This window comes from Ischnura elegans, chromosome 1 (assembly GCF_921293095.1).
Source record: "Ischnura elegans chromosome 1, ioIscEleg1.1, whole genome shotgun sequence".
Classification (NCBI taxonomy): domain Eukaryota; kingdom Metazoa; phylum Arthropoda; class Insecta; order Odonata; family Coenagrionidae; genus Ischnura; species Ischnura elegans.
In genome coordinates, this window is record NC_060246.1 from 24,421,005 (window position 1) to 24,539,563 (window position 118,559).

Below are 118,559 nucleotides of genomic sequence, written 5' to 3' on the forward strand. Positions count from 1 at the left end.
GTGTGCCCAGGAAACGTGTTTTCGCATCTAAAATAAAGCTATTATTTTTGGTAATTACAACAACACAATGTTATTGATATGTCATGAAATTAACTGATGTAAAATTTCAAGGGCTTAAATAATATTAGCATAATTAAAAACAATATTGCTAGATTTTCGGGCTTAAATAATATTAGCATAATTAAAAAACAATAACGCTACATTTTCTCCGACTTCTGAATAAAACTGCGTTCTGCCGCAGTATTTGAATTCCCCAAGAACGCCTGTGTAGAAACATTTTGTCCAATTTCAATTAAAAACTTCATCTGGAGGATAAATTAGAAGCGTTTCACTTACCGAGGGTCAGGTAATGCATTCATTAGTTTCAATTCAAGTAAGCACGAATCGCAACAGATCAGAAAGTTTCTCTGTAATCATAACAGCACGGTATCTTTGATATGGGTATCAGTAAGCTTTCATCCTTGTTATTCCGTCGTTCAAGGGGATTTTCGCGGATTTTTCATGCATACGTGAATTTATCAAGTGCCTGTGTGTAATCAGATGGTTGCCGAACCCCAGGAAAAAAAGCAATGGAAAAGCAAAAGGGTTGGATAATTTTTTATCAAAAGATTTCGTCGAATCGTGAGATTTGAATTATAAAATCAAGGTGATTAATGAGCCTCTTATAGTTTGATGATAACACGGTCTGAGTAAATATTATCCGATAACACTTGTATTCAGAATTTTTATGCATGACGTTTGCACTTGAACGATAGCCGCGGCGCGACGGAGAACAGGTGACGCACAAATATATGTTGTGAAAGAGTAAATACGAGAGTAGAATGGACGACAATATGGATTGGGTCGTCGCTCACTCTGACCCGAAATCGCAGTTTCATAAAATAATTCGGTAGATGAATGAGAAAGACAAGATATAACGAAAAAAGTCTTCCTGATTCCGCCATTTTCTCGCAACTTAAAAATGAAAGAAATGTTGCCGTCCACTTTTCATGAGTTAGTGACGTCATGAAATTTCTGATTCATTGAATCGTTCAGAGAGACCCAATCTTCGACGGAAAGAATCGCTCATCAGTGTGGTTATGACAACGAAAGAAAGAAATTTTTAACTGAAATCTCTTAAGTTTTCACGTTTTACGAGAAAGTGAAACCTTAGGAGATTTCAGTTAAACATTTCTTTGTTTGGAAGCAATATCAGTAAGGAGTGCAAATTTTCCCTTACGGAATGAAAAAATGACGTGGATTAGGTATATAATAAAGGACTTTTCAACAAAAACTAATAATTATTATGCATCGATTCCTCACATGCATAAAAGAAGAAAAACGCTCATAAATCTGTAAAAAATTGAAATAATATGGAGTAAGGTGGTGGTGTATTCAGCAGTAGTCAATTATACGACCATAAATCGTTCATGTTTTTGCCTCCTTCCTTGGTCATACTTCAGTTCTCGTTTTATTCCCCCTGTAACCGAATTCCAGTCCCATATCACTTTGTGGTTTTACATTTCGGGAAGTTTCCGTAGCTGTTGGTACATCCAATTATCTTTTTCCAAACTATTAACCCATCTCACATGACACAATTCTAGTTCAGTATAGCATCGTCCAGATTAATTCCTACAGAGCCCCAACTTGATCACCCAATTTCGCGAATTTTCAATACTTTCAATACGAACCGAAAAAATAAGACGAAGGTCTTCTCTTCACAAGGCCTCTAGCCTTCTCAGCACAAGGTAGATGACTAAAATGGAAGAGGATTAATAAAATCGTAAACGTAGTGATTTTTTATTTTGCGCACCAAACACTATATTCCTATGCATGTACAGTTAAAGTTCACTTTTCGCTATTTATTTTCTCTGGAATCGAATTCGGTATAGTTGCTGTTCGGACACTTGACTTCCACATCATCCCATTTATCAATTTAAAATTTAATATTTATTCTTATTAATCATACTATTAAGGAGAAGCAACATAACATGGGTACTCTATGCCAGAAGCGTGAGCATTTCTTCCCTTGAGTTCAGCCTTACGCAGCCACTGGTCTGGGGTGATTCTCTCTCCCCCCCCCTCCTTACCGGGGAATTCGAAGATCCTCTCCCGGAAAAGTTTAGGAAATTGCATGCACGGAAATGGATTTTTATGCTATTCTGGATCTTTGAAATTGGATAAAATTAATGAAAAATAGCAACTTCGTCAGAAAAACACAATGAAAAATGAGAATTTAAAAAATGTATTACATTATTATCCATTAGTTAGTGAAATTTTTCCTTGACACTGCGCTGAAATAAAAAAAAAATCTCTAAAATAACCTTTTCGAATAACCCTTTTAACAAGGCATCAGGTTCTCTTTTTTATCTTCTGACACTTTTATTTTATATTATCACCTTACATTGAGTACGCGTGCAGTGTAAAGCAACTAATGAAAACTTAGAATTTTATAATTGCAAAAGAAAACTTTGGTTCATGTAATCCCTTTCTTCATTACACCTTTCCTACATGCTTCACGATTGACGGGAGTGTTGTGGGGCCCCCCTGAGTTCGGGGCCCTCGGCGATTGCCGACTAGCCAACCGGGCAAGACCTACCCCGATGGAAAGTGCAAAACTTGTCCGTCACGGCGCGGTTGATACCCGGGAGAAAGGCAAGGAAGCATGTAACCTTTCATTTCCGTTAAAAAAAATCGCGATTGAGTTGGCCATAACTGTCAATGCTATGTTAAGGATGATGATTAATTAATCTCTTCGTCCACACTTCAAGGGAAAGTTCTCTTCTATGTACTAGCGTGAAAGATATTCAAATCAGAAGAATATTAGTCACCACTTAAACACATTTCAGCGGTATAAAGAGGTTTTTATGAGATGATCATACATGAAAAATAAGTTTAAAATGTAGTCCAGCCATTAGCCGTAAAGTGTGTTTTGCCCTTTCATTTTCCAGTTCACTAAAATTCCTTCTCCTTTCACTAAAATAGATTGTAGGTGCGTGATTTCCTTTCCTCCCGAACCACTGGGTAATTATCATCAATATAGAAAAATTTCCACGCTCTATTGCTTATTCCGCACGCGCATAACTATATCGCCTCTACCCTCATCCCTTTCGCTGGAACTATTAAGCCACATTTTTAGTCATAAATCTCAGATACCTCTTGTCCACTGTCACTCTTTGTTCTTAAAATCTCGTTTTCATTAATGAACTAGCTGACCACCCGGCATTGCTCGGGAAAGACAGTACCAAGAGAAGTGGAAAACTTGAAATTCATGGTCACATAGGAGGATTTTTAGACACGCTGAACATCAAACAATGGAATGAACGATTTACGTACGACGCGCAAGGGATCAGCTTATACTCCGCTCCAAAACATTGATCGCTATATATGTCCAAACGTGTATACACCAAAAACGTAGTGTGAACTATATCCCAGCAAAAAGGTTTTTACCAAGAGGATTAATAGGTAAGTGCAGTATCCTATGAGTTATGTATAATTTTCGAGAAAAGAGGTGTGCCTATCCGTCAGGATGTCCAATCACATAAGTTGCTTGACGTAACGTAACAAATAATAATGAGAAAACAACGCAAAGGACGCATCGGACGCAGCTGAAAGTAGCACTACGGGGTTTGAAATCATTAGATGCACTTATGTACTAATTTTGGTCACAATCCGTGCATTCGTATGGAGACGCATAGCGGACAGACAAACAGACATCCTCTCTTATATATGTATGCAGATAATGTCGTGTTCTCTGATAATTCAACCGGGAACAAGCAATTGAAACGTCCCAGCAGGAGACGTAGTGATGTATAGGGTGAAACTTGAATGTCGAGGAGGGGAAACAAGATAAGAAGAATGTTAGCCAACTGACGCCTTTAAGGGGCTGAAGGGAAACCTCCGCGTCACATAAGGTGAAGGAGTAATAATTGATGAAAACGGATGCATGACATTTAGGGGTAACGCTTGAATCACACGATCAATTTTTCCATCCCTTCCGAGCAATAGCGTCAGCATCAAGGCAACAACGTCAGCTTAGCCCTCCTCCGCCAGGAAAAATCGAAGGGAGGAAGTAGTAATTACACGGCTGAGGATAGGGCACTGCCCTTTGACTCATACATTTCTCTTCCTTGAAGAGCAGCAAGCTCCTAATTGTGATGGGTGTAGGTGCCCTTTAAATATATGACATATCCGTGACGCGCAGATACGGTTCAATATAGGCGGAGACCTTGAATCCCTCCTAGGAGACCACCCTACTAATTTGAATGGTATAATTTTGTTTATCAAGCATATAGGTCTGTTTTTGTAAAATTTAAAAGTTCCTGTCTATTTTATGCAAATAGAGTTGTGCAGTAATGATCATTTTAATGTACAATTTGAATAAAATGACTGACAATGAGTAGTAATGCAGAATGACCTAGCCGTCGACGCACCCTGACGCTTAATTCTAATAGCTTCAGCGATAAGTGGCGGATAAATGACAGTTTCACACGATCATTTTCCGCGATTTTTTATTTGTTAACGGGTGCTGTCCTACTAACACACATTGAGGCGGCTTGCGGGGTTTTACGTAGATTTAGATGACTCCGCAGGGATAGTTATCCCATCCCCTTTTCCATCGCTCTGCACCTCCCTTCTCCCGTGATGGCTTCAGCCAATCAGAACGCACGGCCGCTAAGAGCGATCATAACACTAGGTTAGGCTTTTAATGGAATGCCAGTTGTAAAAACGGAAAGTGAAGAAATGAGCAAAGTGAAATAGGAACGATGAGAATGACCGTGTGATTCAGAAAATGATGGGTCGAGCGAACACTCTTTGGGTTACTGAAAACCTACCGCTGGAGCCAGAGGTGCAGCGAGGGGGGGTTTTGGGGGATAAACCTTCCCTCCCCCCCCCCAGAGCTCAGAGAAATTTTTAAGTTAAATCCATTTTATTTAATTGGATTAACATTACTTATTGAATATTGTAAGGATTAATGAAATATCCCTCAGAAAGCCGGAAAAATCACCATTTTGGACAATTTATCATAAAATTTATCTGGGAAAGGGCCCCCGCACCTCCCGTTTACCCTGGCGAGTATTCCATACCCCTCAGGCCCCCAGTATTTATTGCGTCTTAACCCCCCCCCCCCCCCCCACCTCTCTAGCCTTAATACCTATAGGCATATAGCTACGCCCTTGGCTATCACTCTGAGGGGCGGAAAAAATAATCGTGAGATTCAGGCTTACCGCAGATTTTTTTGTTTAAACCAAGAATGGCTCTCAAAATTGGTTTGCTGAATATCCTGCAGAACTCCACCATCTCACCTACTATGCGTACAACGCTTACGTTTTTCCGATTTCTAGTTTCCGATGAAAAGATATTTCACGAAGTTAACAATAAATTTTGTTCTCATAATAAATTTTGGAATATAACGCATAAAAGTTAAATCAACCATTGGTATTAAATTACAATTCACTTAAAGATTAGCTTCGGTTTTATGCAGGCGCAAACTTTATGATCGCGGGGGAAGTTTCGAAAAATCGTTAGTTTTTCTCTTCAAAATGCCTTCAAAAAACTAATTCGATATTTTATTGCAAAAATACATTGCATATTATAATTACCATTATCTTGATTATTAAGTTGTAATCGAATCGGCTGTAACTTCATTACAGCCCTTCGAACTCGGGTATCTATAATTCTGAAAGAGACAGTGGAAGCTTTGTTGACACTTAAATGCAAAACATTATTGGTTGAAGTCGTTCATGGTTTTGAGTCACCCGAAAATTTAGCGCCAGAAAATTTCCTAAAGGTTACGTGAGCTTGTGTTTAACAGAAAGATATGCGAAACATCCTAGGAAATTTCAACCAGAGAGTTAATAGTGTCAATTCTCTGATTTGGGAAGGAGAAAATAATCAATGTTTATGATAAACAACACGGAGGCGCGTGACCAAGCACGGGCGTTCTAAGAAAAACGTAAAGCTGAAGAAACGCATGATATCCTCAATGTTCGCAGAAGCGGCGTGCGTAATGATGTCTGCCAGAAAGTAGCGGAGGGAATTATCAATTTCGCAGTCCCAGATAGGCAATTAGGGATTCCCAAAATATTTTTCAGCGGGGAAGGGAGAGAGGAGTAATAGTGGGTAGCATGGAGATATGCAACACATTGGCGTAGTCAGAGGGGATCCGGGGGGTCCGGACCCCCACCCCGAAATATAAAACACAATTGATTTCCTTCATAAAAGAAAACAAAATATTGAAAAATCATGAATTTACAAAGTATTGATTTAACAAATGAAGTTTTTCCTATTGTGAAAAGTGTTCAAAGTAGTTTAAAACCCATTACTTAATAAGCCATTTTTCAAATATTTCCCCCCCTGGTTTTGGACCCCCCAAACGAAATTCCTGGCTACGCCACTGATGCAACCCATCATAGATATAGGGAGACATAGGGGTTCAAAAACCCCCGAAATGCAAGAGAGATAGTCTCAAGTGTACCACCCCCAAATAAACTCCCCGAGAAACGTAGTCCCCCTCTTCTTGTGAGTACCCCCTCCCCCGAAATGTTTCCTTGCTACGGCCTTGGTGATGGCTTGATGGTTGAGCTTTCGCTGATGAGTACGAACTACGCTATCAGTATCCGCTAGAAACTACTCCTCCCCATGTCACCAAAACGCAAATTCCCAGGGAAAAAGTGAACGAGAGTAGAAGGGAACTCCATGGAAATATGAACATCCCGTGGCCTTAAAAAAGAGCGGTTGCCAAAGAAAAAGCAGCTTGTTCCAGGGACCACCTGAGAGAATTGGAGTCGCTTCTGTGAAATACATGCTCCAATGAGCGCGTACGTGAAGAACGATTGGAATTTCGTGGGTCATGCGCAGAAGTCTGGTATTTTCGTTTAGATGAGTTAAATTTTTAAGTGGCACTAAACAGGTCTGCAGGTCATATTCCCATTATTTTTCGTAATTTTCGTGATTCGGTGGCCGATACTGATTGGAATTACGCCGTAGTGAAGATAATCATGGATGTTTTGCGATATTCTTCGGATGAACATTAGTGTAAAGAAACTTATGCAATCTTCACATTGAAATGTTCAGGGTAATTATAGTGAACCCATGACAACATTCACTTATTTCTCGAATAAAAACACTCTAGTCCCAGAAAAATTGTGGGATAAAGTTTTCATGTTTGAGATAGATGAAAATTTTGATACAGAACTATCCTGTAAATAATCTTAAAATATCAAAAGAGTGAGTTTTCAGAGAGTGGTACGTCGCAAAAAATAACGTTCCACCCGGAGCCACGCGTTCTGCTCGAGTGTAAAAACTTGAGCCCAAAACATAAACCTCAGCCGTGCCTCTGTAGATAATAATGTAAAAAAATCAGCCGTTTTGACGAAAGAGTTTTCCGATCACAGCCTTTCCCCACGCCGCCGCACAGTGGGCTGAAATCGAAAAAAGCTGGACAAAACCTCAAAATCAATTTTTTTGAGTGCGGAAATTGAAACTTTGCACAGTTGTTATCAATACTTTAGTAAATGTTTTGACGAAAACCGTTTTTCATAGGTAAATTTTTTAAACAAATTACTTGGCCTCAAAGTTGAACAAATTTCGCAAAAAAGCCCTCATTGAATTTTTTTTGGAATTTCAGCATGTTAAAACTAATGCCACACCTTCTGTAGTAATTAAATAGAAATTAAAATTTGCAATGTTATTATGCGGTTTATTGTTGTTAATTCTTGGCAACTTTCACGACTCTGTTGCATTATTTGTGGCCGATACGATACAAAATGGCGGACCCTGTTTTTCGTCGAAATTTTGTGTTCGTGTAGGATTATAAAAAAAGGATCACCGAGTTACCTCGAGATATTTACACCGCTTATACAACAAAACATATAGAGTGTGCTACCAGAAGGACAGCTGCGACCACCTGCGACGCCGAAATTAAGATCGATTTTTCGAACGTGCGGCACAGTTCGGAGCTTGCTGCAGGCCACGGGGATTTCCGTGCTCGACGGACGTTGGAAAGTGAATATTTTAGCAAGTGAATTGGGTATAAGATATAATTTATTTAGTGCCACGTCTATTTTACATTACTTATAGCTTAATTTCTTCGCTGTCATGCGATAATTATCGTTGATACGTTACAAATTGGAGGACTCTGTTTTTCGTGGAAATTTTGTGTTCATGCACGATTATAGGATAACCGAGTTACCTCGAGATATTTACGTTGCATTAAATCAAACGTTTTAGAGTGTTCATCCAAAAAAATCAACTACGACCGTTTGCATCAAGCAAAATAAAACTCGAAGTTTTACGCCGCGCGTAGTCTGCGGCAGCTCCGTTTCGTCCCAGAGTTTTAGTTTAGTTTCGACCCGAAGTAGTTTTGACTCCGATTTCGTTTCGACCCTGACTTAAGCTCCCCGGGTTAAAATCCATTTCGTTTCGTTTCTACATTTCGCTCCCTGGAACGAAACTATTGAAATTTTACTCGTTTTGACTTTCGTTTCGTTTCACTTGCCAACCCTGTTCAAGGAAACACGAGAGTCATTCGCGGAAAAACCGTCGAAATCGTCGGTGGCCCGCCTCCCGCCCTGCAACCGCAGCAGCAGGAGGTATAGGTGCGCGCCATTCGTCCCGAGGGAAGTGTTCTTATCTCGGCGGATACTTAATAATGTGAGATAGCGGTCGATGATGTCCATATAAAAACACATGCAGACGATGCAGAAGACGAAACGGGCACGTATGGATCCGAGTGAGGCTCACGAGTCCAACAAACAGCTGAAACCACGGGCCAACCCGGCAGAGCACTACCCCTGAGCAAACCCCACGACGGAAACGAAGACCACTCGACGAGGACATATACTAAGCCCACATTTACCTTTGTTAAACAAAGTTGGACGCCCGCGAGCATCACGGAGCACGGCTGACGCCAGTGGCAAGCAGCACACACACACAAACACACTCGCTTGAGCACGCGCACCGTCGGGAGAGACGAAAGCCACCATGACGATGTCCACCGAGATGGAAACCGAGATGGTTTCCCCCAAGGAGGTGTCCACGGGAGAGGGCGAGGACGTCACGGCGCCGCCGACGCCCGAGAAGAAGAGCGACGACGCCGACGACGGAATTTCCGCCAAAGGTGAGCGGACGCAAAGTGATGTGTCCGAATGGAATTAAAGCCACCAATAAATGAGAGTCTAATGAAATACGAGGCATTACAAATGATGGATTCAATTTCGGAAATGCATCGCACAAACGAATTAGAGAGGTGAGCTGCGTGTAAGAGTTACGAAGAAATTTCTAAAATCAAGTGTACAATTTCGGTTCACTGAGTTTCCAGCTGAATTCCTAACAATCCTTCTGGTGGTAGAGGTTTTGTTGGCATTCCAAAACAAAATATTTATCCTGCAAATCGCCAATGATCTCGAATATGCAGACTAATTTTACAATCAGGTATACAATTTATCCAGTATACAATTTCGGTTCGCTGCATTTACGCATAAAATCTTAACTATCCTCCCTATATAGAGGTTTTGATGACTTTCCAAAGCAAAATTTTTGCGTTAAGAAGCACCAACAATTTCCCCATAACCTGGCCCCAACAATTTTTTTGAGGGTTGTGGCATCACGTGGACGAGTAGGAAGTTGAGCAGCTCACAGTAATAACTAAACCTTGCCGATCTATCTATCTAACTATCTATCTAAAAAAATATCTAGCCGATCGGGTAGGTTTGGTTGCCAGGGTGTCGTTTACATACCCCGCGGTTGCGGATTCGATTCTCGGTGGTGGTGAAAAATTTTCAGAGGAAGCCTCATCGTTACTTGCTGGTGATGCGTTTGAGAAGGTCAGTTCAAGCATAGCCTGATGAGATATTAAACCGAGTCCTCGCGTAGTCTCCTAAGTACCTTTCTGAAGTAGAGGGCTGACACCTGTAAACACGCTTCTAAATACTCTAAACGCCCCTCTCCAGCAATACGACACACATCCACGCGGCAGCTGAACTCTTCCTAAACGCGAAGATGCAGTTCATATGTCACTGAGTCAGTGCGACACCAGCGGTCATTTACAGATGGTTGTTCAAAACTTTAGAACTCATTTCTCCGAAACTTTAATTTCATGAAGAATTTGGGTATCGTTCACGATGTGCCATGATCGTCAAGTGGCTTTCTGCCCCCTGACAGCTCCCAAAGTTTCCTCCACCTCCCCCTGTCCTGTACCTCCTCCTTGGCTTCCTCGTATCTTCTTTTTATCATCACTTCGTCCGTCCCTTTCAGCCTTCTTCTTCCTCTTCTCTTTCCCCCTTCCACTGTTCCTCCCTCGACTGCTGTATTTAAAATCCCCTTCCCTCTTAAAATATGCCTGATCCAATTCCCCTTTCTCTTTTGTAAAGTTCTCAATTGTGTTCTTTCCTCCCCAACTCTTTCCAGCACCTATTCATTCTTTTCTTTATCCACCCTCTTCACTCTCTCCAGTCTCCACACCCACATTTCATTAGTGTTAATCCATTCCCCATCTTCTCTTGCCAAGGTCAGCGTCTCGTATCCATACAACACAACACTCCACATGTAGCATTTCAGCTGCCTCACCCTCGCCATATTGTCAGTAATGATGTATACAGTCAAAATATTGAGTCAATCGTTTAGAATCACCCTATATGCCATAGAAAATTTTTATTGTCAGGATTATTGAATTTTATTTTGATTATTGTGTATTAATCAATTGGTTTTTGTACCCTATTTTATCATTTGAAGACGAATGACTTTTCAATCTTGAGTTCTTTCTAATAATTTACTGCAACAGATAAAACCTGATCTTTATGATTAGGAAACCGTTTGGAAGCAATCTTATCGGCCCGCCAATCACTTTTATCTGCTCTAGATTTCAGTAAAAATACAGAACGGCCTTTTTTCAAGGCGTTACTGTAAAGGCTAAGCTATGAGTTTGACATTTCGTTACCTAGGAGCTATGCCATTTTACGTATTTTCTAGAATGCATAAAAATCCGAATCTTGATAACACATGGATGTCCATGATGCTTCAATTACAAATGAAAGCATCTTCGTTAGAAATATTATCCGTGAGACATTATTTCGAATAGAACTGAACGAAAATGATCAAAAGAGGAGAGTAAGAGCTACAGATGCACATATTGTGAATTAACATGGGAAATTAAAACTGCAACCAAAAATTTCAACTCCTTTTTTCCTACATTCACAAGTTTTTTTTCCGAAAAAAATACGGTTAAGATCAAGGTAACTGGAAATCGAGACGTCACACTCACACACACAATTGTGACTCGGTAATTATTGAGACCTTAGTAGAGTATTTATAGATTTCTAAGGTGGATGACTACGAGTTTCCCCAGAACTTAAAAAAAACTATTTTTGTGAACACTAAAAATCTGAAGTAGTGCTTAGGAAATCTAGATATCATGTCTCCTGGAAAGTCAACCCAGTTTAGAAGATTTGTTGAATTCTAGTTATACCAAAAATTAATGCTTGATGAATATCAACCCCGATATTTATGATTTCTTGAATGGGAGATATCACCGATATAATCCTAAACTCCTTGTTTCAATTTACTTGTAACGGCTATACGCAAGGTACAGAATAAGCAGGAGTAGGGTTGGGGTTACCTTAATCTCTCAAGCATCACTATCGCATCTGTAAACTTCTGCATCGTATCAAACATGCTCGAAAAAGCTTAAACTTTTTAGAATAACCTAAATTAATTGCTATTGCAGATGAAGATGTTGGTAAAACCATACGGCATTTTTCCCAACTAATTAAATTTCATTTCCGGTAATGTACGTTCTCATTTCATCGTGAAAAGTTTTATTTTAAATACCAAAATTACGCGCTGTTTTGCATCAAATTTTTTATTACTTCCGTTTCCAGTTTATAGAGCTCAAATAGGAGTTCGCTCAAATAGCTCTGACGATATGGCCTCCTGAAGCGGTGGCTTGCTTAGCCGCACAAAATGAATACGCCGGCAGTCTCGAGACTGCTCACTTTCAAACTGGTCTACGCCGACTAGTATATTCCCAGTATATTACCAAATATGTGGCGTTACGTCTTTAAATCTTCGAGATTGTGAACGTAAGCCCCAGACATAGGGAACTCCGATCGTCTTTCACCAGTTGGTTGAGGGAAAGACTCCACAAACAAGAAAATCACCACTCAAGAAACAATTGTCACAAATATTTTCAATCATTATCTATTAGAAGTAGAAATATTCAAAAACAGAATTATTACAGAACACAACGATGATAACTAATGATCTCATAGGAAACATTACCAAAAACTAAGTACAAGCTGTATAATTTTGCAGAAATCACCCATCTCAGCCGAGACATCTATCCACCGCTAGCGCCGGAACGAGAGAGAGGGCTTGCGTGCTCCGAAACGTGTCAGGGTGGAGGGGAGGGAAATTAATCATTATCACTGATACAATTGACAGGGATTAAAAAAACCGTAACAGTAAAATTGCTCGGAAAGACAGTTCAGTCATCATTTTTGGGCCTATTCCGGACTTTAAAGGTCAATAAACCACTGTGCGCCATTGTAGCTATAATAAATCACTAGAATGGAGGTTTGGGCTGACCCGACGAATCGTGAATAGGCTTTCCCATCAAGAGGACCTTCATATCTGGCGCAAATCGATATGAGGCCGTCCCATTCATAATTCTAACCAAAACACCTTGTAACTCTAAGCTATACAATTCACGATCCTGGAAATTCGAGGACTTTAACTGAAAGTTAAAGAAAGAAACTCAGTTAAGTTTCCTGTCCCTTCTACCTTGACTCCTCCTAACTATGTCAGCAAACTCATAATAACACTAATAAGGAATCATATGTTATTGAGAGGGAACAATATGCTTCCGTCGAGTAGCACTGGGAGAAAAAATCTTTTCTCGGAGTAAGAGAATTGCATGGCGAGATTCTTAAATGCCCACGAAATGTGTAAAAGAATAGCTAGATCATCCACTGTTTTACTCATCGGCATTCGCTGATGAATTGTGAAGCTTTGCTTTCATTTGAAGAAATATCTTTGTGATAGTTTGCTTGCTGATGGTAAAGATCGTGTCATTCAATGCTGTGTTGAAGGCCAAACTCAAAAGCATATACTCGTATTTCAAAGCATGAGTAGAATCTTTGGTTAGTCGCGCAAATATCATGGTGAGAGCCTTATCACATATTCAAACTTGTGATAAAATAATGAAACCGCTTTGACAGTTTATTCATGATGAGGAAAAAATACGAGCATTGAAGAGGAGAGACGAGGCCATCGGCATGATCAACTAAATAGAGGATTTGGAGATGAAAAAGATAAGTGGAGAAATATGGAAAAAAGCGAACTGCTCATCAAAAAGTGGAAAAAATATTGGACTGAGGGACGGAAAAGTGAAAGAAAATTATAAAAACGCTTCTGAATGGTACTTCTTTTTTTTTTAACTATTTCATTAAATTAAAGCAATAAAAAAATTCTCAAATCCAATAATTTCTTGCATGACAGAGATTATTGTGTCGATGAATTTAGTAGGGAGTCGTTTTTAGAAAAAACCATTAACTTCTCTTTTAGATTAAAAACAGTAGTGAACAATGATTTGGAACATTTAATTTCAGAATGAAAAATATATTCATATTAACTCTTCAAGCACTTAATAATGTTTTAAGTTAAGTTCGTTTGCTCTATGCCGGCTATTCGATCGTGAGAAGAAAAACCAACATTCCAGCAGTTATCTAGGTCACTAGTGCCGCAAAGATCACAGAAGAGAGAAAATGATAAGAAAGAAATGAAATTCCATTTTTTGTAGGCGAACATCACCAAGTGGTGCTTCCTGTAGGCAGTGTGAAATAGATTGCCTCGTCATGAACATATATCGCTTATTTAAGAAGAATCACCTGAAGTGAAGATTTAACTTCATAGCAGATTGATTGACGGCAAAGGCAATTTCGCGGAAAGCCAATAATTAGAATTCCCGTCCAGCAGATCAGTTATCACGATAGCACGACTGTAATATTCCAGCCGTACCTGGAAGAAGAATATTAGAACGCAGTTTCTCTAAGTGTACAGGGGTTTGAGGAACTCATTAACACCTCCATTACTTGGTGTGCATCGTATTTTATAAAAAGAGATAATTCTAAATCAGAAGAATACACCAAAGGATGAAGTTCGCCATGAATAAATATTTGACTTAGCTGGGATTCGAACCCGGATGTCCCGATACCAGTTTGGTGGTGGCTCGGTGGTGGAACTGGTTAACACGCCTGACCGGCAATCGGGAGATCCGGGTTCGAATCCCGACTAAGTCAAATATTATTTCATGGCGAACTTCATCCTATGGTGTATTTAACTCTGCACCCGTGCGCGTGATTGCGTACAAAGTCACTTGTTCCCAGTGGCGGATACAGAAAAAACTCAAGGGGGTGGCGCAACATATCTTGAGTTGTCTTTACTTTTATCGTAATAAAATGTGATCAAGTCACAGGCAAAGTATATGAAACTTTTATTTAAAGTGATTATAAACATGTAAATGACAATTCCATCTTCTGATATAAAAAAGCTACAATTGTGGTTTTGCAATGTACGGCAATACATGCGGATCCGCAAGGGGGGGGGGCGCACGCCCCCTGCGCCCCCCATCTGTATCCGCCACTGCTTGTTCCTGCAGTGCTTCTAAATCAGAATAAAAAATATGATTGTAAAATAAGATAATTAAAACAAAAAAAGGAAGAAAAATCATCTGTATAAATCAAATAGTGTAACTACCGTTTTTAATATGCTTTTCAAATGCGACGTCATTAATTTTGAATGGAATGAATCTAATGCTTTTTCCCCTTGTCTCCGAAACATCGCTTGATATCCCTCACAATATGGTTTCTCGGCACAATGGTAGGGGTGAATCAAATCCAAACTAATCCCTTTTGTAAAGCGTTCATATTGCCTCGAAAAAATACAGTGGCTTGGAGCATGCATCCCCCACCATAGACCCGAATTAATCATCACCATTGACGAAGACACGTATGCTATTGCTCTCCCGGTGAGACCAGTGACCCCAACCAGCCAGTTTACAATAGCAATAATGTTTTTCGTAATTGTTCGCGTTGTCAGTGTTTAGTGTTAAAAAGAAAACTTAAATCTAATGACTTTGACATATTGCTAGAAATAGAATTAACATAAATTGCAGAAACATTTATAGGTGTCAAATATTAATTTTTATTTATATTTGATGCGTATGTGAGTATTGTCCTTTAAATGTCAATATATTTTTATTTAATATACAAACGGGTATTTTCTCTTTTCAATATTTTTATTTTCAGTTTTTAATCAGAAATTGTATTAAGCAATGGATATTTTTTTCTATTACGGTAACTCCGCTCATGTTTGGGAGAACAGCTAATTTATTCACGGTCTATATACGTGCAATGTTACGAAAAACCCGTCCGAAAATAGATTTTACGGTAAAAATTTTATACATTCCACTGCCCTGGACGTAGTTTCGTGAGTTGGATTACGAAAATGATTATTGTATATGCTCACATGGTGATGAATGTAACAGTTTGTTTTCGTCGCCCTTGGTTACCGATATAAAAATTAAAATATTCCGAAAATCACCGAAAAATACCATTCCTAAAAGATAAACGATTACGCTGGGGGGGGGGCTCTCTATAGCCCCCATTCCATTGATCCGCCACTAATTAATATAAGAGGGCTATAGCCCCCCATCCACCATTGGGTCGAAACACACACTAGATAAAATCGAAATTTTTGATGGTTGCCACATTGCACAAAAGTATTTTGTTATATTTTTGCCGATATATTTACCTACTTTAGCGAATTGAAATAAATTTAGCCCTAAGCTTAGGGCCTATTCCACACGCCCTTGGTATGTTGCAATCCAGTGGTGGATCTGCCACCGGATTGTAATATTACCCGTCACACCATGGGTATCCAATTTTTACTAGATAGAACGATAATTTTGTTCGGACCCCACTACTGCTAGAAGGTTACTCACTGTGACCAAAACATTGACAACCCCACGAGGGTCAATGCTTACTTTTTGGCTAAATTTTTGGTCATATCTCATTAATACATTAAAATAACCTATGGAACCCACAATGTAAACCTTATTTTCTTACTTCAACGGTAGGCTTCGCGAATTTATGAATGAACATCTTTTCAGAGGGAAAAATTATTATGAATCACCACGGTTACGTTCTACAATCAGCTCGGCTGAAAATAAAATTTTACGAGCGTAAACTAGTCATTGACCTGCACTAATACTGGTATTTAATTTTATTGTAGCCACCCGAAGTCTAAAAATTACAATAATAAAGTATTTAGGGGTTAGGTGGAAGAGGGGACTTTTTAGTCTCAACCTCACCCGAATAAAGACATTTTATTATTATTATTATTATTATTTTCAAGGATATCCCCACCAGTAAAGCGGCTGACAGATACAGAGTTTATACATTTATAGAAGTATCGCGAATGATGGAAAATTCAGATGACAATCGCCGGCGAAATATTAATACTTTTGGTAGCACTTTTCACTTAATGTAGTTCATTTTCAGAACAAAACTTAGCCTCCTCAAAATATCAGTCGGAGACTAAGTCCAAAAATTGTCAAACCAAGATGGCGGAACTTTGACCACGCCAAATACTCGGAAACGGCGCCTCCAGATATTTACAACCTCCTTGGTTACCCCTCACTTAGCCCTTCGCCCTATCCTAGATTCGCCACTGCCTTCGCATATGTTTGGGAAGCTCCCTCGGGTGCCGACGAGCGAAACGCAGCCGCGAGGCAAGACGCCATTCGTTCAAATGGGGGAGGTGGCATTATCAAACGGCGCAAGCAAGACAATCTATCATTGTTTGATAGCATCGATATAGAAGCGCAGCGACGAGCGATAATCGCCTTTCATTTCTCCTCCAGATAAAAAAAAGAGTACCGAGAAGATGAAAAAAAATTGTTTACAACGGATGGTCGAAGAAACTTGTAAACATCTGTCGCTCGCAATAGATACCGTTGTATCATTTACATCTCGTTAGTTTTTCTCGCGCAGCTGCCTGAGCTCGGGGCACGTGCAGCTAATGAGATGGGATGCGGAAATAGTTTAGGTTGACTATGCACATTTTCCGCAGGGCCTTGAGGGTTCGGAACTTAGCCGTCCGCTTGAGCTAACGTAAGTGGGGCTAAAGTTGAATGCATTCCATTAAAATTGAATTGAAACACAAGTAAGAGGATGAATCCCTGAATGGGGCATTGTAGGTGGGTGTAGTTCATCTACATGTATATACTTCCCCGAAAGCCGCCTCGATAGGCGTGAGAGGAGTTCGGCTTGTCATGGTCAGCGGAAAGCATCAAGGTGCTCCGGGCATCGAACGACTGGCCCCTCAACTCCATGCTCTGATCACTGAATTTAACACAATGGAACGACGTCACCCAATCTATATACGATGGTAGCCTTATAACCCTTATCTACACGCGTCCGCGAGGATTGCGCCAGTGCACGCTTGCGGCTTTTTTTTGCCGTGCTTTAATATTTTTGGTTTTCCTAAATATACATTAAAATCTTAGGGCATTTTAACGAATATGGATAACTCCTAATAATTAAAATCACTTTAAATATTTCTCTCTCTCATTTATAAAGAAAAATAAAGCATATTAATATGCTAATTTCTTGATAAATACTTTGAATATTTTCCTTAAGGAATTGCAGGCTATAATGTTCTTGGTCGAGGAAAAAGTACAGAAATAGAATGCCAATGTGTGCCACCAGTGATGCATGCGCAGTAAACGCTCTAGTTCGAAATTTCGAAACATGCGGCAAAATCCCCGCTTAGCGTGTAACTAAGGGTTAAATGTCGGGAATGAGGAGAACTATAAGAGGTACAATAACGCAATTTTTTTAACTGTTTTTCAAAGTACTCTCCACGATAGTCAATGCACTTTTGCATTTGATGGAACCAGTCGTTATAACATTTATTCCATTCCGAAGTAGGGGTAGTCAAAATGGCTGTTTTGTAGGCATCAACCGCTTCTTCAGACGTCTGAAAACGCTTTCCTCGTAGCATATTTGTTGAAGTTAATGAATTAATCAATTGCTAATTTAAATTAAAATAAATAAGCAAAAGGGTTGTCAAGGGACTAGAGTTGTTGATTAGTTACAGGATAAGTTCAATCAGTCAAAGAGACAACAACGACTTGTATAATTTGAGATTAATAAGATCATTATTTACATTAATACTGTGTCTAATAGTTATTTATGGAGCAAAAGAAGAATTGATTCCAATAATATGTTTGACTCTGGGGAATGTGAAAGAATCATTGGGGCTAAAGTTCTGGCTGTATGGAGGGTGATCAAGAATTTCGACGCTTTGTTGTTCCAAAAACGACCTTGTGACTCGAGCGGTGTGTGAGTTTGCACTGTCATGATGGAGCGTAATGCATCGATTTGGGTTATCTTTCCGAAGCTCGGCGATCATTTCCGGCAAACAAGTGGTCGTATATCATTGAGCATTCACTGTTCTTTGATTTTCAAGAGCAGTCGTTACTACATGCCCTAATTTGGCTACTACCATTTTCTTGAAAACTCTGGCGAACAACTTTTGTCGGTTTGAACTCACTTTGGAAGACCCATACTGAAGATTGGCGTTTTGATTCTGGCCTGTAGCTATATATCCATGATTCATCACCATTTACAATGTTGTGAACGTGCTTTGATGCTCCTGAGTTGAATCGTTGTAGAGTATTTTGACACCATTTGACTCGAGCTTCTTTCTGTTCTTCTGTGAGGAGGTGCGGTATCCAATGGGAAACCAATTTTTAGCACCTAGCTCATCGTGTAAGATCTTTTGAATTGAGGTCCCTGAGCTGTCCAATGATGCCTGAATCGCCTGTTGTATGTAACATGATGATCCTCCATAATCATGTTACGTACAACATCCACGTTTACTTTATTGACGGCGGTTTTTGGTCGCCCTTCACGCGGTTCGTCACTGAGGCTAATGCGTCCTCGTTGAAACTCTGCATACCAGCGAAAAACGGGTTTCTTTGATGGTGCTTCTTCGTAAAAAACAACGGAAAGTTCAGTAACGCATTCTTGCTGGGTGAGGCTTCGTCGAAATTTATAGAAAATTATGGTGCGGTACTGTTCATAACTTAATTCCATCTCGTATAGCGACTTGTGAACTTGGACACGGCACCGTTTTAAAACTATCATGCAAATCTTAATGAAACTTTGCAAGGCCATTAACCAACTCAAAAAGTTGTTTACAAACACCATTTATAGTTGCTAGGTGATAATGAACGTTCTATTCCCGATACTTAAAAGGCTACCCTCGTAAATGTATATTAACTTTGGAGCATGTCAATCTGTCTGCATTTTGCTCAGTCACACTTTGGGGTCTATCTCAGTCGTACCAATTGATGATGGGATGGAGTTTAGTGCATTCGACACAAAATCTCTGCACTCACACTTTAGACTAGGTCACAGCGCTGTAGCTTGTCACTGCGTAAAGCTGTGGGCAAAAAACGTGAAATTACGGACTAAAAACAGACTGCCCACAAACGGTAGCAAGCCAAAACTAATTCCCGTCTCTCCATTGCAGTGGTTTTTATTTGTAAAACTCTATCGCCCAGCAACAGGTCCAACACTATGACTGGCAACAGCGCCACAACAATAGATTTATGCTTTTCTGTCGGACCTGGAAATATAGTGCTGTTCTACTATGATTTTCTCAGTGTAGCTCTGAAAGATATCTGTTCTCAATTTGTTCCAGCAGTATAAGCATAGAGCGTAGCATTTCGAGTCTCTAGCTTTTAACTGACCGCAGTTATTCCGATCGGTTTTCATTTTGAGTGGTTGTCAACATGATCGGATTTTTTGAAATGATTGAATTTTTTTATTCCGACGACGAGATGAGCCCTCGTAGTGAGCCGAAGGAAAGAAAATTTAAACACATCTGATGACGACCAGGCTGCTTGTGTTGCTTTGTCGGAATTTGTCTTGCCGGACATTTTCATTCTGACGCCAACTCACTACGGGATGCAAATTTTCAAACACAACAAACTCCGATCGCGTTGACAACCACTCGGAATGAACCCGTCGCCGGAATAATTCCTATCGGTCTCCAGGGTCTATCTAACGTAGCTCCTACGAGATAGCGTAGCGGGAATAGGTGGGAGAAAACGGACGGAATTTTCAAGAATGAAGGAGAAATACGTGAGATCAATGCAAACCATAATAATCCCCGAGCCATTAATCGTCCGGAAAATATTTCATCCCCTCCAAGTCTTCGGAAAGGGCGGAATTCCACAGCATCCCCTAAAATTCCAAAAGTACTTTTTTTTAGGTCAAATATGGTCAAATTTTCTCAGCCTCTATGTAATTAATGACCGAAATATTTCCAGAGGTGTGGGTCTATTAATAAAATACTTCATTTTGCCAATATTTCAAACAGGTAACGTTCTTCCTCAGGGCTTTTTAATGCATTGTATTGAAACTGATTGAAGATGACTCGGAAATTCAGCATGAGCATTGTTGCAGAAATAGAAAAAATATGCATATGATAAAGAGCGTAAAAAAACAATTTTGAGCTGTACAAAAATGCACATACCTTATTTAAATTTGGTAGAAATATTTGCTTTTTAGTTGCTATTAGGTACATTGTTACTTTAAATTTTTGATTTTCAAATAATTGAAGCAACATTGTTTTACAATACGGAAAAACACGTCTCCATAGTCACTGACCTTCATACGATTAAAATGGAAAGAGATCTACGATAATTTGAATGCAGATTAACAAACAGATATTTTGAAGGGTATTTGATAAGGATGAAGCTCCGACAACGACAAGATAGAAAAAAAATTTGCTTGCAAAAGCTTGAAGGGCTTGATAATAATTCGCCTCTTTCCGAAGCGCTGTATTTGCCCGCTATCATCAATTTAAGATATTATTTGAATGGAATTCGAAAGGAAATAACATTCTAATTTAAAAAATTCAAACAAAAAATTCATATTAGCAATGGTGGAGCATAATGATGTGGGAAAGAAACTACATGGCTACTAGCTTCGCAACTTAATCGCTTTGTGTTCATTTTTTCCATAAAAATTTTTGCACCAAGGCTAATTGCCGAGACAAAGGAAGAATTCCATAAAATTGTTAACGTTTCCACCAAGAATTCGCCACGTTTGGTTTGAAATTGTTCGGGGAACCGAAGCACAAAAAGCAAGAAGATATTTGCGAGGAAGAAACGACGGTAGCAAATGAGAAGCCATGCCGAGGTCGAGTCATTTTTTCGAACAACATGAATAGTAATTGATAAAAAAAATATCTTCACGGATAGCATTTTACTTCCTTCTTTTTCAGAAATCCTTAATCAAGGCAGCACTTGCGATAACACCATATCTGTCTCACTATCTTTTCCTTGTAGTTATAATCTCTCGTGAAAGATAAATTGGCAATCAGCATTTATGAAACGAATCCCCTCACTATTCATGAGGCATTCAATGATAACCTCGATGCATTAGTTACTCACGGGACTTTGATTAAGTACTGTCGATGATAAGCCAAGGTGATTGTAAGGGTCACTTGAAGGCAATAATGGAACGTTCTACAAAGTTTCATGCAAGTTGAAAACTATTCGAAGTCAGCTGCAGTATATTTTGAAATTTAAAAATAATTAAATGTACTATTATTATTATTGAAGTATTCTGCCGATTAAGGTAGGTTTGTATGGAGTATTTTAGAAGTATTCCGGCAGTATCCCCCCCTCCCTTCATGGAATTCCCTCTTCAATTCACAAGAAAGCCTACTTTCTTTAATTTTCACATTAAAATCGTACTCTTTTCCTTCCTCTCCCTCGTTTACCCAACATTTTTCTCTCTAGCACTGTTTTCAATAACCTCTCCCCGCTCAGTACTCGCTCCATGCATACCTTTGGTCTCCTCCTTATCTCATCTAGAAAGCTGACTCGCCTCACCCACCATGTCCAGCACTTCATATTTCCCCTTCTTCTATGTCCACTTCTAATCTTTTTCATTGCCCTAGCCACACACATTTTGATTTCCTCAAGTCATTTCTCGTCCTCCCTCCCAAGTGTCCATGTTCCCCCACCGTAAAGCAATGCATTCCAGATCAGACTCATCACTAGCCTTTTATTTCAACTCTAAAATAACGATCCTCTCGTAAGTACGTCGTGGCGGAAAATAGGGATATAAAAAAATGTTATTTTTATTGTGATTTAACCATCCATTAACCATTTTACCACCATTTATCCTTATTTTGACTGTATTTTCGAATTCAATCCATGTTTTGCGGCTATAAACGAAGGTTAAAGCGGAAATAAAATGCCTTGTCATGCAAAAAAGGTAGTATTATATCAGGGATATCGAATGTAATGGCTGTGATAAAATTTTCTACGAGAATCAAAAAACAACTTTAACACAGTGGCCTGAAAATGAAAAAGAAACTTACCTTCCTAAGGTTTAATTAATCTAAAAAGTATACTGACACATAAATATTTACATCAGAGATTATAAGAAAAAGATATTTTTTTCTAACATTCATTTCCAGTACAGAGAATAAAATGCGTTGTACAGAATGTCATGTCTTTTAAAGAACGGTGAACTTAGATGAACCATTGTAGGATCGACACGTTATCATTCAACTTTTAACAAAAATATAATTAATGAGAAAGTAATGGAGTTTCATGCAACTAATACTACTTATTTCTTTTAGATGGAACCATTATGAAATATGACAAAATGAAGTTTGAAGACGGGACGGAGAGCCAAAAAAAGGTAATGAATGGTAAATAAGGTAGATGTATATGAATGGAACGAAATAAGTATTCATAAAAACTGAAAGAATAATATCAAAGTTTACCCTTCGAGAAATTGACACAAAAATACAGAATTTGGACGAAAGCGGACTATGCTATTGGATCAATTAAAGAAAAATGTGGGACAAAATTGGAAAAAAAAACAACATAAGTAGGTGTTCTACTTAGTAAAAATGAGTATTCTGCCATTAAAACTAATTAGATATATTTCCCATTAAAACGTCTATAACATTGAAAATATTATAAATAATATTTTGACAACCATGTTTTGGTTGTAAACCAATTAAATTTTCTTTTCGAGTTTCATTCCTTATTATAATGAGACTCCTGGTCGTTTTGGAGCGTCCAAGTTGAAAGCCTGGAATGAATACACAAAGGAAACTAAACCACGACTAAAAATTGCATTGAAATGGAGCATTCTCTTAAAAATTGATACATTGGTGCCACTATTACCACCACAATTGACGAGCTGGTAAACGAGAGGATCAAAATTGATGACTGAGGCGCAGTTTTAGAACGGAGGTAGAGGTCAAGATACAAATGGCATGAATTAGTGAAGGGAATATAGGAAGCTACCCAAGATGATGCTGAGTGTGTAGTTGAATGGAATATAGAGAGCTATAGATGTGAAGTGTAAAATGAGTAGCACTAATTGAACACGACGCAAGGCAAGGTAGTCACACGAAAATCGACGTCGAACACAATATACTAGGCAGAAGTAGTCAATAGCCGGAAAAAATGAAGAATGAATCACTCTGAAGATTATAAACCGTATCACCATGATGACGAGAAAAAAATTAATTACAAAAATATTTTTCTGCTAATTTGAGAATATAATTTGTTTTTGGACCATTCAAATGGTTGCCAGCAGTAGGAGTTAGTCAATTTCTTATCAAAACTTTTTAATTATCTATAGAAAAACGTTGCACCGAAATCACATTCAATATTAAATCCAGAGAAAATTAGTGTGGCCTTAAGATAAAGTACGTAACTTATAATTGAAGTATACTCAAATTTGTGAGGCAGAACTGCAACGAGGGATCTTAAAAATCTTCAGCGGTCAATATACAACGCTAAAATTAAATAAGTTTAGAAGGCTTGAAGTCCCCTCATAATTAAAGCAGCAATAATTTCTCGCACATATAATGCCAATGCTGACTGATTCTATAATTGACTTTCGATTGTATATTTTTGGTAAACAAAGCAATAAGGACGTCATCTATCATAACTCACCAACCAACTGAGCATTACACTGTGAATGAAGCAATGCGAATCACGAGGGTATCCACTTATGTACCAAGAGAGATAAGGTAAAACTTTTGTAGGAAAAATATTACGAAATCCTACCTAGTTTCCAGTAGCGAATTTACTTGAGCTACCAATTTCTATAACGGGAATCAATTGTAAATAATAACTTTAGTCGAAGCATTGTAATATTAGAGAGGAATTAAAATGAGTAATTTAGATTGAAAAGACTAACTGATATGAAAATCAAATAATAAAGAATATGGAAGTGCAGTGACTGCGATGACAACTAATCAAGGAGTGAAGTTGATGAATAAAACAATAAATCAGGAAATATGGGTCTAGACTCGTATAATATAATAATATAGACGGCAATGGGCAGAATGGCGCGGTCGCAGGTGCCAACTGTTTTGCCAGTGGTTCTGTAATTTTGAAAATTTTAGACACTTTTGTCTCTGAAGTTTGGCTCAAAGATGAGAAAAAGAGATCATTTGACCTAAAAGCCCCTAAACTCAAGAAGAGCAATCAACCTCCACCCCCAGAACCTTCCATGAAATCAAAGAGGTAAAGCTCGAGCTTGAATTTTTAAGAACGGTGAGGAATATTTTGTTCCGAATTCTACAACATTCCAGCTAATTTTAAAATGATATAAAAATATACTTCAAGAAAATATGTACCTTTTATTATATACTGATAACTCACTGCCTCCATGAAAAATTGAGATCGGGTTACTCGGGCCATTCTCCTTCATTCCAACACTTTGCCCTATAAATCGTGGAAGTATCACTCCCGTCAAGTGACGGCTGCCATCGTAAATGTGTGTTAAACCAAACGCTTAATCTTATGATTGACTAATATCGCAAATTTTTTGCCACAAATATTAGAAAAATTTCCCCATGAAAAAAAATGAAAATGTTTGTCTCTGTCAACAACTGATAATTAATATTTTATCTTACAGCCCACTAAATACCCAAGATCAGTCTTTTTCATCGTCAGCAACGAATTCTGCGAACGATTCACTTTCTATGGGATCCGAAGTAAGTATTACTCAAAAAATCCACCTAAAGATAATCGCTTGCTACTCAAAACAAGTGAAAGTATGCCGTTCAATTATTAGCCTTCATTGTTGAAACATATCAGTAAAATAATGAAACCTTCACATCAATACCTAAGAAATCTGTATAGTGATCCTCAACTATCTCTCTTTAAATTCAAAATAGACTGAAAATGTTTGTTTTGTTCTTGCTATCTTCCTGAAATATTTTAATGATCACATCACTTTAAGTACAACTTGTTTGGATTAAACAAGAGAACTTGCTGAACGATGTCTGTATTTCGCGGATTTGTCCGGGAAAACACGACTCCAAATAAATTGAAATAAATATTATTAAGAGTTGTCACACTTTTTTCTTTGGAAATTTGATTAATTTTGGTTCATTTATGAAACTACTTACTAAATAATTTTATTTTATAATTGGATAAATTGAGACTTATGTCGCTATTGCGAGACATAAATTTATACAAACTTGCAAACTGATGGAATTGGACATCTAGACACAGAGCAATTATATTTTGACCTGAATATTAGTGCTTCAGGCAATGGTTGATTTTTTGTGTAATGGGATAGCGAGCACTATTGATGACAATGAATACGGTTGCCCAAATGCCACTCGCCAATATTCTGTCGGTCGCCTTTGCGCATGGAAAGAGCAGTCGTAAATCCTAGTCTCAGAATGCGTCATCCAGCGCAGCTGGCGAGGCTCTCCTGATCCCAGAACTGTATTGGACGAGGAGAAAAATTTTCCCACACTGCGAGTAAAACACTCCCGCGTTGCTCTTTAAGCGATTCAAATAACCTCATCAGTCCCTGAATTTGATGGATGCGTCGTATATGAGCGAAGGTTTTCTTGGGTAGAGAAATAGTTGGTTTCCTATGGAGCTCAAATGTCGAAGCCAAGAGTGAGGTCGCACAACTTTACAGAAACTTATTCTTGCTTAGACCTTTGATTAGTTCACCATATCTGCATAATATGTAAATGATTAGTTAGTGAAGCTTTTAGCTTCATTTCATGGACACTATTCTTCATCAAATGCTATATACATACTAGCTAGAGATGATTAATTGTCGGCTTCGGTGGCGGCGGGGAAAACTCCTCGTCTTTCTTACCGGGTCGCGGGTTCGAGTCCCGCCTGGATAGGTAACCACTAACCAGGGCGTGGATGTGTGTGAATGTCTATCAATAGCTGTATCTGAAATCCCCGATGTAAAGGTCTCATTGCGTTGTTTTCGGGGGTCATGGAGATTTTCCCCATTATTTAGCAATACCGTTGGATGATAGATTAGATACCGTTCAATCAGTTACCTTTATATCAGGTCAAGTAAATCGTACAAGAGAGATACACTGAAAACTTGCTTTCTTTAACCGACAGCTGAAGTTATTCGCACAGCTAAGAATACGTTGAGTAGTCCGTTGGGAATGACTATCTGAAATGAGAGTTGACTGGGAAAAACCAGAAGTCAATGATAGCTTACTCCACATGATAAAAGATCAATGAGGAATCAAGACTTAAAACTAAGTACTTGCAGTTTTATCTGACTAAGCATAAAACAAGGAATGACCGTATTGCCACAGGCGTTTCTGACGCTGTCGGGATTAAAACTCGTGCTCTTGCGGTGAGAATTCATCAATCTGAACTATTCAAGCCAATCTAGACGACACTCCTCTTAACTTTTAGACGTTCCGGCTGCTAATTTCTAAGCCCAACTGAAAAATCCAGCCATTTTTACTAAAGTCGCAATTTTTTTAAAACATTGGCATCAAAAATTTATTTACATCGATGTGTATTTCAATAAAAATGGACTTTGCTCTTCTTTATGAATGAGTTGAATAACATTTATTGCTAACTTTTAAATATATATTTTATAATGAAAACCTACTGATTTTGAAAAATAAAAAAATGCAACAAATTATGTACCGCCATAAAATGCATTATATTTTTACTACGCTCAATTTGAACTATTTAAACCATGGAAATCGTACGAAAGCATTGTTCCAAGCAAATCATTCAAAATCCTGGATGACACTGCACACTCAACGAACAGTTCTTTCCTCCAAAGAATTTTCACACAAAGTAGGCTGATAAAAAGGGTGCCGGTAACCACAGAGGACTTCTCGTCCTCAGGACATTAAAAGAACTCTTTTTCCATCGAGCAGTTGATTTTTGAAATCAGAACCACCAAGCAGTAAACTGGAAAAGTAATATGGGCGAAATATTACAGCTTCACGCATATGAAGTCAATAAAATAGAAAGACGTAACATTACGTCCATGGCAATCTTCAGAAAGATTAACACGACGTAATATTACGCCCATGGCGCGCAAAGTGTTAAAGATAGCCGAGATCAGCATGCGAGAAAGCAAGGCTTTATGATTGGTAGTGGTCAAAGGACTTCCATACATTTTCGAAGAAAAGCATCGGTATCAACTTCTCAGTTAAGCAATCAAAATACAAGCACGATGTTCATAGAGATACTGGGCTTCACTAAACCAGATTTGACACGAGCACAATAGAAGATAAGACAAGAAAATATCGGCGAAAGAATCCAATTTCACAAGAGAAGAGTCCGGCGATTGCGCGATGAAAAACTATTGAATCCGAGATGCTCGCATGACCAAAGATGTATGCGCTGATAAATGTCAATGCAAGTCACAGTTAATTGACCAATTTGAATGCAGACGAAATAGAGGCGTTCAATTGATTGCCTTATCATGCGGAGGGAGATATGTATATTATTCGTGATAAAGCAGCATGAATTCTTCCAAAATTTGAAAATTTTATAAAGTCTAGAGACTCATTTATTTTGGGCCAACACCATCAAAACACTTGCTGTTTGATACAATCCTCAAGAGAGTTTCCAACATTTTTCCAGCCGATTGCTGCACTTTTTATCGAAGGCGATGTATTGCATTGGCGTTCGAATGCCCTGATTAAAATTAGATATTCGTCCCTAGCTGCATGCCTATTCTGCGTCCAAACAAAATGAGCACTACTTAGATTTCAGCTTTTCCTATTCATCTCAACCGTGTACCCTTGCAGGACGATTACAAATATTTTCATCTCACGCATACCTAAATCACAAATCAAATGAGATTATTAAACTTTTCACGCTGTAAATTTCGCATAAATATGTTCCTTAACATTTTAGCATTGATATTTTATTCATTCTTGCGAACGAGGGGAAAACTCAAACTCGCAAAAAAATTAGGCCATCCCATCAATTACTCCTTTTGAATGAATTCCTTGCTTATAACTACTCGAAAGAATAATTAATTTCACTAACCTATAAAATAATGATTATAGAAACGTCATATTTGGTATTATTTGTGTGATTTACAAACTAATTTCTAGTCAAGTAATTACCATAATTATTAAATTAAATTAAGTATTTAAGCATATAAATTGAGATTTGAGGGTGCCAATTGATTAGAATAGGCTTTTCATTGACATTTTTACTAATTAATCCCGCTTGGCCGCCTTCTCGCATTGAATTTGCCTCATTTCATTCAGCAGAAAGCGTGTTTCCTTTCTGTATTCCACCCGTGTGCCGTGTCCGTTCTCTCTCTTTCTCTCTCTACCGCTTCCGTTCGCTAACCGGAAACCCCTTCCTCTTTCGCTGATTTGTTTCGGCACCCCCCTCACCGCTCACCACTCGCACCATTCACACACCCTCTCCCCCTCCCCCAATTACCCCTCCTCAACCACCGCTGACTCGCACCTCGTCCTCTAAGACCACCTCAATTTCTTCATTCACCTCCACACACACACACACACACACCTCGAACGATTCCAATAAAATACACTACAATTATTCCCACAATGAAAATAATATGAAGTACTTGTCTATTTTCACACTTATATATTCCGATCAATCCCAGTTTCGGCACATAATGCCATTTTCAAGGTATGGCCTTTCAAAATGACATGTGAAACTTGAAAATGGCATTATAAGCCGAAATCTGGGTCTATTGGGATAATAAAGCGTATAAATACTCAAGTATTTTTCATTATGTTAAATATCAAACATATGCTCTGAATTACGCGGGAAACTATATTTTTTTTACAAAATATTTCCGCTTTTATGGATCGTAACTTTGTGTAGCACTATTTAAAAACCATTCCCATTCAATTTTGCCATCAGAGGGTATCGCACTGATATATTTTTTAAATTTGCTATATCGGCCAAAAAATAATTCTCAGCAGCAAAATCAGGGACAGAAAAATGAGTATTTTGATTATTGTGACCAGAATATACATTTAATTGATGGTTGAGTTATATTTTTAATCGATTTAATGGTTATTAACCGCTCATTTTCCAATCTATAGAATATTCAAATGTTAGCTTGTTGCGATTGAATTAAATTATTTATTTTTATCAATTAAACAGGTGATTGGATGCACCTTTCAATCGACCAAGTTATTTATTAGTACATTAAGAAAAAATTTGCTCGTACCTGATCTGGCTACGTATCCTTGGAATATTATGGGTGGAAGCCCTTACAAAATTATCAGTTTATTGAAGAGAAGAATTCCGGATAGGAAATGATCTGTGTTTGTCGGAAAGCAATTTCCTGATTCATCCTTAGAAAACATGAACCAAACAGCAAAGTCTGGTTTAAGAATTCCTAGTCCGATGACCCAACATGAATTTATGCTATCAAGGTTGGAATCTTTCGAAATGTGGTGAATGATGAAGATCAAATGGATATATCTATATACGAATGTTAAAGAAGAATGATGAAGATCAAATGGATGTATCGTGTGAGTATTGCGGATGTTCTAAGAATATTAGGAGAGAGGAGAAGTCTTTTGAAGACCTTGGGTAGGAGACATGACAATTTAATTGGTGACATAATGAGACACAAGGGTCTAGTGAAAATGATCGCCGATGGACAGGTGGAAGGGAAGGACGAATAGGGTATAATATAGATGAGAAACATAGAGCATAGGTGATCAACGATGTAAAGCAGAAGACTTATGCGGGTGTTAAAAGCAAGGGGACTGCATAGAGGAGGCTCAAATAGAAAGTTGATTTCTGTTCCCACTTCGGTCGCATTTTAATCTGTTTTCAAAATTGTCCGCGGCGCGGAGATGAGTGCGATGAAATTTTGCATTATAAAGTTTTTAATTACGAGGAATAGCATTATAAAGTCATGAGCTTGGTTGGTTACATCATCATGTGCATAAATTTCGATTAACACCCCTAATCATAACTTATTTCCCCGTGAAACTCGGATCAATTTGTCTGTCAGCGACACGAGTGGCGACTTTTGTAAACGTGGATTCAAATGCGCGGTGGGTGACAACACATTTAAAGGAAGACTAGAGGATCCTCTTTTGCAATAATCGTGGTTAAAAGTTTGGACGATAGGAGAACTGAGTGGAAGGCAACGTCAAACCAATTGATGCCTGTTGATGATGATGATGAATAAAAATTTTGTATTTAATCTCCGCAGCTATATTGGCGATATACCTGAGCAACATCCTCAGCTTCTCGGAGAACGATGCGACCGTCATCTACCACGCCTTCGTCCTGGTCACATACTTCACCCCTCTCCTAGGCGCCATGATAGCTGACAGCCTTCTCGGACGCTTCAGGTACGACGACTCAACATCCAACCCTGTGTGTAATATTTCAATCCTGCCGCGACGGTGACATCCGTAAGAACTTCCTTGAGAATTGTCATTTTTTCCCACGGCAATTCATTTGAATTTCACCACTCGACAGAATTGAAGTATCACACATTACATCCGTGCGCGCTTAAGCGCACGTATGAGGGTCATGTCATTGAAGTCCCCTCTCACTCACGTTGCCATCTTGGATGGACCTCAACGGCCCAGCATCTAGAACCATGAACCTCGATGCCAGTGGCGTAACTAGGAATATGCTTTGGAGGGGGCATGGGATGGCCTGGGGTGGCAACCCCCCCTCCAGAGGCAACGAGGGGTCCGGGAAAATTTTTGAAAATTTACACGCCTGGATATAAATTTTTCATCATTTTGGCACTAAAAATTTAGCCTAAAGGAGATGAAGTTAATAATTTGCAAAACTAGACAATAGTTTAAAATAACTTTTTCATTTCTCTGAGGCTTTGGGGGGGGGGGGGAATCCATCCCCTCATCCCCCCCATAGTTACGCTACTGCTCGGTGCAAATGCAAAGGGAATTCAGGAACCTGGATAGTGTAGTGGTTTGCGCAGTAGCCCGGAAAGCCAAAGGTCCGTGGTTCCATTCCCCGTCCTAGGGAATTTTTTCTCATCGAATAATGTTGGTGATAAGAAGCCTGCAAGCGGTCGCGAAAACGAACTCTTTGTGGCCACCTTGTTGAGAGTGTGCGATATATATAGAGAAATAGAGGGGGGAGGGTACATCCTGAACGTTCCCCTCTGCTTTTCGCGGATATATCCGAAGGTGTCTAACTACCTCAGAGATCTAATGCCGGCAAACTGAGGCGTTCATTCGCGTTACCGCCAAGCAGTTCACAGGCAGAAAAGCATTCGTTCCAAGGAAAACCGTTTCGCGGGCTCTTTTACTCCACGTTTCTTACTGAAGGTGTTATTGCGGCGGCAGAGAGTCGAACGCCGGGTAGAAATACGAATTCCGGGCGAACGATCACGGTTGGCCTTAATCCGGTTGTCTCCGAACACGAACTCATACGGCCAAGGGGAAAGGGTACAAGGAGGGTTCGGGTTTTGCATTCACTTGCAGGCCACTAGTTGGTAGACCCTCCCCTGGATCACCAACGAGTTTGCCCCTCCTTAACTGTCGACGCTGACGATTTTTGGTCAGTAAACTATCCTGACATCCTCCAAAAGAAAAATCACAGCAATTAGTGGACTTATCAGCGCAGAAGCTGTCACCAAAGACTGATAATAAATTCTTAAAACCTCTTAAATTCCCCCCGAATAAAATAGTGATAATTTTTATGATGTATAAATTCAACGTAATAATATTATGCATCTTCGACCTATGAAAATGAGACAAAGCCTGACTTATTTTTCCAAATTACAGCGTCTCGACCATTCAGGTGCGTTCGATTTCACCTAAAATGAAATCTTAAGAACAGTTGAAAACTTGCAACATCCTCGTTACAAATTTAATAGCTAGCGGATCGAGCACTTCACCGTTGGGACCGATATTTTCTCTATAAATTTCAGCACATTTTTGTTAACAAGAGCTTTTTAATTTCTCAGTTCAGAATGAAATTTGGGCATTCAGAAAACACTTTGATTGATTTGATCTGAGGTTTGCGCTGCGTTTCTTCATATGAGTCTTGGCTTCGGGGCGTTCCTCCGCGTTCAGATGTCCATAAGTGAGGACAGTTTTTCCAGCCATCCTGCTGGCCTGCTGTCTGGCTTCTGACCTGAAGACGCCAGACGCTGGAGAAACTGTCCTCACTTATGTGACATCTGAACTTTGATTGGTGTTGCATTGCTGAATGGGAACGTCCATTAGTTTTATGAACAAATAAATCAGATCCGCTCTTTAATTTTCATTCCTCGGTTTTCATAACGTCATGGTCTTGCTAACCTGTTAGATAACACCATGAATTTCCATTCCAATTACAGGACCATCTTCTACGTCTCCATCATTTACATCATTGGTAACATAGTGATGTCAGTTGGGGCGACGCCTGATCTCCGAAGTGCGGCAACGTGAGTATATTGGCCATTGAGCTTATATCGGGTAATTTAAACTTTAAGTTTGGAATAACCTCAGAACATAACGAAAGAAACACTTACACGTGTGAGACTTGTTACACGAGAATAAAAATACAATCAAACATCAATAAACGAGAAGTAGACAAGTAAGAAGTGAGAATTTAGAAACTTCTAGGAGTGAGAGATTTTTTGGCCGACTTAAGATAGGGAAATAAGTGATCGCCTGCCGACTCAAAATGGAATGACAGGAAAACTATGTCGCATTCAAACATTGGATTTGTATAATTTTAGATGACGTTGAATTGAAGGTAACACATTCTTCATGACCCTATAAATTCCTAACACACACTTTGACGGAAGTTAATAGAGAAAGACGGTGGTATATTTTTTCGAAGAAAATTTCTAAAGTTTACATTGTTGGATCTTCAAATCCAGTGAATCGAGATAAGCTGTTGTATATAGTCGTTTCAAAAATGTAACAATATATTTTTGATAAGATAAACGAGATCAAAAAACATATTAATAATACGTGAAGAGAATATCAAAATAATTCAACTGATAGCTTTAAATAAACGTTGTATATAATTTAAAGTTTATAGATAATAGGGTGGTTTCCTATGTTTTTATTGCGTAAATCGAAAGATTATTACTCCTGGAGTACATATTTTACGCTTTTAGATTTTTATATGACGATATCTTTTTTTCGCGATCAAATAAAAAGCGAAAACTTTCTAGCGCGCGAAAACGCGACGGCTAAGTATGAATGCTGGGAAAAGCACTTGTGTCATTCTGGTTCCCGCTTCGGTCGTGTGAGGTGACCTTGGGGCGAGGATATTGTGTGACGCTGCGATGCTGGCTGCTAGCAGGTAGCAGAGTACCCTGCTAGCAGGTAGCGCTTGGCTTAAGTAAGGATAATTAATACCCTATCAAACGAAGGTAACTTTCCGACCATAGGCTATTTTAATAGGTGATTATTAAGAGATGTTTCCCTGAGATCTGTGCCTCATGCATGCATTGGTAACCTCAGACGATGTAAAACTCCTATCTACTCGTATAAAATCTAGGTCCTTGTGACGTCACGTGGAGTGACATCACATGGACGCCAATCTGGCCTTTTTCAAATGAGGTTCAAATTGGCAATTAACATTCGTCTAAACTGGGATTTCAAAAACCAAGTAATTTGTATATTATGTATACACTAATGGTGGGTAACGAATAGCAATCAATGCCTTTCGTTTTCTTTGATAAAGGATAATACCCTATTAGATACATAATAAGTATATAATTTTGGATTACCTACACTCTCTTCCCCTCACTTCCTTATTTGTATCTCTATAAATCCTGAATCATATGATCATTTGTTCCTTCCCTCTTAGTGATCACTAGAGCGATCGCTTTTCGCGACCGGAAAAGTGATCGCTTGAGTGATCATTTTTCTGAATCACACGGTCCCTCCCGTTGACGCTTCTCGCATCATTTCCGAAAGCTCGCAGCTTTATTTATTTAGTTTTCACATTATTACACATAACTTTCACATTATTATTCACATTATTATTCACATTATTTATACATTACTTTATTTATTTATCAGAGCTCGTTGTCATAGGACCCGCATCACGAAAATATATAACGTGTTTAAGTTTACGTATGTCGTTCCCATGATTGTCAAACGTTGAGCTGCAATCGCTCCATATGGGCATGCGTTCTGATTGGCTGTTATGGTGTTTCAGTGACGGTTTCAGCGACGGAAAAAGGGACCAGACTAGTGATGAAAAAGAATGATGGGAATCCTCATCATACGAGTGATTGCGGAAATAATTGCGCGCGACGATCATTTCCGAGTGATCACTCGAAAATGACGAAAAAAAAGATTGCGTGATTCAGGCTTAAGTGAGATAGCTCACTCCGGAACCTTTGTAAGAGAGAAACCTCTTTAAGCGAGAAACAATGCCGGTCCCTTGAACTTCCACTTATCAAAGTTCGACTTTAGTTTATGTACAGTCATCGGAGCTAAAATTTGCAGAAGCTTCACGAAGCAAAAGAAGAAAAACGAAATGAAATAGCGTGAGTAATAAATGGCAAATGAATGTATAATATAACTAGTCCCACAGTAAGAAATCTGTCAGCACGCGGAACAATATTAGGCGCAAACCTTGGACCTAGCCACTAGTGTACCAAGGCAGAAGATTTTTTAGTGGAGAAGACTTAAAAACCCTCTAAGCCGGACACAAAGTAAGTGAGGTTAACCTCTCCGTCACTCACACCTTAGGATTGCCCAAAAAATAAATCTACTTGAAACAGATGCGCTATTTCCCAGCTCAAGTAGATCTATTTCGATCACATAATTCCTCCCACCTTTCCCTTGGATAGAATGAAAGGTATTAGGTCTTATGGTGCACTGAAGAGGGATGCGCATGATGGAAGGGGAAGCTCCAGGATTCCTTCTCAAGCTCTCCATGGAAACCTACCTTAATCGGTAGAATACTTTAATAATAAATTCCTCCCAGGAGCCTTTCAGGTGATATCAAAGCCAACATCTCCGAGTTTTAAGTGACTAATAATCTTGGAAGACTATTCGGGTTTCCCATCGGGTAATTTTTGATATTGCTGCTGACGTTTCGAAAATATTATATCCTCTTCCTCCGTCCAATCTTCAGGGCAGAAGATTGGACAGTCCTGATGAACAGTGAATATGTGACAGGAAGGATACATTTCCCGACTCAAATACAAAATAAATGAATGTTTGGCCCACGATTATAATGAATCAGTTTTGGAATTATTAGAATAAGGCATTGTAACGTTTTCACTGAATTTATTTTCTCCAGTGCAATACCTCATTGAACTAATATTAATTAAGGTTTAACCTACGCCTCAAGAAATTAGTCTCCTAATTATTTATACATTTAATATTAATAATATTCACATCATCGTGCTATGTATGATACAATATACTTTTGGAGTATTCAGCGGAGAGAGTGGGTTTCGATAATCTTTGCCTCTGATGCAGGGCCATGACAATGATTGGGCTCGTCCTCATCGCGCTTGGCACGGGAGGCATCAAACCGTGCGTGTCGTCGTTCGGAGGCGATCAGTTCGTGCTGCCGGAGCAGGAGAAACAGCAGAAGCAGTTTTTCTCCATCTTCTACTTCGCCATCAACTCGGGCAGCCTCATCTCCACGTTCCTGACTCCCGTCCTGCGGCAGGACGTCAAGTGCCTGGGCGAGGACTCATGCTACTCGCTCGCATTCGGAGTGCCCGCCATCTTCATGGTCATCTCCCTCGGTAAAATCGCCCATTTATTCACACTCGGCGAAAGCATTTGCACGCTCAACCTCTTTTTTTTTGTTTCTTAAGTATATAATATAGTTTATTAATAACAATATATACATATTCCATCATGTCTTTTAACATATAACAATCTAGGCCCCGCTAAGTCTCAATGACTTGTCAGCGGGTTCCAATACATCACAAAAATATATGACAGCATTTGTATAATACAGATACATTTTCCCAACTAATGCAAGCATACATACACATGCGAACTAGCCTTCAATTGATATTCATATACATTAGTATACCAGTATCTAATACATTTATATACATTTTTTATATTTATATATTGCTTTCAAGGATAATAACATACATTAGAAAAACGGTCACTCGATTTCATTTACCTTCTTTTTCATTTTCCAAAAACCAATTAACAGATATTTCAACAACATATTAACAATAATTTTTAACCATTGATCATCAAACATACACTTATTCCTAATTACATACATAAAATACACACATGACTTTTTTTTCAATTGTATACCTATGTAAGCATACTGGTACATATATTCAATTATGATATGTAATTTAGAACTTTTTTAAACATTTAATGCAATACATCACATAAATATTTTACCTATCGTTCTTCCAACAACCATTTTTTTATTTTTGTCTTGACTTCATGTCTAGTAGTTAATGTAGTTAAACTGTTTGGTATTTTGTTGAATTCTTTTGGTACAATCACTTGAAACGTATTATTACCATAACCTGTATATTTCAACATTACCATATTACCATATTACCATAACCTGTATTTTCTTCATCGCAGTCTCCAGATCGACAGGGTGTTTGTGAAGTCGAATTCAAAAGTATTGCTACGGATTGAGGGGCGCCACTTTCGCTGCCGTTTGGAAATGGAGTTGCGTCATTTATTGTTGCACCGGAGGGAGGGAAATTTGAACGGCATTGCCATCTCCGGCAATATTTTTGTTGCTACGTACGACAGGCAGCGTGTAAGACAGCAGTCGCAATCGTAGCGAAAGGCGTAGATTCGGGTGATGCGACAGAGGACTTGATACAGAAGAATACCTAAAACTCCTTAAATGCCTGACATATTTTCCAGATTCATTGTGAAATGAGATGTCGAGACGAGTAAATAACGTAAGGTCTAAGGTTTTCCCGGCGAATAGACTGGAGGAAGAGTTCTCGGGTTTCCAGCCGGGTCAAAGGGTTTTTCAGCACCGACGCTTCGAGGGCGAAGTCTGCCATCGTCTTCATGGTGAATTCAGAAAGAACTCTTCCTCGAGTGAATAACGATTTCCGCGGAAAACTAGATGAATTTTCGCCATTTAAAGTTCACAACCCGGCTATGGAGCCACCTATTAGTGAGAGGTAAACGGTGAGTCCAAATGTGAATCTAAAGATAGAAAAGAACCTACTCTCGGAGCCCGAAAGAAAACACTCCGACGGCCCAACGTCTAAGGGTACGTGAGTTAACTCAGTGTATTCCATCCGCTTATCTTAACTTCGATAGGGTATTTGTTCCTGGAGTTTGACTTCAGCTTCGGTAACTCATTCGCGTCCGCATCCGTCCTCCTCGGCCCTAGGTGCCGTGTAGGTGAAGGATGCAGGTGGCCAACCTTCATGTGTCAGCCTTCCAAGCTTTTACCGACCCGGCTCCATCAGTTAAGTGGGTCTTATGGGAGTCTAAACATTATTTTAAACCATAGAATATTCGGGTGACTTGATAGAGAAGAATACCTGACTGAAATATTTTCCACTTTCTTCGCAAAATGAGATATCCATAAAAACGAATAATGATATCCGTGGAAAACAAAATGAATTTTCACCATTCAAAATTTTATAACGACAGCAGTGATTGATATGCGTTAAAGTGGATAAGAGAAATATGTTACTGCCATCACAAGTCTCTGAGAAAAATTTCTTCGGAGAGGTTCGAATAACCGAATTCATATTGCTACCGTGGCAAATGCTTTACCACTATGCCAGCTCACTCACTGATTCGCATGGTGTCTCATTACGAGCTTCCCTAAGTCATGCAAGGGAACGAGCCAGTCTTCTATCGTCATTAAATCAAACTGAATTTTAACACGTAGTGACATTATTTGCAGTGATATTGCGGTAGATATTTATATATATGTTATGTTCGTTATTACTCATTGAAAAACTACAGCGTTCATTGAAAGATATCATACTCCGACTGATCGGACAATTTACGAAAAAAAGTAAATTGAAGTTTTGGAGGTGGATTTATTTTCTAGCATGAGCTGCACAATTTATGTGATATTAAATACTGTTTACATGTCCCTTATACATTTCCCTTAAATGATGTAGCAATAAAAATATATCGGGAGACGGGAATGTTGTTCAAATTTCCCTTCTACTGGTACAATGGAAAACACCGAAATTCCATGTCCAAACTGTGGCGAAAGTAGCACTGATCAATTCATTGCAATACTTTTGAGTATGACTGTACATGAGCAAGAAGAAGGTATTTTTCACAACTGAACATGACGCCGAAGAAAATGAAACGCGCTTGGGGGGCACTGACCGATTAAATTAAGAATTTTTTATAAGACATGGCAATTACAATTAGTACCAAAGTACATTACATACACGGAGCGTTTACTGCTACAACGAAAATTGTTTATATGGAGGCAAGCCTATACAATTAAGGTATAAAATAAAGAAATAAAGGTGATGGGGAGAGCAAAAAAAAACATCATAACGAGAATAAGCACAAGTAGAGAACGAGGATAGGGCGCTAAACTTGCTACCGTATTGATGCCGGCCGGCGTTCGCCCGAGGCCAGCGGCTCACTTGCCAATCCAAAGGCGCACTGCACTCTCCTTCACCATCGACGGATATGCCCTGAGCAGACGACAAATCTCAAAACATTTGAATGAAGAAGTAAACAAAAAACAGTCGCATTGCGCCCAACAAAGGAGAGGGAAATTGAAAATAGGGAAGGAAGGGAAATTCAAAGCCTACCTCCTGAGTGGTGCCAAAAACATTGCTATTAATATTCATGGCAAAAAATACTTATCTTTCGCAAAAATCAATTACAATTCGTACATTCAGTCCCAGGAGTTTTTTATAAACCAATTTGTTAATAATATAATGAATACTAGCGTATCGAAAATTTATATTTGAGATGCATAAAAAAAAAAAAATTACAAACGTTCTTCTATGTTCTGTACCATTGCTAAAATTAGCGTCATGATATTTAAGTCTTCCGGGCTTTTTTTGCATCACAATATCCTACCCAATCACAGAAGTATTCTTCTCCCGTTTTAGTATTCATGCTCCCGCTCAATATCTATCTTCATGTACGAGTCACACTAAGGTATCTTATCTTTTTCATTTGACTAATCATAAAATACATATCTATAATTTGTTAAACTAATTCTTGAAAAATTGCGTGAACACTATCTGCGGACCACATACATTCAAACAGTACAGTGAATACTTTTCTTCAAATTTTCGTCTTTCTATCTGTAAAATTCGTATCAGCTAAGGATAAAATTAACGAAAGGATTGATCGATTTGCTCCATAAATACTTTTAATTGCTGTACTCAAGGGAATGAATATCGGGAAATATTATACGATATTCCATCAATATAACTATTAAATGTTGCAATAAAAGGCAACTCCACTAAGTTACAATCCATTTCTCCGAATTGGTTTCAGTTCATTGTTTTGTCCAACTTGCTTTAAAAGTTGATAAGGCAATTTTTTATTGAGTAAGATGAGAAATATATATACCTATGAATCATATTTGAGATAATTATTTTTAATTGCAGCATTATTTTTGCTTGGAAAATCCATGTACGTCATCAAAAAGCCAGAGGGAAACTTACTACTTCAGCTCTGCAAACTCATGAACGTAAGTAACCATTCATTATCCATGGAGATACGACATTTTCGATAAATGCTTAAATAAATGACATATCCGATTATGGATGTATATTTTGCAAATTTGCATTCAAAAATGCAGATTTTCAGGCGCGATGATTTATCCATTGAATTACTGGCATATATATAATGTGAGCAATATTTTTATTCCAGCATGCAGTTGTGAATAGGATCAAGCACAAAGGGCCTAAAAAAGACCACTGGCTTGATTATGCCTCAGATAAATTTGATCAGAAGCTAATCGACGACACAAAGAGTGCATTCAAGGTTCTGGCACTTTTTGTCCCTTTGCCTTTTTTTTGGGCTCTTTTCGACCAGCAGGTATGTTATTCCATTTGACGTCAACTAATGCCTGTAATTCTCAATTAATAATAAATACTTAGAGGGATAAATTAAGTCACAGACGACATACCCTTGACCAAAGCTACAGCTCCTTATTTTCGTTCTCGTTGTTGAAGTAGCCATCCAAAAGGAATTTTTAAAATTGTTTTAGGATCATCGAACTGTCCATGCCAGAACCGTTCCGCTAGTTGTGGATTGGCAATCAATATTCTCAATACTAATATAAAGATAATTATAATTCATAATAGGAGGTGTTTATGATTAATGAAAGAATAAAAGTGTCTCAGAAATTAAATTTTCCTCATGGCCGAGAACAGCAGCAGATCCAGGATTGGGACAGTGGGCTCTCCTTTATTCGACAACTGAACTAAATTACCACTTTATCTAGTGTAAATTGGATACCCAAGGAGGGGGGCTGTAGCCCTCCCCCCATAGCTCCTCTCAGGATGTGTCACTGGCCGAGAATCAACGTAATAATTATTGACGTGGACGTGAATTTCTTATGGATTTAGCATTACCTTTCACGATCGTTGAAAAGACTCAAAATGCTTTTTTGTGAGACGCTTATGATAATTGCTACTCCATCCAGGGATCCCGATGGACTTTCCAAGCCCTTCAAATGGATGGTGTGATGGGTAGCTTCACTCTGGCACCCGATCAAATGCAAGTGGTCAACCCGCTGTTGATTTTGGCTTTCATCCCGCTGTTTGAAACGGTGATTTATCCGCTTTTCGCAAAATGCCGTCTGCTGACGACGTCCATCCCCAGAATATTCGTCGGCGGATGCCTTGCTGGAGTGGCATTCGCTTTGTCTGGGCTGGTGGATCTACAGATTGAGGTAAGTTCCACGAAAACAAACGGAGGAAAATTTACTCATCATGGGATATCGGGTAGGTGTGGTGGCTTGAGTGTTGGCTTCCCACCCGGCGGGCTCGGGTTCAAATCCCGGTGGTTGCAGAGAAATTTCAGGGACTGCCCGATCCCTGCTTGAATGATATGTGGAGGGCATTTCAAGGACAACACTCCGTCCGTCGGATGGGAGGTTAAGCCTTGGTCCTTTTAGCGCCTTTCGTTAAGAGCAGGCTAATGCCGACGCCGGGTTTCTCTCCACCCTTCCTACCATAACCTTCCCTCACGGCGCAAATGACCTCAGCTGTCGATCGCCTACTCCAAATACCAACCAACCACTTACTCATTATTCACGCAGTGCCCAGAGCTCCCATGCTTAGCATTCACGATTTTATGTTGAGGGCAAGCGGAATGCATGGTCACCCCCTGCCAAACATCCTAGAGGTGGTTCGTAGGGTATTATGTAGATATAAATGAATGCATAAAGGAGGCCCAATTCCATGCTCTAAAAAGGCCGATTTCTGTTGTCCCTTCGTTCGCATTTTAATCGGTTTACAAAAATGTCCCCGGCGCGGCTATAAGTGCAATGAGAACCAATTTTTTCCCGATAATCTGAAATATAAAGTTTGTCATTGCAAGGGATAGCATTTAAAAGTAATGAATTTCATAGATCACGTCATATTTTATATTAACTTAACTCTTAAATCGTAATCTTGAATATTAATTCCCCGTGAAACTCGGATCAACTTGTCCGTCAGCGACACGAGTGGCGACTCTTGTAAACCCATTCAAATGCGCTGTAGGTGGCAACACATTTAGAGGCCGACTTGTGGATCCTCTTTCAATATATTCGTGGTTAAGGGTTTCGGTGATCCGAAGCTTGACATGAAGTGGAAATCAGCTCACAAATAGATCGAAGATCGCCAAAAATATGTACGAAGCGATCAAAAGCGATTAGGCCTCCGGCACGATATTGATGACGCAATGCAAATATTTGGATCCATTATAAAATATTTTGAGGCAAACCCTGAAAAATACATTTATTTATATTCATAGCCGCGGAAGGAAGATTTAAATATTTGCTTAGATATTCGCAGAATACGTGCTAATTATTAATTTCCGATAGTGTGAGGGTACTGCTACGGTTAATAGAGGGCGATATTTCCCGAGGGTTTTCTTTCTTATCTTATTTCCTACTCGAGCCACTTCCGCAAAGTTAAAAAAACGTCTTTCAATATAAACTTTTGAGGAAGAATTTATTCAATGTAGATTATATTTATAAGAAACTATTTATTTTCACATGCAAGGAAAATATCATGTTCTTCTTTCTATATACGGTGCCACTAACTTAGGACAAAACAGCATAGAACAGGGCGCCAAAGCTTTTGAGTTACCGTTTCAAAAAATATCCCCATCTTGCTGTCTACTCAGTAGCGTTTGCCAAGTCTTGAGAGGCGTATTTCTTAAGAAATACATAAAATTCTCAATTTTTATCGTGAAGAGTCGATCGAGCAATTAAAAGACTCAAATCGCTATCAAGTGTCGATTATACTGATTTGACGGCGATGAAAAAAACTTTGCAAATTGCTGGCCTCGGTGGCGGTGGGGTAAATTCCTAACCTGCCTAGCATGAGGTCGCGGGTTCGACTCCCGCCTGGATAGGTTGTTCGAACGCGTGTTATTGCACGCGTTATGTCACGTACAATCGTTAAATTTGTTGAATACCCCGATGTAAAATGGCAAACATATGCGATGCATTCGGTGGGTTGGAAGTTAATAATTAAATGAAAATAAATTGAAACGTTCATAAATTTACACATTTAACAACTGCCCGCGGATTAAGATGCGAGCTAGCGGGAAGGGTCTTATGAGGGTCTACATCGGACCACCAGTACCCTTCCGCCGCGATGGCCCCCCTTAATCGACATTAACCCTCTACAGATCCTCAGAGGCACCATAAGAAAATGAGATGTTTATCTTTTCGTCATCGAATAATCCTCAACAGCAATAGCATTTTAGCATTGTAACTTCTCATCCCCCTCTGCCCACCAAAGAGTACGGCCCTGGGGAATTAATTTTCTTTCAATTATGTCATATATATTTTTTTCGATTACGTTTACGTTACGATTTTTACGTTAGTCAATCAATTTTTAGGATTCAAATTTGATGATGAGTATGAATTAAAAGTGATATGTCGGATCGGGAGGTTTTGGTGGAGGCGTGAATGTTTGCCACCTCCGGAAGCACAAGTGTTTTCTCTTGACAGCTCAGCATACGACCTTTCTCTTTCCCCCACACCCAATATTGACCTCCGTTGAATGGTACTCAGTTTACCTTTCCTGGTCATCATCTGTTTCTGCCACTTACTCAGTCTCCTTAGTTCTTCCAAAAAATTTCGCGGTACACAATTTCATTAGCCTGGGGGAAAAAACAATAGTGACCTTGAAAAGAGACTTAAGGGTCCTTAAACAGGTGTAATTTCAACTTTTGAAGGTATATATTAATCTCCAATCCATACCTGCAAAAGTTGAAAATACACGACGCCTTAAGCGTAAACATTCAAACTTACTTGGCTTTTTTCATCTACCACTTTATTTATTTATTCGTTTATTTATTAATTATGGCAAGGCATGTACACATGAGTAGAACAACAGCAGAAAAAATAATGATAGAAAAACATTTGTATGGCCCACAGATTTTTTTATTAGGTTTCGACGACTTTTTTCCCATTTTCAAGGTGGAACTACCGATGATACATGCAAATCTGTACAGTTTTTGGAGGTGAAAAGGGAGTTGCGTTTAGAAATTGGGGAAAGGATATGAGGAGTAATGGAAAATTTCTCAAGGGCAAAAGAGCCTACGTTGCCTAATTCTTCTCGGGTTCTCTACCAGGTTAATTCAGTAGTATAGACCGACGTTTCGTAAGACGACTTGTCTTCCATTTTCAAGGCGTGCTACTGAATGAATTTCCAATCTCACACTAACCTGGTTTAATTTCAAATAAACCTGTTTGAAAACTCGAGAAGAATTCCTTAATATTATTCACCAGCAGGAAATTAAAATCGTTTGACCTTTAAGAGTGTGGGAACGTTTTTATACGTTTTGCACGTTGACTGCGGCATTTACCCAAAAATGTTATTGCTACCATGGGCGCACCCAGCGAGGGGCAGGTGGGGGCAGCTACCCCCTCCCCTTAGAAGCAAAAATCGCAAAAGTCTTCAAGAAAAATCTGTACTGAATCACTCAATTATCAATCAAGTACTGAATTGAAACGAAGGTATTCAACAAATTTTCTCTAAACCCACGAAAATGGATATATATTAGTATAAGATATGTAACTAAAATAAAACTCTTTTTTCAAGGAAATAATCTCAAAAACCCCATGGCTTGCCCCCCCTCCCCTAGATCATTGCTTGCCCTCCCCTAGATCATGGCTTGCCGCCCCTCCTCCCCCTAGTTATGATCCTGGGTACGCCCTTGATTACTACCTGGACACATTGCACTTGGGCACTTTCCCACACGGTAAGGATCGCTCAAGGGCTTAATTCTACAGGACCAGCCCTATTGGCAGGGGGTGCCTCCTGCACAGGGGGTCTCTTCTGCACTGACTGGCAGCTAAAATCGTGAACTCCCGCAGCCCAAGGGTTAAAGAGCTTACGTGTTTGGTTTGAAGTTGAGGAAGCATCCTCCATTCCTCTTTCAAAAGTTGTTTAAACTTTCTCGCATCGCGTGTAGGTAAGGTGAAGGGGAGTTGTATCATAGCCACGGGAAGTGGCTGTGGTTATATTCGCTAATCCATGTTTTTACTTCAACCCAAAGGGATCCTTGGCTGTTATTCCCGGCGCTGGAGAAGGACAGCTGCGCATCTTCAACGGCCTAAGTAACAACTGCACGGGAAACTTGTCGATGGGAGCGCAGCTCAGGGAGATTGAGATACCAGCCATGGGCCAATGGAGGGACCAGAAAATAAGTGTCCAAGTATCATCCCAATTCTCTGTTTCGATGATCTGCGGGTCGGACGGAAACTTCACGGGGCACGTGTCGGTCCTTGAAGAAAAGGTCAGGCAGACGAAGAAGCAATCATAAGTACACCAACGAGAAAAAAAATTCCCTCCAACGGGAATCGAACCACGAACCTTTGACTTTCCGTTTCATGAGCCATAACGTCCTGCGCAACGAGCCGCGGTATACATACCATTTGGATTCAGGGACCTTAGTGAACTGCGCAGTGACTCGGAAGGTCCGCGGTTCTATTCTTGGTGGAAAGGAATGTATTCACATGGTATTTCATGTAAATTTCAGCGCCGTTCACGACTCGAAATATTACAAAATTGTGCACCCCTTACCCCGATAAATAAGCATTTAATTATGTGCTTGCCAAAATGGCCGTTTACTTAAAAGTCCACGCCATTTTCACTGATCAGAGTGAAATTTAAGCCTCACTACCGTTTAACTCACATGTTATTTTCGGGAAATGCTGCGTGGAAAACAACAGCTCATCGTCTTCCGCACAAAATTCAAATCGGGCCAACAATGGGACAACGGACCCTGTATTATAAGATCGAGACGAGGGCGTTGCTATCATTCTCTTGTTAACGCTCCCCTGACTTAATAAAAAAGTTATTATTGAATATATTATATCAATAAATTATTATATATAAAGATTATTTTAATGCTTACAGGATGTCATTCCACTATATTTCGCCTGCTTCTGGTACTTTAAAAAAGTAATTCTTCAGCATTAACCTTCCTTACACCCTCCCCCGCCCACTCACTCTCTATGGTGGCGTGGGGAAGAGAGTTCATCGGGATAAATCGCTCAGATTCATCCAAAAAAAAATTATGCCCAACTTCATACTTGCCTCATCCAATGCAATGTTTATTATTTCCGCTATTACGTTTATTGTGTCACTAGGACTGTCTACCTTCTCTCTCTTTCGGACCGAGAAAAAGGGTTTATTTTTATAAATTTTCTTCTCCTATTCTTCGCCTATTGTGGAAATACCAATCTCTTGCAGTTTTATTACTGCCTGAATTAATACGCCACAGAGAAAACAGTTATAAAAACAAAATAGGGGAAATTTTTGTGTCTTTCGGGTATAAGTAGGTTTTAAGGTCGTATGAACGGGGTATGAATTTTATGATATATATTATTAAATCAAAGGAACCCAAATAGACTATTTTGGGATTATTATACTGATGTAACTTGTTTAATGATAGATGTCATAATAAATTATTTAGTAAATTTTGTTTAGTACAACAAACACTTCTTCGAAAATCTATGTGGGACTATCCACGGACATGACTAATCATAGTCTGTGGGTATTACAGCTGGGAAATATATTTTCCTTTACTAATTTGCCACTAAAACTAGTAAAAGGGTACATAAAATAACATGCCAGTTCAATTTTGTTTTAATATTATCGTTTTTTTATGGCAGTCCATGAGCATAATTTTGTACGATTACAGAAGTATGACCTGGTAGTAAGTTTTTTCCACAGCAAGTACCACGGCGACAATCTAAAACCAAAGGAAATTCTTTAAATATAGCGGAAACAGAGTTTCCCTGGAAGTCGCTTTCGCTAATATCAGCATCTGAAAGAGAGATAGTCATTTTGGTTTAAAGTTTTCCGCAGCGATTAGATGCACTAATACATTCCATTTTTCGGGTGCGTGCTTACTTTTTAACTCGAACTTTTTTCCTCCCACTGGGAACGTCGTAAGGAGACTGAAGATGTAAATATTTTTCTTTCTTACAGTTAGAAAACTGGTCTATTGTTTTAAAGGGTTTAAAAAAAGGTAAATAAAGACAAAAAAAAAACAATTTCTTTAAAACATCAACTATAAAAACGGGAGAGAGTATTGGAATATTGTTATTCAGTTTTTTGAAAGATTCTTCGGCTTAAATACCTAATGACCATCATCCCTATTAAAATTTGTAGCCCGTTTAGAAATTTCTATCGCCTCTATAATTAGCCTCGGATAATATGCAGATGTTCTTGCAATGGCTTTGGCCTCATCCAGGAGGACCCGACATGAAATGATCGGCGATAGCTGAATCCTCCCATTGTCTTGCCTTCAGCGCCCTTTCATGCTCTTTCAGCCTTGTCACTATCTTCCGTTTGGTCTGTCCAATGTATAACTAGACCCACACGAACAAGGAATCTCGTATATCCCTTCCATAAAATCCTTCAATGGCAAATCATGAGAGATAGTAATATTTATTCAATGTTGAAAGCAGTGCTTAGAAATGTATATCAAACGATTTCGCAGATTTATTATTATGACTGTAAACTGTTATTTCTACTTTTACACTAGCTTAATTATTTATATAAGGTATTTTCACCTGTATCATCTCCTTAGTCTAAAAATGCAGACGGCAAGATTGCCTTACATGAATTTTCCCTTGTTATTTTAAGCCTGAATCACACGATCATTTTTTTTCGTCGCGAAAGTGATCACTATCGCGATCACTTTTCCCGTCGCGAAAAGCGATCACTCTAGTGATCATTTTTCTGAATCACACGGTCCCTCTCGCCCGCGCCTTCGGCTTTCGCATCACTTTCGATATCACAGATCGTTGTCATGGGACCCGCATAACGAAAATATACAGCGTGTTTATCTATGCCGTTCCCACGATTTTCAAACGTTGCGCTGCAATCGCTCCATACGGGCATGCGTTCCGATTGGCTGATGTGGGGTTTTAGGGACGGTTTTAGCCACGGAAAAAGCGACCGGACGAGTGAGGAAAAATAGCGATGGGAATCCTCATCGCGATCGCGAAAAACAATTGCCGGCGACGATCATTTTGCGAGTGATCACTCTAGTGATCACTTTTTCGACGAAAAAAAAATGATCGTGTGATTCAGGCTTTATTTTTTAGTGTTTAAAATGTCCCTCTCTCAAGACAATTATTACACTCTTAAGGATCATACGTCTTATTAGTCTCACAATATTTCTCACATGTTCCGGCTATTGATGTAGTGAATGCACCAGAAGCAGGGCTTGACAATTTTGGCAAATATCATGTGAAAAGCGATTTAGTAAGTCATGATTCTTCGCGGAAGTTAAAAATTGATCTAAAATAATGATGAAAATGAAACTGATTGCTAAAAGTATTTAAAAAAATGATTTTCTTCAGATTCAAAAAATTTGATAAAAAAAATAATCAGAGGCCTCTACTAGAGAGGTTACTCTCATATATTTCAGATTAATTGATTCATTTCATTTCCTGAACAGCAATTTTCATTTTGGTTGGCAGCTCCATATCGTGAATCTGTTTTGTATTATTTTGTTCCCCAGGATTCAGAATAATTTCCGTGCTTGACTATGCGTGAGACGCAAATATGCACCAGGAATTATTTTTTTATTTATCTAAAAGAATATCATGACCTTGTACTGCGTACGATGCACTAAAAGTTTGACCTTCCCCTTCTCATTTTTCTCGCGCAGGCCGTGTCTTATGTCATTGGCAGTGAAAATGGGGCCTTGGACATTTTTGGATACTACATTGATTCCGTTGAAAAATCTCAAAACGGATTCGGCAAAATCAGGTTCGTAGTAATGAGGTCATTGATTTACGCAATATATGAAGGTGAATGGTGCGTGAATTTTATAAGAGCTGCTGTATTTTTGCTTCAGTTTTCCAGTTAAATTTTAAAGTTTTAAAATATTAAAGATTACATAATATTGGGCCACTCTAATCGAGTTTTTCAATCCACAGAGTAATGACTTCTTGACACCAAGGGAAAACTCTTCGACGGATTACAAAGAATGCCCTTCTCTCAACTTATTTTGTTCTTCGATGCAATCTTAGACCATATAAGCAAGTAGACCCGCCGTTCGGCTGTGGCCAACATCGCACGGCGGGGAAGTGAGGGGGATAAGGGAGCGTGACGTCACGGTTGGGAATGCAGACGATATACCGTATACGCGCTTGAGATATTTTAAAGCTCATCCACTGCAAAGTCGCTGAAAAGTGAAGATATGTATTGGGCACGCAAAATGATTATAGACTTAGAAAAGATATTTTTGTGATGAACTAAGGCATCTTATAGCCTTGACTGTATGCAAAAAGTTACATAAACCAAGGTTAAGCAAGAAGCGATCGAAATTAAATACATTGATTAAGAATGTCTATGTAAACATGGGCGTACCCAGCGAGGGGCAGGGGGGGGCAGCTGCCCCCCCCCCTAGAAGCAAAAATTCGCAAAAGACTTTAAGTAATATCAGTACTGAATTGAAACCAAAGTATTCAACAAATTTTCTTCAAACCAAGGAAAAATGATATGTATTAGTATAAGATAAGTAACTAAAATAAAACTTTTTTTCAAAGTCAAACCATGATAAAATGTCATAACTTAGCTTGCCCCCCTCCCCCTAGATCATGGCTTCCTCCCCTCTAGACCATGGCTTATCCCCCATAGTTATGATCCTGGGTACGCCCTTGTATGTAAACACGTAATACGAGAGCATTAAACGTTACGAGATATTTACCTAAGGTGACCAAATTTGAACATTCGTAGAGCGGGACACCATTGACCGAGGGGGAGGGGGTTCTTCATTAAAAATGTGGTCTTTACATTAATTTATTTTTTTTTTTTTCTTCATTATAAGAAAAAATTACAACGATGAATAATATTTCAATATTTTATAATGTCAACACAATTACAATTTATAAATATGATGCATAAAACATTAAGTTTAGTATTATTTTTCTATTTGGCATATTTCTTATATCTGAGTTATTTTTTTCTTAATATCTTGCGGAAAGGGTCATAACATTTTTCACGTGAATTTGTTTAGCTATATTTCACAAATTGAATTGCTTTCAAAGTCTCAACACTTGATAGTGATTTTTCTGATGCACACACTTCATTTACAGTAGAAAAAACGCGTTCAGTCGCAGCATTAGCTTGTGGTAAGGGCAGCTAATATTAATTAATTTTAGTGCGTTATTGCATGGAATATGCTTTGTATCAAAATGATGAAATATTTATAACCATTTGAACTCCATGATTTGTGCTGAAGCCCAAGATTTTACCCTTTTCTAACCAATATATTTGTTAAATATTAATACCTCAGAAAAAAAAGATCATTTTCGGAAATATTATTATATGGGAAATACGTACAATGATCGAATGATTTTCTAACATCATTCCAATTCAGTTCATGTTTTAATGTAATCCAATGAAAATGTTCAATATAATTTTAATATAGCGTCCACTCTTCTATTTAATCTATGCAGTTACTGTAGAAACTTTTTCATGATATCTGCACGATTTATTGCACCCTATTCTTCGAGCTCACTTATACTCTTACGTTAACGGAAGAAAATTAATCACCTAACCGCTTTTGATACAGAAATTTAAAATTTTTTACTTCATTCGCTACTTCGATTACCAAAATTTCATCACCTTCGATAACTTCAATAGCATTTTGAGGAAGATTTGATTGACTGTGTATAAAATCTAGCTAAATTTGAGGATTATTTTTCAAAACTTTCTTCTAAAATCCTAGGACATTAATCCTGTGATAGAAAGTAGGATTTCACAGTGTGGTTTACTTTCAATATTCTATCTACAGCTGACGAAAGAGCTAACAAGCGCGTTTTACGGCAACGAAGTATTTTCTGATATTCGACTTTCGCAGTTTCACAAAATTCTTTCATCATTTGAATACGCACATTGTAATGTAGAAATAAAAATATAATTTAATAACGATATTTTCCACATCTGCGCAGTGGCGGATACAGATGGGGGGCGGAGGGGACGCGCTCCCCCCCTTTCGGGCCCGCCCATGTTGCCAAACATTACAGAACCAAAATTATAACTTTTTTTTTAATTATAAGATTGCATTTTCTTGTATATTTGTTTAATAAATTTATTAAAAAATTTCGTTAACTCTGCATGTGACTTAATTGGTTTTTATCATGATAAAAGGAAAGGTAACCCAAGATATCTTTTGCGCCCCCCCTCGAGTTTTTTCTGCATCCGCTACTGCATCTGCGGGCAACTAATCAGCAGCTATTTGAACGGCGTTATATATCATGCGCGCTGCGAAACCATTTTAATAACTTGTGGTGTACAAGCCTTAGATTTGAAGGAATGATTATGAAAAATAGCATGGAAAGACATCCTTCTATTAATGCTAGTTTCTTTCTTCGTCTCCATAAGTTCTTTTTACTAAAAATTTCTGTATTTTGGAGGGTGACGCAGCAGTATTTAAATAGGTTTTATGTCCTTGCGCCCCTAAGTGCTTCGAAATATCATTCCTACTGCCGTAAAAAATAGAAAATTATCCGTTATATTTCACACATTTGACAAAGTAATCGCTTCTGGATTTTTTTAGTAAAATGAGATTCACTTCTTAGATGATCTTTAAAATCCGCATCCTCTTTTCTTACGCATTATGACAAAAAGTCATTAAATAATTAAATTATGTCATAAATTGTTAAAAAAAAGTAATTGAAAACTCTGTAAGTACATACGTACAAAATTACATGAAAATATTTAACAAGTTATTCAATACATTAAATATAATTGATTGTTATAAAGCACAATTATTTTAAAATTATTTTAATCCAATCCTCTCTTTCTTTTTAGTTATAAATATGTTAATAGGTATTATTTATTCCCAGAATTTTCCGTAGCGTACGTAAATCGTTGGTGTCACTTGCAAGGCCGGCGCTAGACTTTTTTCCACCGCCACAAAATGTATATTACACGAGTGCTGTCAGCTAAATAAAAAAATATGCATTTATGAAAGAACTAAATTACTTACCTAAATCATCTGAATAGCTGATTTGTTGACATCCCTTATTTAAAAGCACTAGCGCGCAGTTCAATTCGCATCGCATAAGTGACCGTTAAAAAACTCAATATGCGAAGGTGTTGTCGCGTTACTTCGTCGACGACCGGCAGTCTTTACACCATGATCCTTTTCCTCTCTAAAATTCCCCCCTTTTCCAATTTTTGCCCAAGATTTAATACTTTTATACGAAGTTCCAAATGATGCTTGATCGCTAACGAGACATGTCACGAAAAGAAAAAAATCTGCGGAAGTGAACAAAGGGCTTTCTCTTCATTTTACTGCCACAATATATTTTCGTCGCTGCCAATGCCGGAAAATGCCACCGTCCATTTATTGTGACTTCACCAATTCAACCATTGTTGAAAGAATACTTCTCGTATATAAACAATAAATATTAGTACTTTAATTGAAAAATCGCGAAGAAAATTATAAAAATACCGCCGTAAAACAGTGAATCCCCATTCGTAGCCATGCACTACAACGATGCACTTCCCAACCGTGACGTCACGCCGCCTTAAAATGGGAGGAAAGGGAATGGAGATGTTGGCCACACGGCGAGCCATGGGTAGGGGTGGAGCATGGCGGGTCTACTTGCTTATATGGCCTAAGGATGCAATTGTACACCAAGTTCATCAAGCCCTCAATCCTGATTAATCTCATTAATAACTACGCGCCCAATTAATTTGATAGCTTGCTATAAATATACAAGTGTTATCATGAAGGCATAATTCTGAACAAAATAATGCTGTGGATGACGAGTTTGAAAACTTGACGGATTTTTTTTCATCCCTATAATTCTTTGTACAGTCAATTTTTAATTAAACGTTCTCGCTTCCCAGAGTGCTGTACAATGGGGCGGTGGATTCTGCAAAGAATATTTCCTTCCGGAACGATGACCGCTCACTCAAGGAAACCGTGGAACTCGTTCCGGGAATGCGTGGAACGAACATCACGGCCCTGGCGCCAGCGGAGTAAGCTTCATACCACCATCTCAATTCCCATGATAACCCCGCTGCCCAATTGCGTGCAATCTAATATTCACAGAGATTCAGGTGATAGTAGGGCTTTTAGGTATCGCCAGTTTTTGGAGTGCCACTAAATTTAAGATCATCATCACTCGTCCACAATCCTAAGATTGGTTTCACGCAGCTCTCAATTCTTCTATCAGTTAATCTTTTCACACCTACTTATTTCTTCTCTTTCGTATCCTTCTTTACCTGTTCCATATATTTTATTATTATTATATCTATCATTTTATCTCGTATTTTGTTCGAGGTAGTCCTTTTCCGTTCTTGCCATCCACTTGTCCCTCGACTATTATTTTCATCAGGCTATCAAGTCTCAAAATATATCCCGTAAAGTTGTTCCGTCTTCTTGTCAAGGTTTCCATGAGGCTTCTCTTCCCTCCTATTCTTCTTGGGACTTCCTCGTTACTAACTCGGTCGATCCATTTGATCCTCATCATTCGTCTGTAGCACCACATTTCGAAGGCCTCAATCATTGATTCATCTGCGGCTGTCATTTTCCACAGGGGCGCAGCTAGGAATGAAGGCTGGGGGGGGGGGGGGGGGGGTTTGGCGCAACTAAACGTGGTGTGTGTGGTATAACCGCCAGGATAAGCGGGAAGTGCGGGGGCCCTCCCCCAGAAACTTTTCAAGATAAATGGTTCAAAATGGTGAGTTTTATGTATTTACGAGGGATATTTTATTGATCCTTACACTCTTCTATAAGTATAGTAATCAAATGAATAAAATTTTCTCTGAGCTATGGGAGTGGTTCTCTCCCCCAAACCCTCACCCCTCGCTGCGCCGCTGACTGTCCATGCCTCACTTCCGTAGAGAAACATTCTCCAAATGTAAGTTCTGATAAACTGTTCCCGTACTTCTATGTTTAAATTTCCCGCTGTAAGTAGATTAAGTAGATCTTTCTTTTGATGCAATGCTCTCATCGCTTCGGCTATTCTGCTGATAATTTATTTCTTGCTTCTCCCATCACTAGTCATCCTGCTCCCCAAATAAAAGAATTCATACCCCTCTTCCAATTTTTTTCCAGAATTTAATGTTTGCATTGACCTTATATGTCATTTTTTGCATTCTAAACAGCACAAGATATTTGGAACCTCATCTCTTTTAGGGATGGGTTCTTCCATTACTTGGACGGCCATAACGCTATTACAGATGAAAACGAAAGATCGAATCAGCAAGTAAGATAAACAAGGTAATGCAGTAAAATTCCACGCGATTTTTCACGGAGAGACATCGGAAAGATGAAGAAATAGTGTCCTCTTTTTTCAATACCATGACTCAATTCGTCCCAAAACCCAAGCCACTCCAGCATTAATCGATCCGCAGACAAATGATGGAACCCGAAGCCGAAAACAAGGCACCATTACATAACCATGATAAGTGGCGTATCGTTTATGCATTAAACGTTGCCGCAGCGCTTTTGTCCATATCTAGTGATATGTAGAATGGGAAATGAGAGATGAATCCTACAATAATCGAGGGCGCGCACTCAGTGACCTCAGGTTCTCCACCGAATCACGAATGGCCACTTCAGGTCTAACCTCATTCTCCCAATGTCCTCCCTCCGTGTCCTCTCCCGCAAAACGCGCGACTCGACTCTTGAACATCTGCCTCACAACCGCTTATCTGTGACTCACAGATCCCTTACCTACCTAATACCTCGTACCTGCAATTCCATCAAAAGCTATTCCCTTTACACAGGGTGGACAAACATTTTGTCACAAAATTTTAACTGTGGATAGCCGATGCCAGTAGGTACCAAAACTACTGATGATGTTAAGGTCGAAAGCATTTAAAAAACAATCGGCAAAAAATAACAGAAACTGCGAGCAGAGCGCTCCGATTGGCCACGAGTTGGCCCTGTTGCCGGATGTCTGGACAACTCGTGACTTCGAATACTTTGAATACCGGAGATTGCGATACATACAAGGCTGTCGGCAACAGGTCAAAATCGCGTTTAATCCGAGCGCTTGGCTGAAAGTTTTTGTAGTTTAAAAATGGTGCGTTTTCTACGTAAACATCATTGGTAATTTTGGATCCTACTGCCATCAGCTATCCAGGGTTAAAATTTCGTCACATAATTTATCTTCACCCTCTTTAACATCATCAGTTTCGGCATTTACGACCTCCATCAGAAGACTTCCTCCCTATATCCCTATTAATTTTCCCCTCCTTCCCTAAATACGCAAAAAAGCCGCTTGGGCGGTCATATTAGTGATATAATACGTGGTATCTTATTTTATTCCATGTGTGTTCAATTTTTTCTCTGTTGAACTTTATAATTTAACCCTTTATATATAAATCCATTTTAGAATATCTTCTTGATTGTTTTTGGATTAAATGCAAATTAATAAAAATGTGGATAACATACGACAAAAACTGGCAATGCCCTACCCAATAACCCTACTGTCGCCGAAAGCGATATCTTGAAAATGCTGGGAAGAACAAACAAAAGGGTGAAAGATATAGAGAAGTCTCTAATGATTTTCACATTCTTCTGAGCTTCTAAAAGATGGTTTGAAAAACACTCATTTGAAACCTTGAAATATACAAACTCACACAAATAACCTTCACAGAGAATAACCTTAGCTGATATTTCCCCAAAAGTGAGGATTCCCTTAGCGTTTTTTTTTCGCCAAGATTTGCATTTTCATCAAATATTAAGACCTTGAAAATGCAAGTGATAGGAGCCTCGAAATCGAATTAGTAGCACAGAACATTTTATTGTATTTTTAAATGCCAAAAAAGAACTTTCGCTGAATTCAATATGATTAGCTGAACATACACCCACGAGGTCGTGAGCCTACTTCATAAAAAAAACTATCTCCATCTGTCCTCGTTAATGCATGTCTCTGATTTGACAATCATGTGAAAATCCGAAAACAAATTAGATAAACATGGTGTAAATATGTCCTTTTAATTGATATTTTCAGTCTAACCGCAATTCAGCAAAAACGATGAAAAATTAGTGGTGTTTGCGTAGATTGTAAGAAGGGTTATCTTATATGTTGGATGTATTTTTTACTTCTAGATACAACGTGTTTGTGGATGATCTAAACATTGGAAACTTGCTGATTTCACAAGGCGGAGTGTATGCCTTACTAGTAAGAGAGAACGGCAATAGTTACGTAAGTAAATAGGGACTTTGTGTCGGATAAATCATGAGTAATGTGAACGGATCCTCACCAACTGCATTCTCTTTCAGGAAATTGAATTGGAGGAGATAACACCATTTAATAATATTCACATGATGTGGCTGGTACCGCAATACGCAGTGATCACAGCCGGCGAAATCATGTTCTCCATCACTGGCCTGGAGTTTGCGTTCACACAGGTGGGTACATTCCCACGAATTTCATCCAAAGTTCAACTTCTTCTATGGTAGACATTATAATAATTAACCTGCCATCATTTAGTACGTGGAAAACCACACAGCAATGCTACATTTCAACTCCGCTTGTCCTGTTTGTTTCCTTCATCAGCGTAAATACTACGGAAGATCAGATCATATCATTAAATAAGAGAGATAGACCGTAGAACTGATAGATTCAGAATGATGAGAGCAGCTAGGCAGCGTTAGAACTCACTAATATATTAGATGACTTAAGCTTCTAAAATTAACTTAAGCATCTAGAAGCTCATCAACTTATGTAAGCACATTGGCTGTGCCCTTAAAATTTTCAGCCCTTTTTTACAGTGGAAAGATATTTTTTTAATCGTCGACTTTATATTATGTCCATACTTCCATTTACTTTTTTTGTAATTTCTTAAATGCGGAATTATTTAATAATAATTATAAATATAAATATTTCAGTTTAACGTGCCTTTGTCATCGAAAATCCTCATATTTCTCATTTTACAACCATGACATTACTGACTGCCATTACCTCAGGGTAGGGGTAATACCGGTCAAAGCTGATTTTGTAATATTTTTAATTTTATCGATAGCTAAGGTTAATGGGGGCTCTTATAAGGTCAGCAATAGGTAAAATATAATATATGTAAGCGATTCCACACGCTGAGTTCCAAATTTAAAACAAAGTTAAGCTTTATACTCATTTTCCCTAAGGTGACCGTCATTACCCCAGTCTCCCCTATACAATATACATGTCCCTCGGTCTTCCTCTTGGGCCTTTTCAATCGATATATCTTTCCGTTATATTTCCGACGTGACAGCAGTCAGGGGCGGCTTAGGGTGATTGGGGGCCCTCGCCTGGGGCTCTTGTTGGGGCCATCCATCACGGGAGGTTCGGGGGTCCTCCCAGTTCAGAAAATTGCATGCCTGGAAATGGATTTGATCGCTATTCCGGCTCGTTGAAACTACATAAAAGTTAATGAAAATAGCAATTTAGCAAGAAAAAATACTATGAAAATTGAGAATTTCACAGCTTATAAAATTTAAAAATGTATCATGGTTCTATTATCTATCTAACGATTTTGTTCCTTGGAACTGCGCTGAAATCTAAAATATAAAAATAAAATAACCTTATCGAATAACCCTTTTCATAAAAGAATCATGTTCTCCTTTATCTCCTGACACCTTTAATTTAATTAGTTTTTACGCATGATCTTTTTACACTGAGTTTGCTGCAAATAAAGCAACTGATGACAAGGTAGAATTTTTTAATTGTAAAAAGTTGGTTCAGGTAATCTGAGTCTCTTTTATTACACCATATTCGCTTCACGATGGACGCGAGCGTTGTGGGGCCCCTTAATCTCGGGGCCCTCGGCGATCGCCGTAGATTGAAAATAAACTAAATCTTTTAGATAAATTCAAGAGCAGTGTCTTTTCTGACGAAGTTAGCCATATCTTACGAACGCCAACATACTACGGAAGATCAACGAGTAAAATAAGAGAGATAGACTGTAGAACAGACAGATTCAGAATGTCTTTTTTTCCACAATCAATAAGAGATTATAACGGCAGCGCGAGAACTCACAAATAGATTAAATGACTTATAGTGTAGCCTACTAACTTATGTATAACTTAATGCATGTTTCTGAATTTTCTTATTATTTCTTACAGCATGTGGTAGCACAATTTGTTAATATGCGTGACGTATTTTGGACCGTGTGGTGTGCATGTGGGAGTCCAAACGCATGTTGGTGATTGATCACCTACTGCCAAAAACCCTATAGGTGGCCCGCATGGTATCATGTAGATGTAGATTACTTGGCCAATCCAACGTGTTCTTCTATTTCATACAGTGACCTATAGAGTCCTTTCTTCTCCTATTATTCTATATACTTCCTTATTTATCACACTCTCCGTTCATTTTACCAGTAACCTCCTTCTATTATTTAATGGTCACCTTTTTCAATGGTCCAAGCTTATGTGAGCCATAGATTGGCACTGCTCACACGTATGTTGTCACGAACTGTTTCCTGGTCACAATTCCTATGCTCTTCTATCATAGTAGCGGCCTCTTTGCCACGAAAGCCGTTTTATCTTGGGCTATTCGACGCTTCATGGCTGTCGCGCTTCTACCCAAGTAATGGTATCGCCAAGGTAGGTGAATGACTCCACTTGCTCCAATCTCTCTCCTTCGAGGCGAATGTCGGCCAAGGTTTTATCTCTTCCGCAAACAAGTATCTTGGTTTTCTTCCTATTTTTTCATACTGTATTCCTGAAACCGCTAACAACTGAGAACAGCAAGAAAAAATATTACGGAAGACATATTGGCCTGCCAGGGAAAATTGGGGAATGAAGAATATGTTAAAGGCATATAACCAAATGTTTGATCAGACGAGCAGTGGCGTAGCGAGGGAGGGGGTATCGGGGGATAAACCACCCCCTCCAGAGCTCAGAGAAATTTATAAGTTTTATCGATTGGTATTACTTATAGAATAGTGTAAGGATTGATAAAATATCCCTCAGAAAGCCGTAAACTCACCATTTTGAACCATTTATCTTAAAATTCCGCTATTAATTAATCTCGCACCTACCGCTTATCCTGGTGGAGTGTGGAAACCTATGTATACAAGAGTATTCCATACCCCAACGCACCACGGTATTAGTTGCTCCTAAACCTCCTACAGCCTTAATTCCTAGCTGCGCCTCTGCAGACGAGAACGTACAGTGAGTTTCAACAATACTTGGGTTTTAGTGTTTTGGACGTATTCAGACAGCGAATGATTCTCCATTGCCTAAGAGGATAGTGTATGGGAAAATTTATTCACCAAGGAAGTTTAGAAGACGTTTACAAAAACTAAGATTAAGTAGAGGGCGGACAAGGAGGAAGATGGCCCACACTGTAAGGGGCAAGGACGCTTTCCACTACAACAAATTGACTTATTATTACCACTGTGGTCATTCTTTTCTTTCGGGGGCAGATTGTGCAGAAAACCAAATATGAGGTGTAGCCAGGCGCGGAAAGGGTAGGGTTGTTCGGTTAATCACTATCTGCGGCGCCTTTGTGGTATGTTACATTTCTCAACTATAATGCGTCATAGGTCTTATATTCGTGGCTTAATGATATTCATCAATTATTGTTAAACATTGGATTTTAATCTGATGCAAATTGAATCTCACTCGGGGTGGAGTTAGGGAGGACGACCACTCAGGAATATCGAGATGTTTCGGATTTAAAACTTCAAATGTGTTTTACTTACAAATTGATAAGAAAACACTTTACTATTAGATCATTTGGATTGACATCTGAAGCAACTCATCAGCAATTTTCGCGGAAAACCGTGTCCCAGATACCTTGAAAATGCGAATGGTATTTCATGGTCTAAGAGGATGATGTAAAGGAAAATGTATCCACCAAGCAGGAGAGGAATAATACGAACTATACAAGAAGAATTAGTTCTATAATATTTTATAATTGTTTCACCGCATTATCACCACGCACACCATACCATATCGTTAAGTTAAACTGTAGTATGTCGGGAATTAACGGGCCCTGTGAAAACAATGTCAGAAAGAGTTTTGGCTCTTAGGCCTAGCGTCAATGTAAAAACTTGCGATCAAAACAGCACTAATGAAGAAAACAAACAGTTCAAGTGGAGTTAAAATGTAGTTTTGTTGTGTGGTTTTCCATCTACCAGGAGATAGCAGGTTTGTTTATGATAATGTCTATCACAGAGGAAGTTAGAAATGAGAATATTCCAGAAAGAAAAAATAAACGCCAATTATGAACATGACATTATTTTATGTATTCCTACCAACTGATTAATATAAAAGATGATTGCAAAAATTATTATGATAATGAATTTAGTGAATCCAATTGATGTAGTAAATTAACAGCTTGCCAATGCCACGTTTTGGAAGTCTATTAAAGACAAAAGTAACACTGAGAAATCGATCTGTGTAATTTATCGCAAGGTAAACAAGCCTCTCCTGAAAAGCCGAAACTTTTTAATTTCAGGCACCGGCGAGCATGAAGTCCGTGGTGTCTGCTATGTGGCTGTTCACGGATTCCATTGGAAACTTGATCATCATTATCATTGCGGAGCTCAAGATATTTGATAAACAGGTATTTTTTTTTCTTTATGATTTTGAATATCACGTAAAAATATATCAATAAAATTACATGCATACAATAAAATAAGAACCTATGTATACAAGAGTATTCAGCTGTGTCACGTGCTTCGGCTTACTAACAGCAATGCGTTTATTACTTTTTGCCTATAATTATATATCTCTTTTTTATTTTGACAATACCAGGCTTACGAGTATTTCCTATACGCCGGTATAATGATAGCCGTGATGTTCATTTTCCTTTGGATGGCATGGAACTTCCAGTACGTGCAAGTTCACGAGAGGAAAGAAGACCTGGAGATTCAAGCGGATGCAGTGATCACCGCCACGGAGAATTAGCGTCCTGTGATTTGAATGAGTGAAGTTGCAAATTGACAAATCTCATTTATGTGATAAAGACTTCAAGTAAGCCAATCGAGGCATTACAATGTAAATATTGTGAAGTGTTTATCAAAGATATTTAATGAAAACCATCCGATTTATGTCCCTAGTTGCTCAAGACCTCTTCGTTGGCTCCTCAACGAGGTGCAGTCCTTCATGAACTTGCAATTTTGTGTCGATGAATATTTTTGTGCCACACAATTAATTAACTTTTAGGATATTTTGGTGTACATAGTATATCTAACTGGACAATTTTTTTCTCAAATAACTTTATTCTTCCAAACGAAAATCGGTTTATACGCCTTACCCTTTTTAATATGCACAGTATTTGGAAAGTTAATGATCACCCAAGTTCAGTGAATCCCAAGCCATGGGAAAAAAATCCTAGTAACATCAAAAGTTTTAATCTAAGATATGTGGACGTTTATCCACAAGTATGTTACTACCTCGCCTTCATATTGAAGCCGAGTAGTTATTTTTCAGTAACGATTTACTTATTGAGTACATTTACTTATTGAGTACGTATTTACTTATTGAATATAACATCGTAAATGTGAATATGAATAGTTTTTCAAGACTTAAAAGTCGAAGCGATTGCTTAACATATAGAATGGCAGGGCGGCGAATAGCTGTAGGCCATCATATCGCATTTTACTTCAGAATAAGTAAAAAATTCTGCGCTCTCTTTTTAATGAGCGAACGAATAGGTCAACATTTTGACGACATAGGAAACGCTATCCAAAATAGGCGACAGCAGTGCTTATACGGAATCCCATTTCCCTTCATGGTATCCAGCACCCTGAAGAAAGCTCTGAAGAGAGTAGATATTCGAAGGGCTGACTAAAACGAACAACCGTTAAGAACTATATTGCCAAGATTATAATCAGTTCAAGTGGATTACTATTTTTTTTAAATCTCGGTGTATTGATCGTAATCTGTAAAAAGTCAACCGGCATCAAAAGGTATTTCTGCATCATTAAAATAAGTGCCGTAAAATCAAGCCGGGTTCATTCGAGGATAACCGAATAATAGATTTCACTCCATTCATATTCACATTGCTATCATTGATATTGTGAAGGCCGACCGAGTTTATAATAGCCTCAAATCTTATTATTATTATTATTATTATTATTATTACTTATGCTTAAAAATAATTCTTCAAATACAAAAGAAGCGACTGAGAGAACTATTTAAACCCCCAACTAAAGGTATTATTAAAGTCAAGATAGAAAAAGTCTCGTATTTGATCACCACCATCGTTCATGTAGGGGAAGACATGGCATACCAGATCATTGATGGGTGGTATACGCGTTAAGTTGAGAAAAAAGTTTCTAAAAAAATGTGTTTGTTGTGATTATTTACCTGATCGGAAGTGAGCAGATGACTTTATAAGATAATGTGAAAGGCCTTGCTTAAATAAGACTGAAAAGTTACGATGAAGAACATCCATGTAACTTCTACTATATCCATGAATGTATAAAACTCTTGTTGTAAAATTTAATAAATTAAATTGAATGTTTTCTAATAACTTCTACTTTTCCGGCAAATATGCTTTCAAATTATTCCATATTTATTGGTTGACAGTTGAAGAGCATGTGAAGAGACAAAAAAGGTAGGTGTTAACCATTAAAACTAAAACATGTACATCGGAAATAAAATTCTAAGTTGTGGGCGATAAAAAATCATAGGGATTCGCTAAGTTTCAATGAGATTCCCAATATTTTTCAAGCTGTTTTCTTGCATGAAATTGACGAAACGAGTCCTCAAGTATCATTTGGACGATTTGGAGCATATTTAACAACAGCGCGCAACAGTATGTATGTACAACTATGTACAGTATGGCACATGGCCTTGAAAAACACGCTTTATTTTACACTCCAGCGATCGAAAATTATAAAAATTCCTGGAAATAAAACGGCTTTTTATGTCATTCACCCCATTTCTTAGACTTCGATGCAAATCAAATTCCCCCTCCAAAGAGATTAAACTCACACAGGCATTCCTTACCGCACTCAGGATGAATGTGCATAGAAGACGATTTGGTCGTATAGTAATATATCACAGTTCGTAGAAGCATTAAGCAGCGCTGTTTGATAAGGAGCATGAATAAACTAGGCAGTGGGAGGGTTCGTGGCTGAATGTCTCTATTCGAGGACAGAAGTGACTATCAGGAAATCAAAGGCCTAAGAATTTGAGATGACAGTTGAAAATTTTTAGACACAATTGTAAATGAAAAAGTCACAAAATGTGCACCTCTTAAAATTTTTAATTATTAATTGATTAATATTTACTTTCAATGCTTAATTATGAGCCTTACAATGATTTTTTCCTTTTGAGTAGTATATCATAATTTTCGGCGTGTAAATAGCTTCTCATAGGTGCATAGCCATAATTATGTTTATATAATATAGAGGGAAAACCTTCCTTTTTTGCTGTACCGACAGTGATTTTCGTTCTTTTTTGTCAGATTTCCAAGTTCAACGCATAAACTTCCAAATTAATCAATAAATTTTACAATTTAATAAAAATTGAAGAATAAATATTTGAAAAAATCCATTTCAGATTATAGAGAGGCACAGACTTTTACGAACTCCCCATGCAATAATTTGATAGATATTTGCAGTTTTACAGTAGCATTGGTACCTATACTAAAATTCATGAGAAGATACCTAATAAACTCTTGATAGTGAAATTTAACCATCATCTTACGGCCACTTTAAAGCACGCTCCGAGTTAGCTAAGATTACCCACCAACGATTGTTCGATCATATCGGTTAGCTCCAAACCGACCACAGCTCGTATGAAATTCCCTTTCGCGAATGCCGGCCTTACGCGATCGGTCGTCAACTGACAGCTATCCTTAATAGCCGCGGCTTATCTCTGGAACGGGTCGCCGCAGGATTAACCACGCGCCTAATAGACTAGTTTCAGAGAGTGCAAGGAGGCGTAGCGGAGAATTGCAAATGTAAGAATGAGTCATGAAGGAGATAGGACGCAGAACACTTCTCTACCGCTTGAAAATGACTTGACCGCACAACAAGATCGCGATAGTTCCTCATTTGAATAAAACGTGATGCGATACGCTTCCTTCGGTGACCTATATGAAATTGAGTTAGTGAAGACTGACGGGCTCCGTCTAATCGAATGAATTCATCGACAGAGCACTGAAGACCTTGTCTATGTTATTCTCAACCACATCATTGGTGTTTCCATCTTTTAATAAAGGATTCCGATCCTTAAGTAGCCTTTCTGGAACACTGATTCAAAATGGGCCGCGAAGAGACAGTGTGAGAAATGAACGCAGGTTTTCTAGTGTTTTTTAACGTATTTCGGCATGTTACTTTTATTCAAAAGTCAAATACAATCTGCTGCACCGAGACATAAAATTTGTTTCCTCAAAATTCTCAACACGTGAGGTTAATGTACGGCTATATGGCATTCAATTTCCTCAAAACTACGCGAAGACTAGAATTTCGGAATGGTTTTCAGTCCTAAAGGCTTTGATGATTAGCCACATAAATGAAGGAAAAAAAACACCTTTTGATTCTGAGTCGAAGTTTTCTGCTTATAGGGTAAATAACACCTGTTCGTCTAGAGTGATCGGAGGCCCTCGGTAGGGGCTCATGATGAGGCCCTTCTTACTGGGGAGGGGGTTCGGGAAACTTTTTGACAATCGCATGCCCGGAAATGGATTTTGAGACTATTCTGGCTATTAAAAACGAGATTTAATTTAATATAAAATAGCATTTTCGCAAGAAAAATACAATGAAAATGAGAATTTCATATCTTATAAACTTTAAAAATGTCTTATGGTTTTAGTTTTATCTATTTAGCGAATTTGTTCATTGAAACTGCTCTGATATCTGAAAAACTTCTAAAAGAAACCCCCGAATGACCCCTTCAAAAAGCATTCGGTTCTCTTTTATCTTCTGACTCCTTTTTTTATATTTATAATTATATTTTCACACTGACTATGCTGTACACTAATCGACTAATGAAAACGTATAAGACTTTGGTTCAGCTAATCTGAGTTTTTACTTAATTACGCCTTTCATATACGATTCACGATAGACGCGAGCGTTATAGGGCCCCCCTAAGCTCGAGGCCCTCGGCGATCGCCGACCAGTCGACCCTGCCAGGCTGCCCCTGCCTTTTCGTAGCTGCGATAAAGGCAATAGAGTTATATTGCATGTTGATTTGCTAACATGAAAAAAATTTGAACCAGTTAAAAGACTCACCATTTAATAGAAGCTTAAAATGGAATTGTGAAGTGCTATAAAAAAGGGCCATAACTTGATACAACAGCTAAGACATTTAAGAGACTAAATTCCAATGACTTCGGTGAAGTAATGACAGCAGCATAATGTCTCCATTGCCTACGTTTGTCTAGGTGAATTCGGGAAATACTTACGATAGTGATAAGTTGAAGAAATGTTTTTCTCAATTTTGGAATTGAGTTAGTGCAATAATTACTGAGTGCAGGAATAAATTTTTTGCTTAGAAAGAAACAACCCAGTCAACACAACAATTATGGCCACACTGTGGCCGAATTGTGGTTTAGCGGTGGCAACTATGGCGATGGCTAGCCACAGCTTGCCATATTATTGCCAGACTGTGGTTGCCAGGCGGCAAGCCATAGTTTGGCTTGCCAAACATGCCAAACTATGGCCACACTGTGGATCGTCTCAGGAATGCCACAGATTGGCAAACCAAACATTTGTAAACATAAGTATATTACGGTTGCTATTGATACAGGTTAGTTGGTAAGTTATTAAAATGGAAGTAGTGTTAGTAGGAACCTCACATATATTGTTAACAAGAAAACACAGGAAATAAATAATCTGGAAAGTGATGCACAATTTAATTAAAAATATGTATGCGAAGTTTCAACTTCCTAGCTCAAAAAAATCGTTTTTGAGGTTTTGGCCAGCTTTTTTCGATTCTAGCCCACTGTGCGACGTCGCAAATCCTCATGTGGAGTTCACGATGGAAGGTTTGGTCCGTGGCGAACACTTACGGACTCCAAGGTAAGAGCAGCTCGCTTTCACTCGAGTCAGATGCTGAGCAATTCCTCTGCCATGGCTACTTCATTTGCCATTAACTTTACCTCGGAGACAATGTATTTTACAACTTCCGAGAGGGAAACTAGAGAATGAAACAGTTCAACTTATGAGAAACACAACTGATCTCATACAATCACATGATTGTTCTCTTAGTTTTCGACTCAATAAAAATCATTCGTTCATTCAAAAGACACCTTTGAAGACAGTATACATGTTACATGTATTTTCCTATTGCCTCTTCCGATTTGGGAGGTAGGTTTAATGTATACGTCTCCTCCATTCGGAAATCGCATTCAAAGGTTAAACCAGGTACATACTCTTTCATTCTGAGTTGTAAGTAATATATTTATTTTAAGCCTCTATAAAGGGGCAGAGGAACACAATACCCTGAGCCTAGTAAATTCAGAGGTACGTTAATTAACTCGATTCGCTGTCTCGCACCCCTCCCCTTTTTTTACCGTTAGTAACGCAATATCACACACCTTTCCGGAGGATGATAGGTTATTCAGTACTCTCTGAGTAACACGTAAACAAAAGATTAAAATTCCGTTTTTCATATCATCAAAGAGTAATGAATCAGTAAAGATATCAATCAAACGATATCAAAAAGACACTTTGACTCAATCCGTTGGATGCTTGAAAGATAGCATCTTATGACATTGATCATATATCACGATCAGATATCATTACGTATTTTTTGTCCAATTGTTCGCACATTATTTTTTATTTATTCTTAAAACTGTTCTAATGCAAAAACTAATCAACGAGAAGTGATAGACTCTAGTAAATTACATAGACGAAATCCAATCCTATTGAGAAAAAGCAAAAAATTAAATAAATCTAATAACTAATAAATCTCCTATTCTCCAAGCTTGGAGGTGAGCGTTTATGCTCCAGACACTGCCAGCTGAGCGGATTCATATTGTTGGGCTTCTAGATAAGCGGATTTGATTCGGTGGGCGATTGTTGAGCATTTTTGCTGTGGAGGTATAATAATGGTTCTTTCTCGTTCAATAACAACCTGAACTCATGGTGGGAGAGTTGCGGCTCCATATAGCTGGAAGCACAAGAGTCATGGCCAGGAATGGCCCATCATTTCGGGCGTCAAAAATTAATTGATTGGAAGCAATTTAAGTTTCCACCAAAATTACTTCAAACTTTGGCCAAACCTTCGCCAAAATAATTATTTCAGCAAAAGCGATATATTACAAAAATATGCAGTGATACCAGGGGCGCAGCTAGGAATTAAGGCTAGGGGGGGTTTTAAGCGCAATTAATACTTACGGGTGTGGGGGTATTGCATACCTATCAGGGTAAGCAGGAGTTGCGGGGTCCTCCTCCAGAAAATTTTGAAGAATAATGGTTCAAAATGGCGAGTTTTACGGCGTTCTGAGGGATATGTGATAATTCCTATATTTATTATATAAGTAATACTGATCCAGATAAGTAATATGGATTCAACTTTAAAATTTCTCTGAGCTCTGGGGAGGGGTTTATCCCCCAAAACCCCTCGCTGCGCCACTGAGTGATACCATGATGAATGCTTAATGTTTATACTATACTGTAATGAATCACACTAATCGTGATGAATATTCCTGGCGCTGAGGACTATTCTATAACCATGAAGCATCCTCTCGACCTCATGCAGGGTTTTTACTAAGTTTTAAGATCAGAAAAATGTCCAGAGAGTGTGAGCGGCATCGAATCATCCGTCACTGAGACTTAATCCGAGGAACCTCTGGTTAGTTGCACGATACTTTACCCTCTACACCACCGGAACGATTGTGCCCTTGGACAGTTTCAATTCCCAATAGGTCGGCCATGTTCACAGATTTCCCGACGAGTATAAACTCCGTTCTAAGTGAGAAGTGGGCGATGCATACTTCGGAGAACATGGGGAAGTAGAATTTCACGCGTTTTCATGACGCGACGGATATGATTCGACATCATGGGGTGGTGAAAACTTTGATTGCCAGTCATTATGATTGGCATGGCAGTCAATGTGTTAAGGGCTTCTTAAAAAAATGAGGTATTTTAAGTGCTCCGTGTGATCTGATTCTTCTGTGCCATTTAATTAAATTCTGAAAAAAAAATCATAAGAATTTGGATCTTTTTCTGTTTAAATGATACGAGCGCTACCAGTGGTCTTCCCCTGCTCTTTTCATTGCAGGTCCACAGAGGAATAGGCGCATTTCTAATTTTAAAATGTAGAAAAAAAGGCAGGGTCTTATGTACAAATTTAATTGAATGTTCATGTACAAATTGAGGTCAGAGGACCTCTTTAAACACAACATTGGAAGTAATTACACTATCCTCTGTTAAACGCACATGATGACTCATACTTACGTATCAACAGGAGACTTGAATGTGGAATCAGCCGCGTTTTGATAAAAGTTATTTAAAGAATGCGAGATATTGTTGCAAATGAACAAATGTATCAGTTTGTGGGCTGTTAACGTCAGGAATATTTACCGATTTTTTTTGTTTTTTATTTTAATTATTTAAAAACCAATTTTAGGAAACAATAGCAATATTTAGGAAGTAAGATATGCCGTCGCATGTTCTCTGATAAATTCTGTGCATTTTGGTACCTCATTTGTAGAGTTTGGTTGCGTATAAGTTGAGAATTAGTATATATACAGTAGAAATAATATAGCGGATAGTTTTTAAAATTCCCGGTTGTACGAGAACATTATGAGCACAAAATTTTGGAAGACGGACGTCTTCAAATAGTTCCTGAGCTGGCCGCTTACAGACGCCAATGAGTTTGTGTTATTTTTTCCGCCACCGTACACGAGGTACACGATCTCGACGCACAAGACGCCCGGGAACCTACAGCAGATGGGCGGGTGAGAGTGGCGGTAGTGTGCGATCGGCGGGAAAGGCCTTTTGCCTCACCCTTCGTTGAACTGACTTGCTTTTTAAGTTTTAACACGCTTTTTCTTAGCTTGCTTCGTCAGTTATTTTATCTATTCAATCGATGAAATCTTGTTGTTGATTTTTAACTCACTTCCCATGGACGGCTTGACATTTTGCACGCTTCCTTGCTTATGGATGATCTTAGGTTCCCCCAGCGTATCAGTTGCAGAAAAGTTTCTCGGGTTTTCCACCGGTTGATGTCGTCCATGTCTCCCAACGTTTCGATCCGCGACTTGCTAATCATCCTCAGGGGAACTCATTCCTTGCTTATGATGGCAATATGGCATCCGATGATCAGACTTTTGAAATTTTCTTCCATTTTTCTCCACTTAATTCACTAAAACATTCTTCTGGAAACGCTAAATAGAAGAAATAGAATTAATTACCCTCGTCAAGTTGCTTCGCGGAACGGTGTGAGGCGCTTTTGGACCCGAGTCTTCTCGTAAGCGTGGGTCCAATCACATCACCATTGTCGCAAATTTCGCCTACTGTCTTATCCTGGGATTTCTTTAACCTTTTAATGGTTCCGTTCCAAAATGATTCACGTCATGATATTCTGTTTTTACACGCTTTTTCTTAACATTTTTTGCACACTTGATTGCTTCTGATGACAATACAATATTCAACAATCATACATTTAAAATTATGTCCCATTGTTCTCTAATTAATTAACTAAAATTCCGTAAGGAAAAATGGTTTTAAATTTTCTCAATTGATAAAAAGTTATAAAATATTTGGAAGAAATTACATCAACAGCTCTGGTTTAATCGATTGCATGACTCTCCACTAAAAAGTAGAATATAAAATCAGATTTTAAAAACACGCTTTTCACAAAAAACAATATTAAATGCACTAAATGGTTAAAAAATAAAATGTTCATCACTCGGTGAGTAAAGCGTGAGTGCTGATTAGGTTTATATATTATTATTATTATTGCCTTACAATCCTTACTCACCTGTCTGGCTCTTCTACACTCATTTCTAAGAAACCTCATAGGCACCCACGCATTATTCTCCGAGCGATGTAAAGCTTTTTTTTTTTACTTTTTGTTGCATTTATACTTTTTTTTGGAAAAACACGTTTTTTTATATTTTTTCTATATATTATAGTTTCTTATTATATTTTTACTCTCTCTCGGTTTTTGAACATACGGTCAGCTCCACAGCGCGTCCAAAACCTTTCTGTTTACTCAAAATTGAGCTTTATTTTTGTATTCTTTTTTCTTTTACTATTTATTTACGGAAGTTTACTCATAAGCCACTTTGAATAGCTTTAACAGGATCTAGTAATCTATCCGCAGTTCTATCAGTGCCTACTTATCCTATCTGGCAACTAATTGAGAAGAAATTGAGATCTGGTAATCTCCATAATTTTGCACGAATCCAAATGAATTCAGCTCTGGCGCTTCCAAAATAATCATGATTATCATAAATAATAATTTGATGATGAGGTTTCACGTAATATCCAACTTCCCGGGCTTTTAAGGCTACGAAAATATTGTTGAAGTTGTTTCGGGTTTCCCACCGAATGAGGTTCTCCATCTCTGCCGACGTTTTGGATGGTCGTGTCGTCAACATCATCATACGCCGGGAAAACATCAGATCTTTCTTCTAGGAAAATAGGAAAATATTGATTACTAACTCGCAGTAAAAACGACGAAACATTATCATTCAAATACCAGCAGTAAAATAGCGTTTAATGCAGAGAATAATGGTAAATTATGGCCCCAAAACGATTAGCAAGGCGTGAGATGTCGCAGTTATCGACCATACGTGATTGAAATTCCATGTTGCCGCAATCGGAGGGAGACAAAAGGGAGGTTTCAATTGCACAGTCCTTAGAAATACGACGGTCAGGGACAGAATCGCATGCAAATGTTTGCTCACAATAGACTTCGAATGGCTCATCCACCCCTTTTCCTTGCCACTACTGCCGTCGGAAAGTGGATCAAGGGTATGTTTTGACCCATAAACCGTAAATAGTGTCACGGGAGACATCAAACGCGATTGGAACTCGGACAGCGCTTCGTGGGCGACTTCAGTTTGTAAGTCGTTTTCAATTTATCTCTACAAAAGTTCACCCTCTTCAAAAGAAAACACCTTGCTGCAGATTTGGGCTTAGACCACGATGATAATATCATCACTGGTTAAACACTGTGGTTTACGAGGGGGTTCCAAATGAAAGGCTTAAAAGTGCCGTACAATTGTTGTAAGATTTCTTTGGTAGGTGGCAGTGGTGTTACTTGAGGTTCACAAATTGAAATGCAGGCAGGGAAATGATGCAGCAACGCCAAGGGAGGCAGCAATATCAATAAGAGGATGGCTGCTTCGATTATCTACATGCTCCGCGCTAGAGAAGAGATCTGTAATGCGTTTCGAGTGAAGAGTGGTGAAGAGGAGACACCGAGAGGCAATCATCGCAGAAGAGGCAGTGCAGTAAGGTAATTTGTCTAGTGCTGAAGCAATTTCAAAAGCGACCACCCAGAAACAAAAAAAGTCCAGCAAATAATGGCGTCACAGCTGATCACCGAATCCGAAGACAGCAGACTGTGTTGAAAGTCATGCTGACTCTTTCGTGGGATGGAAAAGGGGTCATTTCAGGGCGTGACATGGGCAAGGGAGCAGCAGTAACCAGTCGTTTTTCAGATAATGCTGTAAATTGCTCATTTTCGCACTGCAAATTGGGGTAAATATCCAGCACTCCTTACTTCCCCACTACTGCTACATCATGACTACACCCGACCACATGAAGCCCTTTTGACAGCTCAGACTCAATAGGATATCGAATTTTAACGTCTTAATTTATCAACGTTATTCACAACTAGATCTTGCTCCCAGTGACCTTCAGTGTTCAGTGCGCTCAAAGGAGGAATGTGACGCGAGCATTTGCGAAGCGACGAAGAGGTGAAAACCATGATGCACGAGTGGCTGCAGATTAGGTCAACAGAGATCGTCCATTTCTTCCACAGAATGTGCACTTCCAAAGTTTTATGAAACTTACATTTGATATCAACGAGAAACTGTATAAAAACGGTATGCAAAAGTTGTTTCCAGTTGCAAAAATAAAAGAAATGATTTCATTCCTAACGTTTTATTTTGAATCATCCGTGTGCAATCGTCAGCTGAGCCAACGAATCACTGAAACGTATCAGGAAAAATGTAGGGGGAGCACATGCATTTCGATGATTAATATTGACAAATAATTCTGGCACTTATATAAAATGAATGATAGTGAGGATTGATATTCGATAATGTGTTTATAGCTGTGCCCACGTAGCTGTGTGAATGATGAGGCTCCAAAAGTCGTCACCATAGTAATTGGGCGTCCGCGTTCTGTCACACCGACAGATAGGTAAGTAGTCCTCCATATTTTATTCCCTCGAAACGGCTCTTTAGTTGTTTTTACTCACGGCGGGAAAAATTTTGCTGAATGACCTAGATACTTGGAGAATTGTAGGTAACATATATCTTATAATCATTTAAATAAAAAGATGCCATGAAGTGTTCATTATAAGAAGGTCGCGATTCTCCTTTGTATATGGGCTGTGCAAATGATTCGCTGAATCTTGAAATAAGTTTGCACGAAAAATTGAATTAAGAAATTATTTGTACCATCTTTTCAATGATACTAAACAGTAACCAAGTAAAATTAACACTAGTATATGATATTCAGTCACCATTGAAAAATAGATCTAAATTCGATGATAGAGTGAACATTTATTCCCTTTCATTAGTTACCTCCGCTAGAGGGGAAAGCAGTCTGATTTTTCCCGCAGTGGCTGGAAGTGAATATTTTTACACTGATATACAAAGATAATAAATACACGCTTATCGTCGGTTACAACCTACTCTACGAGTCTGGTTGCCGAATCAAAAGTACTCGTCAACATGGACCCTGATGAAATACCACAGGTGGTTGACGGCTGCTGAATAAATACCATCGTAATGGCCTGGAGGAGATGAAATCTCGGAAGCACGAGGAAAACCAGCGCGCGCACTTTATACGGTCCAATTTTTCTCATCCTTCGCATTCCTCGTGTGCATGTGTTGTTTTCTCTCATGTTTGCACAAGGACTCCTTTTTATTGCGCGGCAAACGATCTCAAAGCAAATCCAATAACCCTTGCCGGAGCAGCGCAATTAAAGATGAATCGGCATCACAGAGGAAACAAGAGCTAATGCTGGGTCATCATTACTTGTTTGCGAGGCCGAGAATTTACATATTAAATATTATTTTATTTGACGAGCTCGTCTCTCCCCTGGATTATCTTTCTACATAGTTGAAGAAAATACAGTTAAAATAATATTTTCAATGGAATAATTCGCAGATAATCAAATTCTGAACTGAATTGAAGGCAAGCATTTCACAAAATTTGGCTGGGGAAAGAATACGCTACAAATAGCGACAGATAGGTATCTGAAGACCAATTGGATGGATGAGGCTGATACTTTGTGGAGATCCATTATGATATATGAAGTGAAACACTTTGCACTTTCCACATAAAAATTTATTAAACTACAGTCGACATGTTTCCCTGCACTGCAGCATTATCAAGAGCCTTGATAATGCTGCAGTGCAGCGAAAAATGTCGACTGTAGTTTAATAAATTTTTATGTGGAAAGTGCAAAGTGTTTCACTTCAAAACTCATATCTGAAGACGCTTAAATTTTTGAAGATGACGAAATAGAACTGCATTAGCTCTCCTGTAATCACGAACAGTCGTTTTTTTCGACTAAACGTAAAAATTATCTTTCGTCGGCGTCTAAGCTCAGGGTAAAAGTCGGTTACATTATAAGTCACATAAGAGAAAGAACCCTTTATAGCCTTAGACGAGGAAGCTTCGTGTCATCACCATACATCTACCATGTCATGCATGCTCTATCACAGCCTTGCTATGATGATCATAGCCTGATAAGAGTAATTGCTCATCGCAAATTTGAGTACATCTTCTCCGGCTTGGTGTAGGGAAAGGCACCGACATGTGTGGCATATTGAGTTTTCGCTTGCGAAACCTCAATGCAATGATTCATCGCACGTAGAGAGTGAATCGGACGAAATATGTTGAAACTTACACCAATTTATAGAGGCATAAATATTATGGGATGGATAAGTTTGTTCTGGCAAGGAAAATGACAATGATTAATTAATTTGCATTAAACTATTCATCAGGACACTGTATCATACCTCTTCTAATAACATCAAAACCGCATCAGAGGTTGATGATAACACAATATGGACTCACTTTCCCACAAGGCCAAGGCCCTAGGAACCTCTTGACTAAAGAGGTTTAATTTATTGAGTAGGTACTGGTTCTCTTTATCAGAAATTACATTCGGAGTACGCCTCCCCACGGAAGAGAGGAGAGGACAATGACAGCAGCGGAAATCAAGGGAGAAATCAAGGGTAGAGACTTTAGAAATGTACTGCTACAGAAGAATGATGAGAATCAAACGGATCGACCGAGTAATGAGGAAGTTCTGAGAGGAGATGAAGAGAAGCCTCCTGAAAACCATGATAAGAAGACGGAACAACCCTATAGGTCATTGGATGAAAAGTTCTCGGGCTTTCCACCGGATAATAAAATCCTTCTCCGCCGACGTTTCGATGTCCATCAGGGGCATCATCCTCAGGGCAACTGAGTGATTAGTTCACTCAGTTGCCCTGAGGATGATGCCCCTGATGGACATCGAAACGTCGGCGGAGAAGGATTTTATTACCCGGCGGAAAGCCCGAGAACTTTTTATCCAACACCTACGCCGGGAAAACACCCGATTATAATTCCTATAGGTCATTTCTTGAGACATGATGGGCTGACGAACACAATGGTCGAGGATCAAATATATGGCAAGAAAGGAACAGGAGGTTCTCGAATATTATACATGGAACAGGTAAAGAAAGATGAGAAAAGGAAGAAATACGTAGGTGCGAAAAGATCATATGATATGAGGATTGAGTTGAGAGCTGCGTCAAACCGATATTAGGATTGCTGACGAATTATGAGGATGGTTCTATTTCTTCAAAACTTCTACTGTCTGTAAAACAAAAGCAAGACACCCGAGTTTGAGGAGCTCTATCGGCTAAACGAGGAAATCAATTTCAATGCAGCAAAAAGCAAACGAAACTGAATTTATTTCTACGTTGGATCATTTACTTTAAAAATTCCGCCTCGTAGTATTTCCTGCACTGAACTTTTTCTAAAAAAAAAAGTACCCGTTTTTTGCGCGTCAAAATCAAATTGCCCAACTTTGAGCGCTTGGTATTCCCGTAGTTTTCGTTCCTAAAACGTGGAATTTTTTAGATAAGAAAGTAGGATTTTTTAGTAGGAAAATTTTCCTAACGAATATTTAAAATGGAGTGTGGTGTTCAAAAACTGATAACTTTTCACTTCTAATACCTTATCTAACGTCATGATTTATACTGAGACCGACGTTAGTCTCTCTGGTGAAGGACGACTCAGCAAAGCAAAACCCAAGAAAAGTGAGTGACCTATTTGGCAACTGCTCACTCCGCACACACTGTTTAGCGCATCGGGAGTTTCAGACTCTTCGACTTCTCGCGAGACGTGGTTCGAAAATCGGTCAATTCCATCCACTCCGCTAACTGCATCGGGCCAATCCCCAAATTATCTCTTATCACTGATGTCAGTTCTCTTGCACTCAGCGGCGTGCAAAATCCCGGGCTTATAATATAGTTGAGGAAGTCTGCGACTGCGTAAAAGGTGGTGCCCGGAGTGAAATCCATTACTTAGGGTAACGTCGTTAAACATGGTTTGTCAAATAAAGCAAGAGAAATTGCAGTTCCTTCCGCATCGAGACTGCTTTAATGGCACTAGATTCCTGAGAAAATAGTAAATTAGAATGTGGTGCTTTGTCTCCTAGATCAGGATTATGGAAATCAGCCCATAAAACTATATATTTGATTTAATTAAATTATTGGGCCAACATAGAAATTATTAACGACAGGAACTCGTCATGATTAATATACAAACTCCCTTCTGGATGGCGAGGTCTAGTGGAAACGATGGTCATAGCATAGGGTGATTAAAGAGTTATTAATAATTCCTTAGAAACTGAAGCAAGAGAATAAGCGTAAAAACATTACCATGGAAAACTATATATTCTACAACTATGCGATAATGTGGTATTTCACTAAAAGTAGAAAGTAGAAAACCATATTACCTGCCTTTTCACAGATTAAATCTCACCATGGCTCGCATCGCATCAACACTCATAATTAATCGGTGAGGGAATTCATAAAATTATGGAAAATGTAGAGATTACGTTTCCAAAATTAGAATTTAGATAAACCTAGAATCAATGCACTCAAACTTACGTTCAAATGGAAATCCACAGAATTTAAATTTTTAATCAAGTGGTTCTTTTGACCGGGGTTTTTTATTTCATTTTTCATGAAAATTTATGGATGAAAAATGAAGGGCATCATTTTTTTTCAATCAAACTATTTTCCGATACAGGATAGACGAAAATAAACGTGAACTCCTTGGATCAAATGCATGGTACGGTAGGGAAAAACTTGCATCAAATGAGAGACTCAATTGAAATCAAAGTCGCCGTGAAATATGCGCATCGGTGACGCTTCCATTTGTAATTCGCCCGTGACCTGAGTTTAGCTATATCCGTTGCGGTATTTGCATCCCCGATAAGAATGCCTGATTTTCCATGCAAATAAGTCCCAGAGATAAACTAAGCTATGCACGACCTGCCAATGCGATCCCCGCGAAGGATCTTGCGGGAAAACTCTGACCGATCACAGAATAAACTTTTCCATCTTATTTCTCTAAGGTCATTTGTTTCTGAGAACAGGTCCTCGGTCAACGCAAGGAAAATAATTACAGGGAGAAAATTGAAGGCCTGATTAAATGAGCTTCCCTGAAAGAATAAACTCAAAACTAGAAGAGCTTGCAATTGCGTTTTCATCACTGATAAAGAGCACGAGTCCAAATCACCACGATATTTTAGCAAGGGATAACTACATAATAATGAAATCCGGAGATACAAACGTGATGGATTGGACTTTTCCTATATTGAAATAATTACTTGCAACTTTCCACGACTATAAAATATATTACAACCTATGTTCCAACATTACTACATCATCTTCAAGGTACAAATAGTGTGTAGCGCATTCAATTCATACAATTTTTAACTGGAGTGCAGGAAGTAAGGGTAGTAAAGAGGGGGAGGAGATGGGAGAACACGAGGAAGAAAATGAACGAACTAGAGAGGAGAGTAAAAGAGGAGAAGATGATGATGCCGGGAAAAACCGGAGAAAAAGGTGGTGGGGGTTTTCAGGGGGGAAGTACGGGAAATTCATGGATTAAAAAAAATTTCCGCGGAAACATTCAAAATCCACGTGAAGGTCTTCCTTTCATTTGGGATTCGGGGGTAATGTAGTAAAATTGCAAAAATTAATTTATAAAAACTTAGGTCGCAATAAATTATATAATCGTCGAATATTGAAAGCATTTATTTCAATAACTTCATGTTACCCCACAAGCCGTGTCAGTAGGTGTGTGGCTGGAGTTTTAGAACACCAGCCGTAAAAAATAAAAAAGGAAATTCACTTGCGGATTTTCGCCTTTTTATTAGAGTCCATTATTGTTCGGGAGAAAAACGAATTCCTATTCCTATCCGCTCGACAACATATCTCTCTTAATTTATCGTTTCTGTCGGAACTGGAAATTTAACGGGGTTTTAATATGACGTTCTCCGTGTCTCTGTCAAAGATAGCTATTCTTAATTGCTCGAACATATAAGTTAGCGCGAAGCTTCCGAGTCTCTAGCGGCTCCTGATCTAATTCGTTGTATGAGGTTAAATAAATAACGTCTGTTTAACGCCCTCTGTACGTCCATTGCAGTTTTCGACGGATCGCTCGGCTTTCCTTTGTATTTTGATAGGAGCATAACACCTCATGACCCCAATGCAATCATTTCCAACTCCAAGTGCATTAGCATAGAGCTGATAGAGCTGTCGCTCAATCAACGTCGCTAGCGCCTCAAGTCCGGACGCGTTCAATCAAGTTACCGGATCGTCCCATTTATCGCCCAATCTGCAAAGCAATACAAAACCACAGGGAAATTTTGGAATTTATGGACTGCCCCTTCCTCGTAAACTAGCGGTTCCTGGCTGCCCTTGGAGACGGATCGGAGTTTCCACCTCGGATTTAAAACCCTTAATGCAGTGGCGTAACTATGGGGGGATGAGGGGGATAGATCCCACCAAAGCCTCAGAGAAATAAAAAAAATATTTTAAACTATTGTCTAGTTTTGACATGTTATAACTGCATTTACTCAAAGTGAAATTTGAAGAGCCAAAATGATGTAAAATGTGTTTCTAGGCATGTAATTTTTCAAAAATTTTCCCGGACCCCTTGTTGCTCGGAGGGGGGGCCTCACCCCTTGACCCTCCCATCCCCCCCAAGCATATTCCTAGTTACGCCACTGCCTGAATGTATCCTTACCGCTTCCACCCCCTGATTATATGAGCTTGGCTCCCAAAAGTAGTGAATCCATTAAATTTTCCTTTCCCACGCTCGTATCATTTATTCCTTTCTCTTAGATGGATTGGTATGATTGTACTGGATAATTGGCGTTTGGCCTGAAAAAAACTCTACGACGGCGACGATGGAGACGATAAGCCACCGTAAGAACGACGCTGCTGTGATGGAGCGGGTGGAATATTTCTAAGCGAAATGCTTCACCCAACAGTTCACTATGATACGTATTTGATTTTTCCCTCTGCACACTCTTCCACGTCTTGCACGACTTCCGCGAGTGAATTTACCTTATAATGAAAGGTAAATGGAACAATGTAGGAAAAGTAACCACGTAGTGACATTTTAAAATTCTGATAAAGGCGGCTACCACATGAGCTGATAAAATATCTGAAGCTTGAATGGATTTACTAGGAGCAGAAGATATTTTTTTAATCAGGATATTTATATTTGCATTTTTATTCTCGACCTCTGTAATTAATATATTCAATGTCTCGAGTTTAGTTTACGAATCAGGTAATTGAGAAAAAAATTTATCCTCACCCAAAATTTTGGAATTTAATCTCTTCCATTTTCAGTTCTCGACAAAAATACAACCAGAAGTTACAACCAACCACAATTACAACTTGGTGATTCCATTAATGTCAGCTTCATAAAAAAACATAATTATCACGCATTATCAATTTTAATTTTTCTTTACATAGCTACGACCTAAACTCAAGATATGGGAAGTGTTACTGATATTAACATTGCCCAGTGGTACCGGGACACTAACGTGCATCATCGCAATAGAAGTATCTGCCAGCGGGCATTCAAATAGAACTTTCTCTGCTTTACGACGCTGCTCTCAATTGGGCCGAGGTGAAGACAGTGGCCGGCTGACAGGCGCGCGACCTCAAAATGCGACTCGATCATCTCCGAAGCGTCCCCTGACAGCTCTCTGACGGACTCGCGCAAATGTACGCGATAGATGGGGGGGCGGATAGGGGGGATATCGTCAAGGCGACCGGCGCCGTCAACTCTCCCCTCTCAGCGTGCGACCTCCGACGGGAGATCCTGAGACTCGCGCGAAACTTCCTCCTGCAGGTTACTGAACTGATGCTCGAGGTTGCAGAAGAAACATCAATTCAGGACACTTGTCTCCACGGGCAGATCATAGGTGAGCAGTCTAGCGGCGTCTATTCCGGGACTGGAGATGTGAGAGTGGCAGACATTGTTGTGCTGACTTACGAGAAAGTGTGCGGAGCTATATTTCAAGGAACAAAAAACTTAACAGCTGGAGGCCTTCCAAGTGCGCACAGCACTTCAGGCGGAACTCATTTTCCCGATTAATGAGGTACAGTCACTTTCAAAAGTTTTAGGACAAAGTTTGTGGCGCCACTTCTGCTTCTCAAGAAAATTTAGTTTCCCTGACTCCATTTGTTTTCCTTGCTCACGCACTGCAAATATTTCGCCTCCATGTGAAGATATATGAACAAAGAGGGAGAAGTTACTTGCTAAATTTATCGTTTTGTTTCGATCTTTGATGGATTTAATGATTAATTTCGTGTGCATACTCTGTGTCCTTGCTCCGGTTTTCACTGCTGGTCTGATATTATGTATTACAAAAACCTCAACGTCAGAAGTCGTGGTGGCGTAGTGGAGTTAATGCGACGTCGTCAAAGTAAAGGTTGTTGGATCGATTCCCCTGCTTCGGAATTAAGATCTCAACATTTTTTTCCTTGGTAACTCCTTTTGTATTTAATAATGGGTTTCAAAGAATTTAAATTCGCTGTAACCGTTATATACTTTATAGTTTTTTTAATGGTAAATGGTAATATACAAGTTAAGAATTGGGCAAGGGTTGACGCATCATTTTTATGGATTGCTAGTACACATTTTGAAAATTAGGTATTTGCAAAAGGGGTAACCGTAACCCGACGGTAAGGGGCGCATTCAAACCCAGCGTTGGTATTAACTTAATGATTTTAGATTGGCAATGAAGGGTCACGCATAGTAGTTTATTGAAAATTTATTAATTGGTTTAGAAAGCTGTTGATTGTTATGATTCTCTGTAATGAGCTCCATACTTTTCACCCGTCCCTTGAGACGGGTGATATGTGTGTCATTATATGACGTCCAACTTGACTTACATACAGCAAATAGCCTTTATAATCATCACATACTACTTCATTTGGGTTTTGCGGTGAATGTGTTTTCTAGTTTTCAATCAATGCAAAGATCCAACTAATTTGTCAGAACGGATTCATCCAAGTAATCGGCGAGCTGATAATGGAAACCTGTTGATGTTATACCCTATTGCGAATGGACAATCTAGAATTTTATCCAATGAATTAGAAGAAGGCCTAAACAGCCCTAAGAAATAAAAAATACCTTAAGAGACCTCTACCCCATCATCAGCGCAAATCAAAGTACTTCCAATCTCCTCCCTTCCCGCCCTTCTATCACCTACAGAAAGGCACCCCACGTGCGCAAATATTCCGATCCACCCGCCCCTCTCTCCCCCGCACTGCCCCACTATCTTCCTCCTCCTCAACATGCAACCGCCCAAGATGCAAGTGCTGCTTCTAGTTTCGCTCCACCTCCCCACCATTCATCAATTAATCTTCCTCTTCTCCTTTTTCCTTTAAATACTTCCTTTAATTCCATCTACCGACTATCCTACAATTTCTGCCCTGCCTAATACATTGGAGAATGCACCACGGCAGTATCCATTCGAATGAACAACCATCACCTCTCCACCAAGTCCCCCCCATTCGTTGAACCAGTACTCCAACACAAAATAGTTCCTTCGAGCAGTGCTTTTCCCTTTCCTAAATCGAAATACATACTACCAGAAAATTCATCCAGCACACCTGTGTGGAAACAGCGTTCAAACCGCCAGGGCTGAACGTCACTCAGTAGCCACTAGCCAATCCCACCCCATTTCCCCCTCACCTCCACCTACCCCTTCAACCCCCCCCCCTAAACTCCACAGAAGACATCAGCAATCCTGTCTCACTCATTGAGAATGGTGGGTAACCCCATAGAAACGTCTGAAAAACATTTTGTGAGTGTCCCTTTTTCAGTGTTTCTATGTTATTTATTTAATCTAAGTATATTTATATTCATAAAAAAGTCGTAAATCGTGTTAATTACACTATTTGTTACCCGAGAACGGCTACACATATTTGAACGATTTTCTAGATGAATAGAATTTTTTGGATTCGTATCAACCTCGAATAGCAGAATTAACATTTAAAAATAATATCAGTTCATGGAAGAAATTAATATGGATGCTAGGGGACATTTTTAGGAGTTGGCAACACTTCAACAGCTCTAGTTCAAGTCGGTCATTCTACTTACTAAATGATCTGTTTTGTTTTTACCAATTTAATGACTGAGCCTCATAAAAATTTTTGACTCTCGGTAAAGGCCGTGTTCTTGTCGACGTATCGAGCGGATTTATTTCATATCCTCGGCATTTTTGCAATTTCGTTTCATCGAAAGATGAACTCCTCAACAAAGTGCTCTCGAACATGACTGATGAGCACAATAATCACAAATTTTAGAGCGAGCGAGCGATTTTGGCGGCTCAGGACGAAGATGTGGATTACTTCTTCGAAACTTCGAAATTTGCAAATAATTGGTAATCTGCATTTACTCAAATCTATTGACTGTGTTACAAAAATAGATGAAGTCACCAACTATCCATCTGCATTTTTAAACTTCTGATATGTGACTACTTTCTTACCACCGCACAATATACAGCTGAAGGTTGACTCGGTGGTCATGAACCTTTGAAACCTAAAATATGCAATGGAACATGTTAGGTGATAAAAAAACAATAATCAATGTGATTCACGCGGTTATATTCAAAGGAAAATTTAAAGATGAGGATATTCTCATTCCAAGGATTCCCATGATCCCATCTGATATGCCCTATGAGTTCAAATAAATTCAAATTTCGGCTTCGTGTTTCATTCGCGATGATGATTAGCTAATTACTATGTCAACCTTTGAGTGTTTGTAGTATGAATTTAGGAAATCCATGTTTTTCTCATGAACAATTATATGTCTCATGTTCAGTGTTGGTAAACTATCCGCTTCATTTGTTCGTGCGTCTTAAATTGCTAATATTTTTTCTATTGTTTTGTCAATCATGATGGAATTGATTAATACAACATCGTATCTATGAACATATTACGTTCATAGATACGATCAGCGGCACATCCTTACAAGGAATAACTCAGGACGCCTCAGCAAAAGTTATTGGGGTGCAATGACGGCTGCAGGGCCTGGGCCTATAGTTTCCACGTCTCGAAGACTGAATGCAGAGGAGGACGTGGGATTCCTGACGAACCATCTTCTGCCGTATATTGAAACGGTCGTTCCGCCTGGCGAGGAAGTGACTTTCGTCCAGGACAATTGCCCAATCCATTGGGCAAATATCATTTCTAATTTTTTTGAAGAGCATCCACGGATTCATGTTTTGCCATAGCCATCTAATTCCCCAGACTTGAATCCCATAGAAAACCTTTGGAGTGCAGTGGTGAGAGAATGGGACATTGGGAATTAATTTAATGACGCTTATTGCAGTTCGTTATTCGTTCAATTTGCCGAATTGGGTGGCGGCGGGGTAAAATGCTCGCCTGTCAAAGAAGTGTCGAGTTCGAGTCCCGCATGGGTAAGTTTCCTTTATCAAGCGCAACGTTGTCGCAGAATAATTTATTCACGCCATTTATGTCAATATTGATCCGTCGGTACGTATGAATTAAGTATGAATTTTGTAACGTAAAGCTAAATGTGGAATAGTATTTATTCAATAAATTTGAAACAAATAGATTCTTACAAAAATACCAACTCCCGTAGAAGTATTGAGAAAGTAATGCAAAGCATATTCCGGAAATGTTATGGATTCAGCGGGCCAATTTTTGAAGCGACACAAAAATCGTTCATTTTTTCGGGGACTCTCAGCCAATTTCTTAAGGGAAGACCTTGAGATACGTTTTGTTAGGAAATCACTGAGGAATTTCAGAGCACCTGGATTTTCTCTTAAATTCAGCCTCAGCAATAAATAATGCAGCAAACATTTTTTTCTCAGTGAACAATTTATCCCCCATTTTCATATTATTTTATGGATATAAAGTAGAGCTGAGGGTATGAAGCACATTTTAAAAAAGCTAGAAGTTCCCATGGAAATACCTCCGTTAAGACGTCCAAGGGCTCCGCTCCAGGGTGTCATAAAACGACCGTTTTCGAAATTAGAATCCTTAGGGTCAGGGATCGGTGATTGAAGAAGGTATAAGGGTCTCAGCTGGTATCTTTCTGGTAGGTCTTTTTGTATGAGTCCCAGGAAAACAACTCACTTTGTCGAGGTTTGAACGCTTTTAATAGAAGCGTGGTCTTCGATCGTATCCAAAGATAACGAAATGAACTTCGATGAAACGTGCAAGTACATCGCATAAAAAACCTCCACTGTCTTCACCATAGACCATTTGAGAATCGGTGTCTTGAAGCAAAACATAAAAACGGTGAATGTTGAGCGTTAAAACCCATACAGCTTCAATAACCTTACCGCGGCGCGGCTAATCCAACTCCCAACGCGCGGAGAGGAACCCTGCCGCGCGATCGAAAAATCAATGTAATTTCCGGCGACGCAAACTTATTTAAAATAAAACTGCATAAAAACCTCAAGAAATCTTCAAACAATGCTGTCATATAAGTTACTCTGCGCGACCTTGCTGAAAACCTATTTGAAAGTCTACCTAAATGTAAAACTTCGTCGAAAAACAGTATCCGCCATTTTATTACTGCACGGTAAGATTTTATGGACTGTATTCTTTAAGATTACGGAAAATTTAAGAAAAAACACCATGCTAACAGATTATGTGGTTTTTTATTCGGCAAGAATCCACCCATAACTTCACCATTCACTTACTTTGGAAGATTTTCAGAGAAAATTGAAGACGGGCGTTTTTATGGAAATTTGCTCACGTTTTAGCCTCTGTACCTCAGTAACGGGTAAGATCTATGTCAAATGAAGTACATAGGTATCAATAAATTTCAATCATTTTTAAGTATACCTGCGAAGTGTCAAGTTTATAACTCAAAAAAAGCCATTTTGTAATTTTGTCCGGCTTTTTCCGATTTCCGCCCACTGTGCCTTGTCGCCTTTCGTTAAGAACAAGAGAAAGCCGATGCTAGCTTTCTCTACTCCCTATCTTTTTTAACGTGCTCTGGACGCGCAAGTGAAGTTATTTGTCGTTCGCCTTAACACAGTACTTGAAAGAGGATTCAAATATAGGCGAATTCCTTATTTTTGCCATCTTTAATAATGGGTTCATATGCTGGAGTGCCGACTCATTAAAAAATATTGGGGAAGCCCATACCGGCGGTCTTGTCCAGGGAATTTTTATAAATAGTTCGTTTAAAAGTTTAATTTCGAAGATCTATTTCGAATCCCTAGACTGAGGTTTGTGGTGATGAACATTGTGCTTTATCACCCGTCTCAAGAGACAAGTGATGAAGGATGGTGCTCATTGAAGAAAATCATAATAATCAACAGCTTTCTAAACCAATTAATGCAATAATCAACTGCTATGTATGACCCTTCATCGCCAATCTAAAAAAAAAGTTAATACCAACGCTGGGTTTGAATGCGCCCCTTACCGTCGGGTTACGGTTATCCCTTTTGCAAATCCCTAATTTTCAAAATGTGTACTAGCAATCTATAAAAATGATACGTCAACCCTTGCCCAATTCTTAACTTGTATATTACCATTTACCATTAAAAAAAGTATAAAGTATATAACGGTTACAGCGAATTTAAATTCTTTGAAACCCATTATTAAATACAAAAGGAGTTACCAAGAAAAAAAAATGATGAGATCTTAATTCCGAGCAGGGGAATCGATCCAACAACCTTTACTGTGACGACGTCGCATTAACTCCACCACGCCACCACGACTTCTGACGTTGAGGTTTTTGTAATACATAATATCAGACCAGCAGTGAAAACCGGAGCAAGGACACACAGTATGCACACGAAATTAATCATTAAATTCATCAAAGATCGAAACAAAACGATAAATTTAGCAAGGAACTTCTCCCTCTTTGTTCATATATCTTCACATGGAGGCGAAATATTTGCAGTGCGTGAGCAAGGAAAACAAATGGAGTAAGGGAAACTAAATTTTCTTGAGAAGCAGAAGTGGCGCCACAAACTTTGTCCTAAAACTTTTGAAAGTGACTGTAGGTGTGCATAGTTATGGAAAATAATACGGTATGATTAGTGGCATATCATTTAGCGAGATGAAAAATGAGCTCCATCAATTAAAGGGTTGCACTGTCTGATTCTTTTTAAGTTTTACTTCGATAAGTATAGAAAATCGCCAAAAAAAGAAGTGTAAAAAGTACCCAAAGACATTTTAAAAAAATGCATTGTTCATGAGATTCAACTACCAGGATTACATTTTGGAAATCACTGCATGAAAAAGATAGAAGAAAATATTTGAAAACTTGGTGCGGAGTTGAAGACAGTCGCAAATACAGTCATTCATGAGTTCTTGCGGAAACTCAAGGAAGTGGTTCGTATGTAACTGGATTCCAACTAGAGTGACAGTATTTAGGGCTACTCCCAATCATAGGTCAAGTTTCTCTGTAACCCCTATAAGGATGGAGTAGATCCATCTAGAAAGAAACTAGATCCATCATAAGATAAATAAAATATTGCCTAGTGTCTGCATAAATACCAACCGCTGATATGTCTTTTAAACGTAGACAAAATCATGAAGGATTATCAACTATGGGACTTCCAAAAATTATATATTTGTCTCCGTATAGCTAACCGCGGAATATTTTCTGCATCAATGCATTAATTCATGCTCAATGAGTTACTCAAGATACTTTTTCTCACTACCTTGGAATCATCATTAAGTGCATCCACCAAAAACGTTATTGTACTATTCACACTCTAACTACAATAAAATAATTATTTACCGTCATTTGATTCAGTTTTTCTCTTCCATAATTATTAAAATCTATCATTTTTTCTGATTTAAACCTTATTTGCTCAATAGGAATATCTATAGCATAACAAATAGCCCCAAGTTTCACAATCGAAAGGTTGCTGAAACTCCTTTTTACGATAACTGAGAGGAATATTGTCTCAACTTAACATTCAGATGAAAAATTTTGCTTTCTTATGAGGAGTATTTATTCTCCACGAAATTCTCTCTGCTCCTCCTCTGAAGTTCAACGAGATGCTAGCGACGGTTTTCCTCCACTTGAAGAAGCATGGCCTTTTGGCATCGTTTGGGCGTGGACACTCAAAAAGACTCGTACATTTTCGTAGTCATCCATTTTTCACATCAAAGTTTTGTCCATTCTATTACTAGATGGGTCTCTTGTTAATTTTAGGTAGTTAAAAAAAACTCAATTTCCTTTCAAATGGAATATTTGTTTCACCCCACACAATCCGGGTACAGCTACTTAAGACCCCATTCATCAACCCACCGCCTGACTCTTATTGTAAAATAACTTTGATGCAACAGAAACTCTCCTGGCCCCAAAAGCCCTCCCGATACGTACTTTTCATCACCTCACAATACGCACCCCTTCAATCTAAAATTTGAGGCGCTACTGTTCTTTAAAATCCATGAATTTTTCTGCACTGGCATCTGGAACCAATGAAATTGCGCAAACACGCAATCTCTGCGTTAACTTTCTCCGATACCTTTGTTCTTGCATTCACATGGAAGACAACATTTACTCTGGGTTTCGCGATAATCATGCCTAATATTAAACTCGATTATTTCAGGCTTTACTTTGTGAAAATCCATTATACACAATAAAAAGTTATGGTACTTTTTCACAAATCGTAAAATAACTATAAAAATAACGATTTCTGTACCAGAAGATGTCGCTTCTGCGACGAAACCGGTCGTGTTAAATAAATCGTGTGAAAAAGAACCAAAACTTTTTATTGTGCATGCCGAATATTACTGATGTCACGGCTATCGCCTTCAAGAGTTGACATTTTCATAAGAATTAGCCAGTAACCGGTCCGAAATATTGACGAAATATGCGATTGGACGTTTTAAAACGTCCATCTGAAAAAAAGTTTTTTTTGTCCACCACTGGTTCAAGTGTTATCATATCTAGCGCTGATTGAATAGCAAGTGTTGGCCAAGGTGCAGAGATACGGCACCAAAGCATCGCCTCGGGGAGAACTCCTTCGTTCCTTTTCATTGCAGCCAAGCTTTCTCTCGTGTGATCGAGAGAGCCGTGGGACCCACTCGAAAGCCCTCGGGGCAAACGAAACGGTCCACATAACAAGGAAAAACTTAACCACTTTTTTTTTGCTGCTATTTGAATGGAATTTTAATGTCAGCATAGCCCAATGTTTTTTTTTTGCAACGATCACTTCTTATTTCCGGGAGTTAGTTGCCAAACAACAAAACGAGTGCCATTTCGTACAAAAGGGTGGAGGAAATAAGCCTTCATTTTCCCTCATAATATTTATGATGACTTCGGAGCGCCTTTGGAAACAAAATAATCAGCATTCCATTGCATTGAAAAGAGAATTTCAGTCAATTTCACTTTCCACTTCACCAACAAAAGGTCCATAATCGATCAGAGAATAAAAGCTGAATTTTGCATTCGCAGCATTACAAAAGTATAGATGATGGCATGATGCTGCTTTGTAACAAAAAAAAACTATTGATCTTAGGTCTCAACAAAAATTAATATGCGAATACCAGTTAGCGCTTTCGCCCTAGATAGTTTAATCTCCGGTGAGGACAACATTCCAGTAGACTCGATTTTTCTTGATTTCAAAAAAATCATCTGATAAAGTACCCCACGGAAATTTATTGATAAAACTGAAATCTTGGGGACTAGATGAAGATGTCATTTCCTGGATAAGAGAACTTTTGAGTGACCGCGTGCAAAGAGTAGTATTAGACGGCGCAGTATCCAACGAGGTTATAGTCATTTCTGGCGTCCATCAAGGTAGTGTCATAGGCCGACTCGTATTCCTTCTTTATATAAACGACATTGATGAAAAAGTACACAGTAAGCTGCGATTATTTGCCGACGACGTTATAGTTTACAAGAGAATCCGTTCCAGTAAAGGTAGGGATGAACTAACGAACGACCTTGCTTCTATCCAAGCGGGGTGCGTTGCAAGGCAGTTAGAATTAAAGTTGAAAAAAATGCGTAGTAATGAATTTCTGGAAAAATAACTCCCCGCAAAACAGCTTATCATTCAAGGTACTCAATTAGAGACAGTTGAATCCGTGAAATATCTAGGAGTTAGACTCAATAATGATCTATCGTGGAATAAACATATTCGAGAAATAACCGGTCAAGGTAATCGTAAGATGGGTTTTGTTAAAAGAATATTAGGAAAGTGCGACGACAAAGTGAGAGAAATTAGCTACTTCTCCCTCGTTAGACCCCATTTAGAATACACTGCCAGTGTTTGGGACCCTCATGAAATAGGCTTAAAAACAGAGTTAGAACGCGTGCAAAGAAGAGCTGCCAGGTACGTGAAAACTCGTTACGATAGTCTTGTTAGTGTAACTGACCTCTTAGATAAACTCGGATGGGAATCTCCATCAGATCATAGACTGAAAAATAGACTAAACCTATGATATAAATTCAAGAGTAATGTATTTTCTGACGAAGTCAGCCATATCTTGCGAACGCCAGCATACTACGATAGATCAGATCATATAAATAAATAAGAGAGATAGACTGTATAACAGACAGAATCAGAATGTCTTTTTTTCCACGTACGATTCGAGACAATAACGGCAGCATTAGAAGTCACTAATAGATTAGATGACTTATATTCTAGCTTACTAACTTATGTACACCTTAATGCTTGTTTCTGAATTTTCTTATTATTTATTACAGCATGTTTTGTGTGGTCTAGCTTTCTTGGCAGAAAATCTTAATGAGCAGTAGGCAAGCTTTGCCATTGAATGAATGCGGTAGTATAATTTGTTAGTATTCGTAACGTTTTTTGTACCATGAGGTGTGCATGTGGGAATCCTATTGCATGCTGCACGCTGGCGATTGATCAATGATCACCCCCTGCCAAACATCCTAGAGGTGGCCTGCAGGGTATTATGTAGACGTAAAGGTAATACTAGCTATTATCTGTTACCCAAAATAAGCGTGGCGTTAATTAAAAACGAGGCGTTAGTTGCAAAGACAGTGCAAATAGGCACAATTTCTAATGTTCGCTGCTTTGCCTACGCCCTAATCGCACGTAGAGTGTTAGTTAACTTGACGGATTAAGTTGACAAGCGTGAACAAAAATTCCCCACTTACCTCATCAAGTGGCTAGCGCCAACGAAGGCATTTCTATTGAGGTTAAATAGGTGACTAGGGTCAACGCCAACCAGTTTCCGACGGAATACTTTCCACCATCATAAAAGCACCCATCCAACAGTAAAATCGTCCTTCAGAACTACCCTCAGTGATATTCTAACAGGTGTTCCTTGATGTAGGTGAATGAAGAACAAACCCTTTAAGAAAGCGGAATGATTTTTATTTTTCGGTGTTTATATATTTTATCATAAATAGCGTTTAATTAAAGGGGACACTCGAGTTACGTCGAAAAAGTGATTATTACATGGGTACACCCAGAGTCCACTCAGCGCAGGACAGCAAAGTACTCGGAGGTGAAAAGACAAAAGTAAGAGAGAAGTATCATTTCCATTACTATAACCTTTCGAAATCGTACCAGTGAACTGGAATGGGGAAAACTGGTTATTACTATCATGCTTATTACTATCATGACAAGCTTAAAGAAGCTTAATACTATCATGACAAACAGTTATAATTTAGAGATTGTAAGGTAAAACAGTATCGAAGACAACCTAAAACAAAATGTGTATAATAAGTCAAGAAATTGATTTATTCGTATAATTTTCACCTTCAGTTTTCATGATTAAACTCAGCGTTAAATGATAAACTTCGAGCTACCATGGAAAATGGAGGATTTTCAAGAATGCATTATATAGTGCCTACCCGGTTCTAGATGATCCACCCTTTGTTTAACTCCAAATGGGAAGGAAAGTAATAAAAATGTTTTCTAGTCGATAATGATGAACGCCTTTAAAATTCGGCTTAATTCTGTTGACAAGCGTGCCGAAAAAACTGAAAAAGGATACTGAATACATTCATATTTTGATGGATTCGTAGATTCATAGGTATCAGGTCAATATTATATTCTCAATTATCAACCGGCTACTTTGCTTCTGGTAGTGTGACGAACCCTCTTTTTTCCTGGAAGTGAGAGAAACGAAAGAAAGGTAAAGGAAGACCTCGAACAAAATATAAAAAGAAGAATGTGAAAGAGAAAAAATACGTAGATGATGATGATAGTCATACGTAGATGTGAAAAGATTATTTGACATGAGAATAGAGTGGAGAGCTGGGTCAAATCAATCTTAGGATTCTTCTACATCTCCAATTACATAATACCCCGCAAGCCGCCTAAAAGGCGTGTGGCAGGGGGTGTTAGGACACCAGCCGTTTACAAATAAAAAGGAAGTGCTCTAAGGAAATTACGACTAGCATATGTTAAAATCCGTTATGGTTCGGGGTAAAACGAATTTCCATATCTATCCGTTCGGCAAAAATTCTCTCTCAATTTATCACTTCTATCGGACCTGGAAATATAGTGCGGCTGTAATATTATGTTCTCCATGTCGCTCTTAAAGATATCCATTCTCAATCGTTCGAGCAATCTAAGCCTAGCGCGCAGCCTCCGAGTCTCCAGCGGCTCCCAGCCATTTCGCGTAACATCTGGGTAACGCTGTCTGTACGCCCGTAGCGGTGTTTGACGAACCGCGCAGCCTTCCTTTGTATTTTGTTCAGTTCGCGGATTAAGTCTTTCTGCACCGGATCCCATACGTTCGCTGCACATTCAAGGTGCGGTCGGACGAGTGTGAAATAGCACCTTTCTTTTACTTTCTCATCCGAAAATCTTCCCACAATACGCTTGACGAACCCTAATTTCTTCAGAGCTATGCCGCAAACATTTCTTATATGAATTCCCCACGATAGGTTCGAGGTTATCATAACTCCTAGGTACTTCATTTCGTCTGTTCACTTTATGCTAATACCATCCACAGCATAAACATGGTTAAAATTGGACGAACTCTTCAAAAAATGTACCGACATGCATTTGCTCGGATCAAGGTCGAGTCCCCACTCTTGGCTCCACAAATAAACGTTGTTTAGATCCGATGATAGAATTTCATCGTTGACCACTGCTGATGTGAAAAACTAGACGTTAGAATCGTGCAAATATGGTAACAGACTACTTATCAGCTGAAACTCCCGAGCAACAAAGAGAAGCGAAGATTCCCGGGAGGCTAGACTAAATCTTACGGGAGCACGGAGGAATTGAATCATTTCGCTCCGCTTATTGTGATCGGATCGCGCATCCACAACAAAGCGATAAAGCTCTCCTCCAATGGGTTTTCGTAACAAGTTGGCGAGGTCGCCCCTGCTCGCCCGCTTGGCGAACGTCCTTGGCCCGGCCACCGCGGGCGACCTTTCGCCACTTTCTACTTGGCGCGCACGCCGCCGCCCACAGGCGCCGCGTTGCGAAAAAAAAGAAGTGCCTGAAGCGCCCCAAATAAGAGACAGAGGCAGGCGCACAGTAAACAGTGATGTGATGTAACTAAGTAAAATTAATTGATTAACTTTTAACATGAGTTTGTTTTCTTTCTCTCGACTTCTATGTTTAAAGTTGACGAGCGTGATGCGCCCGCTCCCAGCGGGATTCCCCCGCTCTTTTCAATGCAGGTCCAAAGAGGAATAGGCACGTTTCTAATTTTAAAATGTAGAAAAAAAAAGGCAGGGTCTTATGCACAAATTTAATTGGAATGATCATGTACAAATTGAGGTCAGAGGACCTCAATTTGTACATGATCATTCCAATTCCAAATTTTTATCTTTGCCTTAACACAAAATTTGAAGTAATTACACTATCCTCTGTTAAACGCACATGATGACTCATATGACCTACGTATCAACAGGAGACTTGAATGTGGAATCAGCCGCGTTTTGGTAAAATTTATTTAAAGAATGCGAGATATTGTTGCAAATGAACAAATGTATCAGTTTGTGCGCCGTAAACGTCAGGAATATTTACAGTTTTTTTATTATTTAAAAACCAATTTTAGGAAACAATAGCAATATTTAGGAAGTAAGATATGCCGTCGCATGTTCTCTGATAAATTCTGTGCATTTTGGTACCTCATTTGTAGAGTTTGGTTGCGTATAAAGTTGAGAAAAAGGTATCTATACAGTAGAAATAATATAGAATATAGGTGTCTTGAAGAATTTAAATGCAAACTTTTGCCAACGTTTCGGTATATTGATACGCCTAAATCAGGGCCTTTTTCGCAATGAATTGGATTTGTTTATTGGATTTTTTACAAGCAAATCAATTGAAAAAAATGAGAAAAAAGAGGGTGCATAAATAAATACATATACCGAAACGTTCGCAAAAATTTGCATACGTACTCTGCAAGACCTATAACTTTTAATAATCAAATCGTTCGTAATATTTGCTTTTGATCGAAACAATTTTTTTCAAATATCTATATTAAGGGTTATGCAATTAAAATATGGAGGGAGTAACCGTTAAATTTGAGTAATCGTCACATTTTAGTTATCAAAAGTGAAAAATTGAATATCGCGCGCACTGATATCGGAAGGCAGTCCAAGCTACATTAACCTCATTGTTAGTAAAACCATTGGTAGAACATTTTTATCTTTGCCTCAAGTTCCTAAGTCAAACATTTTTATTATTATTTTATGCAATGGAATTAAATAATAATTAAAATGCTGGTTTGAATGTTAGTACTTCAAAAAAACTAACCAATCTATTACCGCCAGGTAGTACCGCACCGACAGTCAATATATGAGAAAATATTGACAGCGACTTCATCATGTCCAGAAGAAAAATCAAAAGAAATTCAAACCGTATTTGTAATCCTACTGATTACTTTTCAAAGAGTACTTTGCACTTGCAATGAATCACAGATTGGACAGGGGAATATTTATTCAGCCCGATTAATTATTAGAAAACTTTTTCCATCGTTGCGGACAACGAAAAAGCAACAGCGTATATTCGCCCATAACACGAGAACAAAACGAAGCAAATAGACCATCAAGCGAGCTAAATTTGAAAAATAGGAATATTAAAAAAATGAAATGGAATAGGCGTAGAATCTATTTTATAATCTATTAGGGTAGTCTATTTTAGTAAGAAAAAATAAAATTAAAACAAAACTTGAAAACAGGAGTTTCTGATACACTGATAAATTAATATCGCTTGTTTGAACTTATGTCCACAGGAAGGGTATCATGAAATCTTCGTTAACTTCCACGGCTGAATGTGAATAACACCATAACCAGGAAAAAGTTCGTGGGAAGGGTTAACATGACGGAGGGCCCATTTGGATAAATACATTCAAGTAACCATCCCCCTAATATTTTGGGGTTGAATCATGACTCCACACTAATTGCTATAAAATGATCACTTATAGTTTTTAAAAATTTAAAAACAAACCATTATAAAATAAATAAAGACACGATTTTAAATGTAAAGTATCGTTTTTGGTCGTCGTTTTCGTTTTAAACTGCATTAATGAATGTCAATTTCACAAATAATGTCATTAAAATGTATGAGAATTCGTTGAATTCTTTTCCTTGCATCAAAATGGCACAGAACACGAAAATTCCGAATCCGTGTTACTTTTTCAGCTACAATTGAGGACGTATTTCGATCTGCTGAAAGTTCATTTATTTGGTAGGAAATGTTGGTATTACTAAATAAATGAAATGGTTTACGTGGCCGAAAATTTCCGAATTCTAAAACGAGGTATCTGATGATGCTTTGACACTACGTTTCGAGTTTTTGACGCATCGCAAAGAAGAGGCAGAAGATCCATTGAACCAGAGAAAATTGGAATCACTATACCAATGTCCCCTGGTCTTAATTATTATTTATTTTTTTAACAAGCGAATTAAACATTATTTACTCTTCTCTTACAATTAAACCATTGAATTATTACAAAATATTATGCTCTAGATTGCGAAATCTTCACCAATACGGGATTCAAAGCAAGGACCACAAAAAATAACTTAACGCTGCTGCCACCCGTCGGATTATACCATGAGGGCCGCAAAAGGAGAAATCTCTCGATTCATTTGGGAATAATACTTACTTAACACTAAAAATGAGTCTCTTCTTATCAACCGATTTCAGATGTTTAAAAAAATTATTCGCTAAAGAAAGTTAGAAATGGGGGAAAATACACCAAATGGTAAATTTCCCTATACACGGTGTCCCATTTATCTTGACCACCCGAAATAACTTTTTGTCAAGATGCAAATTCAAAAATGTGTCAAGCAAATGTTCATTAGCCGTCAGGGGACATTAATCACTATGATTGCCTTCCTTGTAGCTTTGTTATTTGCAAAGATACGAACAGCGGTATGTCTTTTTTAAATGGCACCCTATATTTAGCTAAGTGTCAGAACAAAATCGAATTCATTATTCCGTTAAAAAATTTCATCAATAAATTTATATCTGTAAAAGTATATTTCAAATTCTGACCTCGACGATAATGACTTAAAATTAGCGAATCACATTTACACTAGCTATTATTACTGGGATTAATAAGGTAATACCCCATTCCATGATTCAAAACAAATGCTTTTCGCGTACGTTATTTTCAAGATATTACCATCATAGACGACCTCAATCACGCTTAAAAAAGCAAAACTAGGGTGCATAGAAAGTGGATAATTCAGTAAGTATTTATTTTTTTAATCTATTATTTTTTTCAGATATCTGATCCGAACGTAGCACAACTTTGATGTAACTAATGAGTTTTAAAATCATTAATTTGGTAATAACTCGCTATTTAATTTAAATTAGTGATTTATTAACAAAAGAATGATTTGATTAATAAATGAATTAAATTATTTGTTAATAACTGAAAAAGTATCATGGTGAAGAGCCTTCATTTTTTTATAACGATAGATATGCCATGATTCATCTTAGGCTATTTTCTTTTACAAATCGACTCATATTCCAGCATTTATCACGTTGGTCTCGTGCTGGTTCAAGTAATACCATCAAGATCCGTATAAAAATGTGGATTTTCAAATACAACTTAATTACGATGGTCATAGCATGGAAAGGAATTCTTCTGGCCTTCGGTCGATAAAGTACGTATCTAGGAGGTTATGCATAAACTTAAATGAAAATAGCCTTAGTCTCTCTTGCCTGTTTCAACTTCATGAAATGACTCGGAACAGCAGCATTCGCGGAAGGTTTTAATAGGCTCTTCTCTCGTTGAGCGAGCGCAAACTGGGTTGGCGGGTGACAATTAGTGGCATTTCTATCTCCACGCGTTGATCTCTCCCGCATTTCGTCCTCACAATCGTCAGCTAATATAGCGAAAGGCATTCGTCATTTGTAGTCGCAATTTCCCAAGAGGGTGGGACGTGACTCCATGTGATCGACAACTTGTGCTGGATCGGATCAAGTTTTTGCGGTCATTTACGATGAGGTAACCTATGGTTGATTCCGCTGGTGCCATGGGCGACAAGAGGAGTGATTGGGGATACTTAATGGAAAAATAATGGAAGGATAATTTATTTCCTCCCTAATAGCCGTGAGTTACTTCGAAATTGGGAAATGGAGGGGACAAATGGTTGAATTCCCAACGATCCCCCCTGAATCTCTCGTATTTCTCTGGACAGATTAGAACAGGTTCTATTTTTAGTTTCTTCATTCATGCAATTCGACTCTTTACATGACGAAATTTTCCGTTTCACAAGGGTTTACGGAAGAGTTAGTAAATTTCCAGATTAAAACATGCTTTATAATGATAAAACATTTATTTTACCGCCATTTAGCGAATACGTTTCCTTCTCCTGGGCCTTAATAAATTAATACTCCATTTCCAATTAGACTAATTATTTTACGTCTATAATAAGTAGAAGAAGGCTCTATTTGTCGAAGTATGGAGGAAAGAAGTGAGTATTTCGGAAACGGCATTCAAAGAAAAAAAATTATCATTCTGAGATCGAAAATCTCTATAAGTTCACGTAAAATAATACAGGTCGAATAACTTAATTTTCTAGGCGTAATTCATTTTATGCTCGTCACAGACAGCCTAAGTTTCATCAAGGAGTAATATACACAGGTATCAGAAATTAAATTTAAAATCTGCATCTTGTCTCCTCAAGAAATAACGATCTTATCATAAGAAGTGGAATTACTTCATCCTAACGTCATCTCAATTTTCAGCATTACATTAAGGCAGGTGCTGAGGCCCACCACTACTATCAGTACAATTGTTATAGTAATATATATAAAGTATTACTTTATTTCATTCAATTGCCTACATAACTCAAAGCATACAATAAGCATCAGCTATAATAGGATGAACTTAGGCACCCCAGAAGAGGTGCCTAAGTGCCTTTTGGTGGGATTCCCATCCAAGACGTATGGCAGCACAGGCAAACAAAACTATCTAAGCATCAAGACAAGTTCATGCACACAAAAGTGTTCAATACATAAAAATCAAAATCAGTGCACGATTACAGCAAAATAATTCACAATAAAATATTACAGACACTTAAATTGCTTATGAAACCAATCCCTACCCAAGAGTTATAAAAACACTTAATAATCTCCTACAAATACAGACAAGCGCTAAATCTTCTGAGAAACCCAATTTCTGTAACTTATTTTGGGAGTTTTAGATAAATTTTATGGGATATATAAATATTGGTATGAGTGTTTAGTGAGAGACTGCAATAATAGGTTATGGAGCAATGATACAATGATTTACTCTCGACTAATCCACTCACTAAACATGGGTATTGTTAATTTTTATGACCTCCACTCTTCTAAAATATTCTTAACCCTTTGAATGCATATAACTGTCTCAGAGGTAAGATTTTAAGTATAATGAATAATGGGAATGAGGAGGTAGTTCTTGTAGTCCGTAGAATAATAGAATCCGTGAGTTTTTTTATTCTGAGATATTCTGATTGGTTGAATATTAGAAACTGATTTTCATATGATATATTCCCTAAAGGAATGGCTCGAGAAAACTCGTCACTCATGTCGAAGGTTGGTTTGGAGAGGTGAGGGTAGGAATCATCCCTAAATTAGTTGGATAACTCTTAAAATATCCCCCAAAAGGAATGGGGTATCGGCTGAAGAATCTACGTTCCAGTCGGGGTTCAAATTATAAGCCTCTCGACCCACAGCCGGTGAACACGCCCTCCGAAGTCTCGCCACGCATACTGCAGTAGAGCGCCTTCCTCTCCTCCATTCACTCATTCCCATCGCTGGATGGCCGTCGTCGGCCCATCGTGATGCACATCGCGATCCCAGGGAAATTACAAACTCGACGACACTCGCGAGAGAGCGCGCGCGCGACTCACACAAATGCGCAAACATCTTCCTCCCCCCCTCCAATGCACTTCACTAGGCACCAAACCCCCTCCAACCCATTAAGCTCGCCTTCACTAAAACCTCACATGGCGTCACTCGCCTCGCTATTATCCCGGCAAATAACACAAGTATTCCACTCATCGCGTCTCAGGAATCCATTTTACAAATTATTTTGAGTATGCATAAGATTGTCTTCTGTCATTACTACCTGCCGCGGTATCACCAAGAATAAAGGGAATTTCGAACTTCACTAAAGAAAGCGTGCAGTAAGGCAAAAACACGAGAGAACTTTCCTCGCGGCTCAATAAAAAGGAAACATTTGTGTGCTAAGTTATTTTTAATCAACAATATTGGTGCTTATAATGTGAAATAATAAGCATATTTATTTATTAAAATATTTTTTGTCTGCAGCGGAAACGCAGATTTAATAGTGAAATTTAAACAAATAAATTAAATGAGACAAAAACAATGACAATATAAAAGCCACAACGAAGAAAATAGAGGAGATAGGAAAACGCGTAATTAGCTGACAGATGGGACATAACTTGTACGGTGAAATTGTTGCGTGATAAGAAAAAAGATCGATGGATGGAGGGAGTGAGTGGAGATGGGAGGAGAGTTGATACAAAGGTGAGCGCTTGGGATGGACAGATGGAGTTGGGAGTGCGAGCGGGTGGATAGAGTCGGAATTCTAAAAAATCATCAGAGAAAGGAGTTCAGGAGAGAGGGTAGTCGAGTTTGAGATACCTATACTATGACGTCCATCCAACGTCGACGTATATTATGATGTCCGTCAATATGAAATCTATTGTAAGTCTATGGTTCTGTCGGTTATAGTATATAAGTAAAGAGAAATGAGCACCGAATCAGAGGATATACTGCATAAATGCTGGATTCAATGTCTGATTATTTTGGCAAAGAAGAGATAGATGCAATTTAGGGACTTAAAATTATTCGCAGCTGACATGGACAGAATTGGGGAGTTTTATGAAACAATGGGAAGGACAAGAGTTGAGATTTAAGAGTGTAGTGCAATAGGATCTTCAATTCCCGTGAAACGTTAAAGAAGGCCTACCACGGACACATCATATACAATTAGAGGTTTAACTTATTGTTTTTTTAAATCACACCAATAATCCTTTTCCAAACCAAACATTTTTAACGTTTACACATCAATTTACGACTACACCAATGACTCGCCCCACTTAAGACAATACCTTACGTCGCTATACGTTGTTCATGCAAAGCAGACCCACATCTCCAAATATCACTTCCAACGCCACGCCAAGACTCGTCGAGTTAAATTATTGCGCACGGGGGTGCAAACTGGACCCGGAGCCGCTCCACCCCCACCTCCTGAGCGCCGCATCTTTTTTTCAAGGTTCACCCTTGAGAATGACACAATGTGTTGACACCATGATCGGTTGTTGAGTGTTGAATTAAAAAAGTGTGGAAATTATCATTTGTGTTCTTCATCATAAATATATCGAGGTAATTATTTGACCCTTATTTTATAATTCTGCACAAGCACAAAAATTCGACGAAAATCAGAGTCTGCTACTTTATATCGTACAAATAAAACAACTAAGTCGTAAAAATTGATGATAATGAAAATAAACAAACCATTTAACAACATTATGAATTTTTGGTGACGTTGCATCAATACAGAAGGTGTTCCATTTTTTCAACACGCTTGATTTCGAAAAAAAATGTACACGAGGAAAATTTTGACAATATTTTCAACTTTGAGGCGATGCATTTCGTTAAAATAGGTAACCTATAAAAAAACCGTAAGCTTCAAAACATGTACCAATGTATTGGCTACAGTGTTCAAAGTTCCATCTTCCTCACTCTAAAAAAAAAAACATTGTTGATGTTTTGGCAAGCTTTTTCGGCCCGCTGTGCTCCGATTCGGCAAGGACGCCATCCTGCTCGCAGGGACGACCGGTCATGACCGCCAGCGAGTTACTCAAGATAGGGCGAGGGGCGGAGAGTGAAAGCGAAATGCCCAAGCGAGTTGCGGTGCAGGTGGGGGAGCGGACTCGGGGGCGAAATTCCAAGGGGGCGTGGTGGTCCTGAGATGAACCGGCGATAACTTGCACGCTCCTCTCTTTTTATTTCACCTGAGGTAGATGAGGCCTTGAAGTTAGCCTCATCTTCCTCCACCCCACGGCCCTCACAGAGTTTCAACCTGATTATTGAGGTTCGTGCGGAATACAGAGACAGGCATTCATTATCACGTTTGCGAAATGGGGATGATACGTCACTTCTCGCCAAACGTTTGCTACAGACGTCTCATTCTTGTAATTTCCAACGTTTAGAATTTAGCATTCTAAACGTTGAAAATAAGGGCACAAGGCTAGAAATGTCAGAAAATGTTGAAATTGTACTAGCTGATACGAATTTGCCCATGAGCAGAGGCGTAACTTGGAATATGCTATGGGGGGGATGAAGGGAGATGGGGAGGGGCGACCCCCCACCTAACTGCGGGAAAAGTTTGGGAAAACTTTGGAAAAATGACATGCCTGCAAATAAATTTTACTTAATTTAGGCACTCAAACTTTAGGTTTCATTATAAGGGTATGTTAAAATTTACTATATGTCAAAACTAGACGATAGTTTTGAATATTATTTTTATTTCTCCGAGGCTTTGGAGGAGAGGGGAAGATATATCCCCCTCACCCTCCCCCTCCATAGTTATGCCACTGCGCATTAGTGAACAAGTTTTTGTCACCCACTCTCCTCTCCTCAAGATCCCCTTCCCGAAAACAAATGTTCAAGCACTCTTTAACCGACTCCAATCTCCACGGGTTTTTTCCCCATCAACCCATCCTCCGCATTGTGCTAGCCATTTTTTCACTCCTTTCTCAGTTATCCTTTCGGGGAGTTCCCTTCCTTACTCCCTGCTTGCCACGCTACTTACTCCCACCTCTCCATTTTAAATGAAATGTGGCCCTTCTTTCGCCCTGCCCTTTCTTTTCTTCTCCCTCCTTGGCCTAACCGTTTCGCTGGTTTTTACCCCAGTGTCGTTCTTCTACAGCTATTACTAGAGTCAAGGAGTCAGAAACAAGTCTTCCTTAATTATAACCTATGGCTGAGTCCAAGAAATACGACGAAATATGAAATACGAAGGATAAAAACAGGAAGTCAAAATTTTCCCAAAAAAATAACTGCGCCGATTTTATGCACTTGGCAATGTAATCGACGAAATACCTTAACTTCACAAAAAAAAACTAACAAGAATGAAAAAATAGCGGATTGCAGCAGAATAGGCTTAATTATCGAGGGGGTAAGGTGAATGAACGGGAAGACATGCCCGTAATGGATGAAGTATGAAATAAATGAAGCGCAGGAAAGCGCAAGCAAGGAAGTAATTCAGCCTGAAGAAGTTCAACGCTTGAAAAAAGGCTTGAAAAAACGCCTCTAATTAACGAGGCTCTAGAAGACGCAAATAGATACTTCATTTTTACACTGAAACGAAGCTTAATTCTTACCCTCATCAGAAGAGAGAGCATCGGACCATAAGCGGATAAATTATTGAGGAAAAATAGAAGATAAGGCAACGAAAACTTACGACCCTCATTCAAAGGCGCAGAAAATTTTAAAAATTTCTAAATTTTTACTGGAATGCAAGGTTTAATTAAAGATTAATCAAGTCAAATTTTGGACATAATCGGAAACATATCAGAAACTTCTTAAGCAGGGCAAAATGATTAATGGACACTGGGTATGGTGACTTGGATCAGTTATGGAAGACAATCATCAGCGAATATTACCGATTAAATACTCTTATGCTATGTAAATCATACTCAAGAAAATTTTCAAAGTGAGTTTTGCGCAAATAATTTCGGCCCAATTCTTTTTGGCATGAATCCAGTTCTGAGGATTATGAAATGAGGTGGTATTACTTATAAACGGATGAAACAAATAAAAATTCTCTTATTTTACCACGATTCCATTAATACTAAACAATTCCGCATTTTTCTTCCATGGCTACATTAACGCCATGTTATGTTTCCAATAAAATCTTATTTATATGCTTTCAAATCTCTAAGTATTACATTTTATTTGTTTTTGGATTGTTCATTTCTAGAAAATAATTTTTTGTTTCATCAATAAGCTTTGCGAGCTTGAACTTTCAGTATAATATACGCATAAAAATAAACATACATCGTTGCTGCATAATAGTTTCATTACGACGATGAGGCACAGTACTCCGTTGCTGGTCTCTTTTGATATTATATTATATTATAATTATTAACTCATTTTTAAATTGAATGGAATGTAAAACTTCACTTTTGAGTGCTAAAATGTAATAAGTGCTCAAATTGAACGATTACTCGCACGAGTTTTGGAGTAGTTTACAAGTAATAATTACTTTTTTAATGTATCGATCAAAAGTAAAAATTACATAAGATGTATTCGTCAACACAAATTTAATTATTTTCACTTTGTTGATTTACCTCAATGTAAATTACATATACTCTCGACTACTACCTGCAAAAAATATAAACACATAACACCCGCCGACCGCCAAAACGTGGCAATGAAGAAATGTGGTATTTTATTTTAGGCCGGGCCTTAGCTTGGGTGGATGGGGCGAAATGTAATCGACGCCCTCTTATCCAGAGGGTGTCCACACCCCAGCCCCCACTCCACCCAGCCCCACCCTGACTCCCTCCTACACCTCCGTGACACCACCGGAGTGTCGGGAACACGTTTGGCGCGAACGGCGACAGTCGTGGCATTTTTCATTGGAGCCGAGAGCTCACGTGCGTGCGAGAGCGGAGGTACGGGGCGTGCGTTCGTCACAGGCACGCACCAAGAATGCAGCCAACCGGAGCGTCCTCCTTGACCTCTCGGAGATCCTCCGCTTGGCGTCAGCGTCACGTACGAATGAAAGGTCCACGCCTCGATGCTATCCTGCATCTTGTATCATAACGTAAATAATGCTTCGATAAGAGCAACCGCGTGGGGTGTAAATTATTCCTGGTAGTTACTTTTCGGTTCAGATCGTGAAAATTTTAGTGGGTGACTATATATTCGCAGTGCATACTGTAATAAAATTTAGTGAACAGTATGTCCTAAAGCCAATAAAAATATGAATTGAAATTTCTCGACACGTACACATTCTCTTCCTTGATGATGGTTGCCCTGCCAACCGAAAAACCGGTTTCGGAGAATTCATTTCCTGTATTAATTGGATTGAGGACACACACTCCTAAATTTCATTTCAGACCCAAGATGATTGAATGGACACAAAATTTGCACACCGATGGATCTATCCGTCGATAGATGGTTCTACCCGAAGGTGCCCGGGCCATTGACAGGCGACAACTTCAAAGTGTTCTTTAAAATTGCATGGGTGGGAGGGGGAGAAATTCAAACCGAAGAATATACTAAATTGGGAGGAGGTGCTTATTTGCTGAAATGAAATTTAGGAGTGGATATCTCAAATTCAATTAAAATATGAATTTAAATCTCAAAAATCGGTTTTTCGGTCGGGTAGGCAACCAAGATCGGGGAGGAGAATGTGTATAAGTCAAGAGATTTCAATTCATATCTCCATTGGCTTTAGGACATTAACTACAAAATTTCAGTTTAATATGCATTGCGAATATTGTACAGTCAATCAAACACATTTCCACGATCTAAATCCAAAAGTAACTATGAGTAGAAATAATTAACACCATAACAAGGTTTTCTCAAACCATTATTTACATTGCGCTGCAATATTTATAAAGTAAACTTACCGAGCAGTAAGAAAATTTAATAAAAACGATGTTACCATTAAAGAAATGAGATCATTAAGGACAAAGTCTTATTTCAAAGAAATCTCTCTGAGGGATCCCTCAATGATGAATATTCTAAATAAGATCCCAACAGATCACATAAATTAGAGAAATTCCACAGATTGGTGAAATTGAAAATACAAGAGAACTGAAAACCCGATGTATCGCATGCGTATTTTTGTATGATATCAATCGCTAACGTAATCGTTCCTTTGTTATCAATAAAAATAAATAATTTCTCTTGCATTCATGCTTTATTTAATCCATCTATAATTCGGCATATTTTATGAGCAGCCTTATAATGAAATTGCGCAGTATTCTATTACAGTAGTGGCCCAGTTACTAATCTTAGACGGAGGAAAAGAGTGACGCGATCGACGGCAAGTGCCTCAAATATTTAGGAGTTAATAAAAAATTAATTCACCACGTCGCTGGGAATAAGTTGACACACACCTGAAGATTGAGCTGGTGAACTACATTCCAGAATGTTACCAACCTCGCACTGAGAACTAAACCAGTCTTTTGTCTGTGAATCAACCTGCCAGCCATTTAAATTGTTGGACCCGAAACGTAAAATAAATCACCCTCACGGCTCTAACGGCATCCGCGGACTCGCCTCAACAGACCTGTGGCGGGGGGTGCGAGGACACTAGCTGTTAAAAAACACAAAGGAAATGTGAATTCGAAGTTTTGTCTAGCATTTATTCAAGTCATTTACTGTTCGAGGGAAAAATGAATTCCTAAACCCATCCGTTCGGCAAGATATCTCTTTTTAATCTATCGTTTCTGTTGGAACTGAGATAATAGTGAGGTTCTAATATGATGCTCTCCGTGTCGCTATGAAAGATATCTATTATTTATGGCTCAAATAATGTAGCCCTAGCGCGTAGCCTCCGAGTGTCTTAACCTATTTCGTAATCCCTGCCTATTTCGTTTAACATCTGCGTAACGCTCTAAGTGCGTCCATAGCAGAGTCTGGAGATTCGCGAAGTTTTCCAATGTATTTTATTAAATTCACGGATTAAGTCTTTGCTCGCAGCACATTCAATATTCGGCCGAACAAGTGGGAGATGGAACCTCTCTTTTTGTTTTTCATCCGAAAATCTTTCTACATTACGCTTGACGAATCCTGGCTTCTTCCTTAAAATATTTCTTGTACGTGTTCCCCACGATACGCTCGAACTTATCATAACTCCCAAATACATCACTTCATCTGTCGCCTTTGTATTAACACCATCCACAACATGTACATGGGGATAGTTTGACTACCTACGCTAGAAATTTCCCCATTCCCATTCCAGATAAGACCCCATTCCTGGCTCCGCACACGCTGAAGCTGTTTCAACCGTCGTTAAAGACGTGGGATTACGGTACACAAAACCTGAAGGTCGACAACAAAATTGGGACATGAGAGTGACTGAGACCCCCTTCACAAGACCTAACATTACCGGAAAATGCGAACGTAAATTCATCAAAATGATGCAAAACTACATCACATGGTGTGCCAATATTCGCACAGAGCGTCGCGGTTTATTGTATTTCAATATCAAAAATAGTTATAGGAGCATACTCCCTATACTTCAGTCAGTCGCTCACATCCATATCTAGTCCTCCTGGCCAACTATGTAGTCTCGAACTGTCATGATATATCTGCTCATTTTTTTTCGAGGATGCTTTAGTAAATGCCTCTACTAATGGTAAAACTTCAATGAGAAACCCTTGAGTAACGTACGAAAAAGAGGCATGGACATAAGATAACGAATGCAGCGGAGAAATCAATAGTAAAGGCTTTCGAAATGTGGTGCTACGGAAGAAATGGATCGACCGAATTAGCAATGAGGAAGTCCTAAGGAGAGTATGAGAGAAGAGAAGCCCCCTGAAAACCTTGATAAGAAGATGGTTCAGCCAAATCTTGAGACGTGATGGCCTGATGAAGGCAATGCGGTCTTAGTGACGGCGGCGCAAAGTCCTCGTTCGCCAAATCGAAGGCCACCGGTTCGACTCCCGCCTGGGCAAGTTGCACCTAGATGTAGGCATAGGTGTTTTTGATCGTCTTACATCGCTGTCCGTGCCTTAAATGAGCTGGGCCAAGCAAAAAGCAAGAACAGGAAAAGGTGGAATAGGTGAAGCAGGATGTGAAAGAGAAGAAATAAGTAGATATGAAAAGATTAGCTGATCGGAGAATTGAGTAACGAGCAGCGTCAAACCGATATTAGGATTACTGAACAGTGATGATGAATGTGTAGTTATACATAACTACATTATTTTATGTCATGAGTATATATTGCACCTCGGAGATTTTTAAAAAGACAGCCCCGAAATTTTGTTCCCTAAGCGATGAGCATAAAAATAATAAAGTTCTACAAGAGCAATGGCAGTGGCATATCGAGGTACGGACCTCCTCACCCCCGAAATATAAAAAACAATTACTTTGCTTCGTCACAATATAAATCAAAATATTGAAAAATCATCAATTCACAAAATATTCATTGAAATGAAGTAGTTCGATTATAAAAACTGTTAAAATTAGTTTAAAATCCTCTACTTAGTACCATATTTTCCAAAAATTTTCCCCCGGGCACCCCCCCCCCTACGAAATTCCTAGCTACGCCACTAAAACAATGGTGACGTTAAGTTACTTTTCCGAGTGTTATAAATTTTTTTGAAATGCTTGTGTAGGAGGGGAAAAACCTCTCTTACGTATTTTACCTTGAACTCCCAAGGAATATGATCCCACTACGCACTATTTAATTTTTTTCACACAAACAGTACAGAAAACTCTCTGATGTTTATTTTGGATGCGTCCGAATGAGTCCGAACGCTAATTATCCGATAATTTGTTGAGGTTTAGACCTATGAATAAAATACTTCGCTTTGCCAACGTTTCGAAAATGAATTTTCTTCCTCAGGACTTCAATGTATTATTAAGTAATTGAAGAATTTTCAGACGCCCATTATCAGCGATATTACAAAAAATATTAATACATGTTGATGGAGACTTTCGCGGGGTGGTGCAGCATGCGTAGCAAGGTTTCCGGGTTGACCTCCGCGTCGATTCATCTTCAAGACGACAGTTTCGCCGGCGTTGCAGCTAGCACTTCGTACCTGAAGACGCTAGCTGCAACGCCGGCGAAACTGTCGTCTTGAAGATGAATCGACGCGGAGGTCAACCCGGAAACCTTGCTACGCAATATTAATACATACATGATAAATGGTATCAAAAGCATTTTTCTTCTAATTCTACTAAATAATTTTTTTACGTCGCTCATCGAACCACTCACCCGGAATCGTGGAAGCGTATTTTTTTACAAAAATTCACAAGACAAAGAGGTGCCCGGTTAGTGGCCTTAGGGTCGGGCATGAATCCTTTGGACGTACATAAACGTGAGGAGTCGCAAGGAAAGGAGCTGGTCTACCTATGCTGAATTTGTAGATTTTCACACGCCTGTGTCCTCCTCTGAGGTGAGCTTTACACTCACCTACAATCCAATTCAACCCTTCAGGTTGAAGCACTGAGTGTCTGCTATTTGTAGGACTCATCGAAAAATCTGATTATTTGCCAATATTGTTTTTAATTTTAACTATTATTATGCCAATAATTCTTTTTGAAAAAATATGCAAAGGCTAATTAAATAAATAATAAAAAAGCTTTTCATTTCAAATTATCTCTATCTTATATAAATAGTTCGATTTGCAAAATTACAGAGAGCGCACTAAACGGGTCAAAAGGAATTATTCATACGAAATACCACACTAGAACTGCTAAACCGTAGCTGCGAAGCCATGGAAGTGACAATGTAATACATTCTAAAACGCCTACGGTGATCCTCTTCATTTTCATGACGGTTCATTTACATTGTATCACAGTGAACGATTTACAAATTAAATTCAAAGACAGGGTTAGAAGGGAAAATGTAGGCAGGGGAGCACATTCAAGATGATCATAAGCGTTGTATATGCGCGCTGCAACGTCCCAACTCGGGTGCGAGAACCCGCGCGGCACCGCAATAAACCCAAAGAGATACGACGGCCATCAACGCCACCTCGCGGAGGAAAGGAAACGCGATCGCACAGCTGCACCTGGCACAGCGACGTGAGACGACCGATCGGATCCGAAGACTTGCAGCACGAGTTGAGCGACGAGTTACGACGCTTCGGCCATCAGCCTCGTCCATTTCCATCGACATGATCATCGAAAACCAACTTAACCCTTGCCCACTGAGTTAATAAATGACTTACAGCCAATCAGAGGCCATGACTGGTGCCTTTGCATAGAGGAACATGAGGAAACTTGTAGCATCAATCCTTAAGAAGCATGAACGAATCGATAAACCTATACAGAGGTGGGGAGTGAATGAGTATAAGTAACTTCGTTACCGGTAGTGATTACATTTAAGGTATTTTTATATGTATTCGATAGGTGCATTAGAACAAATGTAACTATTACTTGCGATCTACTTATTGCTTCCTCAGTGTAATCCTTATTTTCCGATTGTGGCTGTACTGCCTGACGTGTTCCAAGGAAATTGTGTGAATTGACGTACGAAGTAACTCTGCCCAAGTACCAACCAAGAGCAATTTGTCGAACTTTTAATTTAAGGAAACATACAATAGATACCTTGAACCTCTCAAGCAATTTCCAAAAGGTTTTATGAAAAGTAACTGAACTTTTTTTATTTTTTTAAATTGTAACTGGTACTTGTAACTAATCTGTTTTTCTGAGGGCTTTCACGCATAATAACGAAATTGCGGACAGTCAGTATGAGGGATATTTAAAAAATGTAATTGCATGCATATGATAAATAGTATTAAAGAAAGAACATTTTAAGTGGTATGAAAATACAAAAACCATAATTGAAAAATGGTAGAGTTATTTGTTTTTCGTTGAAATGTTACATTGTCACAATCGATTTTGGTACACCAATAGTGTATAGGTCAAAAGGGCAGCCATTAACCTTCGTCATGAAAATGATAACTCCTTAGTTCTGTTCCTTGTCTAGAAATTATCTTTAAAAATTCATAGCTAAGAAATTAGAGCCAAGAAATTTTTTTCATTATTTTTCCCAGCTCCTTTGGCATCCATGCACACGTTTTGCATAAAAAAAAACGGAAGCCGCACAGGGGTATGATTTTGAGTTTTACATGGTCAGCATTGAAAGGGTTAACTCTTAAATTACATAACTTTTGAATATCACAACTTTATGTTCATAGCTTGTTCGCTAGTGTTTCCAAAATTAATCCAGGCATTATAATCATCTTCTGATGGATTTCTTCCATTAAAATAGATAAAATATCAAGCGGAAAAATTACTCTCGCACAGAGCGCCGCGTGAAATGTTCTACTCATCAAAGATAAATTTGAGCCGAATATGCTTGATAATCAGCCGCGCCTCGAGGTCAAAGCATTGACGTAACTCGTGCACTGGGAACGCATCAAATCGCAGCTCTCAGGCCATCGGTTCGCATTATTATTGAAGGAGAGGCATGGTCCCTTTCTGAGAGACGCAGGGATACTTGGATCGACGCCATGGGACCATTACGGGACCATCGCAACAGAGCGTGGATTGAGACCGACCGCCCAACGGCAGCACACAGAGCTACGAGACGATAGAATAACTGACCTTGGAAAATTACCGTGAAATACGAGCACATTTTACCTGTAGCGCGCACTCTTATGTTCACAAAACCCACCAGGGGTGCCGACTTACAAAAAATATTGGGGGGGCCCAAACCGGGGACCTTGCCCCGGTAAATTTTATAAGTAGTGAATTTTAGGTTTTTAAGCATTTTAGAAGAGTGATATGATCAACATTAGAACCCTCATCACTCGAATCTCGATATCCTGACAATTCGGGGAAGATCGACAAGCCTGAAACATTTTTTCCTCACACCTGTAACGAACTTTTGGGGGGGGGGCTCGGGCCCCCTCAGGCCCCATGGAGTCGGCGCCACTGAAACCCACGGAGCATTTAATCCGTGACTATATGCTACTCCGTGACTGGACCCATGCAATTCATCTCCGCTGACGTAACACTCCTCATTCGATCACCTTCAAAAATTTTCATCTGCACTTTCTTTAAAAGAATCCGAAACGATACGATAACGAAACGATGGGAAAAGTTTATTGTTCAAGGGACAACGACAACGAGTGATTTTTGATTGAGCGTCATTGAAAGTACCTCTGTATCCATAACGCCTGTTCCGTACACTCAAACAACAATAAACAATTGACAAAGATCAACATCCTAGACAAATTGATGTATACCTTTATCGTAGGGAGACCGGGGCACGTTGGCCCGATTTTTTTACATTTTTAAATATTTTTTATTTATGCATAGTTAACTTTATGAAATTATTGCTAAATTATGGAACAGTCTTTCTAAATCTGGATGGTAATAATTAAACTTGAATATATGAGTTGTAAATTAAACAAATAAATAAATACTGGGCATATGACAGGTAGGCCAATCTGCCCCTACATCGGGGCAAGTTGGCCCAGCGGCTGGGACACGTTGGCCTATGTATTTTTTGATAAGCTGAGCTGGTATGATTTTAGGAAATCAAAATAAAACTAGTAGTTATCAAGAAATATATTTCAATATATGTAACCATTTTACTAAAACAACGGGAAAGCTTTAAATTATTAGGATTTCTGACGTACTGATACCAACCAGTTGACTTTTGTGACTGTCCAGATACAAAGGATCAGCACAATTATTGCCCTTGTGAAATAGTACGCAGATTTCATTGTTCACACATGTCTAATGAGCACGACGCTCGCAATTTGTGCACGAAATACATTGTGCTCCAGGCTGACCGTCGAAAAAGGCACACTTTACGCACAGTGAATCTTCCTATATCGGACGCGCGTATTTTATTTTTTTAGCTTCAGTTGACATGCGTTACATTGTGATACTATGTTACGTTCAAATAGATGTCTGTCTTCACCACTGCGCTTATATTTTAGTAGCCTCTGTGAATTTAATTGAGTCTTTGTGTCTAATCAGTTCAGACGCAACCCAACGCTCCCAAAGACGACTAATCGCAGACCTAGCGGAACCTCTGGACTTGACTATTGATGCAAGCTTATCCTCAAATGTAATAGAAAATAATCCATGTAAGTGAGGAAGGCGTAATCCAGCTTTCGAGCTCAATTTAAATTGTAATCCAATTCTTCGTACTGAAGAGGTAATCAAATGCGTAAGTCCACTCGACTTTTTTTCATTTTTCTTGGATGAACTGCTTAAGCACATTTGCATAAACAGTGACATATATGCTAACCAGAAAAATGTAAATCTAGCATTGGAGAAGGAGAAACGTATGACATGATAAAGTCAGGTAATATGACATGAAATGCTAATGTCATGCTACGATAAATACCTTAATTGTATGTGTTGGTCCAAAAAGGTAACAAAACTTAACAAAAGGTACTTCCCCACACTCTTATTGGCAAGCATCCATTGTAACCGATTTGTAACAATATTAAGTCATTTACACCTGAATGACAGCTCAATTGATGACGGAAGTGACCGTCTATTCAAAATTAGGTCATTTTGACGAAGAAATGCATAGGACGGGGCATGTTGGCGCGGGTGGCCAACGTGCCCCGTCGTCGGTGGGCCAACCTGCCCCATCGCCATGTTTACAATAAATTCTATTCGTTACAAAACTCACTGAAGCAATTTAGATTGTATGCCACACAGAAGTTATCCTTAAACTATGAGCTTTAATTATAGTACTCAACTATTGGGCCCTAATCGATCAAAACTTAAATAACACCTGGGAGTAGAATTTTACTGAAACACGCAAAAATACAATTAATCGCTACAACTTGTCAAAAACTGCTCCGCCAGTCATAATGGTGTTGTGGAGTTAGGGGAAGTGTGCTACCAACCTTCTGATAGATTCCTAGCACGATTAAGTGTCTATTGTATGAATTAACTCGACTGGGCCATTCTGCCCCTATGGCCAACGTGCCCCGGTCTCCCTACCTCTCATACTTGCCATGAAAATATGTTTCAAAGTTATATTGCTAATTCATCCATGTTTTTTTCCTCACGCATGACAGTATTCAAGTTGCCATCCTCTTTGGTGGCTAGGGAAATCGTAGTCCGCCAAATGGACGGTCGCGGGTTCGAGTCTCGTCTGAGTAGGTTACCCCCATTCAGGGCGTAGGTGCATCTTTGTATGATTCAATACAAATATATCATGCAACAAGATTCAAGTACACCGGACAAGTTATAAATTGATAGTCATCATTCAATTTCAATGCATCATTCAATTCATCGTAGTTATAAATTTTCTTGATAAAGCGACCAGCAGCGATGTTGATCACCCGAACATTGATGCGGCGTAATTGTTCAAAAATGTTTTAATCACCATGACGACCTTCCGCGAAAGTTTTAATGAAGTAAAATTCTCACTTCTAAGAATTAATAGGTACAGGGTTAACTTGAGTTCTGCGTAAACGTAAAAAAAATTCCCATAAATTCAAACTGTCCAAAAGTCCATATTTAGAATAACCTTTCAGCACTTTTATTTACAGACCACTATAGGTGCTTCGTTGAAAAAAAAAAACAAGAGACGATTATTGGAAGTGGCCTTCCAGAAGTAAATTCCTAAAGACGAAATGAACATTTATCACAACAATTTCAGTACAAATAGTCATAAATAGAGGAAAGGCCATAATAAATGGACTCGTATTCAAATAACCGCTCTGATTTTCCAGTGGGCATAATGTAGAGATTAATGGTCTCTAGTTGCTATCGAAGCATGACTGCATCACAGTGTAAAACACTTTTTAAGATATCGTCTCGAGTGATAGATTATTTTATGCGATACAAAATGCAATCACGGAGGGTTAAGGGGAGTATATTGCCTCAGGTATAAAAATATAATACATTTTATTTTTTGATCAATTCAAATCATAATTTTGAGTTTTAACTTTAATCGACTGGAACTAACGGAATTAAGTTATATTTTATACGGAAGAGTGCAAGGCTGTCGAGAAATGAGAACGCTTCGGAGCCCAATTTCAACTTCATTATTTAAAAATTACTTGCACTCAATCATCATCTAATTAAAATTAACCTTAGCCTCGGAGAAATGTTCAAATATTGAGTTCAACGTAACCTTCAATCAGTTCCCGGCAATATCACAATTCTTCGCAGTCTTTCGTTAAAATATGTCACTACGTAATCCTTTTTTATTGTAATCCTTGTAATTTCCACGAATATATTCATCGCATGCATTTCCCGGAAAGCATAAATCACAAGGCGATAGAACGGATTGTTTGACGATACTTTTGTGTAAAGTAGATGCATACCTATCTGATGTCATTGTTGGCTTTTCTTCATTTAGCATGATATTCCACGAAGTAGGGGTGACGACTGCATTATCATGATCAGAAAAATTCACTTCCTTTAGAAGGCAGAATTCACTTCCTTTAGAAGGCCGAAGAAACGGCCATAAAATTTTTAGTAACCATAGAAAGGGGAATACGTTTAACTAAATGTTTAAACGCTCCCGTAGTAGGGTACAATCTTTGGTTCAAGCACGCAATTGGTCAACATAAGAATACAACGACAAAATCCTGAATCAATAAGCATGATGATCATGATGATATGCATCACAGACCCACGTATTGAATGCAATGTCAATTTTGAGAGAAATTATTAATACATTTTACGAACTATTGACCAGAATTGTGTGTTATTCACGCATATCACATGAATTTCCCAAAAATATGCAACTATTCTTATTTCATTAATTACCGTGCATATTCTATTGTTCTCACGACAAAATTCATTCCCTTAGTTCGCCAATTCAAAAGATCCGTTAAAGATAACAAAGAGGAAATGTCCTTCAAATAGTGATAATTCTACGGAGACTAGGGGAAAGAGATCGAACATTTAGAAAATATACACTGATGACAAGGTCATTACTGATTCTCTCAAATCCTTCTCCCTCTCGATGGATACGAGGTAACTCCAAAGACTCGATACCAGGATCAACAATAAAAACGAGTTTTAATGTACCTAAATCGTCATGTGTCAATCAGTAGCGGATACATGGGCGTACCCAGCGAAGGATAGGAGGGGGTAACTACCCCCCCTAGAAGCAAAAATCACAAATGTCTTTAAGGAAAATAATATTTTTTCGAGCAAATAATTTTAAAAACTATAAAAAGATGTTACAGCTTCCTAAAAATGTTGGTTTCATTCACCTTTTCCATGCTTACCTATGATTTTAACAACCATGGCTTGTACCCCCCTCCCCAGTTTTGATCCTGGGTACGCCTTTGAGCGGATACAGAAAAAAACTCAAGGGGGTGCGCAAAATATATCTTGAGATACCTTTACTTAAAGTACAAAAAAGTTACAATTGTAGTTTTGCAATGTTAGGCAATACGGGCAGCCCCGCAAGGGGAGGGGGTCGTGCGCCCCTCATATGTATCCGCCACTGATGTTAATGAGCGTTATTTTTACTCAGCAATTTCAATTGAACAAAATATTTTTGAGAATCTTGGAAATTTCCGGAGATGCTTAAGAAACCGCCCCTCACACTAGACAACAAGAAATTGAGAAGGTATCCCTTTAAATATACAGTTTGGAAAACAGAAAAATATATCGAATTCCATCAGCCTAAATTTTATACTAATTAATAGTTTAAGCACTCCGGAATCTTCAGGTCATTGATCGAATTCAAAATGTGGATATTTTTACAAGAATCGGTCCGCAAGTAAATTGGAGTTTTGAGTCGACGAAGATGAGCCCATATCTATGTATTCTCCACGGAGAAGTGGAATAGGGTCCCCTCCTTCGGTTAGCGGGAATACTGTAGCCACTGCTGCCGAGGGGGCCAAGTCCAGCCGAGGCAGCTGATGAGTGATAAGGGCAATAAACACGCCTCCTCCTGACCGGGTTGCTTGAAGAACTCTCACACACACAAACGTATATAGAATATGAAGCGGGTCGCGTTTTCGTGAAGGTGAGCCTCGGGCGACGGTTGAGCAGACAGACAGAAAGAGAAGAAGGCTCCCCCACTGAACCGCCGCGGCCGGAGCAGCAGCTGAGAGATTAGGAATTCGATGATGATCGCCGTAACGGACGAGGAAGCGGCGGTGAGTGTGCCGCCTTCCAAGAGGTGGTTTCCCCGCTTCCGTTTCGGCGATGCGACGGCGGCCCAGACACGCCCTAATGAGGGAGTCGATTTGGTGTGGGGGCAAGCGTGCTGGTCTCCCTCCTCTTCGGACCACGTTCAAATCTCGGACATTTATCAGAGCTAGGCATTGATGGGCTTGAAATGGGAGAGATAACTCGATCGTATTGTTGTCACTCGCTCATAGATCTCGTTTAATTAAAATCGAGGAATAATAGTTTCGGGCAATTATAATCGCATCCAACCTTATTAATTCCATGTCCTAAAAAGTCCAGAGCATTAAAATAAAATGTCAAAAAGGCTAGATACCCGAGAAAAAAACCTTTTTCATGGTAATTGCAAAGTGCATTCAAAAAATGTTTGCGTTGCCATAATTCAGTAACTATGGAAGTACAGCCCCGTTTTTATGGACAACAATTCTTAAAATAGAATAGTGTAAGGATTAATAAAATATCCCTCACAAAGCCGTAAAACTCACCATTTTGAACCTTTTATCTTAAAATTCCGCAAGTTATTAATCTCGCACCTACCGCTTATCCTGGTGGGTATTCCATACCCCCACACACCCCGGTTTTAGTTGCACCTAAACCGCCCCCCCCCCCAGCCTTAATTCCTAGCTACGCCCCTGCCACCTCATTCCAACCGCACTCTCTCCCTACACCCTCTGCCTATTCCAACCAAGCGCTCACCTTTATATCGCCTCTCCTCCCTTCTAAACTCAATCCCTCCCCCATTGATACTTTTTTCTTATCATGCAACAATTTCGCCGTGCAATCTTTGTCCCTTATATCATCTAATTGAATTTTTTCTTTCTCCATTGGTTTCTTAGTTTTTGCTAGTTTTTCTATTTTTAATAACTAAGCAGTTGCGACCCCATGTTTATCAACAAAAATGCTTAAAATTGTCTCCATCCTAAAATGCATATACTGGACCCTGGATGCCGATCATAAACATTCCCATTAAAATGACGCAAAGATACCAATTTTCGTCTGAAGATTTTCACAGCTTCTTTTATCAATGTTGGTGGTGGTTCTCGGGTATTGCTGTGTAGTTAACATTTTCACTCAACGTTTCACTCCTCCTACTGGGAGCGTTATCAAGAGAATGGGCAATTCTCAATGGACCCATTCTCTTGATAGGACCCATTCGACCCATTCTCATCCTCTTATTTCTCTCCGAGGAGGAGTGAAACGTTGAGTGGAAATGTTAACTACACAGCAATACCCGAGAACCCCCACCAACATTAACTATACCAATTTATAAGCAGTGCAGTGGTTTAAACATAGCTGATTGGATTGGGTAGGCGTGGTTCGAGGTAGGTTGAGTCTAGTCCAAGAAGCATGCGTATACATATTTACACACGGTAATTGGACCAGTTCTTTCCCTAAGTAACTGGGTCGAACTTTGGTCCACTCGTAATTTGAACCCGGAACTCGTCAGCAACCAAATACAAAGTGCTTGGTTACTCTACCTCCTATTCTAAAAAAAACATCAAAAGTCAGTCGCGAGGATTCACGATTCCTAAAAAATCAGCTATTAACTTCGGGGCTGCCAATGTTACCTATTCCTCTCACTGACAACTATTTTAGAACGTTTTTCTTAATTCGCTTTGTTTTTTTGTTGTCTGGTCCTGTTCAAATCTTGGAACTCAATTTTACCCACTTTCCTATCAGATATCTACCTGAAATCTTCATAATAGTTATGAGCCAGATGACAATGTCGAATTCTAATACTATAGGAACTGTGTCTCGATTTTTATTCGGCATAAAATATTAAATATGGAGATTGGTTCAGAAAAATTGCCACCAAAATGCAATTAAGGCGCAGCAATCATTACAGGTGTAATGAATTCTCTTTAGGACTTAGGCACATTTACGCCTGCCGCATCCCAGTTCCTCAGGTGTCCGACTCCTCAGCGGAAAAGTCAGGATCGAGGCTCTCGTGTATTTCGGGTTGTTTTTTCCATCATATTTTTGTCGTTTATCTTTTTTTTCCAACTACTAAACAAAGTTTGTTTAAAAAAGCGTTCCAAGGGCTGAAGAAATCGGGTGAACCTAGGAAGTATCAAAGATAGGTAGACGGTTACCAGCCGCTGACATAAAGGCCAAACAATGCCCTAGCCACACAAAGATTTGGATCCGGAATATTACCATACTTACCTCGCCATCTTTTATTAGACTCAGAGAACTCACCTAGATTTATTCGATGTTTCGGAGACCCAGAAATGTTCGCAAATGAAAACACTGATCTCCATGGCGACTGATGCTGTCGCGTGTGCTTGACATAACGTTGCTTTTCGGTGTCGGCAAAATCAAAAGATGCCATTTACAGGTGTTAGGCCTGAGAAATTGGTTCTGCCTCAGGAAATCCTCCATTATTCGTTGGCCTTGAGTGCCTACCCCACCTCTATCACACTCATGCATTCATGCATGCGAATTGTATTGTCCTCATGACCTCTAATACCCTTCCACTCAAGTCTTTCCTCTTCGTCACATCTAGGTGAAGGTATTTCGGGTTGTTCAACGCGTGAAGTCCTGCACAGCTAATGTTTCCTTGGACTCGAGCATCGCATTATTGACGCACTATGGATATACGGACAAACGTCATCTCAAAATAACCCATCTCAAGACAAAAGAACAAGACACCTGATACCAATTTGTACAGAACCCAAATCACTGTTGGGCTATTAGGCAGATATTTACCGGATTGTAATTTAAGATTACTCACTGTTGAGACGAAAAATACTCCCAAAAAAGCAGTGGAAAGAGAATTTTGCGAAGATATCCTGTTTTGGGCCTTTTCCGGGGTCCTTCGACTCGGCCCTCCTTCACTTGGGACCATTCGGAGGGGTAGTTTGAGGTTTCCGTGAGAATTCGTCCTAATTTGTCCCGCCAGCGTATCCCCAGGCCGTTCCTGCAGGTAAACATAGCGGTATCACCACCAATCCACTGGGCTGTAGCGACCCACAGACGGAAGATGAATGGTTTTTCATAGCCATGCCAGGGGACTATAGCGCAGAGGTGGATCCAGGAATAAATTTGGGAGGGGACTTCCGGAGAGCATGTGGAATAACTATAATTAGGAGCTAAATAGAGTTTTAGTTCCTCTGGATGGCGAATTCTATATCATTAAGTTTATTTCGTATTATTTTCCTTATAAAGAGCCCCCGAAAAAAGTTTCCCTTTGATTGGGGAGGGTAGAATATCTCTCCCTCCCTAATCAAATGGATATTTAGAGATATGATGCGTACACCATAGGATACGCAACTGTCTCGAATGAATGAAAGAATGTTTATTATGCTTTAGGATATCCTATAAGAGCAAAAAAAGAAACAACATATTCTGCTCTGAAAACAAATATCATATTAACAAAATGTATCAGCGATACAAAAAAATATTTTTTTGGTTTTAAAGAAATCATAGCGAGGCTTCACAAGAAAAAAAAATGTTTTGACAACAACACAGCGAAGTATTCATTAGCAATCATACAAAAATATAAGTTTTAAGAAATCTTAACGAACCTTTATATGGATAGGAAGTTTTGATAACAACAAAAAAAAAGAAAATTAGTAAACAAAACTATGGTAAAAAAATTGGTAAACTCACAAAACGTAAATTCGGGTCTTCAAATACTTCTTGGTTGGCGCATTACAGATCCGAATTCTCCTCGAGAAAATCGATACTTTTTCATTTAAACATGCAATAGCCTAAAATATACAGTACACGTTTAAATGTGT

General features: G+C 38.8%; 1 protein-coding gene across 1 annotated transcript; it reads left to right on the plus strand.

The window, feature by feature from the left end:
• The first annotated feature begins 8,683 nt into the window (after positions 1–8,683).
• LOC124157316 (solute carrier family 15 member 2-like) lies at positions 8,684–62,399 on the plus strand. Its single transcript, XM_046531944.1, has 16 exons — positions 8,684–9,100; positions 22,711–22,772; positions 25,017–25,095; positions 30,573–30,714; positions 32,685–32,771; positions 35,785–36,059; positions 39,876–39,958; positions 40,141–40,308; positions 40,919–41,167; positions 44,998–45,237; positions 48,631–48,731; positions 52,830–52,961; positions 56,047–56,143; positions 56,221–56,349; positions 60,386–60,493; positions 60,685–62,399. Exons 1-16 carry the CDS (start codon positions 8,965–8,967, stop codon positions 60,835–60,837), a joined length of 2,241 nt encoding a protein of 746 aa, XP_046387900.1. The 5' UTR covers positions 8,684–8,964; the 3' UTR covers positions 60,838–62,399.
• Positions 62,400–118,559: the final 56,160 nt, after the last annotated feature.

Bases quoted from the DNA above. Each gene is read 5' to 3' on its own strand.
- LOC124157316 (XM_046531944.1), top strand. From the start codon at position 8,965: ATGACGATGTCCACCGAGATGGAAACCGAGATGGTTTCCCCCAAGGAG. The intron at 30,715-32,684 runs GTACGACGACTC...TTCCAATTACAG, and splicing joins AGCCTTCTCGGACGCTTCAG to GACCATCTTCTACGTCTCCA. The intron at 52,962-56,046 runs GTAAGCTTCATA...TTTTACTTCTAG, and splicing joins ACGGCCCTGGCGCCAGCGGA to ATACAACGTGTTTGTGGATG.